This window comes from Brachionichthys hirsutus, chromosome 10 (assembly GCF_040956055.1).
Source record: "Brachionichthys hirsutus isolate HB-005 chromosome 10, CSIRO-AGI_Bhir_v1, whole genome shotgun sequence".
Taxonomy (NCBI): Eukaryota; Metazoa; Chordata; class Actinopteri; order Lophiiformes; family Brachionichthyidae; genus Brachionichthys; species Brachionichthys hirsutus.
The window spans coordinates 8,759,432-8,875,033 of record NC_090906.1 but is presented as its reverse complement, the minus strand read 5'-3'; the positions used below and the strand labels follow the sequence as shown (position 1 = coordinate 8,875,033).

The 115,602-nt window shown below is 42.7% G+C and overlaps 6 protein-coding genes across 7 annotated transcripts in view; 5 read left to right on the top strand and 1 right to left on the bottom strand.

Moving 5' to 3' along the window:
- The first annotated feature begins 22,056 nt into the window (after positions 1-22,056).
- pygma (phosphorylase, glycogen, muscle A) lies at positions 22,057-29,753 on the top strand. The gene is made up of 20 exons (XM_068744854.1): positions 22,057-22,391; positions 23,887-23,988; positions 24,086-24,164; positions 24,479-24,582; positions 24,705-24,836; positions 24,908-25,019; positions 25,113-25,195; positions 25,399-25,542; positions 25,731-25,823; positions 26,053-26,199; positions 26,794-26,957; positions 27,061-27,175; positions 27,274-27,375; positions 27,618-27,765; positions 27,879-27,937; positions 28,037-28,178; positions 28,286-28,493; positions 28,618-28,752; positions 29,111-29,177; positions 29,286-29,753. The coding sequence occupies exons 1-20, from the start codon at positions 22,149-22,151 to the stop codon at positions 29,433-29,435; spliced, it is 2,529 nt and encodes an 842-aa protein (XP_068600955.1). The 5' UTR covers positions 22,057-22,148; the 3' UTR covers positions 29,436-29,753.
- A 3,652-nt stretch (positions 29,754-33,405) lies between these two features.
- On the top strand, positions 33,406-36,581 carry slc22a6l (solute carrier family 22 member 6, like). The gene is made up of 10 exons (XM_068744677.1): positions 33,406-33,810; positions 33,897-34,000; positions 34,167-34,321; positions 34,414-34,582; positions 34,686-34,809; positions 34,898-35,013; positions 35,101-35,315; positions 35,399-35,507; positions 36,053-36,256; positions 36,413-36,581. Exons 1-10 carry the CDS (start codon positions 33,406-33,408, stop codon positions 36,498-36,500), a joined length of 1,689 nt encoding a protein of 562 aa, XP_068600778.1. The 3' UTR covers positions 36,501-36,581.
- Positions 36,582-40,489: 3,908 nt separating this feature from the next.
- On the bottom strand, positions 40,490-95,803 carry nrg2a (neuregulin 2a). 2 transcript variants are annotated; one of them, XM_068744396.1, is made up of 11 exons: positions 95,395-95,803; positions 68,598-68,763; positions 67,122-67,240; positions 52,087-52,207; positions 49,720-49,778; positions 46,570-46,593; positions 44,871-44,973; positions 44,514-44,637; positions 44,254-44,375; positions 43,882-44,103; positions 40,490-41,463 (listed from the first exon to the last, which is right to left on the bottom strand). In XM_068744396.1, the coding sequence occupies exons 1-11, from the start codon at positions 95,801-95,803 to the stop codon at positions 40,809-40,811; spliced, it is 2,124 nt and encodes a 707-aa protein (XP_068600497.1). In that variant the 3' UTR covers positions 40,490-40,808. The 2 variants fall into 2 exon arrangements, with proteins under 2 accessions (XP_068600497.1, XP_068600498.1); XM_068744397.1 differs by lacking the exons at positions 43,882-44,103; positions 46,570-46,593; positions 49,720-49,778; positions 95,395-95,803 and adding an exon at positions 50,166-50,242 and having other exon boundaries at positions 68,598-68,740.
- A 5,057-nt stretch (positions 95,804-100,860) lies between these two features.
- On the top strand, positions 100,861-101,718 carry puraa (purine-rich element binding protein Aa). The gene has a single exon (XM_068744667.1). The coding sequence runs from the start codon at positions 100,861-100,863 to the stop codon at positions 101,716-101,718; it is 858 nt and encodes a 285-aa protein (XP_068600768.1).
- Positions 101,719-107,451: 5,733 nt separating this feature from the next.
- On the top strand, positions 107,452-110,866 carry LOC137900282 (SH2 domain-containing protein 4A-like). Its single transcript, XM_068744345.1, has 4 exons — positions 107,452-107,760; positions 110,267-110,411; positions 110,560-110,662; positions 110,861-110,866. Exons 1-4 carry the CDS (start codon positions 107,574-107,576, stop codon positions 110,864-110,866), a joined length of 441 nt encoding a protein of 146 aa, XP_068600446.1. The 5' UTR covers positions 107,452-107,573.
- A 665-nt stretch (positions 110,867-111,531) lies between these two features.
- The window catches only part of LOC137900746 (uncharacterized), an 8,218-nt gene continuing 4,147 nt past the window's right edge, over positions 111,532-115,602 (top strand). Inside the window, exons 1-3 of the mRNA XM_068744880.1 lie at positions 111,532-111,655; positions 111,746-111,787; positions 113,057-113,354. Coding sequence (XP_068600981.1) covers positions 111,575-111,655; positions 111,746-111,787; positions 113,057-113,354 — 421 coding nt within the window. The 5' untranslated portion in view covers positions 111,532-111,574. The remainder of the gene's footprint in view (positions 111,656-111,745; positions 111,788-113,056; positions 113,355-115,602) is intronic.

Sequence of the window (115,602 nt, the reverse complement as noted above, 5' to 3'; positions counted from 1 at the left end):
AAAATCTAGGAAATCGTTGAAATTGTGGAAAGGGACATATTAAGCTGAGAATTGTTCAATCATGTTGAAAATTGGGGGTGGGGGTGGGGGTGGAATCAAACCTGATATCTGCTTAGACTATATAGTGAATAGAGGATGGAGCTACCATATCATCACCCTTTGGTTTGTGAACAGCATGTTTGAGACTATATTTCCCATCATTACTGTCACCATCTTGTCATTCTGGAGCTTGAAGTGACCGGATTTAGACGAGAAGGTGGAGCCGGAGGAGACGTCATGCTACGCCTCTCGTCTGATCGGATCTGACTGAGAATGCAAGAACAAGCCACGATAACGACCTGTCAATTACAGTGTCGCCGCACCCTGAGGCAGGTCCTGCTTTATCTAGCTACTTTACTCTAAATGGCACCATAATTTACTGCTGCAATGAAGTAGACTTGAGGCCGTTGATTCTTAGGAAACTGTTTACGAAGGTAATAAATCAAGTTAGAAGGAGGTATGTGAATTAAAGCTCATATACTACCTCTATGTATGCAACTTATGGTAGGAGATGGCTGAAGGCTGATAAAAAAGGAAGGCACAAAAAACCCCACAAAATTCAATACTTTGACAAAACAGATGTTGGTACACTTCACAGGCCCGAGGACATAAAACTATGTTGTGTACCAGGATTGGACTGAAATTGGCACTGACGTTTTTTCCATTCAGATTAATGATTTTATTTTATAAAAGCTGTGTGTGTGTGTGTGTGGTGAATGATGAGTTTTCTGGTTTTTACATTCACAAAATATACATAGGTCATCCTGTCAGTTACAGAAAGACATACGTCTGGTCAGTAGTTTAGATACGAGGTATTGATCAAGCCATTCAACAATAATTACAAGCTCTAAATATACTTTATAGGGTTTGCAATGAACCACAACAGAAAGAGTCTTTAAATCATTTTAAACTAGGTTCTGCTTCATTTGTAGATGTTTCTCATTTGGGAACATTTCTTACATTTTTTTTTTTTTTTTACACAATTCCATTTTTGGCACAAAGAGAAATATGTGTCAAAGTCTGCCAGGAGTTTATAGCCTACATTGCATTTTCTGCTGATGAGTCACCACCACAGCTGGATGCATTCACTAAAAGTAGATATTCCAAGAAAGCATCACATCCAATAAATCAACGTTTCTAGCCAAGCTATCAGAAAGGCCCAGGTTAGGAGAAACTCCTTGTGATAGATGGGTTTATCCTGGGAACAGCTGCATCGGGGAAGGTCATAAAAACTGACACCCTCCTCACAGGATGATTTGCAGTTTACCAGGGTCAGGTACAGTCTGCGAATTGCTTCTCAGAACCTATCACAGATATATATATATATATATATATGCATACAGATCTGACTGCATCCTCTTTGATTTACACATATTAGGAATATTGTGCTTTGATAAGTGCGACTTGTTTTGCAAAGAGTCAACGCAAGACTCATAAATGCGCCAAGATGGTGGAACAGGTATATCCATACCGTTGCTGATAAATAAAATACATCATCTGCAAAAGCAACAGGGACAGCATGCCTACAGCCTTCATAGACAATTTCACTGGCAATAGGCTCTTCAGAGAGCTTAACGATGAGTTTGCTTCTCGCCACAATGAGCTGACAATCAAATATGAGATGGAAAAAATGGCCTGAGAAATACTGCATCGTATATAAGCACATGAGCAACACAGCAGAGTCAGCAGACCTAGATTTGGGCTTACTTGACATAGTGAAATATCAACTGAAACCTGACCTGGATTAAACTGCAGCTTGGAAGAATCATATAGTCAAGGAAAGGTTTATTTTATGATGCAGACAAACGTTAGCATTAATAGAATTTTTTAAAAGTCAAGGGCTTCACTGGCCTACTGTTTTCCATCCACCCATCCATCCATCCATTCATTTTCTGTGCATGTTGCTGATGCCTATCCCAGCTGGCTACGGGCAAGAGTGAGGGTACACCCTGGATGAGACGCCAGCTCATCCCGGGAACATACGAAAGAAACAAACACACTCACGGACAATTTGGACTTATCAATATTCCTAAAATGCATGTTTTTGGAGGTGAGTGGAAGTTGGAGAACACAGAGAATGCCCACACAATGGTCAATACATGTAACATGTAGATTGCTACTATTGATATAGATGCAACAGCTATCCCACTATTATTGGATGGTAATGGACTTGTATAAAATGACTTGTGACCATCTGTACCAAGTCTTAAGTCTTTCGTGGCTGCACGTAGCATCTGTGCTGTTCAGAACAGCCGGGTTCAAAAGATAGAACAGCAATGGAATGCCTCAAACTGTTTGAGTGCCAGAGATCCTTATCAAAACTGAAACTGATCAGAACATCGGAGAAGCAGAAAGCACATTAGACTTGAAGCACTTGTAGTCTCGACTTAAAGAGGGTGGTATGGGATTATGGGATCCCCTTACAGCTGCTAAAGAACCTTGGTGGCCATTGATTTGTGCAATGCAGGCTGTAGTACGTGTGCTGGGTAGAACAAGCCTCTCTGACATGTCGGTGCTCTGGAAAGTTTCACATGATCATGAAGGACAAGGGAAAACCAAAAAAGGAGAATGGAGTAGAGTAGAGTAGAAGTGACACTATTCAGTGGAAATGTAAAATAAAAATAATAAAACAGCCTTAAAGGGGAAAAAGTTCTCTTGTCATGATTCTGCACTTGTGCTCTATTTCTTGGTTTACTTTGTAAGTTGAGATCTCCAGGTTTCTCTTTTTTTGTTTCCCTCCTTTTGGATTACTCATTATTTCCACTCGTCCCAACTTCAACCTGTTCCCCATCTGGGCTCCTCTCCCTGTGAGTTCAGCCTGTTTTCTCTTTTGAGTTTCCATTCAGTCACTTAATTATCATGATATTCTCCACATGTTTCAGAGCTTCTTGAGCGTTTCATCTGGGTTTTTGTGAGCTACTATCATTTCATGATATTTGCCTGTGATTTTGTCTATTTCAGCTTTGCTGCAGGGTATGAGTTATTTTTGATTTGTTTAATTTTGTGTTTTATTTTCTTGAGTTTTCACATCATGCTTTGATTCTGGTTTTTCCTGTCGAGTTTGAGTTTTGGATTATTAAACAGCTGAACTGCAAATTACACAACTTTATTTCTTCTTCTGTATTTAGGTAATAATGTTTCTGCTGAACAGTCCTATATATCTCCACAGTACACTTGCGTAACAATCTAAATCAAATGATCTTTTCACAATAAATTGACAATAAAATCCTTTACTTTCTTATAATGAGTAATGCGTAGGTGCCAAATATGAAGTTCCAGGATCAACAACTTGACAGGAGCGGTGGCACCTTATCATTTATAATCAGCTGACAGTATACATTTTATTAAATAGAATCAGCTGTATATATAACGCACCGTCATCTGAAACACTTTGACAAGTATACTTGTCAATCAATACCAACAAAGGTTAGCTGTGTTTCGGGGTCCGATGTGCTGTACATAGCCAAGGCATTTAGCACAATCATTATATTATCATCACAACACCCTGCTTGAACAAACCGAATGTTGCGGTGTAAACCTGCAGATCATCTGGAAGATGCTTTCACTGACCTTTTCATCCTTTCAATGCTCTATTCGTTCATTACCATATGCTTTTATATATTTGTACCCAAAGTGACAAAAACCCTTCTGCTTCAGCAGTTCCCATCCAGAAACACTCATTTCCATAATCACGAAGCGCTTGGAGTATTTAGACAAAACATTTATCACCTCCGCCAACATTTATTCACTAGCCTCACTAAAATGTGCACATAGAACGCTGTAAGAATGCTGTTCACGGTTCAGCCATCCATGCGCTTCGAAATGTATTGTTTGTGTTTATTCATTACAAGTTTACTGGCATGGGGGACACAGACAGAATTTATTTCAACCCAAATCAGCAATATTGAAGCTTTTCTAGGGGCCGAGTAAACAGTGTGAGGAGCTTCAGCTGGGCCAGACTGAGGAAGCAGCCTGTTAGAATCATCCCACACAGCTGAGCAGCCTTCTGTGGCTCCATCCAGAGTGCTGCAGGGTGGAGGGCGGGTGCTGTCCTTGTAGCTGTGCTGTGAGCTCCCCAGGCAGTATCTGTGCCTGAATGACAAACCCCTGCTGCCCCACTCTTGCTTATTTTCATGCATATCCTATTTATATAATCTACTTTCACTGCTGCACAATTCATGCTCAATATTTTTTATTTTTTAAACTAACCACTACTCCCTTCCTTGCATATGTTAATATCAGTTTTATTGCAGGCGGCACAGTGGTGCAGTGGTTAGCGCTGTCGCCTCACAGCAAGAAGGTACCAGATTTGAATCCTGTCTGTGCAGAGTTTCTGCTCTCCCCGTATCTGCGTGGGTTTTCTCCGGGATCTCTGGTTCCCTCCCACCTCAAAAAACACGCCATTTAGGGGAATTAAGTACTTGAAAATTGTCTGTAGTGTGTGCGTGAATGTTTGCCTGTCTGAGGTGTACCCCGCCTTTCACCCGTTGCAGCGCAGCACAAGGTGCTTTTTTTCTGACAGTATTTGTAATTTTCAAACCCAGACTAAAGTCAATGGCGCAGCCTCTTTTTTGTGTGTGCTATTTTAAGGGCACATTATTCAGATGATGGGTCCTCATGGACTGCTCACTACATGTAGTGCCACTGCAGCAAATCTGTGAGAGTTAAGCCACAAAACTACAAGCTGCAGTTACAGACTTCACAACACATAAAATGAATGAAATATTTCTGACAAAACTATTTTTAAACAATTCTGATCAAGCTCAAAACAGGCATGATTTCTTATCTGAACGTTATTTTGTGCGACTGAAACAAATAAAACCGAACTAAGCTCACAATTTATCCTAAATGGCTGTTTCATGGGGTGAGACCCCTCAGAGGATTAAAGACAGAACATTAACACCTGACAGGGTGTCTGGAGGTTTAAAATAATCAATAATGCTGGTAAGCTGCTGGGTCTCTGGTATATATCTGTAATGCACCCCTCTTAATGGGCATTGAATTGTTTCTGCTGCAGTGGGATGGCTGTAGGTTATAAACTTAATATTGTTTCTGTCAGTCCGTTATTTCATCCTCCCTGCATCATTGTACACGAGTTATCAGAACCAATTTTAAGACCGTGGACTGTGATTAGCTCACGACTCCTCACTCCTCCTCCTCCTCCTCTTCAGTTTAATATTAGCGTTTCCACATTTACTAATATGCACCGAGATTGATTGTTGGCATTGGTAAACAGCAGAGGCAGAAGCTCCATGGGCCAAAAAACTGCCTCGCTGTTCTGCCACACTCTAAAAGTCACTGTTAAAATAGCATTGTGATGCTTCTATTCACGTTATGGCCAAAAAAAAAAGCGCCCCGTTGTGCCTGACTTTTCTACTAAATTATGCTTCATTCGATTCGATATAGGGAGTGCTTTTTGCTTGTCCGTAGAGATAGAGAACATGGATGCACTCCTTTGAGTTGACGTAAACCTTTGTGTACCACCACCTAGGAAACACACATTAAATAGGAACAGGTAAATAAAAATCTGGTTTGGAAGAAATGTTTATCAGCCTATTTGAATAAGTAATAATAAACATGCACAACAATACACATGTGCATAGATTATTTATAGAACGTCAAGCAAAGTCATTCCCTTATTAAAGCCGTCTTAATTCCTAAAAACTCCATTAAAGAAAATGTCTCAGTGTAGTTCAATGTTTTCCATCCAGCCAAATTAGATCTCATTTTTAAATTGGTTCATTAAAAGTGTGCCATCATTATTGCCGTCATTGTTCCAGTCTCTAGTTAGTGGTACTAATTCTTGCAACGTTCTTCTCTTGGGTCGACTCGGGGTTCCATTTGTCTGTGACGTCTCACTCTGAAGATACTTTTTGTAAATCAAATGCAAGGCTGTGAAGTTGAGAAGCATCGAACAGAACAGTTAAATTATTTCTGTAAAATTAGGTAAGAAGAGTTGTGTTGAAAAAAAAAAGAGCAAATAAGATTGGTTAAAACAAGAGCGGAGCTGGGATGGATGACTCGGGTTCTGCAGAAGTACAGAGGGTACTCTCAGAAGATTTAAGGTGCAGTAACAGCTGATGTCCTTGCTTGACAGTTAATTCAGAGTTGTGTCTTCCCCCCCCCCCCCCCCATCAGAGAAGAGATGTTACTCCTGCAATATTCATCTCGCGGCAAGCTCCTCTGTCACAAAGTCAATCTTATGTTTACATTTATGCAGTGGCCCTTCATTACCTCATCTTGGCAACAAATCTTGCCTATTTTGCTATGAGCTTCACTCAGACTATGAAAACTCAATTTGAGTGGGCAAAAAGATTGTTGAGTTGAGGTGGAAAGTCATTACCTACTGGCGCAGACTTTCATCAAAGCGCAGTATGATAGGCCTGTGCCTCTGATAGATCGAGCGCACATATTGAGTGCACTCTACCTTATGTTTGCTCATATAGGCCTATTGGAATAGCTTTCATAATCTCACAGGCCCTGTTTAGAGAATGAATCACATCCACTCCTCCTCTGATAGGCAAAATATATGGAAAAGTGACCAGGGGGTAAGAAACGCTGCATCATTTTACAATGTAAGCCTCGAGCGTTCTTGTGATACCTGTAGATAGGAGGATGACTTCAGTGCGTCTGCGGTTCATTGAGGCATTAAACAGGAACCGATATATGCACTAGAGGCATGCTGCAGGACAAGAACACCTTGAACTTTCTGCTGCACAGATTCAAACGGCACAATATAAAATGCCTCACCCAGAATTTACACATCTTAAATATAGTTAAATCAAACATACCACGGCAAAAAGATTAAAACACATGCAGTAAAATCCCTAAAACACAGAAGCATTGTCACTTTAATGCAGGCAGAACGAGCTGTCGTGAAAACAGGTGACTATCATTATTAAAGGTCATACAGCCCAGTGAATTCAGAAAAAAAAAAAATTACTTCCATTTCCTGCAGTGTGATATGTGCACACTCACATTCAGACGTTGTTGCACCACCAGGCTCTCGGTCTGCTCCTCTGTCCTTCCCCAGAGGAACAGGTTGGCTCTTAGGAACAGCAACTCATTGATGGTGAAGCTATTCTGCAGTGTAAAGCTGGTCCTGAAGACGTTCCATTTAAGAGAATATATTGATCGAGCGGTGAAAGCGGGGCGTCTGAAATGGCACAAGCTTGGCGAGCCCTCTTTACAGACGCAGCACTTTCATTGAGCATCTGTTCCCTGTGCAAGAAGCTGCGGTTTGTTTTAATTAAATCTCTAAATCTCATTCACATAAAGCTAATTAAACTTATTTGGTGGATCTGTCAGTGCAGCTCAGTCGCCCTGTGACCCATCCAATCATTTTCCACAATTCAGGGATGAATGCCTCATTAAAGATCAAACAAACTGTCAAAATATGTAGAGCTCTCAAAAAAATATTTTTTTTCAACGACTCAATATGAATCATGCTACTCTGTATATACTTGGTTGGTACAAAAAGTCAAATTGTTTTGCCCAGAAAATAGGTTGAAAGAGTGTAAAGCCATCAAGCTGTGAAGTACGACATGTGTGTTACTTCGAAACTGACATTTTCCATCTAAAATCCCTAAAAGCATTAACAGCAGCAAGAAAAGCAAAAAGCAGGTGAAGAAATGTGACGGTCCATTATCCATTACAGGGTAATTAATTAGCTATGATACATGTTGTCAGTTGGATGTGGAGCCTATCCTATTAACATTATTACACCCCCCCCCCCCCTCAAATGTCAATATTACTTGCACAGTCCAAACACAAAGCTGCAGCAAGGAATTGAAGGCAGGTAACAACGTAAAAGACCAATGCTTATTCATTGTTTATTACACCTCAAAATGTGAATTTGGGATGAACTATTAGTGTTTTAGCAAAACGATAAAGTTGATGAGTAAATGTCATTACTGTACAACCAGAGTGAGAGTCTGTTAAATGTTTTAAATGAAACAGTTCCAAAACCCATTGGATGTGTACAGCAAGTGAGCCTCCAACACGGACCATGGCAAGTGGTGCTCAAAACGGTCTTTTTCACCCTGAAAAATGTAATTGTAATTGGTTAAGTCCAGTGTTACATCTGGAAAATGTCCCAGTCTTATTTTTTTTTATATGCAAGATAATCCAAGTTCATCTCCAACTTCGGCTCCTACACTAATTCCAGCCCGAATGCCATAGGAGGCATCACTAAGCAACTAGCAAAGCAAATCTCATTTCAAAAAGCTTCCAGATGGACGTTTAGATAAAACAAAAGTTATGTGCACATATTGCGGGGATGAGCTTCCTCCCCCCCCCCCCCCCCCCCGAAGCACAACAAGTTGGAAGCATCATATTTGATAGAGCTCATAATATGACTGCGGCAGTGAGGAGCAGACCGCTGATGGAGATGCCCTGTGGTAGTGTGCATCACATGGAGGGAAACCACAGCGACTTTTCCCTGACAGAACAATTGTTGGGGCATTTGCCAAGTGCAGGAAAATAGTCAGACATTTAAAACCCAGCACTGCAAACAGAGCAGAGCTGAAAGTCGAGCAGGCCATAGAGGTACGAAGCCACCCTGATCCTCTGCTAAATACTATCGCTATAATCGGCTCTCCCTGAGACTATTTACTGATCCAATTTTATGACTAATTAAGAAATCACCCGAACTAAGTGGAGATGTGAAAAGCATTCTGATCCCTTTAACCATTTTGTCATGCATTTCGTCATTCCAGCACCAAGCATGCATTTGTTTTAACCCTTTGCGAAAAGTACAAGCAAACTATAGCACCTTAAATTTGTGAGGAATCATGATTAATCCCAACCTTTTATGATGATTAATTTGGGTACATTTTTTAAATTGCATTGTACCACTATTAATTCAACTTATATTTGATAAGAATGCAAGCAACATCAACAAATTTAAGACGCATAGCTGCTTGATGCAAAAATAGTTTGGCCATGTGGTGAGTGCACGTTAACACATGAGGGTACAGCTGACAGTGTCACAAGCCAGCAAGCCAGGTAATTAGGTATCTAACTATATAACACTAGCTAAATCCATGGCACTGCACACTGTGCCCTCATTAAATGAATGTAAAAGTACTGTAGGCATAGCAAAGGATAAAATACATACACACGCATCTGCTTGCTACATAGCTATAATTATAATGCCATTTGAAATGCTTCCCTTGGCGTTTGAATTTGTTTGGGTTCCCACAGTAAAAATGTGCTTTGAGATGACAAGACAGCAGGCAGCAGCATCGGGGTTAGACATTTGCATGCTGCAAAATGAACCCATTATAATCTGTCCAGTCCAGCAGGATCAGAGCAGCATCTTTCTCGCTCTTGGAGGTAGAGGTCAATATGTGGCTACCAAGCGCTTAGGCTCAGGTACAAAGGCTCCTAAACGCTTAACCCCGCCATATCTGCCGTCAACAGGAAATCTCTTCGCTCATACTTCACTGCTTGCAAAGGAGGGATTAGATGTAGAACATCGTCTCTGAACAAAACTATTTTTCTTGGCTAGATTTTTTCTGAAAGACTAGCACTGTCTGCTTGCCTCCCACGTTAGCGGCTGTAGAACACAATACCATGAGTGATGGGTGTGGACAATCACAGGATAGCGGAGAGTCAGATCAATCTCACACAGGTAAGCCAAGGTAAGAATGCGTGGGAAATTCTTTCAGCCTCATGAATCTGTTTCATATTCCAAAAGGAACGCTGTCATGTCGCTGATATTTTAACAAAATGCTTCCTGTCTAACTGGTTGTTAGACCAAACTCATGCCTGCTTTTAAAACAACAGTCCTCTGACGCTGATGCGGTCCCCTCGACATCCTCCAAATACATTGCACAGTAAGCATCTCAGTATGTGGCATATCCTCAATTCCTTTGATGAGACAAGAGAAGTGGGTATTATTTTAGTTATATACTGGATGATATTGCAATAACCAGCCTTCAGCACCTCCTAATTATTATCTTTACATGTAAAACACAAAAAAATCAGGTTTGCAGAAACAATAATTATTAGAAGAGTTCATGTATAAATTTTCCCGAAGCTGGAATGTTAGCCAGATCTGCCCCCGGCAAAATCACCACCCACCGGAGCGCCCAGCAACAACATGTTTCCATGGAAACCTCACCAAAATTTAAAAAATAAAAATCAGTTTTACATTTTCACTATATTAAACGTTTATGCCATAGGGATGAAATAAATGAGTGACTGCCTCTAAAGTCTTAGAAGCCTAAATTATTTGTTGTATATTATTCCAGAGACAATAATCATTATTACTAATCCATTAAATCATTTCTTTTATAGAACAACAAGAATGTCAGATATAAATCATATTTTATTGAAGCATGCTTAAAGTAATTACAAGAATGCTCACCCTCACGCTATGACATGTAGCACAGTCGAGTAAATGAGTAAAATAAATAAAAGAAAAAGAAAACACAAACATGTATTGGATTTATCTAGTCAGATAATGTGGGTTAACGTCTCAAGATATCCTGAAGCTTCACACAGAAACACACAGACTTATAGTATCAGGGATTTACAGCACAGCTATCAAAGATCAATGAATTCAACTGCGGAAAAACAACAACAACAATAACAACAACACATCCTTGGGTCCCGACAGTGAAATATGGAAATTAACCGGAACAACATCGCAAACACGACCCAGGCAATTTCCAATATACATGGCGGTTCTCTTCCCCCTTGACTGTCAAAAGACTTCCTTCCTTCAATAGACACCAAGCGTTAATGTGCGTTTCATGAATTAACTCCAAATGAAGACGCCTCCTAAAACATGTACGCAAACATTTCATGAGACAACTGGTCCCTTCTGTGATTAAGAGACATTTAATGGGAGCCATCATTCCGCACTGCTGTTGCTCACAGAGTTTACAGCGCATGCGAGTAATGACAAAAGAAATGCCCTTGAAATCTCAGCTATTAAGCAGCTCTGCTCTGACATTCATCATGAGATCATCCAGCACGGTCACATCTCTTCCTGGGGAGGATGCCGTCAGACAGAGGAGCGTCGCCAATCTACTGATGAGCCTCTTGTTTTTACACACATGCACGCACACACACACACACACACACACACGTTCAGCAACCACCCAACAGAACGGTCTGGGTTAATCTCGGGCAACAGCTTCTTGGCTGGGATCAGAGGGCTCCACAAAGACCAATGAATTCTGACATAACAGCACGGCGGCTCCTCACACAGGTGCGACACACGAGAACGAGACAAACGCCATTATAGATGGCGCAGCCCCCCCCCCCCCCCCCAGAAGGGATGAGAATGATCTTGCTGCTATTAGTCGAGATTTTCGATGCGTACTATAACAAATTCGCTTAAATCTGTTCACCATGAGAGACGCCTGCAGAGGCAAAATGAATTGAAATAGATGAGTGCTCCGGTGTTTGCCCCCCCACCCCCCCATGCTGCAGTCAGATGGCCATCTAGGTGTGACAGGCTCGGCTCAAGTACAGCAGAGATCAGCGTGATGGATGGATGGAGCAAGCAGCTGCTTAATATTGTGTGATTCGCACCCAGCCCACTATACCACTCACTGATCAATTGCATCCACATAAATCTGCCGTCTCCCATAATGTGACATGATAGGGAAGGAGAAAAGAAATCTCACCAAGCATGGCTTTAACCTTCACGCACGCAGCCCGGCGCAATTCACAATGGACGACCTCGCCTTCTTATTTTTCATCCACAGAGAAGCCGCTTTTCATTGTAAACGCTCACATTCTGTGCCATCCCTGCAAGTGCTGTGAATATCACCTCGACGGGAAAAAAAAAGAAGAGACGAGTGCCTGTGCCGAAGAGACTAATGTCTGGAATGAAAGAAAAGTAATTCACCCAAGACTTCAGATGGCCTGTTAGGAGTCTCTGGTGTCCAATCTGATGTCGCTTCAACCAAGGGATTCAACTGACCAAACAGCAGACGGGATTCTTAAAAGGTTTAGGTGGATGTGGGTCGTGTGGGTACCCGTATCGTACGGCTGCTTGACGTTGCACAACACTGATGCACCGTGAACCGAAGTGCAGCACCATCACAGATATCATCCTGTCTTAAAGCATATTTTCCATTTTAAGGATGGAAAAAGCAAATCCAAATCAAATACGACAGCCTACAGTATTACCAAATACAGTGATATATTAGAAAGACTCATTCACAGTCAATTAAGATTTTTACATTCGAGTCCCTTTAGTGTAATTTATTTAGGCTCAGGGATGAGGAAAGAACAAACAGAAAGAAGGTCGAGATGCCCCTGCATCGTCACAGGTAATATCCTGCACCGCATCCCCCCATGCAGCTCGATGTGTATTGTACTTGCATTGATGCTCAAATGCAGATCCAAAATGGTACAGTAAATAGAGCGTAGAGAGCAGCTGTCCACCACCTCTAGATTCCCCCTATCTGAGCCGTGCCGTAGATTTGGGCCTTGTTGCAGCGTGTCGGAGCAGTGTAGCTGCATAATGTACATCCTGACAGGGCGATATTGTGTTTTCTATCTCTAAGGGCACTGATTATGCTGCCGAGGCACATTTTGGTTAACAGTGTAGTTTCAGTTTACCCGTCTCATGCCGTCACACGGCAACAATGATAGATGAGCAGAAATACTTACATTTGCAACGTGATACAACACTTCCGAGCAGAGCAGGACAAACCTGCCGATCTTAAATGGTACATGCGTATTAATAATGTCACCTTCAAGGGTTCGTACAACCAATCTGAGCGCTCATTATGGATGCTGTGTTGGCTGAAGTAGCACAGAATTGTGGAATTTGAAACTATGCGATTAAGAACACTTACATTATTTAGCTTTTCTTTGTTAACACTTGCCTGCATTTGCTTCCTAATCAGGACAAGAGACTAACTGGAGACCATCAGTAATAAAAGCTGGGAACAAAATAACTAAATCAGATATAAAGCTGAAGGAAATGCAGCAATGATCCTGAAAGACAGAGCTGGAAAGACATATGTGCAGATTAGGGCACAACATTTAATAATAATAATAATAACACACTGATTTATGTCGAATGTGTTGACCCATTCACAGTTTGTGTTCCTCCTTAATGAAGATTGCTGTTCCTGCCCCTTAACTTGAAGGAAATTAAACTACCACCACCACCACAAAAAAATTAACCCAGTCATCCAAAGAGCTGGGATGCACCAGTAGAGGAATCCACTACCACACGTGTAAATATGTGGATTAACTAGTTGACTGCTGGTAGTTTAATGACATTCTTCTTTGACCGAAGTGTGTATCAGTCAAGCAAGCAATAATTCATCTATTTCCTGTCCAGAAACTAACTAACAGCCCCTCCGCTGGTGCTGCAACCGTATTGGTTAGGTCTCCAGAGACGTCCACCGTGTTCTGGATTTTAGATCTTTTTGTTATTTCATTGGGAATAATTAAATAATTAAGTAACAAAAACTTGCCAATGGTACTCAGAGAGGGTCTCAACAATGACCTTTTCATTTTTTTTGTTGCAGTCTTCACCATCCGGGGACATAATTCCTGTTTGGCTGTGCAGCTGGCATGCAACTGAGTCACGCGTCAGCCCTGATTAGAAGCAGCAGTGGTCCGCGGGCCCCATTTCGCTGCCAGAGCCAGGAGTGGAAAAGGCCAGGGCCACCACTTTCAGTCTGTGGCTATGACCTTGATGGGGTATGATAGAGAGGAAGCGACACAATTCGCAATGCCACACAATATCTGTAACCTTCCACTCTCCCCGTGCACATGCTGAAGCTACTGAGCTGTGACACACACACGCACACACACACGCACACATACACACACCATGTTAACTATACCTTGTCTTTATTTCATGACATCCAGTCATGCACTTCTCTTTGCTCCATGAAATACGTCGTCGTGCTATCTTATTTTTATACTCACCATAGCTTTAATGATTTCAATTATTAATGTGATTGTTAAGTAAAATGCAAATTGATCCCAGTAAAAGCTGCACAATTATATGTAATATCATTTTCAATATTATTAATAGCGGTATTATGCAAGTTGCTATTATAGCAGCAGTGACACTATTGTCTTTTCCTAATGCAAACTCGCTGGAAGCACCAATGGAGGAAGATTTCTTGTGAGTCATAGCACAATGTGTGGTTTTAAAAAAAGAAAAAGAAAAAGCCACTTGGGCACCAAAAATACTGAGTGGTGAGTAAAATCTATTTCCTGTGTCAAATTAACACTGATGAGAGATTAAAAATAAACATGTGAATTGTACTGAGATGCATTAATAAACAGCAATATCAAAGAAAAAATAAAATACATTTGATAAGACAGAAAAAAAAAAGACATCACCATAACAACAGGACAGGAACAGAAAGTCATCTCCACAACACATAACTTGTCAAGAAAGGTAGGCCTAGTTTAAAAAACACCAACAACCAAGTCACAAGTGGCCTACAAAAGAATGAAACAGAATCTGTCAGCTTGAGCTCGGTACGCAGCCAAACAGCATGCGGTGAGGAGAGACCGTGCAGCGGGTGCTGCTCTCCACGAGTGAGGTGCTGAACGGTAGGTACCACGCAGCACAAGCCAAACTGGGTCGGTCACCTGCTTCAGGTGAGCAGGAAATCTGAGCCCAGTAATGCCTTTGACTACACAGATTCCAGCTTCCTCACTCAGAGAAGCCAACAACAAAATGGATTGTATTACTGTTGGAGAAGGATTTGCAAAGCAAATAGGCTTACGTGAGGTGCAGGAAGGACAACAGTGTGTGTGTGAAAGATGTGCAGGGTGTGTAGCTCAGTGTCTTTTATTTAATAAAACAAGCTAATTATTTCAGACTGTGACAGTTCAAGGAACACTACTTGAAACACACCCTTAAATAAATGTGTCATAATTTCAAAGTATATCAGAGCAATAAATGATTATTGAGTAAACCTGTTGTTTATTTGCACTCATCCACTTATAATTCTGTTAAAACTGTATAATTAATTGTGGAACACTTGATGCCGATATGCATCTTTAACTTACATTTAATTTTTGGGGGATAATTAATTTAATTTCAGCCAGAACCATCTTTTCAGCCCTGCTGGTCTGGTGCCATATGGGGGCCAGCAACTTCCTGTGGAGGAGGGGTCATCCCTAGACCTAGACCTTGTTTACATACCATAATTTATATAGGAAATGAGAAATAACACACACACACACACCTACACGAATATAAAACAAAGGAGCTGCAATGTGTAGTAATGTGAACTGCGTTGGCGAAGCGCTGTTTAATGCCTTCAAGTGAGGGGGGGTCATATTAAAATGTGTCAATATGACTGTGTGTGTGTGTGCGTGAGCACCCTTGTTTATATTATCATACAGGTGAGAAATGTTTTCCCCCCAGCTTTTCCTCTTATTTAAATTAAGACAAGTATTTATCAGTAAGGTCTCTCTCTCTCTCTCTCTCTCGTTCTCTCGCTCTCTCCCTCGGCCAATGCTTTGACACAGAAAAATGAAATCCTTCTCAATAATACATAGACCACAGAGAAATGCGCATGCTGCATGACTCAAGGACTGCAACCTTAACTTCACTGTGTGTGTGTGTGTGTGTGTGTATAAATATATAAAACAATAGGTATGCAGATCCATATTTCAGCTGGAGCTGCAGCCGTTCGGGGAAGGGAAGCCGCTGCATGTGATGTTTTCACACCACAGGACGTCTTCCGGCACGCAATTAATAAGCGACCTCATCCGCAGCCGCGCTGAATCTGGAGCCGACCTCTCCTGCTCCTCCAGCCGTAAACACTGGTCGCAAAGACGGCCGCTTTGAAATCCGATTGTCTCCGGTGACATTTCCGTAAGGAAAGTGTCGATAAATCGGAATACAAACTGCTCACTGGGAGACACGCAGACACATTTATCTTTTTGTTTCTGCTGCAGCTACTCTGTAACGCGAATAACGCATGAGGTCATTTTCTGTGCGGGAGGCGTGCGCGTTGTCATTTACCTGAGCATTATCCGCCGATCCGACACACTCTGATAGGGGGGGGGGGGGGGGTTGATTATTCCAGACAGGCAAACACGAGAAGAAGAAAAAAATGGGGGGGTTGTTGAGAAAAGAGAAATCCTGAATTGAGCGGATGAATTCTTCCGAACGCAGCAAAGTCCTCCTGCGTGGATGGAGGCAGGAAGCCCGGAGCCGCTCGGCGCAGACAAAGACGCGTTCTCTCCCCGCCGCACCGGCAGCAGCAGCAGCAGCAGCAGCAGCACCACAGCCCTCCCCACCGTCTCCCCCCCCCGACACTTGATGCTGATAGTTCGGTAGCGTTTATGGGTTGAGGGCGCGGTCAGCTGCCGTCGACCAATCCTGCTCCTCGTCCAACAGACTCGTAACCTGCGGATGTCACGCAGGTGTTCCCACCACCATCATCATCATCATCATCATCAGTTAAACTTTAACTAAAGGACAACACAAATAGCTGGTGTGTTGCTTAGAGGCCCCAGACTCAAACCCAGGACAATTTAATGTTTCATATTCTCAGTTAGCTTCTCCATTGAAGTTCATTAGAAATGTTAGTAGCAGTCCACCACTATAATATGCTTAATGGTAAAGCTAAATATATTTATTTATTATGAATGTGGTATATTAATTCACAAAACAGTCAAAAAGACCAAGTGATGTATCCCATTAAAATTAAGACAAATAAATAGCACCAAACAAATTATATTTATATTATAAAGAAGGAGACAATCACTGTCAAGAGAAATGTCACACATATATTATATTTTGAAAGCTTTAATTTTACCTTCACCGCCCTATACCATATCTGTGCAAATAAAGGGAGGCTGTTATGCTGGATACGCTGTGAATATGACGCATCAGTAACAGCTGACTCGCACATACAAATCCCTGAAAGCCTGCTAAGGTGAGCAGGTATAGCTCTAATCCTTCCACGCAAGAGAGATCAAATCAAAGCAATCTTGAATCTGAGGATCACGTATGAATAATGTATGCACTGAAATGCTTTTGCCTGAAAAATAATTCAGCCACAGGAAGCCAATGGGGTTGACTGGGTTTTCAGCTACAGTGGGAAGTCCTCAATGCTGAAAATAAATACTAAAACAGTGTTTAAAATGTAGAACGAATGGCAGCTTGAATTCTTTTTTTTTTTTTGTATAAAAAACATGTATCATTGTTGGATTTGTGTAATGCAGCCAAAATAAAGTAAAAACAAACAAACTGGAAACCAAGCCAAAGCCTCTGAATTAAAAACATAAAGCCCCACATGTCAGGCGGCCACACAGCAGAGATGGCGTTCTGATGACGCTCATCAAAGATACATCTTTTTAAAACCCTCCCCTAAAGAATCGTATAAAAAAATGTTACATGTTAAACATCCGTGGACAGTTCCCTGCTAGCGTATTTCAGAGAGGCAGAATGCTCTTAGCATTTAATTATCTACCACTTACAGCCAGTGCAGAGATGCAGTTTCCATTCAGTTAATTAGTGTGATTGGAGTTTTTTTTCAAAATGTTTCACCTCTCAAAAGTGCTGCTATAGAGCATCAACAAAGAGCTCAAACACAACAGAGTCTGTGTGTGTTACTTTAACACACTACAAAAATAATTCTGGTTAGTCATCCAGCTATTGCCATATTTTCGTCCTTCCATTTGGACACAATCTATGAGTATTGTGCTCATCGACAACACCTGAACAGACTCGGGTCAAAAGCAGAGGAGCTCTGCAACCTCCACGTGGAAACAGTGGCGCTCATCGGTTGTGCGGTGAGACAAATATCAGCAATTACGACAATATATTGAGCGACATTCATATCGTGAGAATCCCCTCTGGAAATGTTATTGGATTTCTAGGATTCAAGAGCAAAATGAATCTTATGATCACTTCTCAATCATCCAGGGGTTCACCGCGTGCCCATGGGCTGCGAAGGTTTTAGGCTCTGCTGCCGCAATAATAAAATCTAAAAGCCGACATTATTTTAGTGAGTGAAAAAATGTCTCCTGACTTACTTGACTGAGAGAACTGGTTTGATGTAAATCTCAGATGATGTCTAATGGGCAGTCTCACACCTTGTGTTGTTATTTTACAATCATGCAACCTTTTCCTCTGATGACTATAGGTCCTCCTCACAGCTTTGACTCACCAGGGGGACGAAGCAATTTCACAGGGGTTAATAGCAGGAAATAACTGGGCAGCACTCAGACTGTGAACTTCCACCGTGGCACCTCACTTTTCATTGCCTTTTTTCCGTGGATGTAAACATTCTGGATCACCACATCTGGAAAGTGCCTGGACCCTGATGTGTGGTAGATTTAATAAGAAAGTCATTGTGTAATTTTTTGTCCAAGTATTGCAGACGTCTTCTATAAAGTTCATGTAATATCACGGACCAGAATGATCAAGCTGGTGGACGCCAGAATGCAGAGACGGAGGCAAAATAAATAGTTCAAACAGCTTTACTAAGAATACGCTCAGGAAATACAGACTGACAGGCGTCAGGAAATATACAAAAAAAAATTCACTATCACAAAAAATAACTAAAGTTTGGCTGGCTGAGGTCCTATAAAAAAATTAAAAAATTAAATACAGCCAAACAAAAATAACAAAGACTAATACTACACAGCGGGCCAAACAAGAAACTACAATAAGCAAATCTTCCAGTCATGGAAATGAATGAATGAATGAACATTAACAGTCTACCACCGGGTGACAGTGTTCTTCCTGTGATGCTTCATGGTGACAGGTTTGTATACAAAGCCTTTAACTGAAGTAAACATAGTAAAGTCGACAATGATTTGTACCTATTGTCCTGGTTCATCGCCTGCAATAAATCCAATGAAAATCAGATGATTAGTATTCCACTATACACAGCAGAAATGTTCAGTGTGGATGCAATTAAATGTTTTCACACACACACACCGACGCAGACTAAAACAAGAATACTTATCTTGTCTTTCACTATTAGAAATATTTGCAGGGAAACAATAGATAAATTATTTTGCAGTATGACAATGCAAGTCCAGATTTTACAGTTTAAAAAACAAGTATATTACTCAGTTAAGATTAAGCACTATGTAATTGAATCAAATTCAGTACATCTTAATGCCTTGCTTGCTTCAGCCTCATGCACAGTAGTGTGCCAAGTAGCAGGCGCTATACCTTAAGTCCATGACGTTTGTTGAGATGTAAACAAAGATGTTCATTCTCTTCAGGCAAAGCAGCGCAACAGCGTTCCCACCAACATATAATAATAATAATATAGTATAGTATGGTATAATAATAATGCATTTCACAGTCAGGGATTGAATGCAGAGGAAAAACCGAAAAAGGGACATTTCAACTGGCGTCATTCACAGTTTAAGTATCCCTCTGACCCAGAGAGTGTTGGCTAACTCACTCTATTATACTAATTAGCACGACGCTGAATCTTATATCATAGTGCTGAATGAAAGAGACAGCACATGAACTTAAATCAACCTTTTACTATACTTAATGCGGATGATGAGGACATAAAAATTTAATTTCCTCCTTTAAGAGCTAAATGAATGCAAAAAATAAATAAAAATAAAAAAGCTGCAGGAGGATGGATGTGGGGATTGTGTAAAAATATGCATGACTCCTATTCTATGGACACTACTCCAGTGCTAATTCATCACAGAGGATGTTCCTCCTGATGACAATGGACATCGACCGATCTGCGGGACATTTCACATTTTAATGCTGATATCCTTCTTTCCAAAGCTGTTTTCATTTTGTTTTGTTTGTTTTGACTCTAAGTCATTAAAAAAAAATCTGTGAAGATTAAAGAAAAAAAGAACAATTTGTTACGAAAAATTATCAGATTTATTTATTTATTTAACCCTAAATCTTAAATAACACATTGTTTTTGTTGCTGCTTTTTTTATTCACTTATTGTAATATATTTTGAAATAAACAACATGCATGTTGAAGATAAGGAAAACTGTGAAATCTTCTAAATTAACACATCTGTATCGAGACTTTGCAAAAATCGGTTCCTGCTGCCTGAATTCTGCTGGCAAATAAGATTCATTAACATGGGAGTTTAATGACTGAATATTGTTGAGGGAATAAAAGACAATTATTTATCTGGTTGTGTAATGAATGCTCTCAGATGTGCTTGGTGGCACAACTGTCATTTAAGAAACTGTGCGCTCGCATCATGAATATTCTTTCTTATTTTGCTTTGCCGTTTCCATCAGGCAGTGGATTCAGTCCGTGTGGTCTTGAAATGCTTGATGTGCCATTTGACAGAACAGCCACTAGACATGTAAGAACATAATTTGCTCATCATAATGGACAAATCGGGGGCACGCCAGCTCTAATCTCTGTCATCTGTTGTGTGGTGGCTCCTCTGTTCTGGGGTCATTTTCCTGGCCTGGACATTAATAGGAATGCAACAAGAAATAGTGTAGAACACATTTATATACCATATGAGCTAAATATGCTTCAAAAGAAATAATCACAAAACATCTGCAGTTCAGTTTCTATTAGGTTGCTGTCCAAATGTAATGCTCTAAGGGAGCGTCCTTCATTTTCTTCTTGTTACATAATGTCCAATAAACAGAGAGGCAAATCGAAAGACTTTATAATTTAATTCGTGTCCATTTGCATGCAGAGCTATACACACCGCTGGCTCTTTATTTAACTGTGATTTTCCCTTTTTTTTTTTTAGTCTCCTTTTGATAAATATTTATTCACAGACACAGAACTCCTAACAAAGCAACGATAACGCTGAGGCGTCGTCCCACAGGGCACGCGGCTCTAAACACTGACTTACCGCTTATCTTGTTGTTCAACTCATAATATTATACTGGTGTGGTCTACTGGCTCTTGCTGACATTAACAAGAAATGCTGTTCAAATATCATGGCCTTTGGGACTGGGTCAGAGCTACTATTTATAGTGGGGCAAGGCAAGACGACAGTTTGGCTTGCTCGGGTGATAACTGAAAATAGAGTGGGTTTTAGCAGCTCTGCTGCACCTGATTTTGTGTCAGTTGTTGCTTTAGGCTCTTGAACAGATGTGACCTACACAGACCTTTCACGCCACATTACTTTACTGTACCACATCTTACAGTACTTGTGAAATAATACAATGGCATGAACCGGTCTAACATTGCAATTCTGCTGGGTCTGCTGAATGGGTTCTTAAAATAACTCACTCTAACAAAGTAACTTATCAATATAGCCATGCAATGACATTATTAACACGCAATTTGTATTTAACTTGCAAAAATAATGTTTTTTTTTATATGCATTTTTATGGTATCATAATCTGCTGGAGAAATCACTTCAAATAAGTGAGAAAAAAAAACATTCTGGCAGGTGTAGCTGCTAATATTTTTTATTTTAAAGTAACAGTAATGATGAACAATTGATTGTTTAACTCATTGCGGGCTGTCTAAAAGAAACGAGGAAATAGTTTTGCCTGTTTTCACATCCACCCAAGACGTTTATGTTTTCACCCGCAGCCAGTTGTTGGTTGGAAAGTTTGTTAACATGATTTTGAGAAAAACAAAGAAAATGGGTGGGAGGGTGCATAATATACATATAATATAGTCCATGTTACTATGGACTATATTAATGCATTTGATGCATTTTTCTACATTTTTGGTAAATAAATCTGTTAGATATTTGAGTTATGCATGCACGCTCACAATACACAGGTTGCACAAACACTCTTAGTTTCTTTATCTCTACATACTTTGTGGTAATCACACACATATCTCATATTTATCTTTGCCTCTGTTCAAATAAAGCTGGTCAACTGTTGGAAATCCAGTGACCTTATATAGTAGAAAAATGAATTCTGGATTAGGATCAGATGAATTAAAGATGACTCCTGGGCCTTTGTAGAGGTATACGCTCTATTCTAGTTGTAGTCTATCCGCAACACTTTCCCCACCCTGCATGTCCTTAATTCCTCCTGTTCTGCCCTCTGTTTAATATTCATGCTTGTCCCTTTAAAGTGCTACGCCATGGGTCTCCGGGGTGCGTGCCGCTCTTGCTGTGTCTCTGGCCTGATAGTGTGCGCCTGCTTGTCCTACTGTTTACATTCTTCTGGAGTCAGAGCCCTGAGCTGCTGCAGCTTGAGCCACCATGTCTAAGCCCTTGTCTGATCATGATAGAAAGAAGCAGATTTCAGTGCGAGGCCTCGCCGGCGTTGAAAACGTCACAGAGCTGAAGCAGAATTTTAACCGACATCTCCACTTTACGCTGGTCAAAGACAGAAATGTGGCGACCAGAAGGGATTATTACTTTGCTCTGGCTAACACCGTGCGGGAGCACTTGATCGGCAGGTGGATCAGAACCCAGCAGCACTACTATGAGAAGGATCCCAAAGTAAGTCCAAGTCAGATGCAGTAACACAAGACTTACTGAAATATGTGATGTCTTAAATATACAAATTGACTCATTAAATCTTATCCTTTTAACGGCATAAATGGCCTAAACAGTCTCACATTTTGTGTTTTTGAAATTCAGCATCTCACACACAGCACCCTATCAAAGTTTCCCCCTTCTGCAGGGGGAACGGTGGCAGCTATATTTGCTCTGGGAACTGGCGCGCACCGTCAGGACATTTAAGGAAGTCATTGTGAACTCACTGCACGGCCAGCGCCCATTGATCAGCATGCGCCACGACCTGAATGTTAAGCTGTTCATTGAAATAAGTGATTCTCCAATTCAGTGAACGCAGTTTAAACAAAACCCATCCACTATTTTCATCGGCGATTAATGTTCTCTTTATACTTTCAGCGATCTAACGGCACAGTTGCGTTAAGTCCTGACATTTACCAGGCATTCTTGTGGCTGTTCCTATAGTGTGTTGAAACATGAAACCCTCCCACGACCTTTCTGCTACTCTCCTGTCTGACCATGTGGCCTTGGCTTGTGTCATATGAGCACATATAGCTGCAGAGTGTGTGAGTTCACTCTGCTGAGCAACGGGGGATTAGTCTTCTTTAATTAACATCAGAAGAGAATCTTTCCTGCACACATCAATTTACTTTGCAGGGTTATTGTTCTGGAGGTGTCACAACCCGTCATCCCCGTGGGAAGACATTTAGCACTCTCATTATGCCAGTTTTTAGACAATGTTTAATCACATGCTGAACTAGAAGATCTGGCGGCCAAACTGTCAAGTGTGAAAAGAAACTGGAATACAGGACGACATGCGAGCTCTGTCCAGAGCTTTATTCTGTATTGCATGTAGCATCACTTACTGCTAAATTGCCGCTGCAACATGATTTAATTTTCACATGACATTATTGAGCAAAATAAGATGATGTTATAATGAAAACGATTATGTTTGTTGATCAACTATTTGCCTCTGTCAGTCGTATTTGAGCAGGATCTGAAGTGTTATCCTCCTTTAAATTCAGACTTGACCCCTACAATTAAAGGGTATCAGGCCCAGGCTGACCTTTACAGTGACCTCTGCAAGAGCTATTTTTGCATGGGTCATAATGTTTGTGTTATGCAACACCCAAAGCGATCTGTCTCCAGTCGCCCTAGCTCCTCTCTGCTCTCCACCTCAGCCTGCATCCAACCCCGAGGATAAAAAACAACAACCCACAACTAAATGGCAAAGTGTAAAGGCATCTTCAGGTGGAACACTGCTGCGCCCTCCCATCCATGACATTAAATCATGGAACTTTCTTTGGAGATTCATTTCCTGTGTGACATTTTGCTTTTGGTTTCATTGCCAAATTTCTACCCGTCATACAACTGTGGCGACCTTTCCTTAGTTCTACTGCGATGCTGAAAATATTTCTGTATCTGGCTGTCCAATGTTTGATCCTCCCCCCCCCACCCCCCTATTCTTCTCAAACTGTAGCGCGTGTACTACATCTCCCTTGAGTTCTACATGGGCCGCACCCTCCAGAACACCATGGTGAACCTGGCTCTGGAGAACGCCTGCGATGAGGCTACGTACCAGGTGAGATAGAGATGCTTCTTTAATTCTCTGTGAATTGAAGCAGTGGATTTCACTTGACTGGTTCAAGTCCTGTATCCATTCATTCTTGTCTTCTTAGTTGGGTTTGGACATGGAGGAACTGCAGGACATGGAGGAAGATGCTGGTTTGGGAAATGGTGGTCTGGGCCGCCTTGCTGGTGAGCATCTTTTTTTTTTTACTTTTCATTTTGCCAGGGAGGAGGTCGTGTAATAACCGGCGTTGGTGTGCTTGCCTGTCTGTCTATTAGCAAGATAACTCAAAAAGGTCTGGATGGATCTTGATGAGATTTTCTGGAAATATTATAAATGTTACCAGGAACAGATGTGGGGAGGAATGAGCTGCTTGGCGGAGGTCTGCGCTCTCTGAGTGCATTTCTAGTTGATAAATGAGTCCCCCCCCCCCCCATAATGGACATAAATTGTATGATATTTCATGTAAGAGCTGGTCAAAGCTGTTTCGTGTGGTTTTCAGCTTGCTTCCTGGACTCCATGGCTTCTCTGGGTCTGGCTGCCTACGGTTACGGTATTCGCTATGAGTTTGGCATCTTCAATCAGAAGATTGTCAACGGCTGGCAGGTTAGGAACAATGAGCCTTGCCTTTCCTGCCATCACCATCAGGATCTGACGCCTCATCTCATTTTGTGATTGCTCAGAGGCAGCTCGGATAATACGTTTCTCCTCTGCTTGTCGTGATCCAGGTCGAGGAAGCCGATGACTGGCTTCGCTTCGGCAACCCCTGGGAGAAGGCGCGCCCAGAGTACATGCGTCCGGTGCACTTCTACGGCAGGACCGAGCACCACCCCGATGGTGTCAAATGGGTTGATACTCAGGTGAGTAAACATGAAATAAGGTTTCTTGAGACAGCATATTGATCTCTGTCTGGTTGTGTCGTTCCGGGCAGGTTGTGCTTGCCCTGCCGTACGACACCCCGATCCCCGGCTACAGAAACAATGTCGTAAACACAATGAGGCTGTGGTCGGCAAAGGCACCCTGCGAGTTTAACCTCAAAGACTGTACGTGTCTGGCAGAAATCACATGCTGTTCAACATGCAACAGCTTTCAAATCCAAATGAGTTAAAGGAGATTACATGTGTATTCCCTTCCAGTCAACGTTGGCGGCTACATTCAGGCTGTGTTGGACAGGAACCTGGCTGAGAACATCTCCCGTGTGCTGTATCCAAATGATAATGTAAGAAAATGTGCGACTTCATGTGTGTTTGCATCCTGATTAAAGCGATCAACTGAGAGATGGGTTTCCATACTTTAAGACTCAAAGTGGTGTCTGTTTTATTAAGCTGCATTCCTCCTACTTCAATACCAGTGTTTATGTAAAAGGCTACTTTGAATGTTTTTCTTTTTAATATAAACGCCTCTATATATCTTCATCCTCAGTTCTTTGAAGGAAAGGAGCTGCGTTTAAAGCAGGAGTACTTTGTAGTATCTGCCACCCTTCAAGACATCATCCGTCGTTTCAAGGTGTCTAAGTTTGGCTCCAGGGAGATTGTTCGCACAGACTTCAGCAAAATGCCTGACAAGGTAAAGTGAAAAGAATTCCAAACAGTTTCTGCAAAGAATTAAAAGGCATCCCCTCCTGATATTCTCTCTGTCTCAGCTTTTCACAAATCACCTTTGTCAGTGACTTGAACAGGTGGTGAGCTGGTTTCCATCTATATCATGCGGCACATTTGAAACCTGCATTTACATGTACTCATCTGCGTTTCCAGGTTGCCATCCAGCTGAATGACACTCACCCTGCCATGGCCATTCCTGAGCTAATAAGGGTATTGCTTGATGAAGAAAACCTTGAATGGGACATGGTGAGGAAGAACAACACTGGCTTAACAATATAAATTATTATTACTGTTTTTATTTTTACCTTTAAATGTTTATTGTTTCATTTTGACAAAGACTCTGTGCTTGCTTTCATTTATGTTGATCTATTTGCAGTGTTTTTGATGGGACACCACGTGACTAATAAACATAAAGAGATCATTGATGGTGATTTATTTGTAATAAACCGCCATGTTGTCCCTTCCTGGTGTCCAGGCCTGGGACATCTGCGTGCGTACTTGTGCCTACACCAACCACACTGTCCTTCCTGAAGCGCTGGAGCGATGGCCGGTCGACCTGCTCGCTCATCTGCTGCCTCGTCACCTCGAAATTATTTACGAGATCAACCGTCGCCACCTAGAGGTTAGTTTGGTACCTTGCAACATGTTGCCATAATGTGCAGCACTTCAAAAGTACTATATGGAGGTATTAGGTTTGATTATTTCCATTTTATGTCATCTTATGCTTTTATTCCATCGTGATTCAAATGAGAACTTGTTAATAAATAACTTATGCAGAAGGTAATTAACAGACATATTCGGTTATTGTGTTATTGTGGACAAAAGGAAGACATTATTCATTCCTTGTCGGCATTGCCATTCAATTCTAACTTTCTTAGGGTGTAATTAAAAACACTTAGGACTTGACAGGAGGTAAAATTATCAAGACGGACAATAGACAAAATTCTAATAGTTGATGTGTTCTGTGAGACAAAATACCTTATTATAATGCAATAAATGACGAGTTTGAATGCTTTCCTGTAAAGTCTAAGAACAAAAGAGTTTCTCATTTTATTTTCATTTACAACATCTATTATAATTAAATTATTGGGGCTGCCGAAAGGAAACAGAATGTTCCTGCTGCTGCTCATTTGATGTTAAAATATAAATAGCTGTGTTGATCTGCATTAATATGCTGATGATGATTTTTGATTTTACTTTTTTTTTTACTTTGCAGAAAGTTGCTGAGAAATATCCTGGCGATAACGGTCGTCTGTGCCGTATGTCCCTCATCGAGGAGGGGGGGCAGAAGAGGATCAACATGGCCCATCTGTGCATTGTGGGCTCCCATGCTGTCAACGGTGTGGCCCAGATACATTCTGACATCCTCAAAGCAACCATGTACGTAACTAAAAATCTCTAATAGATCTAAATAGATTGTAAATTAAATACAGCATTGTAGAAGCAGCAGCATCTGCTTCATGATGCCCTGCTCTGCCTGCAGCTTCAAGGACTTCTATGAAATGGAGCCACACAAGTTCCAAAACAAGACCAACGGCATCACTCCTCGCCGTTGGCTGGTGATGTGCAACCCAGGGTTGGCTGAGGTCATCGCAGAGGTCAGCTCTTTTTTTTTTTTTTAAATCATGCACACTTCACGGCAACACGTGAAGATTAAAAATGCCTTCATTTACTTGTTTTCAATTCTCGTTCACAGAGGATCGGTGAAGACTTCATCCGTGACCTCGACCAACTGCGAGGCCTCTGCAAGTATGTCAACGATGAGGCTTTCATTCGTGACGTTGCTAAAGTGAAGCAGGTGACTGATGCTTTCTTTTTTGTGTGTGTTACTCGCTCTATTATGTCCAGTACACACGTATAGCTGTGAATGTCATTGCTGTATGTATATCGTTAAATAGAGCAAAAAGCCTTGAAGCGTCGTGGCCGGCACGTTCCAAAGATTCACACACACACGCATCGTACAAACAGCTAAACTAGAACACACAATAAGTGTAATATCGTCACCTTTTAAGTTCTGAAGCCAATGTTCTGATCTTGAAGGAGAACAAGTTGAAGTTTGCCGTGCACTTGGAAGAGCACTACAAAGTGAAGATCAACCCCAACTCCATGTTCGACGTTCAAGTGAAGAGAATTCATGAATACAAGAGGCAGCTGCTCAACTGCCTTCACATCATCACCTACTATAACCGTGAGTTTGTGCGCTTCACATCTCCTGATGTCCCACATGTTCTCAACTTCTGTCTGCATGTGTGAGTCAGGAAAAGAATTTCACCTCGGCCCCCAAATGTTTTTCCCCTCCAGGCATCAAGAAGGAGCCTAACAAGCAGTGGACTCCTAGAACGGTCATGATTGGAGGAAAGGTTTGCAGTTGAATGGCACATAACCATTAAAGGGACTCCTTCTCACAGCTCAGACTAAAGTGCTCTTAAATTATTCCTCTAACTGTTCCTTCCATTCAGGCGGCTCCTGGATACCACAGTGCCAAGATGATTATTCGCCTGATCACGGCCATCGGCGAGGTGGTCAACAATGACCCCGTTGTTGGAGACCGTCTCAAAGTCATCTTTCTGGAGAACTACAGAGTCACACTGGCAGAAAGAGGTGATCAAATCAACGTCCTACTTCCTGGCTATTCTCTTTCACCCTCCCTTCTTGACAGATGTCCTCTGTCAAAAAACAAAAAACCTTCCACGTCTCCTATTTTCCAGCCATCCCTGCGGCTGACCTGTCTGAGCAGATCTCCACGGCTGGTACCGAGGCCTCCGGCACCGGCAACATGAAGTTCATGCTGAACGGCGCTCTGACCATCGGCACCATGGATGGAGCCAACGTAGAGATGGCCGAGGAGGCCGGCGAGGGCAACCTCTTCATCTTCGGCATGAGGGTGGACGATGTCGATGCACTTGACATGAAAGGGTAGGAAATTAAACTTGGTGCTTAATTTCTATCTAATTTACCTCAGGTATCCTGCAAGTCATTAAACATCTCTCTTTAACCATAAAAACAGTTTGACCCTGACATAATCTCTCTTTTTCCCCAGATATCATGCAGAGGGGTACTACAATAGCCTGCCTGAGCTCAAACAGGCTATTGACCAGATTGCCGGAGGCTTCTTTAGCCCAAAGCAGCCTGACCTGTTTAAAGAAATTGTCAACATGCTCATGCATCATGACAGGTAAAGACACATCCAGCATTTGGAGCCCAAGGGGGAAATATGTGTGCGCACATAAAAATGAGAGCGTGCATTAACTTGCATGCTGGTGCACGAAAAGGAAAGCAAAACAAACTAGAAAAGCACTCAGAGAGCGCAGACCTCCGCCGAGCAGCTCATTCCCCCCATAATTAGATTTCCACCATCCACATGGTGATCTGGATCATCAGCGAAAGGTTCTAAATTGTTCTTTGGATCTTTATACACCAACTATGAAAAGTAAAAGTGAATCAGAGTTGATGTACATTTTTAAACAGATTTTTGAATCCCTAAATGGGGTTTACAATGTTAAAATGTAATATTTCATTGATCTTCTGCACAGGTTCAAGGTCTTTGCAGACTATGAAGACTATATGAAATGCCAGGAGAAAGTCAACGATCTATACAAGGTGGGATCTTTACATTTTCATTTGAATGGCTTATAAAGGTGCATTTATAGCTAATAAGCTCATAATCAGCTACCTTATTTCTCATCATCTCATTTGTCCCTTCATTAGAATCCAAGGGAATGGACCAAGAAGGTGATCTACAACATTGCTGGCTGTGGCAAGTTCTCCAGCGATCGCACCATTGCTCAATACGCTCGCGAGATCTGGGGGGTGGAACCCACCCTCGAGAAACTCCCTGCCCCTGACGACAAGCATTAGACTGTCCACATGGCAGCCAACACCTCACCCCCCCAACGAACTGTACATGGTAGATACTGGGCATCCGCTATAAGCCCTCACAGACCCACATCATCATGTCTCACATAAACCATTGGACAGGTCTCAACTGCTAATCCATCGTGTTATTAACAAGGATGCAGAAGCGCGTTCTCAGAGCAGCTGCTGTGAAGTGGATGAAGGGACTTTGTGATGGGCTTGGAGGTGTTTTATTTTTATTATAAAAAAAAAGTAAGTCTTGTATTCACACACATTCACACTCAGACACTTTCTGAATAAAGTTTGTCTGAAGTACTACAATCTGGGTGACTTTACTTGCTCCCATTTGATGTCACAAAAATGCAGGTCATGTTTGCAAACATTTGCAAATAGTGCATTTACAAGTGTGAAATCCCAAGGCCTTCGGTATGAGTGAAACACGACTCAGCAGAAGATCAGGCACCAGAATCCCTTCGAAACAGTGAGAATCAAATTGAAGATGCATTAAAAAAGAACTAGAAAAGCACTCAGAGAGCTCAGACCTCTGCCAAGCAGCCCATTCCCCTCGTAATTAAATCCGTAAATGGAGTTTTCAATGTTAGAATGTAATATTTTTTACTGACTACATTCTGGATCCGATCCAGATTAAATTTGGTGGTACGATAGAAGTCTCCACCCTACATAACTGTGGTCATTACATAAACATTGGTCAATAATCAGCAAAGATATTGAGGAACAAATTTTGAAGCTCCATTGACTGCAATGTCACCAAAGATTTCAAAGTGATCCAGAATCCAGGATCTCTTCTGGATCAACACCAAATTCAATCAACCCTTTTTTGTTATCTTGCTAACAGTCAGACAGACAGATGCCTGAAATTACCTCGGGGGAGGTAAACATATAGCCAAAGGTTTTATCACAAAACTGAAATGATAGAACGTGTAGTTCAAAACACAAATGCTGTATCTTACAGTAAACTATACAAATACCTGCTATAAAAAAAAGTACAGCAGATCAGTAAATGCTGACATTATGCACTCACATATTTTGTCCATTCACTACTCATAACTTTTCCACAGCCTCACTGAGACACGTTCATGATCACAGCAGGAACACGTATCTCTTGCTTAAAAAAAATATAGAAACAGAATACCACTGCATTTATAAAGGAACTTTGAAAAAACAAGTCTTTAAACCAGTTTGAAAACTGAGTTAGGTAGTAAAGCACAGAAAGGGAGATGAAGCTGTAAATAATTAAATATGTCTGTAATCTTCTACAAAGAGAACACTTTTGATGACGTTTTGATGAAGATGGACACCAGAGAAGGAGAACCCACTGCTAAGTGCTATTTATAACAGTGTGGGATCCTCCAATCCTGACTGTGACTTAGAGGTTCTGCATGTCGCCTGTTGGGGGCGCTGTTGTGACCGAAATCAGAGTCACTTTTGCAATTGTTGTCGTCATCATCATCGCAAAACTGCTTGCAGTGTTCTTATTGTAATAGTTGTTACAAGAACTACAAAATGTAATCTTTCTATTAGGAGACCTAGTATTGGTGCTATGGCTTAACCGCTCACGCCGCCGACACTGGAGAAAACAGGGTTAGTGTACAAGTAATATGAGTAAGTATTATATCCCTGTGCAAAACATGTACTTTCATATGTAATGGTGACCAAAGATGACAAGAAGTGATCTTACAACAAATGCAAGCACGTTTTACAAGCAACGTTTCTGAGCTGTTAAACAGAGCTCAAGAGATTACATGAAATCATTTGTGCTAAATGCGCTGTATTTATAAGGAGCTCTCAAACAATGCAGCAAAGAGGATTTTGTTTTCCCGAGGACAGAGTCAGAGGTAGGGTTTTCCTAAATAGGGGCCCTAAAGGGGGAACATTTTAAACAGCAGGACGTCCACAGCTTTGAGCGCAGGCATGCGTAATGGCATGCTCACAAATTATGCCTTGTTCAAGCACACAAAGTGAAATGAATTTATACAACTACTACTACTACTACTGCTGCTGCTGCTACTACTACTACTACTACTACTACTAATAATACATTGTTTTGTAATTTGTCAAACACCTACTTTGACCTTCCTTTTCTAATTGGCAGCTGCTCATGCCAGAGGTTGTGTGTCCTTGCTGATAATAAAAATGTAAGTCACGCCAGAAAATCATAAAGAGTACAAATTAAAACTACGAGTATCTTTATCTCTACTAGTACTATTTGCACAGGGCGACTGGCATCCCTAAATAGTTTTTCAGAAGTTGTTTCAAATCCCATCTCATTAGACTAAACCTGAGTTTTGGTTAGTTATTGCCAATGAAGCGATCGCTGAAACGATCTATCTTTAGTATTTTGACCTCATCATCTGACTTTTAAAGTTTTCCCAGATTAAAAACTGATGTGCTCATCTCTTAACTGAGCTGAATTTTGCTGTAGCATTGCTGTCAGCATTATTGCATTGACTGAGGGTTTACTGGTGCAATAGTACACAGATAACTCTTCAATGCCTGTTTGTATGCTAACAGGTTTAAAGTCCAAATATACATTCAATATGTCACAGCATTTAAGTGTTTAAGATGCACATATTATACTGTAGATTACTGGTGAGTCTGCAAATGGGTTCTCGTACTGATCTTGCTGCATCGGGCCTTTGACTTGAAATTAAAGGGTGAAAATTGCAGTTTTGTAAAAAAAAAAATTGAAATCATTGATGATATTTTGATGAATATTTATTTACTCTCTCACTGAGTGAGACAAGCATTCTATTTTGTACACACATCAGATGGTGCCGGATCATTCTCCTGGTGCTGTTTTTTTTGTGTCAACATCTCAAACTTAAAAATCAGCAGAAATGTAAAAGAAAGGAATCTTTCTCCCGTCGGCGTCTCGCAGCTGAAAAAACTGAACGCTGGATGTTTTTGGCTTTTGGTCCACTTGCTGCTGTGCTCTCTTGCTGAGTGTCACAAAAGTGCACACGTTCCTCACCACGAAGCATCAGGACACACACAAAAAAAGGCTCAAATGTCTTGCATTTTCACAACATGGCTTCTATAAATACAAAGACGAATAAATAAATAAATAAATCAATAAAATGGGATGCGCCGCCATAGTTCTGGTCTATATGTCTCCAGAATAACGTGAACAAGTCATATCGCCTGACCCTTTGCTGACTGATTCGACATCTCATGGCCACTTATTGACTATCAATGTATGAAACACAAGATTTAGAGAGGATGGGAAACCGCTGTTCGTGTTTAGGAACTTTTGCATAGCTGAATATTTATCAGAATGTTTTGCAATTTGTCAAACACCTACTTCGACCTTCCTTTTCTAATTGGCAGCTGCTAATGTCAGAGGGTGTGTTTCGCTGCTGATATGCACACACTCTTGATGCAGGGACTCATTTGCACACGCTTCACGATCCTGCTGGCTGAGGGCTCAGCATGCTGCCTCAGTGTTCGCAGAATGAGCTCCTAAAACCTCGAGAAGTTATAGCGCAACCCGAAGAATCCAAAGTTCAGGAAAGCCTTAGTGGAATGGGAGCACACCTACAGTCCGTTCGGCAGTAGCACGACGGCTCTCACTTCTTTCTGAGCTTTACCTTTTTTTGAATTTGAGTCTCTCTGGAACTGTTTCACCGGAATTTCCTCTAAATCAATGGTATCAGCTGTTAAATATATTTTGTTGAAGATACTTCGAATGAAGAGCTTAGTATTTTCATTTCTGTTGGTAGATATTTTAATGCGACGCAAGAAGAGTAAATTGGCAGGGAACCCTGTCAAAATTGGTTTTAGCCTCTTTAAAAGTGTCAGACAAATAGCAGAAGTCTCATAAATAATGTTGTGTTTCATATTTTCACAGGCTCTTTAATGAAACAGTCCTTTTTGCACACCCCAGTGTTCTGAAGAAACCTAGCAGCGACAGGGTTTAGTCCCGTTTGCTTTAAATCACCTTGTGGAGCGGACCATGGCGTTTGGCGATCTGCTAGAGATGGTCGGCGGCACGGGGCGCTTCCAGATCTTGCATGTGACGCTCCTCTGCATACCGGTCCTGATGATGGCCAGTCACAATCTGCTGCAGAACTTTGTGGCCCCCGTGCCTCCTCACTACTGCAAAGCGCACAAGAACCTCTCTCGGTCCCAGCTGAGCCAGGAGGAACTCCTGCTCATCACAGTCCCGGCGGACCAGAGCGGAAAACCACTGAAGTGTCTTCGTTACATTACTCCGCAATGGCACCTCCTGGACCTGAATGCAACCTCTGGTTTGGAGAAGCAGGGGGACGCTGGAAACAGTTTGGCTGTTGAGCTGCAGGGATGCATGGACGGATGGTCCTATAACATGACTAACGAGAGCAGCTCCATCGTGTCTGGTGTAGGACTGCATCTTTTATTCAGTCAGATATTTTTGCATGCCTTTATTTTGCAATGTAACATGTTAGAGTTTTCTGTTTTTGCCAGTGGGATTTGGTGTGTGATTTACGCTCTCTGAAACAAATGGGACAAACCATCTACATGGGAGGCGTGCTTGTTGGAGCTGTTGTTTTTGGAGATCTATCCGACAGGTATCTCTGCTGATTTTTTTTTACTCACTTTTAAGTGCTCAATTTGTTACAATTAATCACTGCAACCTTTTAAATATCACTGGACAAGCTTGTAATATGTTGAAGTCAAACAGCGTGATCGTCTGACCGCCTCGACCGTCCTCTTTGACGGTTCCCTGTGTCCCAGATACGGTCGGCGGGTCCTCCTGCTTATCTCCTATCTCTTAATGGCGGTGTCAGGAACATGTGCTGCTTTCTCAAACTCCTTCTCCCTGTTCTGCCTGTTCCGCTTTGGCTGTGGCATGGCTTTGTCTGGCCAGAGCCTCAATGGCTTCTCCCTCAGTAAGACATTTAGGATTACGCACAATAATAACTGCACTGTGAGTGGAGACAATACGAGTGTCATGAAATAACTTTTGCTTGTTCATTTCAAGTTTTGGAGTGGATCCCGACCAGTGTGCGTACAATCTTTGGGACAACAGCGGGCTACTGCTACACAATGGGACAGTTGATTCTCGCTGCCATAGCCTACTTCATCAGAGACTGGAGGTGGTTAACCCTGGCTGTGTCTTTGCCTTTCTACGTTTTCTTCCTCTATTCATGGTGAGTTTTGAAAAGCAAGCAAAATTTAAGGTCGGTCCCGGATTCGCCGATCACTGTTGCCAAATGAAACCAAAGGTGACTGACCATCAACACCTCCCTGCAGGTGGTTCTACGAATCTTCAAGATGGTTAGTTTTGAACAACAGGTCGGAGGAAGCCATCAGAAACCTAAAAAGCGTGGCCAAATTTAACGGACGCCACAATGAGGGTGAAAAGATTGATATTAAAGTAAGGAGTTGGAACCCCGTTTGTGTTTTTTTTGCACCCATTTGTCTGATGAAATCAGTTTGATTTGAGAGAACCTCTATCTGCATAGATGCTGGAGGAGTCCATGAAGAAAGAGATGTCTTGTTCGCAGGGTTCGTACTCGGCCTTGGATCTGTTCCGCACAACCACAATGAGGAAGATGACAGTCTGCCTCAGCGCAGTCTGGTATACATGTTTCGTTGTAGAAGAACTCGAGCGGCAGTTTTGACGCACCTTCGATAAAACTGCATTGACACGTGTGTGATTTTTCAGGCTGTCAACAAGCTTTGCCTACTATGGCCTCGCCATGGATATGCAAAAGTTTGGGGTGGACATCTATTTGATGCAAGTGATCTTCGGCGCCGTTGACATCCCTGCGAAGGTTCTCATAACTGTAAGCATGAGTCTCATCGGACGACGTCCATCGCAGTCTGGCGCTCTCATCGTCGCTGGAGTCACTATTTTGATCAACCTGATGGTACCTGATGGTGTGTGAGAACATGCTCTTTCTAATAAACAGTAATTATAGGCAGATTCCACTCATCTCATAACACGTCATCCTCTTGTGCAGATCAGCAGACCGCACGCACATGCCTGGCAGTACTAGGTAAAGGCTGTCTTGCTGCCTCGTTCAACTGCTGCTTCCTGTATGCTGGTGAACTGTTCCCCACCGTCATTCGGTAAGTCGTACTCGTGATTTAGTTTCTTTTTGAGAAAATTAAGTTAATTTAAGTTGAAAGGTTTTGTGAACAAATCCTGATTATCCAATCAGGATTTATCTTTGCTTTTTCCCAGAAATGAAAAGGACAGACAAACCAGGCCAGTCGTATTCATGACATTCAGAATATACGCGACAATTGTGCCTCAACTCAGTGCAGTTAATTGCTTATTATTTTAGTAAATTCATAATTGGGATATATCTGGTGGGTTGCATGTGATTGCTGTTTTGATTGCCCATTGTAGTAAAACCCACCAAAATAAAAGCTCCACCATAATGAAGGGCATTGGGGTGCTTTATTTTGTTTCTCTGCAGGTTGTTGTTTAGTCACGGGTGAGCAGGTTTCAACAGAATCACCTTTAACGCAGACAGGGAGGCTAAACATTTGCTTGACGTTAACAGGATTAATGTGATTAGAAACATCTCAGTGGGTTACGCCATCGTAGATGTGGCATTAAAATGATTATACCAAGGCTTTTACTAAAAAAAAGTCCTTTGCTCTCTCAGTCAGAGCGGCATGGGCTTTGTTTCGATGATGGCTCGTGTAGGGTCCATGGTGGCCCCCATGGTGATTCTCACAGAGGACCACATACCATGGCTACCAGCTTTAATCTATGGAGGAGCTCCAATCCTCAGTGGAGTGGCTGCAATGTTTCTTCCGGAAACACTTGGCTCATCTCTTCCTGACACAATACAAGATGTACAGGACAGGTAGGAGGGAACTCCGTTATGCAGGAAGTCCTACTTTCATTATGTAGCCCCATGTCCCAAAAATCAAAGCATTAATTCTTAGAATTGACATGAGAAATATAGGAAGAGAAACAGATTTACCCATTTGTGTGTGTGTGTGTGTGTGTGTGTACACAGGGGATCTGGAAGAAGCTCCAAAATGAGACTGAAGAAAGCAATAACCTTCCAGGAAAAGAGCACCAACCACCTAAAACCGGCCGTTTGAGGACATCCGTGTGGTGCTGGGGCCACAGCTGCTGGCATGTTAACGAAAGCAGAGTGGGGACTGCTTTTTCGCTTGACTATTTGTTTGTTTCGTCAAGGGTTTGTGTCAAACTGGATAAAGTTATAGCTGTAAACACTGTTTCTTTGCTAGAGAGTAGCTTTGAGGACAGTCTTACTTTTTGTTTTACCTAATAGGCATTTCCTTTCACTAGACACCGACAAGTTAACGATTAATGCATATTATTATTATGTATTTGTATTACTTCTTAATATTGTATATAAGTCTTTGTATATACAGGAGAGGAGGAGGGTCATATATAGTAGTGTCTACTGTAGTTCCTCTGCTGCGTGCAAGTTCTAAATATACTTCAGAATCTACAGAAATTGGCATTAAATCATTTTTGTATCTGTAACTCCTGTCTGTCTTCCCTCTCTGTGGGAAGGTTGTCTTTGCTTGTTCTAAGGACAACGGGTGTCACACACTTTTGTAAAGCCCACTGATGCATTTTGATGTGTGACTTTGGGCCATATAAATAAACCTGATTTAAGAAAGACTAATAATCTTATATATATATTACATTCCGAGCATTTCTGCATGCTGTACATTCAACATGAGCAGTTTATGGTTTAAAATAGGTTAATAGTTGTGAGAACAAAATGTAGAAATGTTTAGGTGTATTTACTGCTGGTGGTCAATACATAGACACTAGATATGAATAGAAATGTATTGTCATTGTGGACACAAAGAAACTTCATTTAGCAGGATCTCTACAGTCTACAGCATCATAAATATCATAAAAGAGTTAAAGTTAAAAAGCTTAAAAGCGTGCCTGAAGTGCACATGTGACCGCCTGTGCATAGAAACTATGCAGCAGTCTATTGGTGCGTGGACCCAGTGCCCTGTATCTCCTTCCAGAAGGGAGGGGGGTGAACAGTTTGTGACCAGGATGGGTGGGGTCTTTGGAGATGGAGCTGGCTTCCCCGTGAAGCCTGCCAGTGTAAATCTCAGACAGAGGGGGCAATGCGGTCCCTATTGCCCTCTCTGCTGCTTTCACCACCCTCTTTAAAGCTTTCCTGTCCTCTGCTGTGCTGCTCGCAAACCACACAATGCTGCAGTTGCAAAATAAGCTTTCCACTGTGGCCCTGCAAAAGTTGACCAGCAGGTAAAATATGACACACTATGGTGTCTATACAGTGCAAAACACTGTTTCTTTCTATTAGGCAATATTACTGGACACAATGCAAAATGTGGCTTCAACGTTCTAAAAGATGAACCCTTCTGGTATGAATGAATTCTGCTGTTGTGGCACCATCTAGTGGCGAAACAGTTATAATGCACGGGTTAAACTGGAAACATGGAGTCCATGTGATGAAAATGGAAAGATTATTTTGTAAAATTACACTCATCTGAGGAAATGAAATTATTCTAGAGAAACGAACAAAAGTAGAATTGATTTAAAAATACTTTTTCTTTTAAATTCCAGAATTGTACCATTCTTCCCGCCCCCCCTGTTATATTCTTATATAATCTCATGATTAGCTCTCAGGCAGTATGTGCATGTTTATACATGTTCCAAGCCCTCAGTTTATGATCAGTTGCACAACTAGCATATAAACATTCTACTTTAATCTAAAAAAACACCCTCTCAAACACAAAATAGAAGTAACATAATAACTATGTAGGTTATGTTGTCTGCTAGTGTAAAGATAAAAGATCCGACAGGATCAAAATGCGGAGCAAAAGCCCTTCACACAAATCACTGGATCATAAAATGATATGAATAAAGATTTATTTTCTCATATGAACAGGTGGATTCATTTTTCATTTTATTTTACAATCTATGACAATCTCGCATTTTTTTTCTAGCATATTTCGGGAATGACATGGGGAAAGTTTCTTTTTTATTGCTGAATATTAAACAAAATACACTTTCACTGACTGGAAAAGAATTTTCTGCTGCTTTTTTTTTTTTTTTTTAACCATGCACCCATCTAACTGTGACCACAAGGACATGCAGAAGAGAGGAGAGGTGTTCACACATTTCAAGCGAGGGTTGGGTAAGAAAGTGGGGGCCAGATTCATAAAATAAAACAGAGGGGGCTGGCGGGACACGCCGGCGACCTTGTTGATTGGACGAAAGGACGGGCAAACTAAAGTGTGAGTTGAGTGAGAATCACACTTATACTAGAGGAGCTTTAGCATTTTTTTAGACGTACAAAATCAGATACAGAGGTAAGAAACTAAATGAAATGTCTGCAATTGGGGGGGTGACCAAAAAGTAATTAGAGTGTACATTTACCAAAAAGCATTTAGAATTGCAGATCAATTTTTTTAAACCAATAATTCAGCATTCAGTTGTTGTTTTTGTGTGTGTGTTCTTCTTTTCTTTTTTAGCAAGGAATAGAAATAAACCAACACTAATGAAACATCAACCGCTCTCTCCTTCTCTTTCTCTCTGAGTCACATTTCATGGGTTTGTTCAATTATACCTTTGTCTACATTTAGCGTCAGTGGTGCACTGGGGGGACTTGAAGGATTCACTCCACCTTTAAAGCCATCGTCATTTACAGATTCAATTTGAAATCACAAGATCTGCCAACAAGACAAAGCAGGACACGGTTACAATCGGAGGAGACACTACTTGGATGCTATTTGACATTACTTAGGAGTGTGTATGTGAAGTGAGGTGGCCTAAAACCAAGTGATAACATAAGTCATGGACACAGTCATTCAATGAACATGAGCGTGTGAACAAGGAAGGCTGGCAACTTGAAAGCTGGCTGCGTAATGGCTTTAACGTAACTCGTGTAAATATGCATCGATATCATGATATTTCATTCTACACTATAGGCATCACATCGTTTTTTACACACAGCACACTACAGTCACCTCTTAGAAAATGATGTAACCAACAGCAAAATAGAAAGTTTGCATATTATTGCATTGTATGATCCTCCAGCATCACAGCTATTCCACTCAAATTGTCGGGCATGTTCAATGCAGAGCTGCGTCCGCTTGGCTTTCTCTCTGCGTGGGCGTTTCCAGTGAACCGGTAGACTGTACGTTAATGTTTAGGTCTTCATCATCTGAAAACCTCAGCCTATGGTCGATCTTAACTTTAGAAAGAGGGCGAACGGGGGTTTCAGATATGTGTCTGTGCGTGTGCATGTTTGGGAGGGGTTGCATGTCGAAATCCTGAGACACTGTGTGGCCTTTAACGTGAGCCACAAATACAGAATGGACACAGACAGATGATGAGGCGTGGGGATTCGAGTTGAGTGGAAACAGATGCAATCTTTTTTTGTTTTTGTTTTGCCATCACCTCTGATGGTGTTGGTGGTAGGGGTGTGGGGGGGGTCACCCTGTGCCAAGCAGCTCAGTGTTTGTTGGCCTCATAACAGACTGACATGAGAAAACCTGTTGGAGAATAAAAGGGACTTGGTTGGGGCAGGCTGGGAGAGGGGGGCGGAATAGCTGTTAACACACCAAGCTATGACCTGCATAACATCCAGCCCGAAAGCAGCCTCACCTGTTCCCCTATAGTGTGTGTGTGGGGGGGCTGTCTGATAGAGCTCTGTGAGCCTCTGAGAAGCTCTTCATCAGCTCTGCTGAGACACCAGTAGACCTACTGAATGCATTTGATGTTACAATAACAATGAAACTCATCAGACAATCACAAATCATGCAAGCACAAGGACACACACGCCTTCTCTCTCTCTCTCTCGCTCTATGCAGATATTAGTCAGAGGGCAAAAAGGGATCTATACGATATTCATCAGGCTTTCTATTAGATCCCACATTATAAAGCCTACAGGCAATCATATTAATGTAAACATACACTTTATGTTGAAGTGGTTTATATTGCATGACATGGAAGGGATTATGTTCCAGTGGGGTTGGACTCCTCAAGGAATGCAACTTGGAAAGAAAGTGAAACAGGAAATCATAGAGGAACAAAAACATAAATGTGTATTTTAAAAAAATGAGGCGTCCATATAAGAAAGGCTACAAAAACCTCCACTGGCCCTCTGGCATCGGCATACAGCAAAAGGCACCACAATATTACTCTATTGGTTTTTTTTTATAACGTCGTGAAAAAACTGGCACGTCTTTATGCTGTAAATCAAAATGTACATATAAATAGAGTTTTCCCTATAAAAAAGTCTTTGCTGTTAACTAGTAGACAACTTGCTAAAATGAAAATAAATATTTCATTTGTTTAGAATATCTGTCAGTTATATAAAATAAAAATATTTCATATAGATGCAGGTCTATACTATATTGATTTCCGTTGGTTCATTCTCACTCTTAATGGGGTGTACTCTCCGGTTTGGAGCGTGAGTGTGTAAGTCTTGTATGCATGTTCCCATGCCCACTCTGCCGCCCCGATGAGTGAGAAGTCCGACTGTCCACCGGCCTGTAGATGGTGGAGGGCTCGGCATTCATGTTCTGCATACTGAGGAAGGGTGTGCTCTCACCATCCTCCTCTGACTCACTATCGGTTAGGCAGCTCCGGGACCCATAATCCCAAGATGCCTCATATCCACGTGGAGCCACGTAGCCATTCAGTCTGGACCTCCGCCAGCGTCGGCTACCACTTCCACTGGACCCGCTTTTCTTTGGTTGCTCCCGGGAGGAGAGATACTCCTGGGTGGTCTCATAGTCCTCCTCCTCAGCCAGCCGGTAAGGGCTGGAAGGCAGCTTGCCCCTGCTGTCGTCGAGATAGGTGCGCCGCTGCTGCCGGTAGGGCTCCTGGCACTGGGCGTCGTGTAGGGGTACCTGGTAGCGGCGCAGAAGAGGCTGGTCATCCTCCAGGGGGTATGGGTTGTGAATAGCAGGAGGAAGAGACATGGCATGGCCGGCATTAGGGGATGTGATCTGGAAGGTAGGCACCTGCGAGGGCAGTGAGTAATGGAAATCCACCGGTGAAAGGCGGGCTGGTGTTGTCAGGGCTGAGACATATCTGTGGTAAATAAAGAGAGGGAGTAAAAGAGTTAAGGAAAGCAAAGTGAAGAGCAGATGCGAGAAAGAGGAGTTGTGTACAAAAAGCAGCGTGTGCTTCGCAGGCACTCTGTTGAACTAATATCACAACATAGGTGCCAACTTACAAACTGAGTGTGCACAAAATGTTAGATATTAAATATGACACTTGTTTTCCCACACAGCGGCTTAGCCTGGACGTTTGCTTGCGCTTACCTGCTGAAAGGTAAGTCGCAAACTGGGTGCCCTTTTTATGGCCTTTTCAAACCACTGACATTGCAGCAATTCCAGCAATGGTCTATTTATTAGGCTACATATTTTGTCAGACACAAACATCACTTTTTTCTCTCCCAACTCTGGAAAAGTGCATTTTAGCTCCAACATTCTAATACAGATTAAAATTCCACTGTCCTCTAGTCTAGTTGGTCAGTTTCAAAAATGCCGCCGCTGAATTGCCTCCAGTGGGACGTTAATGTCATGCCTAGTTTTCGTTAATATCCATGGGTCTTATAATATACAAATGGAACACAGATTGATGATGGTGACCGTTTTCAAAAGTGAAACTATTATTCGGGAAGCGGTCAGCATCGGAGCGATTCAGACATGCACAAAGGTTTACATTGACAAATAGCCTTCGCACCCATTTTTAAAAATACTTTGTTCATATTTGACATTCTCAGGCGGCTGAAGCAGAAGCCCACCCCCGAGATCACAGGCAGAAGCAGCTGGTCTTCGCTGCTCTTCAGGCTGACGGTGACTAATCTGTCTCCAGCTGCCCCCCCAGGGCTCCGGACCAACATGCCCAACAGTTTATCTGGCCAAACTAATGCACTACAAACATGCACCTACACTGAAAACAAACCTTTTAAAGATGAGTTTGTGAGAAATCAGCAAGACAGTCTGAAAGCCTCTTTAAAAAAAAAATCCCCCCCCCGCCTGTGCAGCCTCCATCTGAAACCAGACCTTCGCCTATTAGCTCCATGCAGCTGGGATACACTGAGGTCAACACAGTCAACATGCTGTCTTCATTTGTTTATTCCCATAAATATATGAATAAACATCCCTGCTCAATACCACAGTCACATCAACACAGGCAAAACAGCTGTAACGAACAAGGTTCAGTTGAAAAAAGCGAGCTGCTATGTTCTGTTGTGGGTGTATCCTTAATGCTAACCACGCTAAATGACCGCCTGCATGGCGTTGCCACAGTTCAAGAGCAGCTCGGGACGCTACTCGACCAATCGTTCAGCCTCGTCCGGCCTCAACACGGTAGAAAAATCAGCTTTTGCACCGGCCAATGTGTTGAAATGTCGATGATGACGTGTCAAGGCAACACAGTTTTACCTGAACTTGCTTTCAAGTTGTGGTTTTTGTTTGCGATAAAGCAAAGCAGCTTCATACAAACTGTCAAAATTAATGTTCTGCATGTTATTTCAAAACATCAACATGTGATGTTCAATTGCAGGGTCACAGAGCCCGATTTGGTCCATCTGACTGGATCATTGTTCCCTTTCTTAAAAAAAAGAAGCTGTCTACATGCAGGAATTTATTATCACTTATTTATACACCCCATGTTTTTTTTATTTTATATAGGGGTCCGATTGTGCTTCCATTGATCCTACATTTCTCAGTGCTAATGGAAGCTTTCTGAGGAGGGAGCAGGAATGGAATGGTGGGATTTTAGGGTTTACCTATCGGGCCTTATAAAAATTCAAGTCGTCTCAGGGAATTTAAAAAGCAAGTTCAAAATCAGGCCATGGGTGACACAGGGTATTCCTGAAATATATAGCTTGTGGAAACCTGAGAGCCAAATTTCCAGAGTGAATCAATTCATCGTGTTCTCATTCACATGAAAGCCTAACCCCAGGTGAGGGGAAATATGTGTCTTTGCCTTTTTTGCCCAGAGTCATGGAAAGAGATTGATATCTTCAGGTTTTGATCAGAGGAATTTATATTTCCACACCTCTGACAGAAAGCGCAGCATCTTTCTGATTCCACGTGTAAAGCTAAGCTCAACCCATCATGGGCCTATCTCTGAGACACAAAGGTGAAATCAATACCTTCTTGTGTATTCAGGCCAGAAAATATTTTTTGTCCCAAAACGCCACCTTGGTCTTTTTTCTCAAATTAAAGGGAACACTTTGAGAATTACATACCTAGCCAGGGAATAATGTGTCAGCAGCTGTATGCCCAGACTTCCCAATGAAAAGCACCATTTTTCACTCTTGCCTACCTTAGCGTATTTCATCATCATGCCTGCTGTGTGTCAGTTTCCACTGAGTCTCTCAGAGTGCCCTGACTGGGCTCTCGAGGCTGAGAGAGAACCAGCAGAGAGAGGAAACTTCTCAAAATGTTCATAACAAACCCAGTGCCATATTCGCCACGCAGGCCTGTTTCCCACCTGTCGCTGTGTGGAGAGTCTCCCAGCGAGTCAAAGGAGTCTTTGTAATGCAGGCCCGGCCGATTGGAGTCGGGGAATCCACAGTGTGCAGCACGCCGGGCCCGTGCCTCCATGCAAGCAGGACTGCTGCATTTACTGGTCCCCACGGATGATGACATCATTCCCGGCGAGTCAGAGAGGATGCTGTCAGAATGCTGCAGGCTCCATGTTCGCTCCTCGTGTCTGACAAACAACAATGCTGTCAAGCCAGTGTCATTGCCTCTTCTAACGGAAGGTGCAACCATGTTTTTTTCCTAAACTGGTGTGCTGTCCAGAAGAAGACCATTTAACAAGAATGCAAGCAGACTTGCATTCTGGGTGCCGGACACTCACCTGTGAGTTGATGAATGGGCTCGCGTGGAAGAGTTGTGGGATCTGGAGGAGGCATGGCTGGCAGGGAACTCTGTTACAGGCCGTATGATTCGTTCGGTTGCAGGGACATTTTTTGATATGTACTGTGTCGGGAAGAAAATTGATTTAACAGGATATGTGCAAAAAAAGATCAGCGTTGATTATATAACTGACCACAAAACCATTTGGTTTACATCTGTGTGCATGACTTCATCATGTTTGGAATCATATGAGGGACTCACATCTACCATCGGGATTTCTTCTGGGCCAGGTCCTGGGTGATTGGGTCCGTTGGCTAGGTTACGATTAGGATGTTCTTGACACATGTTTTGTCGCAGATGATTGTGCATCTTCTTTCTTTGTTTCCTGTTAAGCAAATCTCGGTTATTCTTTTCCCTCTTTTTCTTTTGGGGGGGTGGATAAAATAATTTAGGTGGGCTAATCAAACACAATCTACAATTCTCATCTATGCCATATATTACAGCAGCTTGAGTGTACAATTTATTTATTTATTTTAAATAAAGCATGAGATAGAAACCTAAAAGAAAAGGCTTTGTGTTCAAAAATCACTCCCTGAATCATTAATCAACAGGACTTACTTGGTTTTGCAGTAGGCAACCACACAAACGATGCCCACCACCAACAAAGCCACACAAATACCCGTGATTGTCAGGACTCTTTTCTGGTAGAGCTCCTCTGCCTCTGTCAACATCACACCCACACACACACACAGGCGCACACAGTGAGGGAAACAGAAGGAGAAAAAAAATTAGTGTCTCGAAGGTGCAGGTTCTACTTTTTCACTGTAGATCTGCATTACTTTATTTTTTGTGACTAAATCCTGAGCAGTATGAAGCTTCATCTTCCTTCCCGTTGCTGCTGGGTTTAAGTGAGCCTAAATGAAGCATGCTCTTGCTGTCTGTACTGTGGTAATGTGTGTGTGTCAGGCATTAGTTAAAAGTGATATATTAAGCAACTGATTAATCAAAATGTTTTCTTTTACAAATTATATGGAATGTTTTCAGCGTTCAGGTCTGTCATTAAGGATCAGCAGAGCTTCCCAAGCAAAGCAGCAAGAGGTCTAAGTCTGAGGTCCTTCGTGTGACGCATCTATCGTGGTGCCTGCGTGATCACCGACGCCGCTCACTTGGAGAAGTCTCCAATCTACTCAGGAATTTAGTCAGCACAATGACGAGATGTTATTTGACAGTAATTCATGAAACAATTTCAGGATGAAACATCATTAAATATAAACCTCAGCTGATGCTTTTTGCCTTTCCAGAGAACAGCTTCTGTGAGGTTTAAGGTAAACTCTTTGCGTCTTCAGGGTAATGATGGAGTGAAGAAGGGAATGCCATGAATAAATCATGTCATGAAAATACATTGAATTTGTACAACTTTCAACCCTCCATCTGAGGTTTTCCGGAGCATCCATTTTTAAACGGTGCACCAAATTGTGCCCAGTGTCTGACACCATAGATGAATAATTAATGAAATTGGTTTTGGCATAAGAACACAAAGTCCTCATGGGCTGGCACATAAATGCACTTGTACACAATGTCTGGGAAGACGCTCCCTACCGCTGAAGCACTTTTCTGGAAGATGCAGCAGAAAGCAACAGCTAACAGTCAGGGAAGATGCAAATAGTGGCAGATGAGAGACAAACATAACCGGGGGGGGGGTTCTAAATTGATAGCGCTGCATGCTCACATCAAAGCATCCATTTTTTGAAGAATGATTCAAACTAGTAACACACATATTATATGTCAAACTTGAAGGCAATAGTTCAATTCTGCGATAAAGAGGGCGATGCGAGGAACATGGGCAAGATCAGACATACGGGAGGAGAAAAGAGATGGCACATCCGAAGGAAAGGTTTGGATTGGGGAGGTAGAGATGAAGATTGAGCAATGACATCTGGTAGCTACAAACATGATACATCATGCTTGTTACAGATGGAATGAGGAAGCAAAAATCAGTCCAAAGGGCAATAAAATGCCACCGTGAGTGAGATGGAAACTCGGTTAATAGTTGTCATTTTTCATCGCACATCATTGGTTTTAAGAGGCGGCGGCATCCGTGTTAATGACGGTTGATGCAGGGGTCAGTTGGATGAACTGATTTGTTGTTAAAAAAAATGAGTTGTGGTAGGATTGATTGACAGATCAATCGGTTAATCAAGTAACAAATAGGATTTACAGTTCGAACCACAGACAGCACGGGAGCAAGTCAAAATGGGGGGCGACGTCTATTTAGCAACTATGCGAGGACTGAGAAACAAAACGGATTGGTCCATACCCATGAATTCAATCCCAAGATGCTCTGCCATTGCAGAGGGTTGACAGTTGGAAGAGAAACAAAAAGAAGAGAGCAGATTAAGAGAGCGGTACCTTCCAACACACAGTGGCGCCCACAAAAATAGACAGTGTCAGCAGCGGCAAAGACTAGACGCCGAAGCACATAAACATCATGCAACACACGCACGTCATGCAACACACAAAGCAAAAATATGCGAATGCAGGATTTTCAAATGTTTAGATTTGTCTCTTGTGTGAGATTTCTCACAGTCCAATGTTGCTGCCTTCAGAGGCATCGTGGTGCTTCATTCGCAAGCAACTTTTAAAGAGGTTACCTAAAAGTCGTATTAGGCCTACATAACTGCTCTTATTGCGGCAGCGTGAGGAAAACATGCGTCGTTGGCTGAGCTGACCTGCAGTTTCAGTCTTTTACGCTATAACAACACCACAATATCATCTCAGGAAACACACCCATCACATGAACGGGCAAGTTAGAAGGAGTGTATTTGTACAGTATTGTTGTAATCACACTCATTTAGAAGAATTATTGGTTGACCTAATATAATAAAGGTGGCTTGAGGCCATAGAGAGGCTTCACCAGCTAACAGCCTCTGGCCGCCCACTTGTTTGAGAAAATCCCAGCTGTTCTTATGCTAAGCCAAACCCTGATGGCTGAGGCGCAGAAGTCATCCTCCTTCTCTTTGGTATCTCCTGGGGATGGGAGGCGCCCCTGCAGGAGGCGGGCCTTTAAGTATGGAATGGATGTGTGTGCGCACATGTGACTGCTCGTTGAGCAAAAATGTGATTTATTCTTCTTAATTGAGAGCAGAAAATATGAAATATGTTAGAGGCCAATAAAACTTTAATCCACTGCATCTATCACATCCTGACCGCGGCTTTCATGAGCCCGATTCCTATTGTGGAAATCCACTTTTGAGCCAGTGAGAGGTTATGCAGGGGTTAGGATATTTTGAATAACGATATTTCTTCTTACGGTTGGATTGAGTGAAAGGTCACCCTTTTCTGTTTTAAATTACAGCCTTTCATCTTGGTGGGGTTTGCATGTAAACGGTGCACCGCGACTTATTATTGATTGTTATGTTGAGTTCTTTTGTGCATATAGACAGTTAGGTCATTGATTTTTAATGCATGATAATGCAGTCCAAGTCATTGAAGCCTGGTCCATGTGGCTGGATGGGAACTGTAAGTAGATGCTGTTCTTGATATGCAGGCACGCAGCTGCACTGAAGTTAAACGGTATAGCGTAGGAAAATCACTCCCACTCCCACACCACTGTCTACTCTGCCAAAAAAACAAGCAATTTCAGCACAGCGCATTAAGGCTTAATGTGAGATGAAATTACTTAGTAGTGAGGATGGGGGGGTTCACACTGTACTCTGAGCCAACACGCAGTATTTGTACTGTAATACATGCTACTGTGTGACTGTACTTGTACCCTAACATTCTATCGAATAAATATATTCATCATCATCAACAAACGATTCTATTCGCTCGGCCCGTCAGACTACAGGGCTGAGACCATCAGCACAAAAGGCAGCTAGTTATTTTCTAATTGGAATGTTACATTTAGCGTCAGCCACACAGGGCCTGCAAAGACATGATGCTGACAAAAAGCAGTGAGATTGCAGGAGACAGCAGCTCTCTGAATGAATTACAGACTTTGTATTTAATTGCATAGCATTAGTCCACACTATCCTGCCTGGTTTTTTTTCTCTCCCACAGAAATCCCACCAAATCCTAAAGACGTTCAGTATTATGTCAGTCCACTCTTTCACTTTGACAGTGTAATAAACCATCAGCCAGTGAAGCATGATTCCAGGTTGAATGGAGGGTCTGGTAATTCTCTCTCTGGTCGGTGTGGTGTCGTGTGAAACATTGCAGGGTAAGTCTTACCGTGGGTAAGTTGCTTGACATGCTCTGAGGGTATCGGCTGTGAGAGCACCATTTTGTGGCTACTTCTACGGCAGAGTGTGCAGGCAGCAAACATACAGTTTAATAACTTCTCTTCCTCTAGGCAATCACAAATCAACTTCAAGTTCAAACAGATTTAGATTTACATTCAGGCTAACGGGAAATGTGCCATGTTGGTTTGTGGGCAGCCATCATACTGCACATAGTTATTACCCTCGACGAAGGGGAGGCGAGGGTATTGCAATTGGGTGCGTTTGTCTGTCTGTCTGTCTGTCTGTCTGTCTGTCTGTCCGAGCGCATAAATCAAAAACTAGTAACCGAATCGACTTGAATTTTTACACAAGCAAGGTTCTGTCCGTGGCTCGGTCCTCCCCGAGAATGGCGTTGATCCGGATCTGGATCCAGATTCTAGAATTTCTTTTACATCTGGAATTGTGCCTGTGCTGTAACATGGGAGTGTCACTTTAAGAGGGAGGGACACGAATTACATGATGGGAGGATTCTTTAACTTTGCGAGATAGGGCACTTGGAGGCGAGGGTCTGCAATCTCTGATTGATTGGCTTGTTACACCTTGATTCATCATTTTAAACAATTCTGTAAGGAAATTATAAATGTTCCATCTGGTCTGTCTGGAATATAGAGCACAAAAGTCTGTATTAAATGCAAGGGAGACTAAAATCAGCACTTGAGTGATCAGATCCTTTGATTAATGGCACTCAGTAAACATTTCTTTCCTGGTTCTTTCATGCCTATTAGTTAATAAGAATTGCCCTATCTTTGTTTTTCATCTATCAGCTTTAATGGAATTATACATGCTCGTGTGTGCGTCTGATTGCATCAGGATCATTAGTAAGTGAGCTCAGGGTGCAGTTTTAGTAAATGTTGAGCCAGACTGCCATTACACCGAGCGGATTTTGTGCAAAACAACTTTCACAAAGGATCTACGTTATGACGGCTCCTTGCTTTTGTCAAATCCATCTTACATTTTTCTGCGAGTGCAGCTGCAACACACTGCAAGTTAAGCGTACGCAGTAGCACATGCAAACCAAAAATAGCAATAACAGAATAATAACCTATGCCAGCTTGTGAATGAGTCATCAGAGGTGTTACAGACACAACTATTAGGTAATAACAGGAAATTAAGGCAATCTAAAGACACAGCATGCACGCATGGCACCAGAGCAAGTCAGACAGCGACAGAAGAGGGAGTTGACATACGGTAGAAACTGGCCATAACGTAGGTTTGACAGCGATCACCAGTAAAGTCATTTGGACACCTAATGGAAAGAAACACAGCCACAAAAACAGAGGGAGGAGGAGGATGGTGGATGATTGAGGAGGAACAGAGACAGAGGGGGGGGGGGGGAGAAGAGCATGTGTAAAAAAAATGAAGAGGGAGACAGGGAGGGAGGGAGAGGCAGAGAAAGACACAGAATTAGAACAACAGAACTAGACAGCAGAAGCAGAGTGTTCCCATGGATGGCACCGCTACGCGTGAACACGGTGTAGCGCACAGCTCATTGCATGTTGACCTGAGAAGGAGAGAATAGGGAGAAGAAAGAGCAAGATAACTGTGCAGGGAGGGAGGTGCAGCAGGAGTCCACAGAGGCAATCCAGTGTCAACTGTGTCTCTGCTCTCAGCTGCTCATATTAAGTGAACATACTTTTGAAAGGATTGGGCATGTACAACCGCAGAGGCTCATTCTGTAAGCATCGAGGGCCGGAGTATCCACCCGGACATCTGGGAAGGAGCAGACAAGTGTTATGAGGAGGAAAACACAGGAGGAGAGGTGAATGCTAAATATCGTTTTGACTTTTAACAGAATATGGTTTAGAAACAAAAAAAACATCAGTTCGGTGTTATTATGTAGACAGAATTAATGATGAATCTGGAGACCAATTAAAGGAGATAATTAACTTTTACTATGTTGAGTAACAATATCACTCATCATTATTATAATAAAGATAGTAACACTTTCTTTGAAAGGTTGTGCAAGTTAAGTTAGAGATACTCAACAACCAATAAACCTTTAAAAAGGTCAATATGAGAATATGAAAATGACTTCAAAATTTTATCCAAGGTTCTGCAAAACATCAAAGACAAATATACATAATAACATAAAGCTACAAAGGACCCAGACAGGAAAGGCCCCGTCTCTTTTTGTACTCTGCATTTTGATGGATGAAGGAACGCTGATGTCGGTGAGATCGTGGTCAAAAATATGAGCTATATCAGAGGACAAGCATGCGCTGCTTTGTTCGTTATTAATAAATCATATATAGGATGCACATGCTTCAAAGCTGAAAAAGGGGAAATGGGTTTTTTCCTCTTGGCGTCTGTTGTGAGGCTGGACATCGAGTCCTGAAGAAGTCCTAAAGAGGAATTCTATTAAATATGTATTCCCAGCAGAGAAGAATTTTGCAAGTAAAGAGACTGGATTGCTCACTTTACTCGCCGTTTCAAACCACAAGTCATGACAACCTTTCTGACATGCAGCGCTATATTTTCTTAACTGGAGACAAACTACTATATCGTCACCATCAAATCTGTACGGCCAAATCCCATTCCCTCATCATTCTATCGCGTTACGTAGTTTTGACAGATAACATATCACCTGACTGATGCAGTGGTGCCATACTGATTATCACACCAACATTATTAGGATTGCATTTAACAAATATTTTCATTGTTGATTAATTGACAGATCATTTTCTACATTAATTGATTCATCATTTTGTTCATAAATGAAAATAAAAGATGTTTAGTTTAACACAAAAGTAAGACATTTTCCTTAAGAAAACTACCTAATAATAATAATAATAAAAAAAGCCTGATCCATTGATTATCAAATCAGTCTCACCTTAATATTCATTGATTCATCGTTGCTGCTATACAGATAAAAATTTGGTATTGTTGATAAAAACTGGCAAAAAGCAGGAAAGTAATCAACTTTTGAATAATAACACCTGAACATTAAGCCAAATAACATTTGTCCACCTCAAAATGTAAATGTCAGGCATAAAAAAAGGTCGTTTCTGTGATAACGTCAACCTGCTTTTTTCCATGAAATGCTGAGATACACACTTCCTCCAGCGCACTTTACACACAGGTCTTGATCCCTTGTGCCAAGGACCTCAAATGTAAGCAATGCTTCTATTTACCTCACTGGGGGCCTCTAACAGGCATAAATATTTGCTCACGACTAAACCAGTGACTCATGACATTTTGAAAAGGCTTTTTACGTGCAGCTCTCCTGTACACTAAACATGACTTAAAAGGATGAGCACACCGCTGCTTCACTCCACTATTAGTGTTAAAGTACACAACAGGTGGGTAGTTAGGTAGACAGGCAGCAGCTTCTTGTGATGTGTTGCTGCTGCTGAAAGAAAGAAGAATGGAAATCAAGTGTGCTCATGAAAATAAACAGTGGTGTAAAAAAAAATTCTAGTCAGGATGTTGAGGAATATTACGAGAATAAAAATTTCAGGACAGGCTTTGCATTAAGGATGCAGGCCGAACACTCGTTACAAGGAGGAGAATTTGATTTTCAATGTCACACACAAAAAAAAAAAATAAGGACTCACTTGCAGGAGAGCTGATTTACACCATGTATGAAGTAACAGTCACCGCCATTCACACAGAAGGTCTTTTCTGTGTCGTTGCATTTTCTGGCATGGCCTGAGCCTGGAGATAGCGTTGTGGTTACTGGAACAAAAAAAAACAAAAAAAACAGAAAGGAAAAGCGACAAGAAAGCCATTAGAACGAACAAGTTACATTCTTCTGAATCATCATTCATAAAAACACTAAACACTAAACTTCATGCTTTTCGTGACAGTTTAACCCAGAGGGATGAATAAAGATGTAAAAATTAAATATGAAGACACCATGAAGCAATATTTTGTGTGTGTGTGTGTGTGTGTATGTGAACTTACTTTTATTTAATGAGAACGATAACGTTGCAGCTCCTCAAGTATTCTCAGAATTGCTCACATTATACACTTGTACTTCCACGAGATCGCTAAGTTTTCCTTCGACGATTGCAATTGTGTCTCTTAGCAGTGTTGACACAATCTCAAGAAGCTCTATGAGCAAAGATAAATATTTCCCCGGGATAGCGTAGGAGTTGTTTATGCGTTGAGTCAGGTCCTTGGAATGGCCCAAAATGTCATGTATCTGTGCTCAATCCCCTCGGCTAAATAGATATAATATGTTTGGGATAAAGTGTGCTTATCAGGAGGTGCGCGGAGCCGTTTGAAGGAAGGGACGTGCTGAGAGAAGTTCACACTAGCAGAGTCGCATTTTAGAAAAGAGAAGCATGCTTTGAATCTCAGGTGTTGACATGTGATTAATGCCAAATGCTATTAGTGTCTTCTCAGAATGTGACAGTGTGTTGGGAAGCCTGCAAAGTTTCCTGACCGTAAGCATCAACTTTACAATGCAGGTTACAGCGCAACCATTGCATCAGGCTTTGATACAGCCTGGCTCTGAGCTAAAGTAGGATGTTTGCCACCGAAACGAGATTTCAACAACTTTTAATTATCGCACAGCTGGCGAAGTCACTTTGGCAGAGGAGAGTGCTCAGCTGCACCTTGTTCAGAAGCGGCCTTCGGGTTTAACTAATTCTCGTGCTAGTTATTAACATAATAAACGAATGACATCAGTCTGTGCTTCACTTGCCAGTGAGAATAAACACAATATTGCCACTTAAACTAGAAACATGTGGTAAATATGCAATCATGTATTACCAGTATGAGAAGCCACTGCTACTGTCAGCGAGCTACTGTGCTACGTTTTGACGTGCTAACATAAATCTACAGCTGGTTCACTCCAAAGAGATAAGCTGGGATTTATAACCGACCATTCTGGACTTGAAAAGGTAATATATTAAGGTTTGAGTCATAAGCTGTCATTATATTGTTAGGCTGTGATTTATTGTCTCCAAAATAGCATACCCTTGCACCCAATTTGCTGTTACCTCACCATTATTGCAAAAACATCTCCAGATTTACCAGTTAATCAGGAGTACATCTTCACCACACCTGACCTCACACTTAGAGCGCTGGCGTGCAAAAAAAAAAAAAAAACAATAAAAAAAAGATCAAACAAAGGAAGGAACCTGAAAACATTGTAAAAGAAAAAAAAACTACCTCCTACGCTCTCAGAGGAGGCCTTAAAACACGTGAAGCAGAAGGCAGCAGAAAGAAACGGCACAAATGTCTTCCTAGGACAGCAGCGGATCCCAGAATGCACTGGTGGGAGGATGGGGAACGTCCTGGACAGATCATCAGTCTTCTGCAGGACACGCGCGTGCACAAACACGCACGCGCGCGCACACACACACACTTGCACATGATCTCCAGTCCACCTGGCTTGCATATGGGTGGATTGTGGGTGGAAAACAGACGACCCGGAGAAGGACCCACACATGGAGACGGAGAACATGTAAACTTCACACAGAAAGGATCAAAGCTGATTTATGAACCCTGGACATGTTCTGCTGTCAAAGTTTATTTGACTACTGGTCATACTAAACCCGTTTCGCTGCGCTCGCCCTTCAGTCCTGTCACTTGTAGCCAACAGAGATCATTTCTGTGATCTGGTCCTTTTTGAGAATTTTAAGGGATTACTGGAAAAAAAACCCGTGATGATAGTCTCTACTTAATTGCTATAAAGGTCCTGCTATACCACCTAATTCTAATCCATCTTAAACTCTTAATACATTCTAAGTGATCACAACTTATTTTGTGTCCCAAACAAGCGCCAGCCCTGTTGAGCCGAACACTCTCAGGTGGAATGTGTGAAAAGGTTCATTTGCTGAAACGGTAAACATCACCTGCCCATAGTCAGAAAATTCAAAGAGGACCAGAGACACATTCCAGCAGTCCAAAGGTTATCCTCACTGGAGTAAAAGTGTCAAATATAAAAAAATATTTTATGGACACTCCTTGAAGTATATGTACTATTTGACATGTAAATCTGAAAAGAGTCAGTCGCACTGTGCACAATATTAAAACAATTAAGGCATTGCACAATCACCGTAGAAATCAGGCTCCCTGAAGGTATAACCTCAGCTATCAGTCACGTTTGAAATATGTTACATTACAATATCAGGACACGGAGGTTTACACAACTCCACCACATTTGACTGCTGCTTGTTTCCTTGTGCTAACAAAAACAATCCATTTCAGAGCTGTTATTGTTGTGGACTAAAAAAAAATCACTTCCCAATTACGATACTGCACACATGGTGTCTAAACATTCTTCTCCTCTCTCCCTGTCTCGTCCCTCTCTTCTTTCCTTTGCATCTTCCAAGCTACTCCCTAGTTCTGATTTCACTGCATCATCCATAATCATAGTTTAGTCTCAGCCTTTATCGGCAGTGGAATATTACAAATGTTTCCATATAAAGCACATAAAAAACCCCCAAACAAATCAACAATAACAATTCAATAAAGCCTCTTTACCGGATATTGAACATATAGCTCTTGCGACTAGATAAGGGGAGATTAAATCATTCTGAGTTTGGCGGCTGGGAACAGCTGCAGAGAATGACGAGGGAACCGCGACTAAAGTGATGCACAGGGAATCTATAAATCACACGTGTGCAGCCTCTTCAGGTTTTCTAATAAACTTGTAAAACTTGACAAAAGTATGTAAAAGCCTGTTGAGCAGCAGTAAAATCTGCAGGCAGGGCTGTGAGATGCTGCAGACCGACTGCAGAACTACTACTCACTGCCTCACCTGGATTTTGAGACTTTAAATTGCATTGGATCCGAATTACTCAAGTCACGCATTTGTTGCCCAAGCAGCGCTGTGCTCCTATAAAGAGGTGAAGGAGGATAAACGATGTGATGTGTGTGTTTTATATAATACTGCTTTTTCATTTTATACAGCATGGAATTGAAACCCTGATCTGAACAGGACTCATATTGGGCAGTGAAGCTGATGTGAACAGACCACAGCCGATTCTTCGAACACTTGCTGCAATAACATGTGTAGTGCACTCTCTTGTATCAGTGCACAGATGTGATTTGCATTGCACTTTATAAACCAATTAAAAAATCCAAAATAGATGTCTTATTTGGATGCACATACCCCCAACAGGGGAGATCCCATAATAGAGAATCCCAAAGGGACAGCTTTTAAAAGAGACTTTCGTCTAAGGTCTCCGGACTTTTCCTGCTCTTCTTGCATCTCACTGACAAATAATTTCCTAATTAAAAACAGCTTTAATTCACAAAACAAGTTTACATGTGAAATATTTGCACATAGGAAAAACAAATGTGCTCAAATACCACATGGTGCAATTCCCTCTTCCCAGAAAGGGGACCAGACTTCAGGTCTATTTCTCACGGGGTCGAATCTATGCTCCTCGCTGAATATTGGAGTTCAGCCCCTCTCCTAAACAGAGTTCATTCATCTTATGCGGCTGTGGTTTAGTTAAGTTTGCTTAGTTTCTTAAATTTGGGTTTCAACTTTCTTCAGCTCTGGAGTCCGGGGGTTTAATGTTGTGCTGGAGCAGGCGAGAGGTTTCCTCTAGGTTAGCGAGACCCACGGTGTTTAGCCATCAGCCCCTGCCACTGACTTTGATTAATCCTTCATGGCTCAAGAACTGAACAGAAAAGCTGGGGGTTCAAGCGGGACCATCTGGAAACCTTCATAAACATGCCTGTCTTTCCACACTCTCCAAAGCATTCTAAGAAAATCGTAAAAATGAAAAGACAGGTCCCCGCTGCACAGTTCTTTCCTCTTGAGGCACACTGTGCATATGCAGCAAGCAGAGAAGGGCTCACACAGAATCCAAGCCCCGCACTGCAGCCCCGACTTGAAATACATTTTTCAGACAGTTACAAACACGTCCTGTTAATTTCTTATAAATGTCGATAAATGCTAATACTGTAGATTGGCTGAAACGGTTTTCCTTTTGCAAAGACATTAAACAGAGAACAAGAGGCTGATTCTGAGCAGGTAGAAAAGCCAAGGTGGTTTTTCAACCGGCGGCGGGTCGATTCCGTCTGGACTTCATTATGTCTTTTTTTCTTTTCTTTTTCTTCTTCTTCTTATTTTTAAAAGCAGTGTTATCAGGATTAAGCATGTGAATCCTGTAGCTTATTGGGGAGTGTGTTGTTGATTGAGAACAGAATGCAGACCGTACACTCTGGCATTTCCGACATGCAGCTACCTCAGAGATAAAGTCGTGTTTTTTTTCTCAATGTCAATTGTTATTGATTATGGCTTCAAATCAGTGCAATTTGTTTTTACTTGAGTTAACTGTTGCATGAGCACAATGCTAACTGGGCAGCGGTGGGTCAACAGGTGGCATCGCACAGCAGCACCACAGTCCAATCCTCTCGAATCCTCATTTAATCCCATAATTTAAATCATTGTGAAGAAAACAAATGTTTTTTTTTTGGAAAAAGATGAATGATTTGCAGACACAAAAATGATGGTATCTGTAAAAGCACTGACATGCCGTTCCACAAGTCAGTGTTATGGATCAGAACCCCATTTCCATCCCTCTTACCAACCAAACACTGGAAGATCCCTTTTCTCCGTACTGAAGTCGAATTCATAATGCATGGCTTCTTGTTTCACTTGTGAGGACTGCGTTGTGTTGGTTTGTGCAATTCTGAGGGGATTGGCTATTCTAGCCGGAATGAATAAATAAGGTAAAGGTATAATTAAACACTACATCAGACCAAATATGGTGAGTATTGGTTTTGGCTCCATATGACTTTGATTTGAGAGGTTTTGCAGCTGTGGATAAATTGCATGAAAGAAATGAAAATGCATTTGTGTGGATTTTCATTTATTTATATTGTAAGGAGCAGCAGTAGCACTGAAGGGTGTTGTCACGGATGAATTGACGCATGAAAAGACAGATGCCCGGACATCCCTAGTTCTGATTGCACGGCTCCAAGAAGGATCTGCTTTATCTAAACAATCACTTTCACACTTAACAAAGATTGATATTTGTTTTTGTTTTTTACATTCTGTTCATTCGATGGAATCCATGTTTTCATTTTCAGATATCGAACAATAACATATTTTGACAGGAGCTCAAGTCCAGGCAAATGTAGTGATGATGAAGGGAAGAAAAAAAAAGAAAACGGAAACAAATCCAAAGAGAGGCCAAAAAGAGAAATGGATAGAGTAACATAGGAAAAAAAAGGTTTGTCGACAGGATCTTAAGTTGGAAAGTATTCCAGCTTGCCAAGGCCAACAGAAAACAAGAACGCACCTATTTGCACACATAGGCACACCCAATCAATGGCCATATCTTGATTTTTTTTGGGGTCTACAACCATCTCTGTTTACGTTTACGTTTAAAAGGGATTCATGTACTATTTACTGAAGCTAGGATGCACAGAGATCCTATCATGAATGAGGGAGCACTTCATGCATTTCTCTATGAAAGAAAATTACAAACAAACCAAACAACTTAGTAGGAAACAGAATGTTTACAAATGAACAAAATGGATTCTGCCAGGAGCATTAATCTACCACCCACTCTCCAACAAGACTGCCACTGCCACAACCAGTGCGTCTTCTTTTATATGCCTGTCTCCTATTACCATTTGTCAGCCACATAGCTGATATGCCTGGTCTTGCCTGCCTCAATCATCTCAACACTGAAGTCAAATCAAAGAGCAGTGTGTGTGTGTGTGTGTGTGTGTGTGATTGCACAACAGCTGCTCAAGAGCTGCAAAAAGAAGCAAAATGCACTTAGGAAGGGCAGGGTATGGTGCGGGTGCGTGAGCGGGCGCTGGTATGGCCGCTGGTGGGAGCCAGAATGTGGGCAGTTGGTAACAAAATGACACATGGCGTTTGCAGCAGCAGCGCTGTTTCAGACGGGGCTGTTCTCTGCAGCTCCGGATAAACGTGACGCCCTGACGACGCCTGTTGTTTCCCCTCAATTCGTGCGCTGGCATTTCCATGGCCACAGTTGCAGATGATCTGTAAAAGGCGCGGAGGAACACGATGACACGTCCTCCGTGGTGTCCTCCACTGACAGATAAAAGGATTCTGTGTGAGATATGTCTGAAATTGAAGCAGAATTGTTCTGACTCTCCAACAGACTTGCGAAAAGGTGACGACCTGCTCAGAATGCAGTCGAGACAAAGTGTTCCATTTGATGGAGCGCAGACTGGCTATAACTTTAACGAACACCTCTGTGCAATTGTGTTGACATTTCATTATGGAATGAACAACAAAGTCAAATCTGGACACAAATGAAAACAACTGATTTTCGAGAGAAGGCAGAAGCTGCGTGTTACGTGCCAACGCAGTTAAAGAGTCCTGTCAACATTTTCAGGGTTCGTCTTGGGACACCAGGAGCAGCACCAGCGACTGGTTTGGAAAGGTTTTAGCAAGCAGTGAAATGCAACCAAAGCGGGAAAAATAAATTGGAGGTCGGTTATGTGTGGGAAAATCATGGCGACCTTATATTGTCAAATATGTAACAAAAAGGAATATCACGGCTGAATTCTAGCAGATTGTCATTAACAACAAACGAAATCGGAGGCATCCACGTGTCTCTGATAATCGGCCTTTTTTAACAGTTGCCTTCATGTTTGAAGAAGCACAGACCAGAACCTGAGGACATGCACTCCAGCTCCTTATTTGGGTGGTGCGATCACCGCTAACTCGTGGCCAGCTGTTAGGACCGAAGGCTTTGCCCGGTGTTATTCCACGAAAAACCAGAAAGCACACATCTTTTGTGTGTGTTCTGCAGGCCTCCTTCACTGTTATACATACACCACCCACACTCACTGAAACGTCCTCAGAAACGGGCCATGGAGCACTGCTGTTTTGTTTGGCCGTCGACCCTCTGTATACAGAGGGATGAGTTCGCTGGTGATTAAAGCGAGTGTGAAGGGGCTTCCTCGACTTTGGCTGTATCCGCCGCTCATCACACAGAATCTCCAGGAAAAACCGCGTTCCCTTTCAGCATGCATGATGTGATGAACACGAGGGCATAATCACAAACAAACAAAGATGAGAGACAACTGTGGCAACTAAACTATAGTATAGAGCTCCTGGAATGGTAAGTATATGTTCCTCTTGTGCTCAAAGAAAACTGTGAAACAGTGTAAAGACACCCACGATTGCTCACATCCGAATTCTGAAAAAATGTGAAAGAGATAGGAGGAGAAGGGGTTCCGTTTGATGTGAGGACAATAGTTTAGTCACTGAACCGGCCTTGGTCACCCTCTCAGGAACTGCAAATTACTGCTGACTCAGTGCAAGCAAGTAATTATGGCACCGTGAATCATTGTAGGCCATATTGTCCCCTCTTTAAAAGCATTAATGAAGAGCTCTTGTCGGCTATTTAGCACATTTAAAACAAGAGATTCTGTGCAGTCACCCATCATTGTGGGGTCATCATCAGGGAAAGACCACCGGGACAGCTGGAGGGGAGAAAGGGAATCTTTTATTACACTATTAAATGAAGTCACAGATAAGTTTGAGTCCTGGTAGAGTTAACAAAGCCTCGCACACAGCAAAACCTCATGTCACCTCCTGCTCACATCACTCAGCTTTCAAGTGCAACAGCTGCTTCCGTCCACACACATAGCAAGATCCCCACTCATTCTCACTGAAGGCTTAACTGTCCCACACAACACTGTTAGATTACTGGATATCCCGTCGAGTGGGATGTGCGGTGATTTCCAATCATTTTTCCTTTCAGAGTTCTGATTGATGACGCTTTGCTTAACTTAGTGAATCTAGGCAATAAACTGAATCCAGGCAATAAACTGCCTTTTACGGTTCTTTTCTCTGATAGGATGTGACAGCTGTCTCTTCTCTAACAAATTAACACATGTACATGTCAAAGCAAATAAGTCACACCATGCATAGCCCCTGTCCAAAAAAAAAAAAAAAAGCCAATCATATGTCAACACCATCTTCCATCACATTGACTGGACGTTGACTGAGAAAAGGTACATTAAGGTACAAGTGACAAGCAAGCAAGATATACATAGGATCCGCCACCAAAGAGATGTTTAACATAAAAAAAGTAAAATGCTTACTATCCCTTAAAAATATCAGGCACCTTTCAAGTGAAGGGTCCATCAGGTTTCATTAGGGAGTGTCAAACACTTTTGGACTTATGTCCTGATTTTAGAAAAATTCTCATTCACCCAAGTTCAACTCAAATAAGTAACCACAGAAATTAGATAAATATATATATATATATATTTTTTAAGGCAGGAAACACCTTTAGTACCTATCATACATGTGTAAAAGGTTTGCTTCCAAAATACTGAGCAATATCTGACAAACAGAATGATCCTAAATCCATGAACGAAGGACAAACTGATGGGATGGGTGCAACCCATTGCTATATTGCTAAATATGGCAAGATATTATTAATACATGAGTAATCAAAAGACACATTCCATGCTCAAATGCTTTTGAAAACATGTATACCTCCTGAAGAGAAGCCAAAATCATCAGCCTTACAGCATCAATTACATGCAGGAAACACATTTCTGTTAAACGATCAAACTGCCTCATATCCGACCATAGCGTGAAGTCATACAGGCGTGACTGATGTGTCTGCATGACTGGATGACGTGTGCTTACGAAGACGTGGGTGTCGGACATCGCTGACGGCTCACCAGTGGGTTTTTGTCCACTTGTGACACAAACGCTTTACTCTGGAACACTTTAAAATACACAATAACAACATGCTGCGTAGGCGAAGTGGCTAAATGTCATGGCTAAACATTGTCGGCAAGCGTCCGAACTCTGACGTGCTCCAGGTGTCCTGGGGTAAGAGCTGAGCTCACAGATTTGATCTTTGCATTTGTATTAAGTTAAAATGTGTCCTCCTTCTTTTGTACATATACATACCTCAAAATTCCCCCCCCCCCCCCCCCCCCCCGAGCAGAGCAAGTGCAAGAGGTACCTTTTGTAAATTTGCCCGTAGGCGCTGAATACCATCTGCAACTAAAGACTGCGGTGATAAAGGCATCTGCAACTTGTTAAGACACTTGGCTGTTACGCAAAAGCCATGATCGGGATCATTTTAAGACAGGAAAGAATTCAGCATCATTTTACCACAACAATGTTGGAATTGACAAGAAGTTCTTTTGAGCTAGGTGTGTCTGGTGGATTACAGTTTTCATTTTTCATTTCCCAACAGAGAATAAACTGGATCTTGACTTTATGCACTAAAAATTGCCAACTAACAAGACCTGAGACGGCCACCTGTGAGGAATGTCTGTCCAGATCCCAGCAGTGGGGATCATTTTTGAAAAAAGTGGCCATGACTAATAGCACAGCAGCTTGATCTATAGAGCACAAGCTGTTTTCCAGGGGGTTGTAAATTATAGATAGCTTGGCAAATGCCTGTGCCTGTTTCTCTTAGACATTTCTGCTGCTGCTGCTGCTTACCCACACAAATCAATAGAATTGACTGGCATACAGATACTCCACATTCAGCAGCAACCACAACCAGCAATCAATCTTCAGCATCACGAGAGCTAAGTTGATTGATTGCGTAGTGGGTGTACGTTTTGCTTTTACTATACTCAAGACTGGATATAGACGTAAAAGGAGCACAGGAAGTTGTGTTTACGCAGTTCAAAGTCGTGCTGAGTGCGATGTTTCACTTAAGTATAGGAACCGAACATTTACTGGAAGATGACAGAAAAAAAACTCTGTGAGAGTTTTTCTTCTGGTGTTTATTTATGCAATGTTCTTTGTAAGCTTAACATTAACTAAAAAGAGATAAAACAGAAGTAGTATTGACTTTCTGGTCAAATGAAGAGTCACGGAACACAAAAAGTCCAGCGTGACATCAAACAGTCCACCCGTCTATACACTACATTAGACCTCTAAAAGCATTTTCCCACTAAAACTAAAATAACAGAACCTGACTGGTTTAAATTATCAGTGAAAAAAACATTTTTAAGCACCCTGGTGCTCAGGGTGTATCACATCTGCTTTTACGACTACATTTAACTTGACACTGTAAATTTCACGGTTATCGACTCCTTGTAGATTCGAAGGTCAACACAGAATGTGCAACACAACTTTATGATTTTTTTCTCCTTTTTTTTTTTTTTTACAATGGCAATGTGCAAAAGCCTTTTGAGCCTTTATCACTTTCAGATGTTTTTCTGCACTTAGTCCAGTTTTCAGGGAGGCTAGAGGTCTCTTGATACAGCAACACCCTGTGCTGACAAATCACATCTTTTTATTCTTAAAAGGAATGCATCGCCACATTTTTTATTCCAAAACGAATGGCTGTATTTGAAAATTCCCCCTCCTGCGCCGAAGATACATTCAGCATGTATGCTGGAACAAACTTTGTAAAGAGCCGATCATTGCGCGCGTTGGCCTCACAGTGGAGATGCAATCTGTATTTCAAGAGTGCGCCGTGATGTAGCAGAGATGCTATTTTAGCCACTCAAAGGTACGTGCGTGTGCGCGCTTGTGTGTCCGTGCGCATGTGTGCACGCATGTGCAAAATTGCTGCTGGTGGGCCCCAGCACGACTGCTGAGGTTGGAGCAATCATATGTTCAGCTGTGATTTCCATCAACACATTCCTGGACGCTCACACACTCTCTCAGTGGAGCTGCACACAGTACCCCCCAAGGATGTGACCTGCAGCCTGCAGACACATGGCTGCCCCACAAGCGCTTATCACAACACAGCAGCCTGTAGGATAATGGGAGGCCTTAAGCTGAAGCCACGTGGAGCCAAGCAAACTTTGACGAGTGTTGCTCCTTAACACTGGCCTTATAGAAAACAGTCAGTGATATACTACACCGCTCTGCAGAAGGCTAGCAGGTCTGACCATGCCAGACTGATTTGAGGGTGGAGGTCGGACCAAATGGACAACAAATGGTCCTTGCTCCTCTGCACTGGGGGGGGGGGGGGGGCGGGCATAAGGCTGGAAACGCTGCTCAGGAAAAGGCAGCAATTGTTGCAGAAACTGCTAAAAAAGACATACGATACACGCCAAGACCACCAGGAGACACGCCCGCACACAACGCTGTGCACCGCTCCGCATTGTGTCACACTGATGTTGGCGAAACGCAAAAAATAAAACACAGAAAAATAAATCCAACTGACGATTTATGGTAAATGTAGCCACAGAGCAGGCAATAGCATTAGAAGACCCTTCGGAAATGAAACACTGGCAGCAAGCATCTAAAACATTCAAGTCAGCAGAACATCCAACTATCCATGCTGAGTAATTATACAACTGCTGGCACTCGGTCAGCTGACGATGTGCGTTCCTCTTCTACTGGTCACATAAAAAGAGACGTGAGTAAAAGTACATGTCCAATCATTCAATGCTTTTGGCAAACTGTGCGGTTGGCGTGAAGCCACGATGCACTCCATGCTTTAAAATGCACGAGGGATTCACTTTCGGTTCAGCCTTGAACACACTCGTTATGTTTTCCCATGCAAGGCAATTTGAACACGATGGCCCACATCTACCGACCCAAAGTTTCCAAGAGGGTTGCATTTATCCATCCCTCCATTTTTTTGTAGATGAGACAATTTGTCTTGTTCCCCAAATGCCAGAAAGAAAAAAATAAATTAAAATCGTATAAAAAGTAATCACACACACACACACACACACTCATTCAACTTCTTAGTCGCTTTGTCCGTTACCGGGTCGTGGGACGAGCTGGACCCTACGGGTAAGAGGCGGGGTACACCCTGGACAAGCCGCCAGATAATCATAATCAGGCAGATAATCATTCACACACACACACACACACACACGCACACACTAACACAAGTCAAATCAGTGGCAGGCACGGTGCAGGAACCTGCGCACTGCTGAATGTGTCGTGGCCTGCATTCGCCATGTGGTGGAGCTGAGTGATGCCTGAGTCTGCCCACGCCACATCAGACAGGAGGAAGACGCAGCCACGCAGTCCTGCACCGAGCTTTTGTTTAACGTAATCACCTCTGATCCTTCACTGCCTGTCTGCTCAATGGCTGATGTCTCTCGCGATTGCATTTTACTTTTACAGGTTCCAGCTGCGGTAGGAAGCATTCTTGCCAGACGCCTCGAGCGGTACAGCATGAAAATCCACGCTGTGATACCTGACGGTCCAAAGCTTGCATTAATCTTACAAGCGCTTACTGCGTTTGAGAAAATGGGTGTGAAAGTCTGCATGCATACAGTTCGCCCTCTCCTTCATTATCTATCTGTTCTCTGTGTCCCTTTCTTCTCCTTTCTTCTTTCACCCTTAGCGTCTTCATCTGCTTCCTTTCATGCATTCCCTGATTTTGTAAAGCAGCCCCCTTTATTTATGCCCGTTTCTTCTTCTGTTCTTTTTGCACATCCACATCTGCACCCTTCCTCTTGCTCTCCCTTCCTAGAAGGCACACATACACAGAATGATACATACACAAATGACCGTGGTGGCACGTTGCTTTGGCAAAAGACTGCAGCAGCAGAGCAAAGTCTACCGCAGGCCTTTAACAATACAATAAAAGAAGAACATCTCTTGGACTAGTCTTGAAAAATCAACTCTCTATATGTTAATTGCATAAATATTATATACAATGAATTGTCACAGACGTGTTTTGCAAACACAATCTGGCCATTCTTTGTTAGCATGAGCTGATTTCTGCTTTTCACCAGCATGTGATCATTACACACATTGTGTACTCTGTACTGCTGTTTCCTTTCATTTAGAGAGCATCTACAGTTTCATCTCCCTGTCTACGAACCCATTACTCCTGATTCGCCCCGTCTTGTCTTCTCCCCTGAAGCATCACAGTTTTAGAATGCTCTCGGTGGGACTTTTTTTCTTCTTTCACAAAGCGGCAAGCAAACACATCCGCACATGCACACACACACACACCTACACACATACACACACAAAGACAGAGTGATGATCCCAGAAAATTATAGGATACACCACAATGTTGCTGTTGATTGAACATTCAGAAGTTATTTAAGGAAATGTCAGGGCTGGCGGACAGCCATGCAAAGAACATGCAGAGATGCACTTACACAAAAATGTGCATATACAGCAGAGATCTGAGGTACTACACACAAGATATGTCTCATACACGATTACAGTCATATCATTGCTGAGCAATGTTTTATCCTATCCTAACTTCTACTGCACATCTGGCTCCACTTGTTCGTCGCTATGTAATACTATATTTTCTTCGATAATGCTGCATTGCAAGAATGTTTTCCGGCTACGATCGTCATATAGGGTTTCATGGGGCAACCAGTCACATGTTTATGAGCCTTCATTAAACATTCAGACAAACAGGTGCTGCCACCAGGGAATCCCCTCCAGACCATGATTGAACCTATTTATTTAATTGCGATTAGTTGTGGTTGCAACAACAAAAAAAGAATAATGTTCATCATGTTAATTGTTCACAATTGTTAGCACCATATGTCTAGGGCTTGGCGTTTTGCATCACTGACTTCTTAAATATTTCTAAATATCAGTGTACTCAGATAAAGCCAGCGTCCCCCATCTGTTGAAGTAAATCACTCAATTTGGTTTTGCAAAGATGAAACTTTCACAATGGGTGGTTTCTTCCCTGCTCCTCTAATAATGCAGCGCCACTCAAGTCTGCTAACCACAAACAATGATGCTGAAAGGATGGCCTTGACAAGGAGACGGAGAGAAAGGAGGGCAAACACAAGGACAATGAGGGATGACTAAACTCCAGTGCTTCCTTATTCCTTGCCGGCGTTACCTCGCATCCCCCGTTGAAATCATCCTGCCTGTCAAGGTCAGGGAGGAGAAGGAGAGGATCTCCCATGTGGTGCAGTTTGAACATGCAACATTGTTTTCTAATTCACTATTTCCTCAAAGGATTTAAAGTAGTGAATACATGAACCAAATGAAAGATGTCATCATGCACGAGTTCATTACCCCAGCCTCTCGTCTGCGGCGTGGATTGAACTCAGTGTCCCAGCAGGATGTTCATGCACATCAAGGAGCTTCTGACTCACATGGGCCGGATAGCCTAATCCTGTATGAAGTGTATCTTCCTAGATTTTCTTTTTTTTTCCAAGTACTGGCTCCATCCACTCAGACAACAAGCCACCCGCAGCAGCCGCACGCTCAGTACCCACACCGCTTGGAACAATACAAGCTCACCACCCCACCAAAAGGAAGCAGCTGCTATAGAAACTCTCTCATCTGCTACAATACTTTACAGTGCGCACACACACCACTGGTGAATAAACCTGTTACATTCTGTCATGTGCTCTGAAGATTCGGACAATTCTTTTTTTCATTTTTAGAACTTCCATATTATTTTGAGCAAGTGCTTTAGGTTGTCCTGTACAGTGTGCAGCCTTTTGTTGTGTGCTTGTAGAGTTTTGTGTGACCCCTCATTGCAAGCCGACTGTTGGGAATGAAACATTGAGCTATCACATCGTGCAGTGCATAATCCATTCACTTCCGAGCATAATGTGTGGCTCCAGAGATTAGTGGGGGCCCCATGCACATGTGTGGACAGTTGCTCTTCATGCATGTTACCGCCGTTACAAGCATGCCGGCTCCTTGATCTCTCAGTTGGAAAGACAACAGTCGGAACAACAGCAACAGCTCACATCTGTGCCACATCGTTTGCTGTGTAGGTGTCAGTATACTCACAGCTTTGGACGTTAACAGTGCCAGTGGAGTTGTCCTTTCCCAGCGGGTTCTCCACCACACATGTATAATTCCCAGAATCCTCCAGTTTTGCTCTGCTGATCTGGATTCTGGAGTTTTTCCTGTGGGAGACAACACTCGTACAGCTGAGTCAGGGGAATCGGGGGTGGGGGGGGGGGAGGAAATAGGTTGGAAACGCAACAAGTGGAAACATGGGGGGACAAAGAGGCTGACAATAGGGCAAGCAGCAGCATGGCAACAACTGTGCTTTGACAGATATCCGCTTACCCCGGGCTAAAAGGTGCAGGGAACCTGCCTATAATAAGAGAGTGTGCTGTGGGACTATATCTTATTGTTTCCAGGCATACTGTTTAATAAAAGGTTGTTTTATGGCTCCGCTCCATGTTATATCCTGACATCCGTTGAAAGTTTTGCTACAATAACGTACTGCAACTAGCCCCCAATGCATGTTTCCTAATGCAGTAATAACTGGACTGAGCTCGGAACTCAAATCGCTCGTATGTGCCACAATTATGAAAATAAAGCAGATCATGTGTTATCGTTTTAATTGAATAGGTGATCCACAGAACAACAGAGAATAGAATAGATTCTAAACTGTTATTAATAATCTATCAGCAGAGGGCAAAAAGACCCTCTTAGATCGGTTATTATACTGTACATGAATATGTTCAGCTAGAGTCAGCAGCCACAAATAACGCGGTAACTTGTGAATGAATTGAATTAAAGGTATAAGATAAAGGTACTTGTTTGAGTACATATCACTGCACTGCATTTCAATTAAAAATTAAGTCTTGATAATCCAAATAAACGTTTGTATTATTATTATTTCATTGATTTTGAAATACTGATGGGAGATTGTCAGCGAGGATGAAGGGAAAGGTCTTCAAGACAGTGGTGAGGACAGCCATGATGGACGGCTTAGAGACAGTGGCGCCGAGGAAAAGACAGGAGGCGGAGCTAGAAGTGGCAGAGATGAAGATGCTGAGGTTCTCCTTGGGAGTGACCAGGTTGGATAGGATTAGAAATGAGACAATAAGAGGGACAGTGGAGGGTAGACATTTTGGAGATAAGATCAGAGAGACCAGACTTTGATGGTTTGGACATGTCCAGAGGAAAGACAGGGACTATATCGGTAGAAGGATGCTGAGGATGGAACTGCCAGGGAGCAGGGCTAGAGGTTGACCCAGGAGAAGATACATGGACGTAGTGAGGGAGGACATGAGAGAGGCTGATGTTGGGGAGGACGGTGCAAAGGACAGGGTGAAGTGGAGAAGGTTGGTTTGTGGCGACCCCAGATGGGACAAGCCGAAAGTACAGAAGCATTGATTTTAAAATACATTCCAATCCACAGCTTCATTAAAGATTACATATTGCCAAAGACAACTTTGACTCTCCTCTGGCGTGTCCCAATCTCTTTTCATCTCACACTGCTAGCATTTGGCTTGCAGGCAGACTCACTTGCTATTCTTTATTCTGATTTTTCTGCTTCTCTTCAGCTCGCTGCCGTCTTTGAACCATTTGTAGGTTGGGAAAGGGTAACCCGTGGCCTCACACTTAAATGTGAGCTTGCTTCCCTCTTCCACTATCCTTGGATTCTTCATTGGTTTTAGCTTTGGAGCCGCATCTGAAAAGAGGGGGGGGGGGGGGGGGGGGGAGAGAAGAACTTGCTGTTATTAACTATGATGAACACAAACCTGTTTGCAGTTTGGTTTGCACATTTGTTCTAGGAGAAATAATGAGCCAAAGAGAGATGGAGAGACAGCAGCGAAGCCAATCATTATCTCTAAGGACCGAGCAAACCATTCTCTGACGTGATGACCAGATGTTGTTAGGAGAGACACCGTCAACTTTGCCTCAGACTAATAAACTGGCTGGATTTTGCTTTGCAGCTATTAAAACACCTGGAGCAATATTTCAGATACATCCATCAATAACCACAAACACATTCTCAATTAGAGAAAAGCCAAGAACATTGTGAAACTATAAAAAAAAATGTATTGCAATGGTAACCTCAAGAAGAAAACATTTTGGTCACAAGTCTTTTATATGTTGCAGTCACACAAAGGTTACTCGGTCCTTCCCAAAGAGAGTCCCTTTCTACAACCTTCACGTTCTGTCATACTGCAGTATTTATTGTGTGTGAAGCACGAAAGGAAATTCAAAGTCTGGAGTATTTGAATGCAACTTTTTTTTTCCCCTGAGATGAAAAACACAAAAGAAAATTTGAGGAATAATCTTCATCCAAATATGCCTAAACACCCCCCCCCCCCCCCCCCCGCACGCACACACACACACACACACACAACACACACTTGCCAGCTGACAGCTGCACACATGTTTAGGAGAAGACTCATGCAGAGCGGAGAAAGAGCGGAGAGGTGAACAAGGGTCAACCAGAGGCTGGCCAAGATGCCCTCCCTCTCTCTTTTACACACACTCTCTTCCTCAATGTGTAACATTTACAATGTCATGCATATGCTAAACTAAGTTCTCCTACACACTACAGCTGCTCGCTGTAGTGCATTGTCTCAAATGGACAAGAGCAGAATGAAGACAGACAGCGTGAAACGAATTTGTGTTTAAACGAAGCTAACGGTGTCAATTAAATGTTCAAATTGGGAATTGGGAAGCAGAGAAGTCCACCAGTTCGCCGGTTCGAGTCCCAGCCCGGACAAAATGTGGAGTGTGGCCTGGTGGCTGGAGAGGGGCCAGTATGCCTGCAGAGGACTGTTGAGGTGCCCTTAAGCAAGGCACCCCCCCCCCCCCCCCAACTACTCCAGGTGCGCTGATCATGCGCCTTCACCCTATTCCCTCTCTGCATGCTAGGGCCCTGCTGCATATATGCATGTGTGTGGTTGTTTGAGGGTGTAAATCCAATTTCGTTGTGTGTTTGCAGTGTAAAAAGTGTTTACATATAATGACAATGAAATGCTTTCTTCTTAAAACTGTACTTTAAAATAGTGATCATCGTCATCCGCATTGAACCGAAGAAGTCATGTTTCTGCCACACACACACACACACACCAGAGGAGTTCACACGCGAACAGCAGCTCCCTCTGCAGCGTTGTGAAACTCCGTCAATGCCAACCAATCACATTCTCAGAGTGTTCCGCCATCGCTGGTTGCTCGGCACCCTTGTTGACAAGTCACAGTTCCAGTAAAAAAAAATAAAAAAAAATGTGTGCTTTAAACCTGACACGCATTGTTCTTCGGAGAAAAATAAGCGGCAGATAAATATTCGAGTTATATAACAGTAATGTTTGACAGCACAGATTATTTTTAATACTTACTGATACCTTTTAAACTTACGATGAAGTCTGTCACTTGGGCAACTGTTCACACCGCAAGCATCCATGGTTATGGCTAGAGAGTCTGTTTGACATACGCATTGTACTGATTACATGCTGGAATCAGTTCAGATGGTGAAATGTCACATTTAAAATAGAGTGCAAACAACACAGATCAATGGATAAAGGAACTATTCTTGGATCAATAGCCATTTGTGATCAAAATAACTCCGTTGCTGGTGAGACAGTGGACTTTTATCTGTGAAGAGCTTCCAGTTGGAAAATGAGAAAAAATATCATCAATCGATGATATTCATGGCTTTTGGAAAATAAAGACGAGGGTTCTAACACAAGGCAGATGCGCCTTTGTTCTGGGGTAATATTAACGAACTTATTCTCAGAAAGGATCTTTGTGATACTCAGGCAGTTAGCCCAAGATTTCACTGTTTTAAGAGGGCATTTGGGGCAATAAAATCCTCATTTATGTCGCAAGGAATAAATGCCGTTTTGCCAAGAGTCATAACATTATATGGGCTGAACATATATCACCTTTTAAAATCGAATCAGCAACTCTGCGAGCGATGATGCGGTTTTATCGACAGACCATGGGACTCTTGATGCTCCAGATGTTCCTCATTAAGCATTTTTCTTCATCTAACAAATGTAACATACCATAATCTTTGGAATAAAAATCAAACCTCAAAATGCTTTATGGTCGTCCGATCCATCAAATTATTACATAGCTCCACTAAATGGGAAAACTGCCAGCAGTCAGGAACATATGCACATTGTGAAAACCGTGATTGCCAACTTCTTCATATACCGCTGCACAAAATCTGTAAACGCAACTTCCAACCCGGCACAGGGCCTGAGGAAAGCCCTGCCGGTCGCCGTTAGGAAGCATCAGGAAAGAGGCTGCACCGTTAAGAGAAAGTCCTTTATCTGGACACAGGCTTGTCCTTGCCTGGAAAAGTGGCAGAAACAGAGAAATGAATATCTCATCAACCTGTGTGTGTGGGTGTGTGTGGTTGGGGGGGGTCTGCTTCATCTAATGGGCACGGCTCTAGTGAAGACGTAGCCCATCACAAACTCAGGTTTGACATTCAGATGTTAAACATTCTTGACCAGAGATTAGTCTCTGTGTCCATCCTCAGCAATGAAACGTCTTTCCAACTTTTGGTTGCACGACACAAAATAAATCAACATAACAACATACAGCAGATTCCACTCTATGTCCTTTCAAACTGGACTCTGAAGGCTTGCTCTGTGACGGCTGCCGATGCTCAGGACAGTGGATGTGACACACAGAGCATCATACAGCAGGAGGCTTGACAGACAGGTATAAGGACAAGCAAGTTGACATTATTTGATACTGGTTCACTAATTGCAGTTAATGGTTTCCAACGTGGAAACATTATCATAGTTGGCCAAATGATTTCTTGGGGACAAACGGCTAATTTTCCATTACGCCAGTGGGAAAAGCGTCCAGCAGCTCAGATAAAGCCCGGCCTCGACGGCCCAGTTCTTTTTGAAGCAGAGGAGCAGCTGCAGACACGGACTGTAAAAACCAAATTTTAGAATAGTAGCCTAACCAGCGTGTCAACAGCTCATGGCTTTGGGCAACAGTTGGAAACATCAGCACAGGAAGAGATTGTTCAAAAACAAAGTGACTCGATGAATTAACAATGCATTGCTCATATTATCCAGTTAACATTTCTGTTTTACTTCCAGGAGCTTAGAGCAGGAATTCGAGGAATGCCTTTGTGTTTTGGCTCCGAGACAAAGTATCCCTGATTACTCTCGAGTTATGTCACGTCACTGCATATTGTCAGAAGACAAATTGTGTGGTGAGACAGCAAGAGAAATGGGGTTGGCATGTGGGAATGGTCTCCAGACACTACACAATATAGTCACTGTAGTGCAACATCTGCTAAAAAACATCATTTCAGCGGCCCGCCATCACAAACAATACGTTTCACCAAATAATTATCAAGTGCATTGTGTGTAAACGCTTCGAAGTGTTGCTCTTCTGCTCTCCCTGAACATCACAGACACGAAACTATTCAGTGATTCTTATTATAGATTTGAAACATGTCTTATCTTCCTTCTGTGACAGAACACACGTGAGCACGATGCACGTCAAACATGGGACCTTTCAGCCACTTTCATTCTATCAGTTCATCCTGTAGTTGACACTCATGAAAAGTGAATTCATTTTACAGGAATTTATACCGTATATATATATATAATTAAAACAATGGTGACACATTTTTGAGATTGAATTTTCATTTGTTTTGAGTTTTCACTGCAGCATTTTAAAGCAATACACCAGAGATACTTCATGGAAATAGATGTAAGGAATTCTGCACAGTGTACAGTAAACTGTTAAACATATATAATTGATGGTCCTCACATTTCCTACAGCTGTGGGCTAACACATTTTAAGGACTCCATTTTCATGCTTTGACTGTACGATGAAAAGTAGTAAACAACAACATCATTTGCCACGATTTCAATAGTAAAATCTGTCTGCCCTCCCTGACCTCTGCCGAAAACTGTGCAAGGAATGCATCAGTTTAAGACATGTGCTCCATTCCACTGGCGACGGTGGAGCGATGCATGTTGTTTAAGATTTATTGTACGGAGAAGGTGCCCATTTTAAAATCATGGTATGATTTGTAGAATGTTTAAAGTATTAAAAGACACAGCTGTCTATAATGGTTGATATCCAATACGTTTGTCTTGTGAAGCTAAGATGAACACTTTATTAGACATGCTCCGGCCCCAAATAAAAATGAAATAAAAATCACTATGAATGAGAACATGAACATTTTTGTGACTTGCTCATCTTCAGACAGGATCAGAAGAACATTTAATCCTGCTGCAGCTTGAACTGTAAACTACTTTTTCTGATTACGAAACATTCAGCACGTCGGAATATGACAAAAAGCATAATATTCCGACTTTGCATGAATGTCTCCACATTTTGCCTCTAGTATCTAGACTACTTGTCTAGACGTGTGCGGTTCTGTATCCCGCAGACAGCCTATGTCTCACTGTGTATACCATGCAGGATGGTGCAATATAAAATCGCTGCCAAGATGAAGTTTCATGTTCCAACTGTATATCTTTTTTGTATTTCAGGCGTATAATCTTCAATTACATTTTGAATGAGATTGCCAAAAGTTGAAACAGTTGTGCAATTGAGTTAGCGCATCACTCAATACGTTGCTGCGTCGAAAAAGCTGGTGAGTGACAACAGGTTCCTGTAATTACCAACGTGTGAACACAATTTCTCATAACTGCCAACGTAAGAAATCTGAGCCCATAGTCATCTGTTTCAATCACATAATCAATAATTACATATGTGGCATTGGGGATATGGGGCCAAACGGTCCGACCTTTGCCGACAACGCCACTTTAGGACTTTCAACCCAAAGATCTATTTTTTTGTTCCTTTGGTCCCCAGCTCGTTTTAGCGGGTTTCCCCAACCGCAGGTCCGCTCACAGTGAAAACCAGCACGGCATTCAACAATTCAAAATATTTATTTAACACCTTAAAAACTTCCTTAAAAACACTCTACAAACAAAACTAACAAATGAAAAGGAGAGACAAGGCAGTGCCAGTCTACGGCCAACCTGCCTTGGACGGGGAAAACACAAAGACAGGAACAAGGGAGGGGAAGCACCTATATACGCCCCCCCCGCAATCAGTGGCAAATGGGCCACAGGTGCTCCCTCCCACACCTGCCTGCCTAATTACATCCCATCCGGTTACACATAGAATTATTATTCCAGCCCTACAAATAAAAATTCATATAAATGTAAACTATAAATAAATAAATAAAATGGCTTTTGTTCTAATGTCATTTTGGAGTCTTATCAGGTCTTCAGTGTTTGTGTTGCTCTTTTGCCAACAAGATGTTAAAACTTCTTCTGTCTTTTTAATGTCCATAAGCGTATTGAGTACCTGATCGGTCCTGAGCTTACAACATATATCATAATGCTAATATTCAGTCCCACCTGTGTGACAGTAAAAAGAATGCAAATACAAAATAATGTGTGCAAACACTGCATTGAAATGACAATTTCCTGAAAAAATGAAAACTATTGTTACTACAATTTACTGTTGTTGGTTCCTTCTGGGTTCCCCCAATGTCAATAAACAAATGACACCTAAAAAAAAACCCTGACTGTTCTCTGGAGACAGCGTCAAATACGGGCTGAGGAAGACATTTGAAAATGACGGATTAAAATGGTCCTCAGGAGTTGGTAAATGATAGCAGGTCACATAGGATTACATGGGATGACCAGATTTGGGACCTCCTCTTTATGCCGTAGGGTGTATTATCGTTTAAACAATACAACCATCTCGGCCCGTTGACAGAAAGCACAAAATGACAAGAGAAATACTGTAAAAATGTCAATTCTAGTAAAGACATGTTGGTTTATTTTAGATCTTAAAGTAACTAAACAAGAAAAAAAGCATCAACAGCATTTGCCTAGAATTGTCAATTTGAAATGCAGCATGGAAGCTCTTTGATCAAGGAGAATGTTTCACTTCAAGACATGCAAATTAAAAGTGCTAATTTGTCTCTATCATGGCATGGCAAAATAAAAAGTAATGATGAATTCCAAGTATTTTATATGTGCTATAAGATAGCGAGTAGGCTTAAATGAATGAAATGGGACATTGTGTGCTAGTTGGTTTCCAGTTATAATACAAGCACACCAAAAATGTATTTTGCAATAACAGTTTTGTGAAACGTGAGCTCTATTTTTCTGTCGAATAATTTACGTAATTGTATTCCAATTATAAAGGTGTGCCGGCTGTTCTTGCAGGATAAAAATGTTTCTGGCACAAAATGAAGGAGCCAGATCTTCACCTTCACAACTGATCATTACCGATCTGACAAGGCACGCAAAGCGTCGTCATACAGCAGCATTTACGAATCGTGATTTTATCACCTTTGGATTCAGACAGGAGACTGAACATGAATCTTCAACTACGACATGAAAAAGGAGACATACATTAATCTTTGCGTAAATCATTGTTGCCATGTGTCGACGCAAGAGGCAATGAAATTCCTGTAGCATTTTGTTCTCCTCTCAGTAATGACAGTAAAGACAGCAAATATATTTCACTGAATATCTCCATCTGGTACATTTAAAATGCTCCTTAAAGAATCGCTCAATAAACCCAACCTGGATGTGATGCAGTATCGTGCAACACTGCAGCAGCAGAATGCCCTAAATCAACATCTTGTTTGGTCAAATGTGTCGCGATGTCACTTTAGCTGAGAAACACGACCGAGCGAATCTCCTTATATATGTATTAAAAGCTTCAGGGAATGAAATGTCCCCATCTAAATGCTCTAATGATCAGTCAGTTACGCTTGACTGATGGTTAAACAAGGTCAAAAACATGCTCATGGGCAAGATTATAGACAATTAGATTCTTGACAGACCTCATTTGCGCAAGTGCATGTACATACAAGTACACACACTACCTTGTGTTATTTGCAATACTGACTAGAGCCCTATAAAACTTTGCCAGCTGCAATGAAAATGATGCCATGTTTGTGGAAGCACTGACAACAACTATATATCATGAGCAAGCGCAGATGTGGCGAGTAACCACAACAGGGAGGGCGGTCATGTGACCCCTGTAACACGGCTCAGGTCACTGCCATCATTGCCTCTTTTACTTTATTTGTTTTTATGGGGCCTCGTGTTATTCCACTGCATGCTGCATTTCATACAAGAGGCGTCACACTTGGTTACTCGGTTAATCAGGAACACAGCTTCTTGTTGGTCGACAGACTCAACCCAATGCATCATGGGATTGATGATGGATGGCTAAAGGGCAATGTGGATGCCATAGTTCTACAAAAATAAATACGAAGCCTCTATCAACACTGACATATATTCACGCACCCTTTGGGGCTCATTCGTTGACATCAACAAGAAGACAGAGTGAAAACAAAATGGCTACAGTCCACAAGGCAGTGATGTATTCTGTGCTCGTATGAGTCAATGAAATATCAACGTTGATTGGGTTGATTCTTTTTAAAGTTTCTGTTTTTAAGAAATGCCTTCTTAGTTGTGTCCGTACGTGTTCTCGTCGTCTCGCGTGAATCATTGCTAAACTGTCCAGATCGAGGTCCGATTGGCGCTGCTCCACTTCATCCAAAATCCTGTTACGGTTCTGCTAAAAGTGGAACCGTAACATGTACATCTTTTAATCAACAACAAACTTGTACAATGCTATGCTAAAAATAGTTATTCTTCAAAATGGCACTAGAGGGGCATACATGAAATATGTTAGTGACCAGCCAATAGCGTTGCAGAGACGTGGTCTTTTGTCTCTTGTCTCTCTCGTCCATTGTGTGTCGCAGTTAAAAGAAGAACTGTGATTCATCAGTCTGGGGTCGTGAGGATGTGATTATTTGTGTAACCAATATGACAGCCAACAAAACATGGACCGGGCTTGCGGAGCTTAAGCGTCTAGTAGCTGACACAGCGCCGCCTATAGGCTACTCTACATTTTACAGCCAGAGTGAGAAATCATAGCTTCCCTTTTCCTCCTGGTCAACTCGCTTTCTGCCACTGCTCTCTCAATCACGCAACATGGCAACCCGGATGGGGGGGGGGGGGGGGGGGGGGGAAGGATGGGGATACACCGTGCACATACAGGGTTAACAGAACGATCCACACCATCCAGGCTAAAGTAGCACACATGATATCGTGTAGCAAGACGTGCGCTAATCGACATTTGCCTGTTTGAGCACATCTCAGTACATTTTGTGCGACTGTGTTGGATAGTTTCAAGTCTGCGAGCGAAAGATCGGTAATTATCCTTTGAAAGAACTTCAGATTAAAGAAGCTGGCAATGATGCTGGGTGTGTGTGTGTGTGGTCTACTCATTTTATTAATTTATTAATACTTTTTGATCACGTGTACACTGTCCTTTGTACAGACTTGTTCTGGGATTTTTCTTTTGAGTGTGATTTTCTTTAATGGTAAAAGTATCAACAAAGGTATAAGTAACAATAATTAGTTGGAAACGACACCAGCCTTACACCCAAAACACACCTGATGTTGTCCGGTAAGAACTCCCAATGCGGAGAACGTCACCCATGAGCGTGTCTCCATTTAACAATGGGGGTAAGTGCTGTTTTACATGAGTCACCTATTTACCCAATTCTGTGTATATCAAACAGATGATCTCATTTCCATTGCAAATGATAATTCAAGGTCAGACTATCATAATCTGGGTGCATGAGCATGATCCAGTTGACACGTGCATGAATGAACAGCAGCAGCACTTGCTTATGAAGAAAATTCAATGTTTGAAAAATCTTTTTTTTTTTTTTACATTTGTGTTATTTATGGAAAATGTGAGAAATGTGCATTAACTGCATGATGTTTGACTTGCATGTTCATAGAACACACTCAGATCAAGCAATTATTGAGACAATTCTTCATATTTTCAACTCTTGGTGGAAATATGGAAACGGCAATTAAACATAGACCACATTTAAGATGGAAAAAGCACAATTTAAATGTAAAATCATCCCAGAAACACTATTTTACAAAACTAAATCTTGAAAGCGCCAAACCCAGCATTGAGGTTTATCTGCTGGAAGCAGACAGATGTGACATCAGCAGGTTCAAAATGGCTACCACCATCAAGAGATGCTATCGATGCCACAGTATCTGATCAAAGCAGGAATCAACAATAGCGCCTGTGGTGATAATCGCGGCGCGGCCCTTAAAGTGCCACTGAAACAAGGGCTGGGCGTCCCCATGACCTGAGGTCAAACTCCAGCGACATGCTGCAGCTTGTAGGATCCTCCACTGAGCAAGCACGACTGTGACTCTGAGACAAGCAGCTAATGCGCTGTTCCAACGTCAGATCAGCTTCCAGCTCAAACAGAGACTCGTGTTGGATGACGCACAAAAAGCAGGGCATTACAATAAAGACAACTGCTGAATATTAACCAAATGCCAACGCGATGAATCGTCGTGGACACGCTCGACAATAAAGACATCGATTCTACGACACGACTATTGAAAAAGATGGTGTTTTGTTCAAAGCTGTGACATTTTGGTGGCTCATTTGTTGAACCAACATTAAAGCCTTAAAGCAGTCGGTGTGCATTGCTGATTCTCAGATATCTCACAGCGTGACGCGGCTGTACTTTGTCTGAAGCGCTCAGATTGAAGATGATTGTGTTCACTAGTCATCACGCTGCTAGACTTCCCTTCAGCGCCAAAGTGCTGCCAAAAGCAGATGTGCGTCTGCACCCCGTCCACGTTAAGACACCGATCTGCATGACAACGCGGCGGCGAGCTTTGACAAGCCAGGGGATACGTGCTGCGTCCCACGCTTCCGTGGTACCGTCATAAAACTTAAGCTCACTCTTTTTTTTCTCAAAGTCCCCCTCTTGCTCTCTATCTATCTCTCTCACACACATTTAAATGCACACACACACACACACACACACACACACATATCTGAAAAAGACGTCATGATTAATTTCCTTTTACCTGTAATGGGATCAACCTCTTTCTCTTTTTGTCCTCTCTTATTCCCCTTCTTTCTCCCTTTCCTTTCCTTCTTCTTGTTCTCCGTCATGCTGTCAGAAGAAAGTAATTCCTCTCTGGAGAATACTCGGGAGGGGAAACAGGTATTCCTGTTGGGATTGTGTGGCAAGGGGGCACCACTGGACTCTGAGCCAGTTAGAGCGACTCTCCTCCTATATAGACTCACACCAATCAAGCACAGCAAGGAACCACCTACTCACAGCAGGGCAGAGAGAGAGAGAGAGAGAGAGAGAGAGAGCTGGGAGAGAAAGGTAGCGAGGCACTCTCAAGGAACTGAATAGGGATAAGTGAGCGAACACAGAGGGAGAGAGGGAAGAGAGAAAGAGGGAGGAGGGGAGCGGGGAAGGTATCTCCCATTTCTTAAAGGCAATCAACTCTTTCCTTACGGGATCAATCAGATAAGCTGCGGCTCCTCCAGGCCCGACAGACCCATCCACGGAGTCGACACAAAAGCCCGAAGTTGGCTCCATGGAGCATCTTCTCCTGTAATGACCCACGTAAAAGTGGAACAAGATCTTCAGGCTATTCCCTCGACGCTCCTGACCCCACCCAAGTAATCCGGAGACCTGCCCTTGCCAGGTTGCTGTCTGTGGTCCCAAAACACTGGACATCTGGTTCCGATTTGCTGAACAAAGATTTGGTGGCTGTGTGTGAGACTGAAGGATGTGTAAAGTGCTGAATGTCAGATTAAAATCTGTGGCAGACTGAAACGTCACACCAAACCCTCTTTGGCTTGGCTGGCTGCTCCCCTTCCTCACCTCTTTCGTCTGTCAGTTGTCCCACTCAGTGCTGCAGGCGAGTTTGAACACGCCTGCGGTTGCAGCTCTCTCTTTCACTGTCGCTGCAGTGGATGTCCGTACGGCAGTGAGGATTCAGGACCGTTAAATGAGTATTATTCCTAAATAAAAAAACTGATCCTGGTCTTCTGCAAATTGATCCTGGTCTAGTTCTAGCACTTCTGCGATCTGAGTGTGCATCTCACCTTTGCTTACCCGTGTTCAGTGGAGGCTTGAAAAGGCATAGAGGAAAGTAGGGCAAGTGACGCGTGGGTAGGACGGGGCAGCTGAATGCCGGCAGTGGCACATGTGACTCCAGAAGTGGAATCAACTCCCTGCTTGACTTTAATAAGAGCAAAAAACGATTTGATACGAGTTTGTATGAACCACGTCTGCATGCAGACGTAGCTTCAAGCAATCCGGATAATCTGTTTGTGTTCTTTCACTGTAGCTCAAACTGTGACTCCATGATCATGGTATCATCCTAAGATATTATCCAATTTCACGCTGATTGAACGTCAGCAGCGAGAAGGAAAAATGTTGAAACAGCAGAAGAGTGACTCGGTGAAACCTGTGCATTAAAAAAAAGAAACGATCGATGAGTCACCGGCGGGGCCCTCCCAAGGATTGTCTCAGTCCGGCCCTTGGGGGATTCTTGACGTATCGTAGGACGGGGGGGGGGGGGGCAAGTCTGTGGGCAAGGACGGGTGAAATTGAGGCCAAGGTTTGACATGCCACTCAGGTCCTATGTGGTGCTTTCCCTTCTTGAAAAACAAACTGCTCTCTCCTCTCCTCTCAGCGATTTAATCGGTCAGCAGAGGTAACTGTCAGGGGCTACAGTGAGTCAGGAGCTGCCCCCCCCAATCCAAACCTCCAGATTGACTTCCTCCTTTGCAAAGCAACAAGATGAGACTCGCTCGCGGGCCTGCGCTTGTGGGTGGGCACGCTATTTATGTATGTGTCATAGATGTGACCAAAAAATACTTCAATTTAGAGTGCGATTCCGTGTCACGAAAGATGGCAGAAAGTGAAATGTGGATTAAACTGTAAGAAATACACTGGAGAAAACACTCGGGCTCATTAGAAGCCAGCTGTGCGTGGCTTTGCAAAAAAAGTGCACATTTATACACCAGTGGCATCGCAGCAGGCAACACAACAACATTTCTCACAACCTGAATAGGGTCGAGCCTCTTTATACGACCTTACAGCATATAGGAAATCAAATCACGCCCAGACACAAATATGGTGCCCTCTCTTTTTTCCAGGCTACTCAAAAGCATCTGCTGTTTTCCAGCAGCCGTGGGTCGTCCTTGGATAAGGGTCCCGAGGTGGGCCAGCGTGGGAGGAGCATGACTTGAAAAGCACGTCCCCCAAAAAAATGGAGCCAACCGCTGAATGTTCTGACATGGACCCGTTAGATCCCTCCTGCTCATAAATGCTTCACGGGGCCCACCTCGCCTTCTAATCCTTCCTCGCTGCCCTCAGTAAAGGGCCGATGGCTTCGCTGTGCGACGGAACAGCATACCTGCACATCATCACACTGACACGGCTCAACATGGCTCTCTCCCAGACACAAGAGTTTATCTTTGCAGACATAATGGCTTTAAACAGCCATTAGATGATGTTGTTTACATCTGTCTTTTTTTTTCTAGCAAGGGGTGGGGGGGGGGGGGGGCAAAGTGGGGTATATTGCCTGCTTTTACAACACATGCTTGTAGTTTGCACTGTGATGAGGGAAGCAATAGTAAAAGAGGGTAGACAGGGTTCCTTAACAGGTTAGGAGTGAAGACTGGAGGTAAAAATTGAGATTTAGGACTGGAAATAGCTTCTTCTTCTTCTTCTTCTTCAAATAAACTGCCCCACCCTCTGATATTCACCTTTTCAAAATGCGTCTGATTCCTCAGCTGACCGGAGATGTGTTGTTGGGACAACACAGACCGTCTGCCGGACAAAACGAAGTAAAAACCTGTTTATCCGGACCGAGTAGCTGCTGTAAGCACAGACCAAGGAGATTGTGTGAATCATGCAAATATAATGGACGATGTCCTGCTGTGTTCCATGAATGTCCAACAAGCGTGACTGAAAAATGAGAAGGATATGGCAAAACGCTGAAGACTTGTGGGTGGGCAAATGAAGCGCCATCAAAGGGAGACATGATGCACATCAATATCAGTGACATCTGGAGGACTGAGTAAAGGGGGTTATTTTCCCAAGGTCAGCTCTGCCAAGGTCAACTCAAATTCCAAATCCGAGTGTTACTAATGACTGCTCGGCAGCAGCTGAGATCGGGATCAAAGAGCGACCAGAAATCACATCCGCTGAAGCGTTTCCAACGCTGGCGACAAAGAGCTGAATCCAGATCAAGCATTTACACAGAGAACGATAGAAATCTGAAGGAAACAGCACAAAGGAATTTAAGTGATGAACAAGGAAGTAATACTGGGTGGATTCGGATCTTTGACGTTGCCTCAGCGCACAGTTGTCACCATGGTAACCACAGTCTTAAGGGTGGCAACTAGATTATGGGAGAGACAGGTAGAAGGGCGGAGCGGGGACGAGAGACGAGGAGAGATACATAAGAAAAGGACACAAGTGAGAAAGTCAGAGACAACGTGCGAGAATAACAAAGAGGCGTGACTGAGGCGGAAATGCAAAAGGAGCAGGACGGGGAGCAATGAAGCAGAGAAGGAGCTGAAAACGAGAAAAGAGAGCGATATCCTCTGAGCAGCAGCTGCAGTCTGGCCACTGTAAGAGAGCTGTCCATGAATAAGCCTGTGCCAAGCCTGCTGGGAAGCACTGCAGCAGCATCTCAGAGAGGGAGCGAGGACAAACACCAGCACTGAGCATGCTCCGCTCTCAAGGCCACTGACAAAATGAGATTTCAGCTCTTTAGCCTATCAGTTTGTTCAGTTCTCCGGCTCTATTCTCGACTCCATCTGTCACTACCCAGCTTTCATCACACCACCAGTGTGTGTGTGTGTGGTGTGTGTGTGAGAGAGAGTTGGGTTTGCTCTTACCGATCAGCTTCCTTATCTGGAGGGCTGCCACACATACCCTTTAAATGACAGTCATAAATTTGTGTCAGACCTACAATTAAGTTGAGGTTGGTTTATTTAGACAGACAGACAGACAGACAGACAGACGGTCCATACCATAATATGTTCCTGTCGTTTTTTTTGTTCATCATGCAGTGAAATGTGTGTGAGACACAGTTACACACAGTTCAAAGCCTGTGTGTCTTATTCAATGTTTGGAAATGAATTGGCTGAGGATGTCGGTTGCCACTAAAATGCTATAATTATTTTCCACATCTTGGTGACCAAAATGATGGCTGATGCACTTTCATCTACCTTCGCTTCTAAATTGCACAATGATACCACATCATAGTGAAACTGACAAATATCTTTACTGACAGATTCTCTCTGAGCACAACATTGAAAGGAATCCTCTTTAAAAAAAAAAATCCGCTCTATCTTCTTAAAGCGGCCTGAATGAAGCTCTTTCTCTGTTTTCACCTCTTCTTTTTTTGTTTTACATATTTATTCTACTGAATCTCTGTGTCTCTGCCTGCCGCTCTGCTGCCTCCCTCCCCTCTGTCTGAGGCAGAGATAAAGAGGTCTGTGTGACTGAGAGCAGATTGACTTGAAGATAGAGGTTGGAAGCAGATCGCTTCCAACCTCCTCCTTCTGTTCTTTCTCCCCTGCTCTCACCCAGATGAATAGACAAACATTCTCCCACATGCGCTCACAGTTTATCAAACACACACCCACATAGGGCCAGGTCTTCATGCAAACACATATGTGCGCTCTCACCAGAGAGAACAACACACACTTGGTCTAAGTGTCCTCAGACTGACAAAGTATACACTCACACACTCAAATACAAACATGCCCCCTCACACACGCACATATGCATATACGCATACAAACACACAGGTGCATCCACATGTAAATAGATGAAGTGCATGGTCACTGATGTGATAAAACGGGGCTGTCTTCCCACTCATAGTGTACCTAATACAAACTATCCCCTTGTATAAAAGCATAGTTCATTTACGAACGATTTACGGTGTTTTTAAAGACATCCCATCTGAATCATAGCATAACACCGGGCTTTGTGGGTGTAGTTTTCCATTACGCACATGTTTTTCACTGTAAAACCCAATGAGTAAATGTTATCATTTTTTACCCATGCAAAACTTGGATCTGGTGACATCTCTGTTACGATCTCATTCTGAGGAAAGAGTAAAGATTGACTGACCAAACTTTATGTTTTGCACAAAAAAAAAAAAAAGAAAATCCATGCATGCAATTGCAAATAAACATTTTCATGTGTGATTGGAAAAAAGAATCTGTGACAAACGGGACATCCGGGAAATCTGTCTATCAAAATTTGATAATGGGGTAAAAGTGACGCTAGCCCACAGAAATGTAAATTCACAGCAGGGAAAACACAAGGAGGTTGTGGTCTTATCAGCAAACCCCCACCCCCTCTCCAAAGCATGCGTGCATCCGTTCCCTGCTATGCATTCTTGCATCAAAATCAAATTCCTCTTGTGCTTTGCACTTGTCCTTTATCTCCAGAATGTGCTCTTAAAGCAGCACAAACATGTCACAATGAGGATACTGTGAGGAGCTTCACCAGAGTGAAACCAGCGTCTTGGTCAGATCATTTGCATTTCTGCTAGAGTTTGGGCTTATCAAGCGTCTGCTTTATCTCTTTGTTTGTCTTTCATGAATGTCAGCTTTTCCTGGAAAACAAGCCACCGCTCATGTGTTTGCTTAGATCGTGCTTTGGCGACCTAGACCCACATAAAGGTGGTCCTTTCTGAGTTATGCTTGATAAGTGAACAGGAGATGAAGTAAGAAGGCCTCACATTGAGCTCTGCCAAGCCCGCCAAAAAGCTTCTCCACCCGTCCTGAAATAGTTTCATTCATTGTCGGGGGCACCAGAGACGGACGATGAAGAAGGAGGTCAAAACTTGATGAAGCTGAAGCTCTTGTGGGCAAGCCTCCACCCGCTTGTGCAGCTTACTGATGGAGGAGCAGCACAATAGTTGAAAGTCCAATTTTAGCCAGCCAACTTTTACTTGTTGCTCAAAAAGCAATAACGTACTAATGTCTAATGTAATACGAGCGCATGTTTGTGGCATCAAAAAAAAACAAGCTAAGACAGGGAGGACAGTTAAAGATCAATATGTTGACCGCATTGCAAAGCCCCGTTCAGACAGTTAATTAATATTGTAAGAGAAGGCGCCCTTTTTGTTCTTACTTCTTACATTACATCTTGTGTTGTTTTGTCATGTTTTGCAGACAGTGCTTTCCTGGCCTATAGCCATTTGCTATGTGATAACTGCCTGCTTGCAAGCGTAATGTCATGGAGACAACAAGGGAGTGAAAAGAAACATGCCTCGACAATGCAGAGTAAAAGTACACATCCTAACAGATGTGAAGATGTGGGGGGGGGGGGAATGGGACTACAGGCCTCATACCATTGGGACTTCCTGCAACAATGATCTTACTGGTTTTTACCTCCATGACGAACGCTGCGCTCTCATTTAGGGTAAAACACCCCCAGAGTTAAGGGGTATCGGTATCACCAAGGAGATATATTCCTCTTTTGTCTGCATTTGCTGCAGTGAGGTGATGGTGAGCGTGTTGGTCTATGGGCCAGCTGGGACACATCTAAGTTCACCCGTGCATGCACGCGCACACACACACATTTTCTTTATGCTGCACACTATCTTTCAACAACAAGCTGAGCAGAGACCAGACGGAAAGAGGTCCTATTTGTGCAGGAAGATAAATACACTTCTGCAACCAGTCCTGTCCCCTCCTGATTAGAGAAACACAATAATGAGCACGAGCACTGGTGGAAGGTCAGAATAAAACAGGGGTAAAGGATATAGTAACAGCCCACAAAGAAAGAAAAACGATATACATATGCACGCAGGAGCGATCACACGGACGCACGTGCACTTCGCTTTAATTATCACAATGTCGCGTTCAATAGTAATTTCAATGAGCATCAGCCTTTTGTTTTAAATCCCTGTGTTTTGCATGCAAATGTTCCTTTTCAGGTGTTTTGCATAGTAAAAGAGCATACCTGCATGAATAGGGATGACATCCCGGTGGGAATTCGTTATCTCTTGTGATCTTCCAGCACTCGATTCACAACTGGATGCCATCACAGGTTTTGGGAAAGATCAACATGTAAGAGTTGTCATGTGTGTACGCCAAAAATCTTATCATACTTTGGTGGGATGATACAAATAACTAAATACTGTAAATATTCAGGGTGTGTGTGTGTGTGTTGAGTTGTTTACAAGTTATTCTTCTATGAGTCAGCACTGCCATGATCCCTCATCGGCTCCTCCTCTGTGTTTCATTCAAGATGGTAACACTCAATCACTGACCATAGAATTGGGAAATTTGTCTCCTCGCTCTGCTATTAATGCGCGTCTTCTCCCTTCCCACGCAAAGGAACGTCGGGTTCAGAGTAGAAGACCCTCTGCACTGCCAGGGAGACAGGATTTTCTCTTGGTCCACATCCAAACCCTGCTAACAAGCCATTCCATTCTGGTTAAAGTCTTTTCATGTTAAGACACACATCAATCCACACCTACAACATACCAAAGGAAACAAACCCTCTCTCAGGATATGTAGGGTGTGTGTGGGGTGAACATGGCCGGACACGTCCCTTAAACACACCGGGAGGCGCCCAGCAGGAGTGCCGGCAGCCCCTCTTTTCAACACTTCAACACGCGGCACACAAACATAGTTGCCCTTCCCATGGTCCTTTTGTTCTGTATCATTTTGTAGCAGTTGCTGTTATAGATGCTGGCAGCTTTTTCTGGACATACACTATACTTGAGGATAGGTTCCATGTATTTTTAACTCCCTCCCCCCCGAGGGTACATCATGCAAGGATCACTGCGCAAACGCAGACAAGCTTCTGAAACTAGCCATCTCAGAAGTGACGCAGGAAAGCATGCGTATGCTTGCCGACACAGAATTATAGCAAATGTACTTTACAGATATTCAGACAATTAGATCAAACAATTGCACACTCAAGCACTGGCAAGCATCTACACAGACCTGGGGGGTCTGTGTCATCCTTTAACCCCAACAGTTTGACTTTTTTTTATATATATATAATGACTAAAAGAAAGATAATGACCATTAGAATTCAGGCTGTGTTTTTCCCCTGGTAGATATTGTGAATTCCGCAAAAAAAAAAAATGAGGAAAAGTGACAACATTGTTTTTTTTTTTTTTTACGACGTGCTATAAATAAATTGAAGAGAATGTTGACATGTAAGAACTTAAGCTGTTTACACAAACGTTTGACACCATTGCCAATGAAGATCAGTATTGTCACCTGCTAATCAGCCCATGAAATATTATGGAATGTGTTTTCTCTAGTGCGGTGCCCACAAGTCGGAACATCTACAGACACAGCAGGCAAAGGAACATGGAAATGTGTGCCTGCCAGCTTCACTCTCGCTCTCTTTGGATCACACACTAGCGGGTTACTTCTCCAACATGCCAACATCTCCACCGTAATTTCAAATCCTGACACACTGAAAACAGACCTGGTGTTACATGTAATTATACTGCTTATAATAACTATCTGTCAAATGTGAATCTATCCCTGCGTCAGAAATAAAGCAGGCACTATAGAAAAGGGCAGAAAAGATTTTACAGTCACAATCCAAATATCAGTTGGACCAAAGAGGCTTAAGTAACTTTCAGAAAAGATTTCATGCCAGGAAATTTCCGTGTTATTGATCCAGAGCTCGACTACCTAAAAAACAAACATTTTTATTGTTGTTGTTGTTGCTGTTGTTTTCATTCATTCATTTTCATAACCACTTTATCTGCAAACCGGATGTTTTCTGTTTTCTGTTTGAATATCCATGGTGACAAAATGCCTGTATAAAATCTTTTTCTAGAATGTAGTATATGCATTCATCCATCCATCTTCTTGTAGACAGCCGTTTAACCACCTCGTGGGTCACGGGCTCTAACAATTTAACACAAGCCTTCATGGCTCTAAATTAAGTCTGCACATTGAAAGAAATGTGCTGTAATAGGCCCCCTATCCATTGACCCCTATCCTTCGACCCGAAGCCCAAAGTTCCAATGCAATGCTGACGCTGTTTGGCGGCATTAAAGGGTTAATTTTGCCTGCAACCTTTCATGCTGCGCATATAAAAAAAACTGTTTTAAATATTTTATTACATGCACTCGATGCAGCCTGAGAAGGAAGAGTATTGCAGCACAATATAGCTGCAAATTACAGAATGATTCAAAGGGCAGGTTTAACTCAAACTGCCTCCACAATGTGGTAAATAAAAGTCATAAACAGCCAACCAATATAAACACATTAAACAGTGATGTAAGTTGGGAAATGAGCAACCATGTTATGTTTTTATGTGATACATGTTTTTTCATGCATAGTTGTTTGAGACCTTTCTGTGATGTTGGCATAAGCCTCCTGTTGCCCAATGCTAATCTTGCTCAAAAGAATGATGAAATCTGCACTTCCTTTAACCTAATTCTGCAAATGTAATGAATTTAATCTGTTCACAGTTATTACAAAACGTATTTTGTTATACACGATGCATTTGCACATCTCCCTGGGACTCCGGTAGTCAGTTTCATCAAAAGAAGCCATCCACTCATCAGTGACCTCGTAGGTCGAGACACCAAGAAGATGGCCTCTAGTGAGGAAAGAAAAATCCAGTGACATACAGTTGTTATCTTGGGCATGCCTCCCAGACTGTGCAGTGGGTTGTGGGCTTTGAATGTCTTTGACACAGCTCCCAGACACATGCAGGGGCAGGGAGGGTAGCAACTGCTGCGATCCCCAGTGGATTCATTCCTTTCAACTTTTCGCTGTTTCTCCTGCCTCCTGATTCTGATCATATACTGCCTCATTGTGGCGAAGGCAATATTCTTCAGTGGCCTGAAAAAGTCAGTCCAACAGTGGAATGTGTGATAAGAGAGATTTTTCTTTTTTTTGACAGCGTGGTTCTTCTTAACGGGACATTTACTGTAATTTATCCTTCGTCATTTCTGATTAACTTTAATTAGAAGTGATCTTAAGTTGGTTGTTATTCGTTATAACTGCTTTTGGCGCCAGGCAGTGCCTGTAGCCCGTACAGTTTACTGACGGTGAGACTTAAAAATGAATGCTTGATGTTATTAAATCTATTTTAGGACAGTTGGATGGGCTTCACAATCTAAAAATCTAATTACATATCACAGAACATTATTTGGCAAATGTTCAAACTTCTGACATCTGTGACGGAGCAGCTAACCAATCGCAGATATAACGTGTCAAAACAACGATCCAATGATGAAGCTAACCACCACGGCAAGGATTTTCCAAGCATATCAGATCTCAGTAACATCATAATGAAATAGTCCATAATATGACATTAATCCACATCTTCCTAAAAGTGCTTTTATAATCCCACCAATGAGCCATTGGCTGGTATCTGCTTGTATATCACTTTGACATGAGGCCTATTCTTCATTTAGATCTAATGCATGTTGCTTTGGAATGACACAATATTAAATGTAAATTATCCGAGACATTAATGTCCATAAAAAAAAGGTAAATACAAACGCAACATGCACATGTGTGCTCTGTGGAAATAATCACATTGATCTAAATCAGTTTGATCTTGCAGAAATAGCTTTGTTTCATTTCATGAACTGAAGACAGGGATTAGATTATTGGGTGTGACATTGTGTACTAAAATGTCACATTAATCTGCATTCAGCCCTTCAGTAGGCGGCCTAATCCTGCACTGCTGCTTTATGGCTGGTGTCACACTGCTGTTTGTCAGATGTTGCTGCTCCAGTACAGTAGATCACAAGATGCCAGTGGTTTTAGGAATGAGGTAAATCTTACAATACAAAACATAAATGATGTAATTGTACTTAGAAAATGATGACATGACTTGATTTAATGTGCGGAATAGAACTCTGGTAATAGAAACAGAGAGCGCCTGCTTCTACTACGTTGCTCTACATGCACCTAGAATTTTATCTTTAGCTCCTTGATCTAATTACTTCACCTAAAAAAATACAAAATCACTATATAATCTGTCACAGATACATACCAATATTATTGATTATTGTCATCAACATTGATGAAGCCCTTTATATTTTAACATTGGTGTTAGCTATGCAGGTTTTCCCAAAGGAGGTTTCAAGTTAGCGCGCAAACTGCAATGTCTGCAGAATGACCCTTTAGCAGCTGCCATCTCAATCCTCGCAGTCTTTACACTGGAAACAAATACTTTAAATTATTTGGAACCCTCCCTAAAACAGTTTGGAGTTGGGCATAGAGCATTATTAATGTGATGTAAAATTAGTCTTCAAGTGTATTGCCTTGCATGCTTTTTTCCATAGTTGTGATCCAGCTGAACTTGGAGGACGCACATTTTGCACTCCGTGATCCCAGACATGATATTACAGCATGGAAATGTAGAATCATCCAAAGCGCTGCCATAGTGTGTGTGAAATGAAATGGCTTGTTAAGCAGACTATTGGAACTGTGGAAAATATCTGTCAGAGTAGGCTGGATAGAGGGCTGCAGTGACGGTAGAACAAAAGTGTAACAGTGAAACTGAACCATTGTAGTTTAGTACTACAGTGAAACACATTAGAACAGAAGCGCTAACTTTGCACACTGTAAAATGTTTTCTGTAACTAACTGACAGCAGCTTCAACTTTAGAGTTGTTGTTTTTTCTAGTTTCTGACTATACAAATCAATACTGGTCTGTCTGTAAACCACATTATATTAACAGTATGTTAACTTACATATATATCATATAATAATAATAATTATTTCATTTAATGATAACAATGATACCAATATTTTAATATGAGCCAGCATTCACACAAACTAGGCAAAGTACCATCTGCTCTGCAGGAGGGGTGACCTTTCACACAGTCACTCACTCATCAATGGAGCACATAAGTAATCGATCGAACCACCGACTGTCTGCTACACGGATAACTGCTTCACCTGCTGAGCCACTGCTGCCCCTGCTACTCTACAAACTGCTACTACAAATAATAACTGTATTCAAAAAACAAAGAAAACCATAAAGTACATGTATAAATCTGCTCTCACAGGGAACATGGGAGATCATTTCCTAGCGATTTGACCATTTGAGGGAGAACTATAAAGTTAATAACCGTGGACAAAGATGCCCCCACGTCTGTAAAAACTCTGAAAAGACTACCTACTAATGATCACATGCAAACCTTTAGGGCCCCCACAAGCCATTGTTCAAAGATCAAGAGGAACCCCATACGCCCCCTCTGCAGGGGAATAATAAAAATGCTGCCTCATGTTACTCAGAGGAAGTTTCCTTATCGAAGTAGCTCGAGATATCTGTGCCAAACGAGTGAGCAGATTTTATCATATAATTTTCATTTTTACTTCCCACACGTTTCTTTTGCTTTCCCAGCATGCACTGCTGTTCACGGGTAGCAAGCATATTCCTTAAATCATGGATTTCAGGCTGTAATCACATATTAGTGATCCCGGACTGGATTGCAGGATACAGCCGGTGTGAAATTAATAAAGAGGAAATTAAAATTTGCTGTAAACTTAAACACACATTCTATTATAAAAGACATTTGAGATTTAAAGCGTCAACTTGAAAACCTCTATGCTAGACGTTCTTGATGTCGGACATTCTGTGGCTCAAATTGAACTTTGGAACAATAGAGCAGTAAAAAAAAGAGTGAAAGCCCAACAAACTAATATAATCAAGCCTAACATTTTATGCAACTGACTTTTCATACCTGTGCTTGAAAATGTATAGCCAAAGTTTTTCTAAATGACTGTGAACTGTATGTTCTTCTGCAGCAAAATATTCAAGGAATCAATTCAAGCAGCCATTTTAAACCCACTCGGGTTCTTTTCTCTCTCTCTTATATGTATAAATCTAGCACTTCCTATACATGTAATTATTGGCATTTGCATTCATATTTGTTTTTCATAATAATAAGAATAACGTAATTCTGTGTGGATGTAACTAAAGTGGCTAAAGCTACGCTACCAAAACGCAATTGTAAAAACATTTAGCTTAGAAATGTTCTAACGTTAGTCGACGTATCACGTTGGCTCACAGTTTAGCATGTTGCGAATGGCATCTTAACTACAGCAGACTAGATCCTCTTAACAGAGCACACGCCATATGTCTCCATCCGGATTACTACAGTCCTGTATTAACTGCACAACGACCAGTGTGCACAGCGTTCACATATGAAGAAGTACAAAAACGCACATCCTACAGCAATGTACTGCAATCTCAAAAGTCCTGTTAAGAGCTTCCCACTGGGCAGTGTGTATGAAGCCTTTATTGATACGGCTTCTATCAAGCCATAAAGTGCTTAAACCCACAAGTAAGAAGACCAAAAAACAAAAAAAATGTAAATGGATTATTATATTCAATTTACGTATAATTAATCTAACCTCAACAAACCTGCATGATTCTCAATAGCTTCACAGAGCTGAGAAGAGACACTAACAAACCTGTGGCAATCATGTCTCTGCATAGAAAGATTTAATTTTGCTATGAATATTCATTAAGATAATTACGTTACTTCTGCTGTGCAAAGAAGAAGAAAGTGGATTGTTTTGGACTCCGCTGTGTTTTCTTTGCCACAGGTGGGAACCCGTTGTGTAGCATCGGGCTGCAACAGCCACAAATATAACCTGTATGTCACTTGCATGTGTGTGTGTGTGTGTGTGGCTGGTTGTATGTTTTATAAGGACATAGAAGGTAATTCAATGCTTCCAGCTGGTCAATCCCAACACCGTGTACCTCAGCTAAAACACCGTATCGAAACAAAATTCCATTTGTGACAATCTGTGAGGAGAAGCACACTGAATGAGCATCTTCATCACTATCAAGTGTTTGCTAAATTGCCCTTGAATGTGCTATTAGGGTATGGCCGACCTGCACGCACATGTTGATTCACACTGCTGCCAGACAAACCTATAGGAGCCATCAGTAACTGTCGTTCATGCTCAATGTCTAGCTCCTCCACAGAATTCTGTCAGTCCACAGAGAGATCCGTAGCTCGGGGTTAAACGCTCTCCGTCTCGCACTTCTGTGCAGCAGCTGCAACATTATCGCAGAAACAACCGAGTTATAGTCTGAGCATTCACACGAATATTGTTACATTGATGCACTTTGTGTAAACACGTTGGATTAATTAGCGATAAATGCCAATGTTTGGTAACCACCAACATTGAGATGGTTTTAAGATGCCATTGCATTAGACTTCAACTCAGATGACCTTATTTCTTTCTTATACAGTCTTCCATTCATCCATTTTCTTGGAGATGAGACGATTGACAATTGTCAGCCGCTTTTCTGCTTTGCAGTTCCCGGGTGTTGCTGGAACCTATCTCTGCATGCTATGGGCAAGGAGGCGGGGCACACAGAGACAGACAGCCACTCACGTATGCACTCATACACTGCCTTCTGCTGATAAAATGCTCCCATCAGTCTGCATACACCCACACACACACACACACACACACATGCAAGCACTTACTGCAATGATCTAGGTCTCCTCTATGGGGTCGAGGGATAAGGGTCAATGGATAGGGGGCCTATTGCAGCACATCTCTTTCAATGCGCAGACTTAATTTAGAGCCATGAAGGCTTGTGTTAGATTGTTCGAGCTAAATCGCGCATGTGACACTCTTGGATTCACAGCTCTCAATGCAGCAACATCAAACTCTGACTCTCTAAAATCATATCCACTCTCATAAAGCTTCTTAAAAATGCCCGACAACTCATCTACCTTCAAATGACTTTGAAGCACATAGCAAAAGATGGACAAAGATTTAATAACACGAGACAACGTGATGAGCTAATTCTCTCATGAAATGGACTGAATAGCTATAAACTGATTACATGTAGAGATGTCATTGTCTCTGGTTTAGTGCACAAGTCTGGTGACATGAACTCGGTGATCTTAAAAAAGCTGGACTCAAACATAGGAGCCATATAATGTCATTTCAAATGTTTGCTGCATTCCATTCTGGAAACAATGAAAGTCAAATATATAGTAAAATGAATAAAAATACTGAAACACTTTCTGATGTGTCAGTTGTACAGAACCGCCGTTGATGCCAGCGATCTGCACAACATTCCCTTTTTTTTGGCTCTAATACAATAATGCCACAGAATATGCTGCTGTTCCAGTCAAAAGCATGAATGCTTGAGACACTGGGAGTCAATACGAGGGACAGATTTGCTCTTCACATAAATCATTGTGTGCATGTATTGGTTGTAATCTGTATCTGCAGTGGTTATTTGTCTTTTTCATGTGTGTGTGTGTGTGTGTGTGTGTCAGAAACACCACAGCTGCAGCTGACTGAGTTCTGTGGAAGGGTTACAGGTGGCAAGCACCAGGTAGCGTGTTATTAAGGAAGCCCCGAGGAACCAGAAGACAACAACTGAATCACTTTGAGTTCTGTACAGCATGTACTTCATTTCCCTGGTTCACACACTTGGGAGCTTCGGCCCTTGAGGGACTCAAGGCGAGTTTGGGCTGTTGCTATGTGGGCCTAGCACTGGCATTAGATCGCCGACCATACAGAACAGCCTGTAATGCAGAATGATACACTGATACTGACTGATGATGTGTGAAACAGGGGACGATGCAGTCTGTTGTCCCTGTTGTATTAAGCTCCGGGGGGGGGGGGGGGGGGGGGGGGCAATTTAGGGCGACCCAAGAAGGGGGGGGACCCCTCCGTGTGTTTATTCTCTGTGTGTATTTGTAAAAAGGAAACCCTAAAGTGTTGGATGGAGAGCCTATCATTTTGATATTTTCCAACAACAATCGCGTTCGATTACAGATTTGATCAACAGCACCCACTGCCCTGAAGTTTACAGGCGTGCATTCAAGACTTTGGCCAGGGACAGGCTATGCCAACATCTGAGGCATTAAAGTATTAAACCGGGCGTGACCCTAAATATAGCTTAGGGACCAACTCGCTTAGGGCAGCCTGATTTTCCCACACGTGACACCCGCGCGATACAGGCCGCTGTCCCTGGTGCTGAAATTGAACAGGCTCCATGGACATGCGGATGCGCTCTGTGTTCAAAGAAAGAACCCTAAAAACATGGACAGAGTAACGGCATTCACCTGGAGACGCACAAACGCTCTATATGATGATGCGGGTTCGCAGGATGCAGATAGTTCACAATCACACACTCATAATGGCTCATAAGCAACAGTGCGGAGGCGCATGTCTGATGCAGTTCAGGGGAACGGAAGAGAGGAGAGAGAAAGGGAGTTTGATTGATCATGTGGGCTACGGGAGCCTGCGAGAGTTGTCGAAAATTGCTGCATAGACGCCCCTTATAGGCACGGATCTGGTACCCGCTGAGTCCAAACCACGCCGTGGACACATTAACCACAATTCACCAGAGTGGTTGCTACAAAAAAAAAAAAAAAAAAAAAAAGCCAGCCCGTTTTATTCTTCCGGGTTGCTCCTCACCGGTAATCCACGATACATTAAACTTACCGCAGTCCTCACACAAGATCTTCCCAACATCCTTTTTTAGGCTCTTTCCACTCGTGTCCAGAGGCGCGTACGATGCCTTGAAAACCAAGGGCTCGTCAGTGGGGTCCATGAAAAAAATGTACTTGTGGTTCTTCTCTACTTGGGCGCACGGAGCCTCGGATCCGAATGTCCCCACGGTGACGAGCTGCTCTCGCTCCAGATCGCCGCTGTTCCGGGGCCAAACCTCCAACACTTTGACATTCACACTGTACGGCTCCGCAGAGACGTTCGCAGGCGCAGACTGCACCTTGCCCTCTATCACCACGGCGGATTGGTAAACCTGGTCCTGCAGGGAATTCAAATTCGGGGAGTAGCAGGCGAACGAGACCCCGATGAGCAGCATGGATAAATGCACCGAATCAAGCCTCATGCCGCCTGCTTTGGCTCGGTGGTCGCTGGTCGCGTTGCGGCAGGGCTCTCTGGGCTGCGGGGCGATGGCGATGGAGCTGGGTTGAATGAGCAGACAGCAAGTGGGCTCCAGTGGCACGGCAGCGCGGCAGACCTTGCATAAGTGTCCATGCCATCGGGATCCGCTGCTTGTTCCGAGTAATTTTCATGCAGATTCGAACCGATGCAAGCGCGTAATGGCGCAATGGGGGTTCGAACGCTTTCTACTGAGTGCGAGGCATTGTTTGTAGGCTGTAAGCAAGGCGATGCCTCTACGCTGCCATAGTAGCGCGAACTGCAAGACGACGCCACTCGTATCTTTTGCCTACAGATCGCAGCGGTGATCGACCGCTACGATCTGCAGCGGAGGAGGGAAAAGACGCAAAAAATGCTGCAGCGAACCGCAAGTTCGGGAGTCCGGTCGCAAAACATGAGCCACGTTCATTCCCAAAAGAAATTCTTTTTTTTTTTTTGTATAGGCAGCTATAACGGCAATGCAGCGCCGCCCCCCCCCCCCCCCCCCCGCGGCTCTCTCTCCGCCTCTTCCACGAGCCACAGACGGAGAGAGAATAATGCCGATTGCCCAAGGGCTCCGTCAACAAAGATGCAGGATTGGAATCCTCAAATCCAGGCAACCGGTGGACCGAAGGGTCGAGCTTCTCGCTCCCAAAACCCAGTTATTGCATGTCTATCACTCCATGGCGTTTTTTTTTTTTTTTTTTTTTTTATCAACGGCGATCGCGCGTTACAATGAACCAACGAAATCCTAAATCCATGACTGTCCCTCCTCAAGAACGCATTTTACCGTCGCCGCGGGGCATTACTCAAAAAAAAAAAAAAAAGAAATACATTCACAGTGAAAAATGCAGCTGCATATAGTCCTATAGGCCGAGAAAACTCTTATGGGGGCGATGACTAAGGCTGCGAAAGCATGCGCGATGCTCAAAGAGACTGTCTTTGAATGAGTTTTGCATCTCATCCCATTAAGTCAGCATTCAGGTCACATTTGCAGCTCTGCATGCCTCTGAAAAAAACCAAACTGATGTTGAAGCCTCTTCCTCTCTGTTGTCAGGCCACCTGAGGAACATCATTTATTATGGGGATACTAACTGGTCGTGTTTAGATCAGAGTAGTTGTTTTATTTAGCCTATATAAATACAAAATAGCATGAGGATACAGGGCGTTGCACTGGAGAGCGACATCTCCTGACCAGAATTGATTCATGAGCAACTTGACATACACATAAAATAAAATAAACAGTGCCAATTTGGGAATGCATTCTGATTTGGTGTCCTATAAAATATTCTCAGTTTGGAATGAGGCAGCCAAACTGCATCATCAGATGTCGATTCAGCTTGGAGTGACGTGAATGTGAGTAAATATAAGACGCGCCCAGATGATTGTTGTCATGCATGATGGCCTGCTGGAGGCTGGCTGCTCTCCATGGTGCTGAAACTGGGCCTATACATTAGAAATGTGATGAGAGACACGAACAATAAATCATCGGTCAAACTGCGAGGTCCTCTTTCTGTGCAACACGGTTGTCGCAAACACAAAAGGGATGGAAGATTATATCTTCTGCACTCTCGCATTAAAAGTGAGAGAAATCATGAGATTAAGTCAAACACAGCTGCTTTTAAAACTTTATTGAGAGCACCAATGGCAACACGTCACTTAGATAGACCGAACCACCGTGACAGTTGCAAGAAATGTTGCCTTACCTGCTATACAAGGAGGAAAAGCTGCAACTCCCCGATATCACCAAGAGGAGGCGCGCGTCAACTGCGTTTCCCCACAGTGCGTGTTGACATCACAGGGGAAGCGTGCGGCGGCGCGCTTTGGCGTGGGTCGCTTTCCGTGCCACGACACGCCGTTTCTTGTCCATCTTGAAGCAGAAGCAGTCGCAAGGGCCTCCACGTGTGCGCCGAGAAGTCTCGTCTCGTCCTCCTCTGCGCGCCGCCAAGGGTCTGACGCGCTGCTCCGGCCCCCCCAGGCTGAGCTGGCTGAGGTAGGTGGTGGGATATAGCGCTTGACGCAATGACGTCTTATTCACATGTCACTCGGGTTGTTATTGGCCTGCTGCATTTAAAGTGTCTCAACGTGCAGCCATGCAGGAATGTCATTGTATGCGTAAAATGTGCAGATACAAAGTCAGGATGGCGGACGAGTTATCTGACATAATAAAGCTGCGTTTGTGGCAGCGCGCAGTGTTGGGATGCGATAGGGAGAGCAAATACAAAACCTTTGTGAGGTGATCTCAACGGATGCTTGTTAAAAAAAAACTGCGATAAGACATTTTGGAGTCGGAAATTTGAAAAACAGAAATGTCTGCTTTATCATCAAGAATTAAACTGGTGTCCGACGTTAGATTATACCGACCGACATATTGTCACTGATTTAGAAATCAGAGACACGATCTAGGCCTCTATAATCTGTAAATTAAACAGAAATGTAACATTAAATTCTGTTTGTGAGTTGTGTTTTTCTGGGAAAACGAAGTGAACGAGCAAAGGGGCATATTTCGTCGATATTAAATACAGCATCCAAATGCCACGTCGTACTTTCAGAGTAAGGAGAGAGAGAGAGAGAGAGAGAGAGAAGTGTTCTGGATTCAACAAGAGCTCAAATAGATGAAAAAAAAAAAAAAAAGGACTCAAATAAATTTGAATAAACTAACGATGAATGAATGTTAAATACAAGGTGAATATAAATCAGTCGCACGTCTAACATCCGTCCATCCATCTTCTTGAATGACTGATGTGAGTTGATCCGAACCATGCAGTGAAGGCATTCAGGAGCTGCGCCGAGCTGCGCCTAAGAGGTAAATTAGGCTAAAGCTCTTCTAATGTGACGCTTTGGCCTTAAATTCAATTGAGCGGAATATTCGAGCTGACGTTATTTTTGACTACAGATGTTCAAGTTTCAAGGGAAAAATGAGCATCACTTGTATTTATTATTTATTGATTTATGTGTTTCAATGCTAATTCTTAAATTGAAATGCTATACCTCTTATATTCGTTTTTTTTGCTTGATTTATAGATGAATTTAGTAATTTGACAACAAAATATAAATAATTAATTCGCCTTTCTTCAGAATGTTTTACTCAAAATCACAACATATTTCATGGATATGTTGTTATTGTTAATTTGGGGCTATTTAAGTGTGTTGAAAAGTTTTTGGTTTTTTTTAACAATTCTCACAATATTATACTTTATTGTTTTTGTGAGGAATAATAAAATGAACGATCAAAAAAACCTGCTTACAAGCAGAAAGACAACACGGATGTACATATATAGCCTTCATAAACTGTCTGTCCATTATTGCAATATTTGAGTTAAATTGATTTCTAAAGCTATGTTCAACCTTTTAGCATGAATAGTTCTGAAGTGGTCTGCCACTGACAGAACTACAGAACTACAGAGCTGTAAAGGAGGGCGGGTCTTGGCCATCCGGAGTCCATTTGAGATTTAAAATAAAAATAGTACATATATGTTTTGGTTTTATTTACCTTTTTATGAGAAATAAATACAAACAAAGAATGTTCAGGCCTAGTCGGAGTTCCTCGGATTTCTCAGACCACACGTTCATCTATAATATGATATAAATTTGACTGACTGTCTGCATGCTGTGATCTTTTCGTATCAAAATTCAAAAGAAGGACACGTCATTACGAGCATGTCTGTTGTTTATAGTGACATCTTGCAGCTCTTGTCCTTGAACGCCGCGCCGCATTTGTTGCAACGCGTCGCGGGAGCGCTGGTTGTCGGCTCCAGGCCCATCTTGCAGGCCGTGACGCACCCACGGACGGCCCACTAAAGCAAATGGCTTTGCATGTAATATCTAGACGTTTAGAGTTTTTTTTTTCTTATCAATACTCGAAAAAATTGCATCTCAAATAGATGCAAAATGGCAGTTTACTGCCAGAATAAAAGGACCAAAAGGACTTCCCCATCTTCTCTATTTCCATACAGCGGAACGTTCAGATTTTAATACAGCGGAGGGTAAAGACTGAAGGCCTTGTGAAGTCAGCTGAGCAAATGTGGTGAACTAGAATACTTTTCACCTCCAAAAAGGATTCTAAAACCCTTCAAATTGTTTAAATGCCCGCCGTCTGCTCCTTTGTGCATGATTTGAGAATACTGAACTACAATAAATAAATCATGAATAAAGTCAGACAGCAAATTGTAATATGGGGTTTATGTTTAAAAACACTGACGCCCCTTTTTCAAGTTAATACATAAATAACCGCAATAGATGACACTGCGAGGTCATTTCAGCGTAATTTAAAGGCTAAGGTTTAGAAGGACCTCTGGTAGATACTGCGGCTGTACAGACATGATACTGGGAAATGACGTTTCACGTGTGTTTATTGTCTTATTAACAATATTTGAACACTGCTGCCAATACACAGAATATAAACAAATATCACTTACATTTATGGACGAGGCCTGTTAACTGGTGGGAAACATCGATCAGGAAAGAGGTTCGATCGCAGGATTTTTTTTCCCCATGTCAGTCATTTGAATTCTAAGCTTTTATCGAAACAAATGAAGCAAGATACAAAATAAATAAATATATATGTATTTATTTATTTATTTTGTATACTCTTTATTGATACTCAAAATAAAGAGTATCGAATACAAAAGATGACGTGACTTGTGACGCAAGCAGTGCTACTTTGGAAAGAGAGGTTAGAAACAACTGCATTTTACGTCTTTAAAACAGAACACAGGCGAAGGCCTTTCCAAATAGCATTATTATGGCATTTAGTACTGATTAAAGCGAAACCTAACCAAACTGCTGTGCGTATATTTATCTATCTATCACTTTAAGTTTCGTTCTCAGCCTAAATAACGTCTCATTTACACGCTGAGGATGAAACCTCAGAGTTTCGGGTTTTGTCCTCCGCCTAATCTTTTTTTTATTTTTTATTTAATGCCTCTGTGCAGATCTCGCGAGATCTCCGGCGTTCGCTGTGTTCTGGCCGTTGCTTTGCAGCAGAGAGAGACAGCAGGGAGAAGGCGAAGGCAGGAAAGCATCATGGCGGACAGAGACAGTGGAAGTGAGCAAGGCGGAGCGGCCATGGGCCTAGGCTTCGGTTCCATGCACCCGGCGACGGGAGGGGCCGCCGCGGCTTCCGGGCTCCAGCACGAGACGCAAGAGCTGGCGTCGAAGCGGGTTGACATCCAGAACAAACGCTTCTACTTGGACGTTAAGCAGAACGCGAAAGGCCGCTTCTTAAAGATAGCAGAAGTCGGCGCCGGCGGAAACAAGAGCCGCCTCACTCTCTCCATGTCCGTGGCGGTCGAGTTCCGCGACTACTTGGGAGACTTCATCGAACACTACGCCCAGCTGGGGCCGTCCAACCCGGGGCTGGTTCAGGACGAGCCCAGGCGGGCGCTGAAGAGCGAGTTCCTGGTCCGGGAGAATCGGAAATACTACATGGATCTGAAGGAGAACCAGAGGGGACGCTTCCTGAGGATCCGGCAGACCGTTAACCGGGGGCCCGGGTTGGGATCGACGCAAGGCCAGACCATCGCGCTGCCTGCCCAGGGACTTATCGAGTTTCGCGACGCTTTGGCTAAACTTATTGACGATTACGGCGTAGAGGACGAACCTGCGGAATTGCCGGAAGGTTCGTCGTTGACTGTGGACAACAAAAGGTTTTTCTTCGACGTCGGATCCAATAAGTACGGTGTGTTCATGAGGGTAAGCGAGGTGAAGCCGACCTACCGCAACTCGATCACGGTGCCCTACAAAGTGTGGTCCAAATTCGGGAATACTTTCAGTAAATACGCCGAGGAGATGAAAAAGATCCAGGAGACGCAGCGGGAGAAAAGGGCATGCGAGATGCAGCAGCAAGAGGAGATGCAGGCGGACGATGGAGACGAGGATTGATATATGTAGAGTGCAAAAGTAATTAAAATAACAAGAGAAATATAATTAAAAAAAAAAACTCTACTGTATAAAGAAAGAAATCTAAAGATTTAACTGTAATGGTTTAACTCCAAGGGAGCATCACCTACAATATAAGAAACCTCCACAACCTTGACAGTTATGACATGTTGTCGCTCATCGCTGGATGTTACCCCCCCCCCCCCACTTATCCACCATTAATACAGTAACAGGCTGCTAAACAAAGTAATAACATTATATTTGAGCGTTGTTTCCTACTTGACAGAAGAAGAAGAGAAAAAAAAAAAAATATTGAATGAGTGTTTATTTCCCTTAACAGAAAACTTTTGTACCAGTTAAAAGCTGTTGTGTAGAAAAAAAAAAGAAAGAAAAATGTGTTTGCAAATGTTCAGAAGGAATTATTGCAGAGTTTAGAGGGGAAGATGTTTTATTTTTTTTATTTTTTTTTTCACACCATCTTAACGACTTCAGCACAAATCAGATATTCCATTTTGAAACCAAAATTCCGAAACTTTGTAAAAGGTTGTCACACGTGCTTGCCGTCCTATTTACCTTTTACCTGTGAGTGGAGATGTGTTTACACACGGACCATATATGAGGGCTAGGCCTGCTTCGGAAAACTGGTTGGCGATCATACAGTATGAAAGGAACATAGGCATTTTCATGAAATGAAATAAGTGCTATGTGTTGTGCAATATACATTGCAAAAAAAAAAAAAATCAAATATATTGGTGGGTTGATGGATTTCGACACGATGACATTTGCCAGAGGCATTCAAAGAAATATTAATATTTGTAATTTCATTTCAGTTGAAACTGTTGCCATGCGGATGGATATATTATAGACTACCTTCGTGTCTTGTTGTTAATGCAAGTGTGTTCATTTTAAAGGTACTAAATGTGTATTCGATATAGGAAATGCAGCAAAAACATGTAGCAAATGGCCGGATTGGTAATTTCAGAGTCAAAACACCTGAAGGTCCTCGTCGATTGGCTTCGTGGTCGGAAAAAACAAAAAATGGGCTGAATTAAGCAGGGCGCGGTTTGGCGTGCAACGCACCTGCAACAGTTTGTGGGTCTCGCTCAAGTCGTAGAAGTCCACATTGTGCCAATGAGCGCTGCTGCTGCATGTTGACCTGCGCTGAAGTCGATTTCGTTGGTCTCCGAAAATATTGGCTCAAGGACTCTTCCATATCTTTATCTGCCTTTTTAGTGTACGAACCTCAGTTCTGAGTGCCGAGTGATTCCCGTCCAAATCCAGTTCAGTCGCATCTCATAGATGTGTGATAGCAGTTTTATAAACTGTCAGTAAATTCCATAGAAACTGGCTACAATCAGATGAAGTCACAGTTACCTCGCCGTCGAATTACATGATCGTTCCCATGCTTAGATTGACTGGAAACTAGACCCCCTCTATTTTTTGGAGCCTCTGGTGTTGCCGAAACAACGCCTGACCGGGAGCGTCCTCTTCAGCATATTGAACAACCTGGTGCCTTAAACACTCCACATGCTTACATTGCTGGCCTGGTGCTTTGGATTGCAGCTTAGCTTTTTCTTTTGTTAGCATTTCCTCTTTCTTCCATTTTCGCCTCAGCCCTCTCCCGTGTGCTAGCGCACGACACATGGTGCTCAAAGGGTTTGTTTCAAACCCTAAAGAAAAAACGTTTGGAGCTGAGTTCCAAACTTTGTTTTCTGCCATCCCCCCCCCCCCCCCCCCTTCCTCTATTCTACCACCATCACCATTCTCCAGCCATCCAGGTATCGGCCGACATGTAAACATGGAAGGGGGTGTGGTCACCTTGATGCAAGATGATGCAGAAGAGTTTGGCTCATCACAAGCCAAGTGCATCAGCAGAGAGAACAGGGCCTGACTGGGAACATAAGTAGGGGCTTGAAATATGTATTTTTGTTGCCCCCCCCCCCTGCTTAATTAATGGGCAGCAGCAAGTATGTCTTGTTTTGTTCATGTTACGTGTTTGTTTTATATAGTTCTACCTTTTCAGCGTTATTCCACCTTATTTGTAATTTTGGAATGAATTTGCCCATGAAAAAGCTATATTTTCTGTGCAACATTTCATCACCGTGTGCAATATCGTATGTGCCAATGGTGGCAAAAAAAATACATGTATATCAATTAAATATATGATTACTATTAGAAAACATGTGACTGAATTCCATGGTTTTCTCATGGAGTTGTATGCCTTTATTTGCACTTGAAGCTCCATCCTGGGGGGGGGGGGGGGGGTAATAAACCAAGGATGTACTTGAACTTGAACTAGAGCAAGTATGCCTCTTTGTAGGAAAATGTTAAACTTGGTTTATGGGTTTTTGAAGGTGGAACACAAACACACAATGGAGTCAAAAAACCCAGTGAGATCTCTATTTTAGCTTTAAGCTAAGACAAGGTGCTTCAGTCCAATCCTCATTAAGGTGTATGGTGAACTGTCTTCAGTGGTTGTTGTGTGTAGCACTTTGCTTTCCCAGGCTAATGAAAAGCCTGACCAATACTTGTTTAAAATGATCTCAACAAAGAATGTCGTTTTCTCTTATGTCGGTTATTGTTTTTTTTGTTTTGTTTTTAAAGAAAGTATTTTATTTGCTCATTTGGTTTCGATGCATTGTAATTTATGTACATTTGACAAATTTTAAAAATAAATTTAATTTACCCATGAGGGAAAAATCTATATCCAAAATGTGTTATTTTCTTCATGTTTCTTTTCCTGTTGGGGAGAAAACTTCCCTCAATGCCCACACTGAGAAGCATCTTTTGATTCTTGTTAACTAATGATATCGCCGAATTCAACTTCTAAAGGTATGTTTTATGGTCATTGAATCTAAAAATGAGCTGCTTGGTGGGGGTTTGTGCTCTCGGAGTGCTTTTCTAGTTACTAAACAAATTTTCTTTTACAGCTATTAAAATTCCAATTTGGGAATGACCTCAGCCTGCCGATTAATTTCTTCTTCGGCTGTCTACATTAGTGCTGTATATTGAACGCAAAGCTATGAAGTTGTTCTGCAGTAATCATAAGCGTGCGTCAATGCCCTTCTGTTAGCCATACTGCTAATACTAAAATGAAACCATCCACAACTTGTATTAGTGACCTAACAGTCCGGAGAGCAGCAGGTCAGAATTCTCATAGGTTAATACTTTCACGAAGTCAGTCACATTGTCACAAGCTGAATTTTAGGTTTAATACATGTTGATTTCTTGGTATGTAGATTTTAAGCAGCCTATTAAAATGAGCTCTGTGCTGTCATTCCACCAGATTCTGTTGTTTCTGCCTCTAAACATGATACGCACACTTTCATTAACTTTTATTATTTGGTTCTGTACATTTTTCTTTACCGACTACCAAAAACACTTTAGGAAAAGTGAAGTTTGAGGTTTTATTGTGAAGCCAGTGTTCTCTTACCTCCCCGCAAGGATGGAAAACTGAAGCGGATGTCTAAAACTGAGATGGACTCCGGCCAAGATGCCGACTCGGAGTTCGCTCTTTGTCAACGAGCCCACGTAAAGGATTGAGTTTAGTTCATCGCTTTGGACGCACAATTGCAAAACACAAGAGCCGGAAGATGAAATGCATTCAGTCAAATTAGGCCTCTCTTTGCTGAAGCACAATCTGTTCTAAAATTTGGAATTCTGAGTTTGTTCGTCACTACTTTAAAGCTCGTTGGCACCAATTGATCCCAAGAATGCAGCTGGAGAAGATTAGTAGCATGCCTCGCTTGTTGCTGCTCTCAAACTGCTAGCCGAGGGAACCATTATCAGGTTCACATTTTACTGTTGCTGCAACATTATCCACCCAAAACCCTCCTTGGTGGCACCGAACAGCAGAAATGGATCACCCAGCATCCTGATGCCTTTCCACCATCTGACTATAAGCTGCATGCACACGTCCTTTTGCTGCATCTGGTCCTTGCAGCGCGTCGAACATGCTGCGCTGCCTTTGACGTTGCTTCTGTTGTTCTTTTGTGTTGTGTCCCGAAGCAGTTTTAGCACCGGCTGTGATGACGTAATTCATGCCAGTCTTCTCTGGCCTTGCCCAGTAGAGGATGCTCTTCACCAATAAATGATGAAGGCAATGAAACAGGATGGGGGAGGAGAAAGATGTCTCTGCCTTTAATGTGGCGGTCAGCAAGGAATTAGGTAATGGAGACATCTCCTCGAAGAAATGACGGGATGCACACATGATATCTCACAAAGGTGCACAATTATTTCAGATTTGGGTTGGATTTCCCTCAGAACAGAATGAACAAACACCCGGGCTCATATCTCATGATATGGGTTAGGGTTAGTCAGATCTTTTTATTTAAAACCAATAACTAACGCACAAGTGTCATGTGTGTGTGCAGCGACATAATGTATCGTTCACAAACTGACTTTAGGAAAATCACAATTTTTACAATTTAGTAGAATAACAAGAATGAAGTGGGTATTTCGATATGTTTTAAATACAAAAGCTTTGGGGGGGGGGGGCTTGTGGAAATGTAAAAAAATATATAGTTTGTGCTTTGTTGTGGTTTTGTGGGTGGGAGAGCAGCGGCGGTAAACGTCCTCCAAAACTCAGACTTTCTCGTTTTCTGCTATTTTTTTTATGTATTTTTTTTTTTGCGTGTTCAACTTCCTCAATTGCTTGCTTCTCCTTTTTCAAGGAAAAAAAAAAAAAGTTTGAATATGTGCGTGTGTGTTCAAGAGAGAGAGGGAGAGAGAGAAAAAGGGAGGGAAAGATTATGGAATGCTGTGATGTCATCAGCCCAGTCATACACACAAAGACAAGGAGGACCCACAGGCTCTCTGCTAAGTTAGCACGTTAGACTGCTGTGGAGCGGCTGTCTACATCCCACTGTGAGTACTTCACACATTCTGCTCTTCCCTTACCTTTGTCTCTCTCCGTGCTCCGTGCACCTCGCCCCTCTTCCTCCTTTATATATACCTTCTTTGCACCCCTTTGGAAGCAGACATCTGTATCCCGCCAGTGTGATACTTCTGAGACAAGCTTTCTTTCCCTCCCAAGTGCTGCTCATGTGGAAGCCATTGTTAAACATTTCGCTGAGACTGGAGGAGTCCATTTCAGTCCCTTGTTAGAGAATCTCACTCACGCTCCCTGGGGGGAGGGGGGCAGTGACCTTTTTTTCTTTCCCTGTCTTACAACCAAAAACTAACCATGTTAAAATGGAGCAGCACATTTTTCGGGGGGGGGGGGCATGTCTTCAGGAAGGGATGTGTGGAGGGGAGGGAGGTGGGAAGCTGATGACAGAAAGAGTGCCATTCCTTTGGAATCTCCTCCCATTCCGGGGTTGGAGTCTTTCTGACAGTTTAGAAGCTGAGTTCAGGCTCTTCCGTGTACACGAAGTCAGGGACAGGAAAGTCAACCGGATCGGCCGTTTCTGAAGGAACGATTGACGAAAGAAAGTTTCTGGCTGTGACAAAGGTGGGATTGAGAAATGTGCAGTTTAGTTTCAACTTTAAACTAAAAGCAGTAGCGAGTGGTAAGGCGATCTTCCCTTTGTGTTTTCCTTGTAGACTGGCTCAACGATGACCTTCGAAGACGACGCTAACTGACATCTCGTAGGGCGGGGAATCTGCCAGCACTAAACAGGAAGGAAGCAGGAATTTCCCTGCTGCTGTACAGAATGTACGAAAGCCATGGCCCTGCACTCTAATTCACCACTTGTAAACACGGGTGCTTTTATGATAAGGAAAACGATAGAAGGGCTTCATCTAATGACATGAGACTATAAACCGTCACTGCCCACCTCAAGAAGCGGCTGGCCGTAGGACAGCGCCGCCTCCATCCCGCTCCCTCGCCGGGTTGTCCCCACCAATCGTCCGCCGACATGCTGCAGCAGATCCTAAAGGAAATGTACATCGACCCCGACGTGCTGGAAGCTCTCAACGAGGACCAGAAAAAGACGCTGTTCCTGAAAATGCGGCAGGAACAGGTGCGACGCTGGAAGGAGAGGGAGGAGAAACTGCAGAGGGAAGCGGGGGATGCCGAGTGCAAGAGGACGAAGCCGAGAAAAGGTAGCCACGACAACCTATCACCTTCAACTCACTCTTTTAAACAAAGCATTTGAGAGAAACCATCCTGAGGTGTTTGCGCTGTAGTGAATAACCTTAGAGAGGGCTAAAGAGCGTGAGAGTTGATCAGTCAACAGTTGGATGGCTGCATCTCACGGCCCTCGGCATCTCAGCAGCTGTTTCCCAGCATGCAACATTTACCTGGGGTAACAAACACCATCTGCGCCGCATAAATGGAGACCTGGAAGAAGATCTATTTATAGATCTAAAGTCCAGTGGAATTAATACACTGGTTTATTAATGCGGCACTCTCCCCGTGCTGCAGACACGGGGAGAGTGCACGCACATCTGGTGAACGTGCCCCCCCGATGTGACATCACAACGGGCAAGAGCGCTGCCAGACTTGTTTCAATACTTGATTACAGAACTACGCAGGATTGACTGGATGGTTTCATTTAGCAATATTTGAGTTGGAAATGACCCCAAACCACCAAAATATGAGTGAAGAAACATTGGAAAAGCGATTTATTTTGGAATAATATGTCCCCTTTAAAGAAGCGAACAGAACACTAAAGGGGAAATACAAAGGGTTTATGGTGAACTTAACCATGGCTCAAAAGTGACGGTGTATATGTACAAGCAACATTAAAAACAACAACAACAACAACAAAAACTGGAAACTCGGCCGGCTGAAATCTGTCCTGAAACCGGTTTGACTTGTGCTTCAGGAACTGGCCTGTCTGCATTATCTCCTTGGCGGTAACAGGTGCTGTGATGAGAAATGAGTGGTGTAATCGCTGACGCAGCATAATCCTCCATTCAAAAGAAGGGGACGAGTACATGTACAACTTTCTACTTTCTACGGCATCTCAGAGGCAGCATTTTTGTGCTGCTTTGCCGCTTTTCCTGAGCAGCTTTTAGTTACGTGTCCTTAAATTCAATGTGGAGTATTTTTTTCAGCTTGGTATTAGTACTTTAAATGAGGTAAGGTACCTGAATACTTTGTCAGCTCCTGCCAACCCACTCCAAGATGCCTTTTAACAGCACAGCTGCTTCATTAACTCCGACCGGCATGGTAATGCGAGCCGCCTCGTCGGGGCTAAGGACAAAGCATTTGCTGTGGACTGAGGCTTGTCTCTTATCTCCCGAAGACAAGACCGCTGCAGCTGCCCTGAGGAAGCCAGGCTGAGAGTTCGGATCCCGTGGACCCGACTCCTCGCCGCACAAGCTCGCCAGTCTATAATACAGAGGAAGTGGTGGAGAGTTTATGGCTCTCTGCGTAAAAATAGGAAATGAGTCGAGGCCCATTCCTCCAAACAATTAGCAGGCGTGAAAACAGGAAGCCAGCAGGAAACGGACGCGTTTGAACAACAAAGAGAGGGAGCTTGATTGCACGGTGGCTTTGTGGGAGGGCTCACATGTCGTCTGTGGTAGTTTCAGCCTTTAGCCTTTTCTGATCATGGGACTTGTGATTAGTACTGTGACTGCATGCTGGTGTGTTTATGCTGCAAGCAGGCTGGTGACACTGACGCAGGACAGAGACACAATTCACTGTAGAGATTCTGATTTCCCACTTGTGATGCTCTTAAAAAAAATAACATTTTGATTTCAAAAACTGTTGTTGTTGTTGTTGTTGTTTTTCTCTCACTTTGACGAGCCAGTTCACCGCAGCATTGTGAGTTCTGACATTCTCGTCCAACACTTCCTGTTACAGTTCAGTTAGGCCTGCAGGGGTAAATGCCAACACGGGTTTATTTTAAATGGCCTTGCCTTGACTCAGCTGACGGGACTCATTTTGTCTACACGTGACAATGACCATGTCATTTGTAGTTTTGTTTTTTTTACCCCGTTGACTCATTGTTTACCAGCGTTATGACGTCTGTGCGGTTTCACAGTCATCCTGGTGCCTCGAAAAATGTGATCCGCAGGGCAAGCTGGCAAAACCAGTTGACGACAAAAGCATGTTATCCTGCTCTCAACCCAACAAGCACCTTTGCCCTGAATGAGCTGCTTTGTCTTTCCGTGCATTCCTGCAGTCACAAGAAGGTGGCTTTGCATGTGACCTGTTTAATTTGTGTGTGTGTGTGAGACCGTGTTCTCACAACGAGTGTAACGCCAGATTTTATTTGTGAATGATATCAGTACCTAAAGGTTCCTCACAGTGATATCTAAACAAGATTAAGCCGCCGTCAGCGCTTTCCCGTCTGCTTTGTTTGCATCAGCTGTGTGGAGGAGCTGTCAAACGTTTGGCGCTGCCTGTTTTTAGTCTATAAACTACAACAGCAGAATAAACTTAAGCGATCTGCTGATGATGCATTTTGTTTGAGTTGAACAGAGGTCGTATTAATTATCTGGGAGGTTGCACTTTTTTTTCTCTACAGTTATGGCTCAAAGGATTTCTATTATCAAGTATAAAAATATAGTCTGCCTTCTTTTTTTTTTACATTTCTTTGAATGTAGAAAGCATCTTTGTTCAATGTGTGTGTGCGTGTGTTTGTGTCTCCTCCAGCCAACAGTAAGAGTGTGAGCTGGATGCTCGGCAGGGATGGAGACGTGGCTGTCGTTGTGATCGGGGAGGTCGATGAGTTGACCTCCAAATTTATCTGTGCGGGAATTGGAGAGAAGAAGCCGCAGAGTCTTCAGTACAACACACAGTAAAATAGATTTATAATTTATGAGGGTGTTTTTAACAGATGATGTGTTACTGGGAATTTCTGGTGCATACTTATTTTTACTGTGGTTTTATAGATGTTGCGATGTACAGTGCGTATATATCTGGCATTCTCTGAATGTGCTTTTCAGCCTTCAAACTATCCTGAAAAGCAGAAAAACCCCAGATCCTGTCAAAACTGAGAGAGAGAACCTCTCTCCGAAAACGCAACTTGGAATTTCGCTGAATCTAAAGGTGAGTAGCCGTTAAGTCTCACCATTTTCATTTTGCTTCATTAGCCCCCCCCCCCCCTTTTTTTTATTAACTCAATTTTGCTAAAAAAGAAAAAACGACGAAGGATTATTTGCTTAAACTATTTACTGATTTACTGATTTTCTCTACTTAAATTTTAGTTCATTTTCTTGAATCGTCTAGTTTTCTGTTTTTTCTTAGTTGTAAATGTTGTTGCACCTACAGGATCTGAGAGATCAGGTCTTTCAATTGTCTAGTACTGCAGAATTGACAATAAAGGAACATTTGACTTTGACATACATCCAAAAAAATGTTTTCAGATTGAGGATCAGTCTTGAGGATTTGCATTAAACTGTTAAACTGTCTGCTTCATTTTTTTAAACCTTCCGGGTCATCTAATTCGAACTTCTTTACATTCACTGTAGTTACAAACCATCAGCCAGGGAGAAGAAAATCTATACAAAATATTTATGCATCTGTTTCGTGGCTCAAAAAAACATTGTCGGTGCATAATTTCCAGGATGGTGTTATATTTGGGTGAGTGTGTGTGTGTGTGCGCGCGCACTTGGCAGTGTGTGAGCTGTTGATTTTGGAGTTGTTGCGGGGTGGGTGGTTGTCGGGGTGTCTCGTTTTCTTCACGCTATATCTTAACGAGGAGATTTGCTAAGTTGCCATGGCAACCGCGCGGGATGGATGGTCTCATCTGGCCTGGCCGCGATGCGTCTCTGCGTGCTGCTCACTCAGAGGAAATCGAAGCCTCCCGGCCAGCGTGCTGATTATCCTGCAGCCGCTTTAGAGCTCCCGCTGCAACACGGATCTGTTTTTAAATGTTATATTCATGAGATGCACTCCTCCTCAACTCTCCCTGAACGGACTCACACCTCAGCAGGATGACGCGTCTCCTCCTCTCTCACTATGTCTAACATCGCGTCTCCTCCTCTCTCTCTCTCCCAGCAGGGGAGCTGCGATGACGCGAGCACTTTGCACCATCTGCCGGTGAGTTGCAGCAGCAGCTGCCCTCTGCGCTCCCCTCAGCTGCCATCATGGCCTCTAAACGCTTGTGCAATGTCTTTGTTAAACCCACAGGTGTCAGTGAGCGAGCACGCCCCACCTTCAGCAGCAGAAAAGGTATTTTTTATTCATTCATTCATTCTCTCATTTCCCCCCTCTTCGATGCCACAGTCCATTTTAGATCTCCGGTATGTGACGTATACATTTTGAATAGATGCAGAGACATTTGGAACATATTCTCTGTTATCCCATGGAGAGCCTCTGCTTAGAGCTTTAAAATGTGGCCGCCTGCCTTTTCGTGGCCGTCCCCACCCTCTCTGAGTAACAGGAAACGGTGGTTAAGCCAGCTGTCCCTTCACTCCCAGCCGCTCTGCAGATCGTCTTTCTTCCAGCATGCTCCTTCCCTGCGTTCCCGCACCCCTCGCGGCCCTCTCCAGGGAACAGCTGAGCTGAGCTGTCCTCCTACTGGCTCCATCGTCGCTCTAGCCCTGGGTTATCCGGTGGGAGCTCGCGCTCTCCCCTCCCCTCCCTTTCTCTGTCTGTGTTTATGCACGCGCAAGTGTGCATGCGTTTGTGTGTGTGTGTGTGTAGGTGACACACGCTGCAAGAACAGCTGAATCAGAGAGGCGAGGCAGGATTTCTGGACTGCCCTAGAACAGATGGTTGGTGAACTTGATCGGGGAATTAAAACGCCAGAGATAGAGAATGCGTCAGACGCAGATGGATGGGATTGTGGCATAGTCTCCTGAGGTTTGTGCGCGTGAGCTCCCCCCCCGCCCCCCGCCCCCTGCCTGCTTTCCCCACTGATGGAAACGTCTCTCCACTTGTTATATTTATACCAGACTCTATACATGTATGGCCCAAACACAAATCTGGACGACGCTTACCCACAACGGAGGCGTTCTGGTCGGTCTAACAGCGGAGGAATCTCAGTTTAATTTTTTATTAATGCCTCATTTGTATACTTATATGGCGGTTTGCGTCTCGACGCACTGAGGGGGTTGCTTTGGTGCTGCAGATGCAGCTGTGGCTGCTGCAGCAGGATTTCTCCAGTTGATTTACGGAGGGATGGGCTGAGAGCGGGACAGAGAGTGATTGTTGATGAAGAAGGCGTAAGATCAGGAAGGAAGATTAGTCAGCCCGTGTGATTTCCAAGTCGCCTTATAATTTTCTCTCCACACACCCTTAAACTCTTAATCAGTGGTCATAGTCCTGTGTGTTTCATTAACGGCGCATTGTAATCATGGGGGGGCGCTGTAATTTGGTGAATCATGTTTCCAGGGATTTAATCAAACATGACAGTAATTCCACTGTACGTGAATTGGCTGTCAGCATTGATTGCGCTCCTCTCTCCTCTTTTGTCAATCTTTTTTTTTTCTGGGGAAGCTCGAGTCGAACTCGCCCGGCGCGATCGAGGAAACGTCAGCTCCCCAGCCCTCCATCTGCTGCAGCCGTCCCACGAGACCGGGCCCGTTCAATGTGAGATCGGCTTCTGCCACTGCAGCACCGGGTCCCGTTAACAGAAGGCCTGGCCTTGAGATTCTAAGGCCGGTTGGCGCCGCCTCCGCACCTTCGGCCGCCCCCGGAAGCCCTGTCAAAAAAGACTCTGAAACAACGTTAGCCGCCAAAGCTGGCCCGGCTGCATGGGAACCTCAGAAGCCACAGGAATCACAGGGTCAGAAAGGTAAGAGAGAGTAGCGTCAGGGTTACGCAAATGCATAGATGGATTGTTTATCTGTAATCGGTGCAGGGCCTTTACCCTATTGAAAATATCACATGGCACTTTCTATTTCAGAGCCATCGGCGCAGCTGTAGATTTAAACTTGCATAACCTGCGGTCAGGAAAAAAAAAAATCAATGGGTCAGGCTCACAAAGATTTCATTCTCAGCTTGCCAACCGTCTGCCGTCACGCTCATTCCACTGCTCGATGACAGAAGGGTGCATGTCAAGACAGCAAGGAGAAGGCATTTTGGTAATTGTGGATGTATCCTAGAAATATTAGGTATAAACTGCAGGTTAAATAGATTCGTCACTTAGTGTTTTCAGTCTGCTTTAGAGCATTTAGAGCACTCACTGTCATCAGAGGTTTCCACCAGGTTATTTTCCATGCAGGCAATGTGCACACATCCGTAGCCGGGGATGGAACCGCCAACCTCCTAATTAGTGGCTGTGATGCTCCACCTCCTGAGACTCCATAGTGGAATTGTTCAAATCAATTCCACAGCACTTCACCTATCATATGTGACGATAACGCTTTTCCCCTCCTCCTTCTTTAAGAGTTATAATGTCTGCGGGGAGCCGAGCGGCACACAGCTCATTCCAGAAAGGTTTCTCGGCTCCGCAACCAGGAAGAAAAGATTTATTTCCCCCCAAAACCTAATGCGCTCGCCAAACAGTGCCTCGGCCGCCTGGAATCTTTATGAACTGGCAGAGCAACGCAAGACTAGCCGAGAGAGGGGAGAGCTTGCGTGATTGGTGCCTCCTCCTACCTGCCTGTTTAGAAGCTTCTCCTTTATCATGTCAGGCGCCATTCCATTCGTTACTGAACACCGTGCGTTCACTTTGACTTAACTTTGACACAGATAGCATTTATTTTAGTAACACTTCACTCTGAATTTACATTGAATTGAATTGAACACATTTTCCTGTACATCTCAGAAAACATATTTTATTAGCTGGCGCACATACAGAGTTCATATTCTCATTATTGTGTGAATGATTTGTCAGGTTTTGCTGTCAAACCACAAAGGACAGGTAATGTTGCAATGCACAAAGGCACGGATTCACAATTCAATTCACTATAACCCTGTAAAGTCATTGCACTCAAAGTGGTTTGTAGCTTTCATTCAATTTGTCATCGATGAAGAGGAGAATATTTTTCTTCCTTTGCCCCATCTGTGCTTTTTCCAGCCTTTATCTGTGCAGGCGCTCCTCGTGTAGACAGGAGGGGTTTTCTCAATGACTATATTGATATTGTTATGGTCTTCCCATTTATGATGCCGGCGACTCCTTTCCTCTTGTCATTGCGATTCACTTACTTCCTGTTTCATCACAACAGCCAGTTTCATGAATTGAGCAAAGCCTCATTCACCATACTGTGACCCAGTTATTAAAATTGTTGGAAGGGCAAAGTTAGCGACATCTAGTGGATAAATAATGACACTGTATGAATAGAGTCCACAGACAAGCCTTGTTTCCTCAGGGTCCCTCTGCTGGGAAAATATTCATCCTACAGCAAATTCACAGCAAATAAAAGGGCATTAGTACAGTTCCAATCTGCCACATCATTATGATCATTTATTTACAAGTAAGATATATTTTCAGTGGCCGAACATTTTGTTAGACGTAAGATAGAAAAATACTCATTTTAACATCATCTAATTCACTTTGGCGTCTTCTTCATTATGAACATTCCTGACAGTTCGTTGTAGATTTTGAAAGCAGGACAAATTGCAGCCTGGGGATCCGATCACAAGTTGACAAGCAGAGGTGCGAATGCACCCGTGATGCATTCGCGTTACAGTGACGCAGACCACATTCATAGGCGCTCCATGCAAGATGTGACCATTGACTTGCAGCAGTGTGAACCTTAATGTGTCCTCTCCCACCAAAAAGGAAAGTCCCTTAAATCTGCTCCGTATCACGTTTTGCACTATTAGTCACAGGGTTTTAAAGCTGCCATGTATAAAGCCCTTGTAATCTCATGCTTTACCACTAGAGGCGCTAGTCTAATAATGCACCATAGTTTCAGCTGGGAGGAGCTATATCAAAAAAAACTTCTAAAATTATCACTTAAAATGATTTTTTTATAAAATCCTAAAATGTCAAGAAATATTACATTGAACTTTTTTTCCATCTCCGTCTCAGTATTCCATTTCCTGTTTAGCCTGATTCTTGGAGGCCCTGCCCAGTCCCAGTGTTGTGTTCCACA

Bases quoted from the DNA above. Each gene is read 5' to 3' on its own strand.
- pygma (XM_068744854.1), top strand. From the start codon at position 22,149: ATGTCTAAGCCCTTGTCTGATCATGATAGAAAGAAGCAGATTTCAGTG. The intron at 24,583-24,704 runs GTTAGGAACAAT...GTCGTGATCCAG, and splicing joins AGATTGTCAACGGCTGGCAG to GTCGAGGAAGCCGATGACTG. The intron at 26,200-26,793 runs GTTAGTTTGGTA...TTTACTTTGCAG, and splicing joins TCAACCGTCGCCACCTAGAG to AAAGTTGCTGAGAAATATCC.
- slc22a6l (XM_068744677.1), top strand. From the start codon at position 33,406: ATGGCGTTTGGCGATCTGCTAGAGATGGTCGGCGGCACGGGGCGCTTC. The intron at 34,001-34,166 runs GTATCTCTGCTG...CCTGTGTCCCAG, and splicing joins TTTGGAGATCTATCCGACAG to ATACGGTCGGCGGGTCCTCC. The intron at 35,508-36,052 runs GTAAGTCGTACT...TTGCTCTCTCAG, and splicing joins CTGTTCCCCACCGTCATTCG to TCAGAGCGGCATGGGCTTTG.
- nrg2a (XM_068744396.1), bottom strand. From the start codon at position 95,803: ATGAGGCTTGATTCGGTGCATTTATCCATGCTGCTCATCGGGGTCTCG. The intron at 68,764-95,394 runs GTAAGTTTAATG...CCCTCTTTTCAG, and splicing joins GATCTTGTGTGAGGACTGCG to ATGCGGCTCCAAAGCTAAAA. The intron at 44,104-44,253 runs GTGAGTGTCCGG...GTTGTTTGTCAG, and splicing joins GCCCATTCATCAACTCACAG to ACACGAGGAGCGAACATGGA.
- puraa (XM_068744667.1), top strand. From the start codon at position 100,861: ATGGCGGACAGAGACAGTGGAAGTGAGCAAGGCGGAGCGGCCATGGGC.
- LOC137900282 (XM_068744345.1), top strand. From the start codon at position 107,574: ATGCTGCAGCAGATCCTAAAGGAAATGTACATCGACCCCGACGTGCTG. The intron at 107,761-110,266 runs GTAGCCACGACA...TGTCTCCTCCAG, and splicing joins GAGGACGAAGCCGAGAAAAG to CCAACAGTAAGAGTGTGAGC. The intron at 110,412-110,559 runs GTAAAATAGATT...TGTGCTTTTCAG, and splicing joins AGTCTTCAGTACAACACACA to CCTTCAAACTATCCTGAAAA.